The sequence below is a fragment of the Citrus clementina genome, unplaced genomic scaffold (genome assembly GCF_000493195.1).
Source record: "Citrus clementina cultivar Clemenules unplaced genomic scaffold, Citrus_clementina_v1.0 scaffold_9, whole genome shotgun sequence".
In the NCBI taxonomy this organism is placed as follows: Eukaryota; Viridiplantae; Streptophyta; class Magnoliopsida; order Sapindales; family Rutaceae; genus Citrus; species Citrus x clementina.
The window spans coordinates 29,791,694-29,920,768 of record NW_006261964.1 but is presented as its reverse complement, the minus strand read 5'-3'; the positions used below and the strand labels follow the sequence as shown (position 1 = coordinate 29,920,768).

The window sequence follows — 129,075 nt, the reverse complement described above, 5'->3', positions numbered from 1 at the left end:
TTTCATGTTAGCTGTGGTCTGCTTTACCCATCAAATTCTTAATAGTGGTATCAAAGCAACTGGTTGTATTTTTTGGAGTCTGTGGTACTGTTAAGGTAAAAGTACTATTCACGTATACAGTACTGTTCCCGTATACGATTACTGTTCACGTGAAACGGTGGAAGCTGATCCTAGCAAAGTTAATTTGTGGTGAAAAGCGATGGCGGGAAAATACGAAATTGAGAAGTTCAACGGAAATAATTTTTCGTTGTGGAAAATGAAGATAAAAGTTGTATTGAGGAAAAATAATTGCTTGGCAGCAATTGGAGAAAGGCCCATAGAGATAATTGATGACAAATAGAACGAGATAGACGGCAACACCATTTTTTATCTACACTTGGCACTTGCAGATAGAGTATTATCTAATGTGACAGAGAAAAAGATAGCAAAGAAAGTATGGGATACTCTTACAAAATTGTAAGAGGCCAAAACGCTGCACAACAAGATCTTCTTAAAAAGAAAACTCTATACCCTTCGAATGGTGGAATCTATATTAGTAACTAACTTAGGGATGGTAAATTTTTCAGGACCCGGCCCGGACCCGGATAAACCCGGACGATCCGGTCCGGGTTAAACCCACCCCGGGTGCATAAAAATGAGGATCCGGGTAGCATTTTTTCAAACCCAGATACATGCGGGTCCGGTTGCGGGTTTAACCGAACCCGGATTCCGAAAACCCGGACGCGCACTAAAATATTAATAATTAATTAATTAATTAATTTTTATTATTAAATATAAATATAAAAGCCAAAAGTAAAAAAAAAAAAAGGAAAGAAACGAAAAGAAACCCTAAATCCCCACCCCAACCGCCACCTTTATTTTCCTCTTCCTCAACATCAATTCAATTCATCATCATCCACCCATCGTCAATTCATTATCAACAATAATAACAATCAATATCATCCTCAACATCAATTTAAATCATTGTCAATTCATCATCGATCATCATCAAAAGCAACAAACAATCTTTGGCACCATCAAATTCAACCTTATCTCTCATCTCTCATCAAATTCGATCTCATTTCTCTCTTGTTCTTGGATACTGGATCTCAAACCTTGCTCGCTACTCTCATGGCTGCCACCTCCTCGATTCGCTGGTGCCTCAACCGACACCTTAAAGAAACTGCTAATCTACTCTTGTTGGCGCTCGATCTCATCTCTCTCTTGTTCGTGGATGCTGGATCTCAAACCTTGCTCACTGCTTTCATGGCTACTGCCTCTTGGACTCGCCGGTGTCTCAACCAACACCTCAAATAAACCGCTAATCCACTCTTGTACAGAGTCAAAAGGGGCATGCACAAAGGCTTTATTATTCCAGCCTCCAAGTTTCCGGGTTCAAAACCCGCAATCCGGAAACCCGAATTTTTCCGGGTTGAATCCGTACCGGACCCGGAGAAAGAAAATGCGGGTTTATATCCGGATCCGGGAAGGAGAATTGGCATCCGGGTCCGGAACCGGAAAGGCCAGACCCGGACCCGGACCCGGTTTTTGCCATCCTTAAACTGACTACGTCAACACCTTGAAAACTATATTTTCACAACTCACAACGTTGGGTCATAATATAGAGGAAAATGAACATGCGGAACTTCTACTTCAAAGTCTACTAGATTCATATGATTAACTCATCATTAACCTGACGAACAACAATTCAATGAACAGTCTAATTTTCGACGATGTTGCAACCTCCGTATTAAATGAGGAAAGTAGGCGAAAAAACAAGGAAGACATACTGGTAAGTTCGCAGCAGGCAGAAGCGTTATCAGTGACGAGAGGGAGATCAACGGAACGTGGCCCCAATGGGAGTCACAATCATGGTAGATCAAAATCCAAAAGTAAGAAAAATGTTAAATGCTACAACTGTGGCAAAAAAGGGCACGTCAAGAAAGAGTGTTGGAACAGCCAGAAGAGATGAGAGGGCAAAGAACCTGAGTCATCAAATGCTCAGAGGTGTGTAGCAAGTACCTCGGATGATGGCGAAATTATCTACAGCGAGGCAACAACTGGTTTAGAAGGCAGAAAACGGTTATCTGACGTCTGACTTATATACTCAGGAGCCACCTGGCACATGACCTTTCGGAGAGAATGGTTCTACACATTAAATCTATCTCAGGAGGATCTGTATATATGGGTGATGATTATGCCTTAGAGATCGATGGTATTAGTACAACCAATATAAAAATGTTTGATGGTACAATTCGCACAATTGAGGAGGTACGACATGTCAAAGGCTTGAGGAAGAATTTATTGTCTTTAGGACAAATGGATAGTCGTTGGTATAAAACTCATGTAGAAAATGAGATCATGAAGATTGTTAAAGACGCGCTTGTATTAATGAAGGCAGAAAAGATCGGTGCGAAGCTATTCATGCTTAAAGATGAAACACTACAGGAAAACTGATGCGTGTGTCGCATTAAATGGAGAAGAGTCGACGATGATAAGACATCTCAAACTTGGCCACATGTGGAATAAGGTTTGAAAATTCTCTCTGAGCGGAACTTACTTCCGGGACTCAAATCACTAAGTTTACCATTCAGTGAGCATTGTATTACAAGTAAGCAGAATAGATTAAAATTTAGCAGATCTGTTTCCAGAAGTAAATGTATTATAGACTTGGTTCATTCTGATGTTTGAGAATCACCGGATATATCCATGAGAGGAGTAAAGTACTTGGTGACTTTTATTAATGATTATTCTAGGAAACGTTGAGTGTATCCAATCAAGAAAAAGTCAGATGTGTTTCCAGTATTCAAACAATACAAAACGCGGGTAGAACTTGAATCCAGGAAAAGATCAAGTGGTTGAGGACAAATAATGGTGGAGAGTATACAGACGGCGAGTTTCTTGCTTTCTGTAAGCAAGAAAGTATTCAGAGGCAGTTCACGGTGGCATACACTCCCCAACAAAATGGAGTGACAAAGAGGGTGAACAAGACTCTTACAAAAAGGATAATTTTTTCACTATACAGGGAGAATTACAAGTATTTTGAGATAAATTCATCACTACCCAAGACCCAATTTATTACACACACTCTCATATATAAATATTGAAAACAAATTATTATAAAGAGAAACTTATTTTCTCTCTTTTATAAACTCTCGGATGCACTCAAAATGAGATGCAAAACTCATTTGCATGGCTCCCTTTTTATAGCCAATTGTTAGCTAACAAATTCCACAAGTTAGGTTTGGCAGCCACCTAACTCATCCACCTCCATTTCATTTTGTCAATAGTCAGCAATTACCAAATCAAAATGTCAATGACGGCACCAAATTTCTAAAAGTCTTATACTAATTTTCACCAATTTCTAGAAGCCTTGTACAGATTTTCAACAAGTAGATGTGTAGTATCCCTTTAGCATAGCCCGGCTAGAGAGAACAAAAAAAGAAGAGGAATGTTTTTTCCTTCATTAGGTTGAGTTAGCTGAACCTGAGGATCTAACCAGTAGACTATTAAATACATCATGCTAGAGCAATTCTTTACAAATTCAGACATATTATGCACCAATGCTTGTTGCATCAGTCTGAAAATGCCCATGAAGTGTGAGATTGTTAGGTAATTCTCTTGAATGACAGTAAAATTATCCATTAATATTCCTTAACACACTTCCTACAAAACTAACAAAAGCATCTAATTAGTGTTTCCACAGAGCTTGCTTTCCAATCTGGTAAACAACTTGACACCTCCATTGCAAGCATTTTAGCAACAGCAACGAGTACTCACTTGTCTGCCCTACCTTTGGCGCCATATAACTTTATGTCTAAAAATTTTAACAGTTTGATGTAATATTTGTCAACATTAACATATATTAAATGAGTTTGAATGTGATATAAAACTTCTCTTCCCTAAAGAAAAGTTACACCTTTTAACTATATCAAATGAGCATATTTTGCAGCATGGTGCTGTGCTGGTAATCCTTAGGGTTCCCTTTAAAAACTAACTTCTACCTTAACATAATAACCTTAAATTCCCGTAACTATACAACAAATCTTTTATTTATGTTAATGTCCTGTGATTAATCCTGTTCAGCATCTGGAACTCTAAATACTGGACAAATGAACTATAATGAATACAACAATGCCGTTTATGCACCAAAAAAAAAAAAAAACACCTGGACAAAGCCAATCTTGCACATAGGAAAAAAGGAGGCAAGGAATAGAAAGAAAGAAATAGTTTACCAGTTCCCATCCATGCTTTACTGAATTGCATTATGGGAATGTTCAACAGGGATTATATTTTCCTGCATGCTATGATTTCCAGAGTATCATCCACTGATATAGCAGATTTGCCCTAAACATCAATCAACCACTTAATAGTCATATACAATATACACCAAATGACTAGTGAAATTCAAATTTGTGATTAACCGCATTTAGACAGGTAACTTTCTAAACCAAAATCACCCAGACAATAATTTAAAAAGCAAAAAAAAAAAATCACATGACCAGTGATTCTATCCGGCTCTTTAATCAAACGAACTCTGGTCTGAGCATCCTGCCACAATCTATCACCAGCCCAGATAAAAAAAAATCACATTTTTACCAAATTGAACGTTAAAAAATTCATTTTTTTACCAAAAAAAAAAAATCACATAGCAGTGAATCAAACACAATTGTCAATATACAAAATCTAAGAACACTAACCTGCCAGCTACGTAAACATTGAAAGCAATATAGATGATATCCTGGTCCTAGTAATCATACTGGATAGCTTGTTACTCGATCCCCCGCTTTGCATTTTTTTTCCTTTTTATCTCTCTTTAAATCTTGTGCCCTTTTCTTTCTCTTTTCCGTATCGATGGATCAAAAAAGAGTTGATTTTTAACTTTTTTGGGCGATCGTTTTAAGAGGGTTTCTTGTAAAGATTTTGTAAATGAGATCTATTGTTTGATTTGATGGAGGTTTTATGTTGGATTTTGATAACTGATAAAAAGTGAGAGCTTTGTTGTGTTGTGTTCGGAGGAGAGTTAGTTTTTTGTGGTCACTCGGTTCCAGTGCCACTTTCTCAAAATAACGAACATCTATCTAATTTTAACTTTTTTTATTACCAAATAAGAAAAATAAATAATAATATTTTTTATTTTTTATGTTGTAAATAATGTTAAAACATAATTTTTTATTTTCTAGCCGTACACGATATTTTACTAGACTCTACTCGTGCCATTCAGCTGGAGAGATTCGCCTCAGGGCGAGAGATGAGGGTACATAGCTGAGCTGGTATTTTTTATTACTCAACAATAATAACAATCTGTAAGTTGTAACGTTACTAATTTATTTATAAAAAAAAAAGTGAGCTGGATCTTTAGATGGTTTGCCAACAAACCATACCTTGATTGCTCTAATTGAAAATAATAATTACCAATAAAAAACAAATGGGAATAATTAACCTACCATCCAATTCAAAAATGAAAAAAAGTGCAATAAATCAACCCAGATTTTGTTGATATACAAAGCACATTTTCCTGTTTACAAACTGGATCCATTTATTAAGTAACATTGGCGCACAGCAAATGAAATTAAAAAAAATGGGGTAATTGGCTAGCCATAAAAGAGTGGAGCTATTGGCACCCCTACATTATTCTTACAAAACCCCACTTTAAATAAAATTATAATTAAGGATAATTGAAAATTAAACACATATAGATTTTTTTCCAGCAAATTACTTAATTCATAATCAATCCTTTAAAAAAAAATTATATATGCTACTTCATATTTAACTAAAATAAATTATACAAATGTAGAATAATCTATTGTTCTCTTTTGATTTCTTATTGATTAAATATTTTTATACTTAAAATTACTTTGAAATATGTGTTATTTCAACCAATGATGAACACTAAAAAACTAATCACCCATATAACTTTTTAATTTGTGTGTAGATTAATAATAAAATTAAAAATAGCACAATAATACTTTGAGTTTTAATAATAAAATAAATCAAATAAAAATTGAGAACTTAGAAAAATATATCTAAAAAAATGACATTTTCGAAAATAAAATAAATATAACTAAAAATGAGATTTTATGAGGAGATGAGAGGGGGTGCCAATAGTCCAACTCGCCATAAAATGATAAAAAGTACCAGAATATCAGCTTTATGGTTACTATGATCATTATTGGGCTGAATCTAGGCCCAACTAATTTTCGTATGTCTCCCATACTGGGCCATTATGAGCAACCTTTCATACAAATATAGAACCTGTAGAAGCCCATAGAAAAACAAGAAAAGGGTTACAAAGCTCCTTATAACTAATTTTAATTCAGAGAGAATTTGGGATCGTTTATGAATTTGTGCATATAGTTGTGATTCACAATCACAATTTATAAATTTAACAAGTTAGATTAGGTGGATAGAATTAAGAAAATACCACTGTCATGGTTTCCAATTTAATTTCATAGTAAAAGATAAGACATAAATTATAATAGGACACCAATAGTATATTCTATTGCTTTCTGAATGTCTGAATACAAGCATTGAACTTTTGAGACAACCTAGAGTATTTGGGGCAAATATAAGGGACTCTCAATGAGGAATTATGGCTGCAACAACTTGAAGATATCATTTTTCAATTATGTCGAATTTGTTGAAACATTTGCTATCTATGAAAGTTTAAGGATGACCAAATTTTGATGGGGGCTTTATCCCTTAATTATTGAATCGGATTCACAAAATGTGATTAGGCTGATTACAAAATTTGATCTTAAATTATCTAAGGAATGACAGAATAATTAATAATGGTACGATAATTTGCATTATAGTTCAAAATAAATAAAAAATATATTACACTCCCAACAAGTACCATTTTAACTAACACATCCAACAAAATTTATGTTTCAGTGTACAGATTTCTTTCTAGAGTAATATCATAGCGATTTTTTTTTTTAAATTTTTGTAATTCTTGTTACTTTTCACACAATCATGTAAAGTAAGAATAATTGCCTTCGCCGGCTTTTGTGCATCATTGCGTTGGAATGAAGCTAAAAAATATTGACATGAATATGAATAGAATGATAATTACAACTCAAAGCAAATATTAATAATCAGCTTACCACTGTCACTCACCGAACACCTTATCTAGTTCCTGCAACATATATACTTGATTACTTTTCAGAACTATAAAATAAAATTGACAAGAAAGAGAACAAATAAATTAGAGTGTTGGGTGGGTTTAGAATAAATAAATTAATGAATGATTTCTGGGATTGGCTTGCATCACCGACTGCAATCAGTCTTTTATATTTCCACTTCCACCACATAATTTTTTTAAAAAATTTTATTTAATAAGAATTAGATTGTCACCATCTGATGACGTTCACGGGTAGAGAGCATACGGCCAGACAAAAAGATTGTATCTAAAATCTGAAATGTATAGATTGCTTAATATGAATTATTGAATGGCCAGTGCTACGTTACGTTAATCGTAACGTACGCTAGTGTGTGTGGCGTACGTTACGATTAACGTAACGTAGCGGGATTCTTATTGGATTTGATTTCTCTTAATATTTTATATATGTGTAAAGATTATTTTTAGAGCGACAACTGTAAAAGTGTTTATTGGCAAAGATTTGTAAGTGTAATTTCAAAATTAACTCTTTTAATAAGTCATCCCATTTTACTAACCACTATTAATTATGGTGTGGAATTTTGAAAAGCCTTTTGTCATTTTGTTTGTCTTTACACTGATAAGGGGATGTACATTGCATAAGCAGTCTCAATTTTCCTGTTGCTTGTCTTTCTCTTTGCGACGTGCTTTCTAGCCGCTTAAAAGGACCTTAATATATGATTCATGAAACCAACTCTATTTTGAAACACAATAACAACGACACCTTGTGATTTGGTAAATGGTCGCGAAGATTCTCTTATTTTTTTAAATAATCACACATATTCTTTTATAGAACATGTAAACTCTTTTTTAAGTTGATAAATAATTATACAAACCCTTAAGTTTGTAATCATTTATTCCTTCACAATCATATATACCCACCTTTTTTTTTCATAATTAATTTCATACTCTATTTTGTTCCTATTCTCTATCACTAAAAATAAAAAAAAAAATCTAACATATAGGATTCAGACACTGAGTCCCTTCTTAGAGTCCGCTAGAAGAGCCGATGGTGCTAGAATCTGCATTTTTTTGACAAACAATAGAATAAACAAGGGGAAAAGGCAAATAAATATTCTTTTAATGTACAATTTTAATGATTTATACTATAAACTTATTGTCACATTGTTGTATATATATATATATATAAAGAGTTTTGATATTGCATTATTTGAAATATGTGTGTGTGTGGTTTTTGCTCTTTTATATAGACCTACATTCACGTAAATATTCACAATAAATTTATAAATTAATTCCGTCTTAAAAAAAAAAAAAAGAACTCCTGGGTCCGTAACATATTCATAAAATGGAACATGCGTTGATGGTAGAACCTTGTGTTGTTGATGGGTATGCTCGGTCATAATAATTCCATTTCGAAAAACAAGCTTCAGTACTAAGAGATAATAATATATATATATATATATATATATACAGACGACAAAATGTAAACAAGTGGCGATTTTTTTTTTTTTAAAAAACGTGGTTGAAGACTTGAAGTCGTTATCAGCTTGAATTATTATTGTCTTAATTTTGTCTTTTGCATGTTTAATGCATTTGACTAATTTAAAAAAAAAAAGTTTATTAAATTGTTATGATTATTTTAATTTTTTAATTAGAGACTTTGAGTTCGCTTATGGCCTATCCCAGTTAAAAGAAGATTATGCACATAAACTTATATATATATATATATATATATAAGTTTGTGTGAGAGGGCATGACTAATAAATTATTTCTTTTTTTTTTTCTAATTTGTTAAATGATTGCAGATTAAATCCATGCTGCGTTTACTTTTTGGATTTGAGTGAGAATCCTGAGGAGTGGGAATCCTTAGATTAGGAGTGTGGAATGGGAGTGGGAGTGCGAGTAGGGTGTTTACTTAGACTAAATAAAAATATGGATTGTCAATCAGAATCCTAATTATTTGTTTACTTTGTCTTGTATTGGGAGTAAATTGTTTTAAATTATAATTTTATCCTTATGTATAGAATTATAATTTGTAATTAAAAAATTAATAAAAAATATATTTGGAAAATAAATTAAATATTTTATTATATTTATAAATTAATAATAATTACTAATATTCTTAATTATGTAAATCATAATTTTTTGTTAATTTAAATTTAAATTATGTGAATAAAAATTATTAATAATAGCAACACAAATGAAATATTATTATTGATAATATAGTACAAAATTAATATTTTTTTAGAATAAAATATTTATTATTATTAATTAATATTTATTAAAATTAATGTTTAATATTATTAATTTAAATATAATATTTATTTATTTTTATTTTATTAAATTTAATAAAATAAATATGATATAATTATTATTTTTAATAAATATGATATTATTTATTTTATTAAATATGATATTATTTATTTTATTAAATATTATTTATTTATTTTTATAAAGATAAAATGGGAAGAGGGGGGAGTGGATTCTCACTCCCAATCCCCCCTTTTTTAAGGTAAGTAAACACTGGAGTGAGAGGAATCCACACTTCATACTCCCACTTCAGAAAGTAAACACTGCCTTAATCTATTGCCAGTGTAGTAGTGCGTGTAAAATGGAAAATTTATAGCCCATAAAACTATGTGGCTATCTCCTCCGAAAACAAATAAAAATAAATAAATTAAAATACCCGACTGAGATAAAGAGAGTGATGTCTCCAAGACAAGCAACAGAAGAAAGGGAAAATTATCAGCTCTCTAACTTAAAATTACTTTATTTTTAAAAAAATTATAAAAATTTAAATTTGTTCAATTTTTTTTTTATCTTACACTTGCAATTTATATTAATTGTACCAAAAAAATAGAATTATATTTACAAAATAATCAAATAAAAATAAACATAATTACAACATGATTCTTATAATGATAATTATGTCTTTTAAATTTTATAATATTTTTATAAAATAACTTTATTAATAAAATTTTATTAATCGATTCGATATACAGTTTGATTTGATAATTTGTGCGGCTAATACTACTCTCAGATTTAACCAATTCGACATACGGTTCGATTTTTATTAATATGAAATGATTTAAAAGTACTAAAAAAAATAAAAATTGAATCAATTTCTCATCTTATTCGATAAATTTGTGATTTTGATAAAAATGTTCAGTCATAAGCATTTTTTAAAGAAAAAATTATAATTTTCTTGTTTAAAAAATGAGATTAAGCTTAAAATGTACATAATTATGATCAAACAAATGGATCCAAAAAGAATAAAATTATGTTTTGCGACTTCAAATAAAAATTAACAAGAAATCTTTGTCATAAAGTAAAAAATTTCGCCTAATACAACAAATACTATGTCATGTGAAAAAAAAAGAAGATAAAGTTTTATTTTAGAGTATATGCTCGTTTAGTTCTTATAGTTTAATTAATTGTCTATTTAGTTTTTATATTTTAAACAATACTTCAAAATATCATTATCGTTAAATATGTTACATTCTTACTCTTAAATTTTCTTAGCTTTTATCATCATATTCTTGCAACAAATATTCTTGATATTAATCAATTTATTTTTATAAAAGTTAACTTTAGCAAATTAACCAATAATGATATATTGACAAATTAACCAATAATTAGCAATATGGGATAACCAGTATGTTTAAAAAAATAATTAAAAAAATATTTTATAAAAATCAACATGATTTTTAGTCTCAAAATTTTATAATATTTTTAAAATAGAATAATTTTAAGGTGGATGGGCGACAATGCGTGTGGAAAAAGTTTGTAGCTAAGAGCATCTTTAAAATGTTATATTAATTTTACTCTTCAAATATCTATTTATTTACCTATGTGACAAAAAAGAGAGTAAAAAAAAATGTGTTATTCTCCAAAAGTCTCTTTAAATCTAAATAAGTTAATATTATTTTAATCAAATAAATATTTTTTCAAAAGAAAAATAAATAGTAATTAAAGCACTTCTCTCTCGAATAAAAAATAATAAAATATAAATTAAAAAGTGAGAAAACAACTCTATAAAATTTAAGAGAGAGAATAATTTATTATTTGAAAAATCTGAATTTGAGTGTCTTTCTAGAGTATTAAATGATGTTGAATTTGTTGAAGCAGTTGATATTTATGAAAATTTAAAGATGACCAAAATTTTGACGGGGGCTTTATCCTTTAATTATTGAATCAGATTCACAAAATATGATTAGACTGATTATCGGCAAGCTAAAGTGAGATTGGATGGCTAGTGGCAGAGATTTAAGATAAGATATGTTTAAGGGTGTTGCTAATGTTGTCTTTAAACTTGTCCCTAGAATTCATAATATAGTGGCTCACAAGTTGTCTAAATTGACTTTGTAGGAGCCAAATTATTGTCTTTTGGTTGCAAGAAGCTCTTGCCGAGCTTTCAACTTTGTTATCTTCTGATAAACAGTCTTCCAATCTGGTAATTAAAAAATTCAGAACTATTAAATAAAATTGACAAGAAAGAGAAAAAAACAAATTAGAGTGTTGGGTGAGTTTAGAATAAATAAATTAATGAATGATTTTAGGGATTGACTTGCATCACCGACTATAATCTGTCTTTTATATTTCCACTTCCACCACATAATTATTGGATTTGATTTCTCTTGACATTTTATATATGTGTAAGATTATTTTTAGGAGCGACAACCGTAAAAGTGTTTATTGGCAAAGATTTGTAACTGTAATTTCAAAATTAACTCTTTTTAAGTCATCCCATTTTACTAACCACTATTAATTATGTGTGGAATTTTGAAAAGCCTTTTGTCATTTTGTTTGTCTTTACACTGATAAGGGGATGTACATTGCATAAGCAGTCTGAATTTTCCTGTTGCTTGTCTTTCTCTTTGCGACGTGCTTTCTAGCCGCTTAAAAGGACGTTGACGATTCATGAAACCAAGTCTACTTTGAGTCTTGAGAGTCACAAATCACAATCATATATGCCCGCCCCTTTTTCTTTTCATAATTAATTTCATGCTTTATTTCGTTCCTATTCTCTATCACTAAAATTAAAAAAAAAAAAACTTAATAAATATTTTTTTAATGTATAATTTTAATGATTTATACTATAAGCTTATTGTTGCATCAAGGCCGGTTTTAGAGTTTTTGGAGCTTTAGACAAATTATTTTTATGAGACCTCTTTTTATTCTGCAACTTAAATACTTGAAAAAACATAAAATATCTCAAAGTTCGTTCCATATTTAGTTCTTGAATTTTAACAATAATTAAGATCTTAAAAGTTTTTAAAAATAGTACTTAAAAAAATAGTGAAGAAGATATTCTTTTTTACATCCATTAAAACCATTACAAAAATAAATAAAAAATAAATAAGAAAAATACTATTTTAAAATAGAATATCTAGAATTGTATCACATAGAAATATGAGAAGATAAATTGATAATCAGATAATGGAAATAAACTTTATATTTCAAGAAATTAACTTTTTCTTTTTTAAATGAACTAATGAATGTAATAATTTTCTTTGTACATATGACATCAAGTAATTGTTTCATCTATTTATTTTTTAGATTATAAGATTTTTAATAGAAATTAGAAGGAATACTAAAAGTCAAATATTCTAATGTTAAATAATTAAGTTTTCTTAGAAAACTCAAAAGGTTAAGGATTTAATTTTTTTTCTTGGAAAGATTAATAGTGAATGAATTAATGGTTAAATAATATTATTAATTTTATCTCTTTGATACTAAGATTAACAAATATAGATAGGTTTCCTAAAATACGGAATTAAAAAGAAAAAGAAAAAGCACTCGTTAATTAAAAAATTATTAAGGACATACTCAAAAGATGGGGCTTTCAAAAGATATAAGACCTTAGGCGACCGACAGTTCGCCTATACTTAAGACCATCACTGTGACGTATTGTTGTTATTTTTTTAATTAAATATGTTTATATTAAGAGTTTTGATATTATATGTGCGCGAACGCATTGTTTTTAATCTTTTATATAGACCAACACTCACGCAAATATTCACAATAAATTTAAAAATTAATGTGGATTAAAAAAAAAGAAAAATAAAAGAACTCTTGGGTCCGTAACATATTCATAAAATGGAACATGTGTTGGTGGTAGAACCTTACGTGTTATTCATGGATATGCTCGGGCATGATAATTCCATTTGTCAAAACAAGCTTCAGTACTAAAAGATAATATATATAATTATATAAATTGGAAAATTTGGACAGACGACAAAATGTAAACATCTGGCAATTTTGTTGTTTTTTTAAACCTTGGTCGAAGTCGTCTTCAGCTTGAATTATTATTGTCTTGATTTTTTTTCTTTTGCATGTTTAATGAATTTGACTAATTTAATTAAAATTTTTTATTAAATTATTGGGATTATTTTAATCTTTTAATTAGAAGACTTTGAGTTCGTTTATGACCTATCAATCCCAGTTAAAAGAAGATTATTATGCACATAAATAACATGGAAATTTAATTTGTAGCGTTTTGTCGGTTTGTGTGAGAGGGCATGACCGACCAATAAATTATTTATTTATTTATTTATTTTCTAATTTGTTAAATGATTGCAGATAGCTATCTCCTGCGAAAACAAATAAAAAAATTAAAATACCCTAAGCAATAGAAGAAATGAAAAACTATCAGCTCTCTACCTTAAAATTACTTTATTTTTCAAAATATTATAAAAATTTAAATTTGTTTAATTTTTTTACCTCATCTTTGTATTTTGTATTAATCGTGTAAAAAAAAATTTATAGAATTATCCTTATAAAATAATGAAATAAAAATAAACATAATTACAACATGATTTTTATAATGATAATTGTGTCTTTTTGGTAGACTATTGATATGAGTCATAAATTTAGAGTAAAAACTCTAATAAACTTAAAATTTTATAATATTTTTAAAAATAGAATAATTTTAAGGTAAGATGGCTGATAATGTGCGTGAAAAAAGTTTGTAGTTAACAAAAGTAGGATTAAAATTTTTTTATGATCTGATCATGTTCAGAATAAATAATTTAATTACTGATTGGTAGTTAATAAATAAAAAATATTAAAAAAAAATAAATCTTATCATGATTCTCTTTTAATTTGATCATGTTCTTAGTAAATAATTTAATTATTGATTAATAGTTAATAAATAAAAAAATATAAAAAATAAATCTTATCCATATATTATTAGTAAAAGACACGTCATAAATTTTTTTTAAAAACTCAATAAAAATCAGATAAGAAAAGGATGCTAATTTTGTCATGGAGAATTGTGCTGTACAGAGAATGAAGTTGCTCAAGAAGCTACGTACGGAATAATTAACACCATGATCAAGAGAGAATCCTATTCGTCAAAAGTAATTTTGTCATGGAGAATTGTGATGTACAGAGAATGGAGTTGCTCGAGAAGTTACCTTACCGAATAATTAACACTATCAACTTCGATAGGGAAATTTTCAATAATAACCATTAAAATTTTCATTTTTTTCATCTTAACCCCCCAAAAATATTTCTATCAACATTAGCCATTAAACAACTTTTGAGACCAAAACACCCCTCCCTCATCTCTCCCCCAACACTCCCTTTTTCTCATCTCTCCCAAACCGATCCAACTCCCATCATCGGCGGCGACATCAACCCTCGTCGGCGGCGGCTCCATCTCTCACCGGCATCCGATCTACAACCTTCAACAAAACCTAGGTTAGTAATTTTTCTTATTTTCATTAATTTAAAATGAGATTTTAGAATAATAATAGTTATAGCTTGAGAATAATGGTGGTGGTGATAATGGTGGTGGTGTTTGTGGTGGTTGATGGTGTTTGGGAGTATTGTTTTTTGATTTTGATGTGGCTTAATTTTGGGGATGGAGAGGGAGGGGGGTACGGCGCGCGCGCGCGCCCATCGCTGGGCAGCAGCGCGCGCCGATGCGCGGCCCACTGTCGCACCAAATCTGGTGCGAGAGCGCGCGCCCGCGCGCCTGTCGCACCAGATCATGCGCGCCTGTCGCACTTAAAAATTATAGTGTTTATTATAGTGTTTTTTTTTTCGATTATTTTTTTTTTCTGTAAACGTAATGTAATAAATTTATAAATATTACAGATACATGGCAAAATCAGAATCACCGGATATTGATGTAGGCAAGATGTATTTTAGTTATGCCGATCACTTTCCTGGTCGAATTTCGAGCATGTGTAAGTTATCTTCGGTCATAAAAGCCATCGAGGAAAAATTAACAAAGCGGCAGTTGACTATGTTCAAAAAGGATATATTTGGGCATTTCTTGGAGTGTCGAAGTTTTCCATTTAGTGGGGTAATTGTGCACAATCTTTTGCTGAGGCAAGTGGCCCATGAAGAAGATAGCCGTGAGGATCAGTTATGGTTTCAAATTGGTGAGCATTTGATTCGCTTGTCAATTGTCGAATGGTGCTTGGTTACTGGACTTTCATTTGGTGTTGATACCAATCAAAAAAATGATCAAATGGAGCAGAGGCTACGGAGTACGTATTTTGGTGGAGTTCATCGTAAGATTAATGTGAAGGAATTCGATGCAATATTTAATGAGTTGAAATTCGAGGAATTGGACGATATGGACGCATTAAAGATTGCGCTGTTTTATTTTGCGGACCGAGTACTAAATGCAAGAAAAAATCACTGTCAAATCAATTTCGATTGGCTTGACCAAGTTGATGATATACAGTACTTCCGAAAGCGTCCATGGGGTCTGTTGTCGTGGGAAATGATTTACGAGAGTCTTGACAATGCACTGTTCGAGAAAGACCAGAAATTTCAGAAGACTCGGTCGAAAAATCCAGATCATAACATTGAAAAATACAATCTTTATGGCTTTACGTCTGGGGTTCAGGTGCGTATTTGTTTTTGTTTATTAATAAGTTTTATAGTATTAAATATTTGATATGTTGTTTTATTTGATTTTTTAATTTGGTTGTTGTAGGCTTGGATTTACGAAGCAATCGGAGGGTTGCCATCAACATGGGTCGTCAAAACGAAGAATAAGATTCCCCGCATTTTGCAATGGAAGCCCATGGCGTCTTCGAGAATCAATTTTGCCGAGGTTTATTCGTTCTTCAACGACGAATCTCGTCTTGTAAGTAATATGTATTACTTATTTTTTTAACTTTACTAAATTTAAGTTATGTATACTTACTTAAAATTTTCAATTTAATTTATTGCAGGGGGACGTTTTACAAACTCTTGAGCCAAATTCAAAGGAGAGTAGCAGAAATTATTGGGTCTCTGTGAAGGATTACTTGCCAAGCATTCCAGGCTGGGTTCTTAAGGTTGGTATACTCTAAGTACTAAAAATTTTTTAATCGAAATTTTTTACTTTTCATTTAATAATTATAAATGATACTTTATACAGCACCAACACTCAATCAACGCGATGCCGTCGGTTACAAGGCAATCAGACGAGCATGACGATCATGACGACAAACCAAACCCAATACCAGAGCAGCGTCATGACACTTATGAGGATGAGGTGGCTGTTGATGACCACCAGCAGCGTCATGACACTTATGAGGCTGTTGATGACCACCAGCAGCGTCATGACACTTATGAGGCTGATGATGACCACCAGCAGCAAACAGACAACTCTGATGACGCACGGGAATCTGAGGTTATAAATAATATACGATATTGTTTCTCTATAAATTATTTTTTTTTTTGTTATTCTAAAGTTTTCTGTTTTTTCTTTTGTAATAGTCGAGGACAAAGCAGTTTCAAGATTACATACAACGACGGCTGGATAAGATTGATCGTAACGTTTACGAAATAAAGTCAGAATTAAAAGATTTTAAAGAAACCGTTGTTGGCTTCATCGACACATTTTCTAAACGTCCAAATAAGGATTCTCCCACTGCACGCTCGTATGCGGTGAGCAAATTTTTATTTAATAATTATGTGCGTTTAACTTTTAATTTGATAGTTGTTTAATATGTTCTTCTCGGCGAATGGACAGGCCCCGGATGACTATGGAGTGTATACTAACGTGGGCAATGAAAATTTGTCTACGCCCACGTCATTGTATAGTTTCTACGGGGATGTTAGTGGGGAGAGCGTGCAGGTGTTCTCGGATGTGCCTCCCGGCGTTAGTAAGTTCGGCCGCGCGTACATACCGTCGTATGTTTATAACAGTCCTTACATGATTCCTCCAGTCAGGCGAAGACAGAACGTCCGCCCTTTGCCTCGACCCCAAATCTTGGAGCATGCGATTGACATGAGTACGACAGTGGATATAAATCCACTGAGAGGGTTGGAGGACTCTAGTATGTTTGCTGAGTTTGATCGATGGTTCACTGGTGATAGCAGAGTCTGCCGGAGAGTCCAGCACCCGCGGTCATTCTTTCAAATAATCTTGGGGACAGCTTCGATGGGATGGCTAGGCGATGAGGTATTTATATTTTCGTCGTGATGTATACTGTTGTGGATTTGTGTTTAATTTTTTTTTAAATCGTAATATTTCTGTTTCTCTACAGCATATTCACGAGTATCTCCGCTTGATTAGCGAGAAACAACGGCAGTACCCAAATGCCTTACTCCAACGTGTCACACATACTGACACATTTTTTTGGGTAACGTGCATACAAATCGTATAAATACTATTTAATTTTGTTTTTCATTATTGCCTTTAAGTTCTGTTAATGTATGCATTTCTTGGTTATCTATGTACTAGGTGTTCCTGAATCAGTTATGGAACAACGGGGATTGTGCGGTCGATTCATTAGTATTCGACGATCGCGTGAATAGTTATCTTTGTGGGCGACAGCACACAATGTCCAAATCAATGACGGATGTCGATATGGTATGTATTTTGCTGCAATTTATATACAAGTTGTCAATTTTTCTTAGTTGTTTTTCAATTTCATATATAACCAACATGTTTTTTAATTTTTATATACAGTTACTCATCCCTGTTAACTTGGACGGCGAGCATTGGGTACTGGCACGAGTAGACTTTCGGAAAAACAAAGTCTGGATTTATGACTCATTACTCACATGCCGCGACGACAAAAGATATAGGTTGAAATTCAAGCCACTTGAAGTTATCTTCCCTCGATGGTTGGAATATGTTGGGTTCTACAACATCCGACCTGAGTTGCGGAGTGCCGACCCCTGGAAAGTTATCGCAGTTAGGAGCGCGCCACAACAGGAGCCCGGAACTGGCGATTGCGGTGTTTTTGTATTGATGGTTACGATGTATTTAATGTTCGGGCTTGGATTGGAGTTTAACGCTAGTCATGTCGAGTACTTTAGAAAGAAGATTGCGGTTGACATATTTAATGACGATATTGTATTGTAAACCGTTGTAGTAATTTGAATGTTTAAACTTGTTTTTTTTTAAATTTGCGCACTTAAGTTTATATAATTTTAATGCTCACATTTTAATATTTAAAATCAAATAAAGTTTTATGAAATATAAGTGTACAATACACAAAACACAATAACAACTAACTTCGAGTCGACGCTATGGGATTCTTACATCGCTTACGATTATGGCCCAGTTCATGACACCGCCCGCATCTAACAGTCCGCCTGTTAACGTCCTCGCCAGCCGAGGGTATTCTGAGCTCTTTACGACGGCCAGGTGGTGGTGCCTCAACTGGTGGGTATACTTGCATCTCCACCATTTCATCTGGAATTTCCCAATCAGCCACATCACCAACTGGCTCTACTGGTTGTGCATAAGCCAACGCCAACGATTCTGTAGTGTAAAAGTCCGAGCATAGGTTAATAAAATCCACCCGGTGTGTTAGACACGCCGCAATTGCATGAGCACATACAAGCTGGTCAAGCTGAAAGACTCTGCATGTGCAAGTTCTCTTTTGCAAGTCAACCAAACCTTCCTTAAGCCCACCGCCTACCACTTGAAATCGATGCGGAGACACCGGCCGAACTATCATTCTTTCAGCTATAGTTCTCCTCTCAGTGACTATTTCATCCGCCCATGTTGTTAGCCGAGTAGTCATTGATTCAGCCACAATTTTTCTATCATAAAACCATTGCTGCATTGTTTTTCTAAAGTTATCAACAAGATGAGTAACAGGAAATTTTCTAGGTTCCCGCATGAAAGAATTAACACTCTCCGCGATGTTGGTGGTAAGTATGCTGTACCTCCTACCTTCAAATTGAGACCTTGCCCAATTACACGTACCGACATTATTTTCTAGGTAATCAGCCGCACCCGAGTGGATCATCCACAACCCTTCAAGTTGTCTCTTAAATTCCTCGTGGCCATATGCTTTTGCTGCATTAATAAAGGCAGGCTCAAATTGATCCCAAAGAGCTTTGGACATTCTAAACTGAGACTTAATGTTACCTTTGACGTGGTAAAAACAAACGCCATGAGTTGCATTGTGAAATACTTTAAGAACGGCTCTCCTTATGGCAGTGCATCGATCAGAGATAATTACCAACTCAGGTCTATCACCAATCACTCCGTGTAACTTCATCATAAACCATTCCCAAGCATCATTGTTTTCTGAATCCATGATCCCAATGGCTAACGGATACAATTGATTGTTACCATCAAGACATGTTGCCACGAACATGCTTCCACGATATAGTCCCTTCAGATGAGTACCATCTACAGCAATGACAGGCCGAATGTACTGCATAAAACCCTTGATGGAAGATCCGAGTGCTACAAAATAGTACAAGAAATTACCATCTCCATCCTGCTCGAGGTGAGTAACTGTACCCTCATTAGCTGTAGTTAGTACGTGAGAGTATTTAGGGAGCAAGTTGTATGACTCTGCAGGGTTGCCTCGAACTATTTCAAGACCAACTTCTCTCGCCCGATACGCCTGCTGGTATGTTAACTGAACACCGTATTCCTGTTGCATATCTGCTCTTATGTCATTCGGAGTATAAATCCTCTTGTCTTGAATATATTTTTCTGCGATAATATGACCGACAACCCGGCTCCTTACTTGATGACCTCCATCAACCAATACCTCATTATGACAAGTGTGTACATTGTCAATTCTCTTCACCACCCAAGGAACATTTTGCTCGTTCGAACATCTAGTTGCTCGAATACGCCATTTACATGATTCTGAACAACAGTGAGCCTCGAAACGTGTCGTAGTAGACCGTGCAATCTTGAAATCAAACTTATCTCTAAAGGCAACCTTGCGTAGTTGTAATATAAACTCATTCTTCTCAGCAAATAACTTACCCACACTGATATCATCTGAATCACAACTGCTAACAAAGCTTGGAGCAACCATGTTCGAAGGCAAAGTTGGAGCAAGACTTGTAAGGGGGTCAATTCGCCTTCTCGATCGAACCATAGAAGGACTAGGTCTATTGCCTCTGTTATTCACAGGAGTATTGTCTTCACACTCATCGTCGTGCTGAAACGACGGAACATTCGAAGGACCGGCTCCTCCATCATCACCATCATTATTGAAATGAGTGCCCCTCGTATTATTAGAAGGTTCTGCACAAACATTATCCCCCTCTGTCTCATGATGAAAATCATCATTGTCCCGAAAATCATTGTTGTGATACGGAGAATACCGTTGCTCCAACGACGTCGTTAGTGGAAATACCGTTGCTCCAACATCCTCTAACGTAACGCCGTTATCATCAATGTTGTCATAATTATCGTGGATTGGAGAGTAATATTGCTGCAGCGATATTGTCCTTGGCAACACCTCTTCATCATTATCGGGGCCAGACATATTTGCTCTAAACGAAGTTTCTGTATCGACATGTGGCTCAATACCTTCGCTCGGAACTCGAGGTGATGTGGTCACGAATATAGGAATGCATCCAAAATTGGCTACGTCGGATGCCATATGCAACACAACCCTCACCATTTCATCATCAAATATATCCATGGGCAGTGCACATATACGATATAATGTGTTACTAGACCTCAAAGTTGTCTTCATTGTAATACTATATTCATTAGGGTTTATTTGTAACACCTCGTATACTCTTGCCAATAACTGATCAAACAGACAATTTTTTCCAACCAAAAAAGCTCGATTTTTACCATTCACATACTCCATACGGCCATCCTCTAATGTCTCCCACCAACCATCGTAACACAATTCAAGTACAACTGAATCCATTAAGCCTGAAATTATCAAAAAAAAATTAATTAGATCCGGATCAAATTAAGCCTGTCGCTCCTGTAGGCAGAAATTTTTGGTGCGACAGGCAGCCTGTCGTCAGATTCACCCACGACTCAGTTAAGCAAGTTCAGAAAATAACACATACCACTAAGTGATGTCGATTAGTGTTGGATTCGGATAGATTATGATCGGATTTCACCTTTACTGTTGTCTTTTGCCGTCGACGTTGGTTGATGATTAAGCTGCGTTTGGTTTGCCGATATGGGAGAAAGATTGTTGCTTTTGATCTGTAAAGAAGGGTAATTTGGGGAGAAAGGCTTGTGTTTGGCTAATGTTGATAGAAAAAAGTTGAGAAGGTTAGTTGGGAAAATAACAAAATATTTATGGTTATTTTCGTAAATTTCCCACTTCGATATTGGTTACTTTTAACAAGTAAGAATCCGAATTGAAATAAATTATATTAATATTTGATGCGCGTATTTTGTTTTTAGAATTAAAATGAAATGCGTTTGATGCATCAACTCTGAGCACATGAATTTTTCTCTTAAATAGGCTTCACGAGTTAAGAGTACTTTCTGAAACAGAACGAAAAATCCAAAAACGAACACACGTCGACTCAATTACAGACGTGTGCCATGACGACATCAGAAATCAGTTCCATAATCGTTTTGCCTTCCTCTTTCTCTCTCCCCCAACACAATTCCGCATTCACATATTTACGTATAAAGGAATCAGCAAGCCATTGCATTGTGATTAACTCCTCTGTCTCTGCAAACAGAAACAGAGGAACCCTTTTGAGTAGAATTCATCCATTTTCGCAAAAGTTTTATAAAACAAAGATCATTTTCGAGTATCCATTTGAGTTTTGATTCGAGAAATTAACAGAGGGAGAATTTTTTTTTCGAGTTTCATGCGATTTCCGGTGACTGGTTAGTTTTTAAAGTTCGTTGCATAATGAAAAAGACGAAAATGTTATCTTTCACGTGGTGCAGTTGTTTAATTTGTTTCGAATGCTTCCTCTGTTTTGTTTTTTCATTTAAAATCATTTATAAGCGGATGTTGCTAAAAATATTTTGATGTATTATTATCGCATTATTAGTTTCGTCCTGGAATTGATTCATGGAGGCTTTTTTTGGGTTCAATTTGTTTGAAAATTTTACAGGAACATGTTCACGTGAGCTCCCTTCAGAGTTCGCGTAATTACTTGTTCAGAGAAAGGGAAGGGGAAGGGTCTTCGCTTGATCACATTTGAGGTACCATCAACTTTTGATTATCTTTTTGTATATGCAATTACTTCAACTTTGCTTCACTTGCAATATATGCCATTGGTGATGCTATGCTCCACGAAAGTTCTTTTGCATTCCCTTGCTTTGCTTTTGTAATTTCACTTCTCATAATAAGTAAGAAGATTTTGTTCTTTTATCACTCACTTGCATTCATAACTTTGTTTTTTGTGGGGACTTGGACCAACCGGTATCATCCCAGGAGGTTTTACCAGTTGAGCTAACCAGCATCACTTGCTACTTTTTTGGTTCTCTATTTTTGAATTTAATGCTCAAGGAAATTTCATGATAATTTGTTTTAGGTGGATGCTTGGAATTTTAATAAATATATAGTATATTTATGTGGGCTTGTAAATGAGTATGGGTTGCTGTGCAATACAGGGCTCGAAGAGCAAGTGAAAGTGATAAAGCAAGATGGGGGATTTATGGAGAATGTTTTGTGGGGAGTCTGGGTGTTCAGACATTGGTGGAGAGCCATGCGATAATGCTTTTTTGCTCTTGAGTGATCCAAATTCATGCATCAATCATGCGTTGATCATTTGCTTTGACGTTTTGCTTTTAGCCATGCTCTTATTCAATATGATCCAGAAATCATCATCGAAGTCACTTTACATTCCTGTACGTTTTCAACGGTTTACAACGTTGCAGAAAGTGGCTGCAGTTGTTAATAGCTGTCTTGGAATAGCGTATTTGTGCTTGGGCACTTGGATTTTAGAAGAGAAGCTGAGGAAAACTCACACTGCTTTGCCATTGAATTGGTGGTTATTAGTATTGTTTCAAGGTGTCACATGGTTGCTTGTGAGTTTAATCGTAAGCCTTAGGGGAAATCATTTACCAAGAGCACCAATGCGGCTATTGTCTGTTCTTAGCTTCTTATTTGCTGGAACTGTCTGTGTCCTATCCATCTTTGCAGCCATTTTAAGCAAAGATGTAACCATCAAGACAGCCGTGGATGTTCTTTCTTTCCCTGGAGCAATATTGTTGCTTTTATGTGCTTATAAGGTGTTTAAGCATGAAGAAACTGATGTGAAAATTGGTGAAAATGGCCTATATGCCCCTTTGAATGGGGAAGCCAATGGTTTAGGTAAAGATCATTCTGCTGGTCATATTACTGGATTTGCCGCTGCTGGTTTCTTCAGTAGATTGACATTTTGGTGGTTGAATCCATTGATGAAAAGGGGTAGAGAGAAGACTCTAGGGGATGAAGACATTCCGGATTTGCGCAAAGCAGAGCAAGCAGAAAGCTGCTACTTTCAATTCCTGGATCAGTTAAACAAACAAAAACAAGCAGAACCATCATCTCAACCATCAGTATTGAGGACAATAATAATATGCTACTGGAGAGATATTTTCATGTCTGGTTTCTTTGCGTTGCTAAAGGTTCTCACTCTATCTGCTGGCCCTCTGCTCCTTAATGCCTTCATTTTGGTTACTGAGGGTAAAGCAGGCTTCAAGTACGAAGGTTATGTATTGGCCATAACACTTTTCGTTGCAAAGATCCTAGAATCCTTATCGCAAAGGCAGTGGTATTTCCGAAGCAGACTTATTGGACTGAAAGTGAGGTCTTTGCTCACAGCAGCAATTTACAAGAAGCAACTCCGATTGTCCAATGCTGCTAGGTTGATGCACTCAGGGGGTGAGATAATGAATTATGTTACAGTGGATGCTTACAGGATTGGAGAATTCCCTTTCTGGTTCCACCAAATTTGGACAACAAGTGTCCAGCTTTGTATTGCCCTGATAATTTTGTTTCATGCAGTGGGATTGGCAACAATTGCAGCCTTGGTAGTTATAATGATTACTGTTCTATGTAATGCTCCACTTGCGAAATTGCAACATAAGTTTCAAACTAAGCTGATGGTGGCACAAGATGAGAGACTTAAGGCTTGCAGTGAGGCACTTGTGAACATGAAGGTGTTGAAACTATATGCCTGGGAAACTCATTTCAAGAATGCCATTGAAATTTTGAGGAATGTGGAGTATAAATGGTTATCAGCCGTTCAGTTGCGAAAAGCATATAATACCTTTCTCTTCTGGTCTTCACCTGTTTTGGTTTCTACCGCTACTTTTGGGGCATGCTATTTCCTCAACGTTCCTCTATATGCTAGTAATGTTTTTACTTTTGTAGCAACGTTACGTCTAGTTCAGGACCCTATTAGAGTTATCCCTGATGTAATCGGAGTTTTCATTCAAGCAAATGTTGCATTTTCACGTATTGTAAATTTCCTTGAGGCACCAGAGCTGCAAAGTATGAATATCAGGCAAAAGGGGAACATAGAGAATGTGAACCATGTCATTTCCATTAAATCTGCCAGTTTTTCATGGGAAGAGAGCTCTTCAAAGCCCACTATGAGGAATATAAGTTTAGAGGTTAGACCTGGCCAAAAGGTAGCCATATGCGGAGAAGTTGGTTCTGGCAAATCAACCCTTTTAGCTGCAATTCTTGGAGAAGTACCACATACACAGGGAACTGTAAGTTGTTACTGTTTGTTCTCTTTCTTTTTCATATTTGTGAAATGCATGCAAAATATTGTCTCCTTGTATGTTGTTCTGTGGATTCTACGTCTCTCACAAGTCCTGCAATTTATTAACAATTTATACTGATATCAGTTCTGGTCTGTCTCTTCTAATTCATAGATTCAAGTGTATGGGAAGACTGCCTATGTTTCTCAAACAGCATGGATCCAGACTGGAAGCATACGGGAGAATATTTTATTTGGGTCTCCTATGGATAGCCATCAATACCAGGAAACACTTGAGAGGTGTTCGTTGATAAAGGACCTTGAGTTGCTTCCCTACGGTGATAACACCGAAATAGGTGAAAGAGGTGTTAATTTGAGTGGTGGTCAGAAGCAGCGAATTCAACTTGCTCGTGCTCTCTATCAGGATGCTGATATATATCTATTGGATGATCCGTTTAGTGCTGTGGATGCTCATACTGCTTCAAGTTTATTTAATGTAACTACTTATCTTAACACCACATTCTCTCTTGTTAACTAGGTTTTAGTGAAAGCTAACTTAAAACTCTGCAGGATTATGTTATGGAAGCACTGTCAGGGAAGGTGGTCTTACTTGTCACACATCAAGTTGATTTTCTTCCTGCATTTGATTCTGTTTTGGTTAGTCTATTCTCAACCTCCAGCTTTTTCATTATTTTCTAATAATTTATTTGATCCTCTTTATTTGTATTACGTATCTATAATCACTTGAGCTTGGTTTGTCTCTTGGGTTTTCTTTCTTGTTGCCACATCTTTCTGTCTGAAGAACATCCTTTGTTATCGGTTTTGTTCTTCTGTTTTATTGTTTCCATGAGATAGATTATTTTGGCAATGAAACTTGCACCAAGATTATTACATGGCTTTGTTGATGTACTATTATTACAAAGAAGTGATTTCAATCACTGTTTAATACTTATTTCTGTGAATTATAGGCTTTTTCATTTTTTGCATATATTTTAGATTGATCTAAATTTGCCAAACATTTTGTATAATGCTTGTTAATTAGTTTTAAATTCTGAAACTTATCAACACTTATTCTTTGGTTTCAAATCCAAGTAGCCTAAGAAAGAGTATAGTTTTCAAGATTTTGTTTTCTTAATACGCACCTAATTCACACATCAGAATGAACAATCTGGCGAAACCAGCCGTATAAAATTATCCTCATTAGGCTTGCCCTAGTAGACATGCATAATTATTGTTAAAACTGAGAGTTCTGTTCCGTGTTACTTTTTGTTATTTAAACTATGTAATAGTTATTTGCATCTTAATCTTGAATCTTTTGGCAGTTAATGTCAGATGGGGAAATCCTGCGGGCAGCTCCTTATCATCAATTATTGGCCTCAAGCAAAGAATTTCAGGAACTTGTCAACGCGCACAAAGAAACCGCTGGTTCTGAGAGACTTGCTGAGGTCACTCCTTCCCAGAAAAGTGGAATGCCTGCTAAGGAGATCAAGAAGGGTCATGTAGAGAAACAATTTGAAGTATCCAAAGGTGATCAGCTGATTAAACAAGAAGAAAGAGAAACAGGGGACATAGGTTTTAAGCCATACATACAATATCTGAATCAGAACAAGGGCTTTTTGTTCTTCTCCATAGCCAGCCTCTCTCACCTTACATTTGTGATTGGTCAGATATTGCAGAACTCTTGGCTGGCTGCCAATGTAGAAAATCCTAATGTCAGCACATTACGGCTGATAGTGGTTTACTTGTTGATTGGATTTGTCTCAACACTATTCCTGATGTCTAGATCTCTCTCTAGTGTTGTTTTAGGTATTAGATCATCAAAATCTTTGTTCTCACAGCTTTTAAATTCCCTTTTCCGTGCACCTATGTCTTTTTACGACTCCACACCTCTTGGAAGGGTACTTAGTCGGGTATGCATCTTCATCGTAAACTGTTTGTTTCTCTGAAAGGGATTGATAAAACTGATATTTCTGCTTCTTATTATCAAAATTTTGTCCTGATACAGGTTTCTTCTGATCTGAGTATTGTCGACCTAGATGTTCCATTCAGTTTAATCTTTGCTGTCGGGGCTACCACAAATGCTTATAGTAATCTAGGAGTACTTGCTGTTGTCACATGGCAAGTCCTATTCGTTTCCATACCAGTGATTTTCTTGGCAATTCGCTTGCAGGTAATATTATGCAAAGTTTCTGTTTTCATGTGTAAGAGGCAGTTTTCCTATTTTAGCCATGTGATGTGAATATTGTTGCATGAATACATGAATTACCAAAACTACACCTTGTGCATATTTTGGAATTTGAAGCAGGGATGGGAGGGTGTTGAACTAACAAGTAAATTTTATATTTGCTTTTCTTTCTTCGCAGAGATACTATTTTGCTACTGCAAAAGAATTGATGCGGCTTAACGGCACAACCAAGTCCTTGGTAGCAAATCATCTAGCTGAGTCTATAGCAGGAGCCATGACAATTAGGGCTTTTGAGGAGGAAGATCGGTTTTTTGCAAAGAACCTTGACCTCATTGATACCAATGCCAGTCCTTTCTTCCAAACTTTTGCAGCAAATGAGTGGTTGATCCAACGCCTAGAAACACTCAGTGCAACTGTTATATCCTCGGCAGCATTCTGTATGGTTTTGCTTCCTCCTGGAACTTTTACCCCTGGTGAGTAAATTAATTTCATTGGAGTCTCATTGCTACTTCAGGAAATTCTTAGGAATATGCATTAGAACTTCAAATTAATTTTTTAATATACTTAACTCTTCTTATGTAGGATATAGTAATAACAATTACTTGTGTTATTTTCAGGATTTATTGGAATGGCCCTTTCTTATGGTCTTTCGTTAAACAGTTCCCTAGTAATGTCAATCCAAAACCAGTGTACTCTAGCAAATTATATCATTTCTGTAGAAAGACTTAACCAATACATGCATGTACCAAGTGAAGCCCCTGAGGTAGTAGAAGACAACCGCCCCCCACCCAACTGGCCGGTTGTTGGTAAAGTGGATATCTGTGATTTGCAGGTATTTTGTTTATTTTTATTTATTTATTTTACTATTATTCTGATCTACGATGGTTACCATGCTGAGAGCAATGATTTGCAAACAGATCAGGTATAGGCCCGATTCACCACTCGTCCTTAAGGGTATCAGTTGCACATTTGAAGGAGGGCACAAAATTGGTATTGTTGGTCGAACTGGCAGTGGGAAGACTACTCTCATAGGTGCTTTATTTCGTCTAGTCGAGCCAGCCGGTGGGAAAATTTTAGTAGACGGTATTGACATTTCTAAGCTTGGACTTCATGATCTTAGGTCACGTTTTGGAATAATACCTCAGGATCCTACACTTTTCAATGGGACCGTGAGATATAATTTGGATCCCTTGTCGCAACATACAGACCAGGAAATATGGGAGGTAAATTTCAATTGATTTTTTCCATGTGGTTGCTGGCTGGTTGGGAGATTCTTTTATCTGGTAATAGTTTCTCTGTTTGCCATTGCATTTTTATTTTTTGCTCTACAATTGTTTAGGTTCTTGCAAAGTGTCATCTTGGAGAGGCTGTCCGCGAGAAAGAAAATGGCCTAGACTCCTTAGGTGAGTATTCTAACAATATGTAGATTTTGGGAATTTATTTTCCATATTGGTATTAACTGAAGTCCGGTTTTTCCAGTTGTGGAAGACGGATCAAACTGGAGCATGGGGCAAAGGCAACTGTTCTGTTTGGGCCGTGCTCTTTTGAGGAGAAGCCGCATATTGGTGCTTGACGAAGCAACTGCATCAATTGATAATGCAACTGACATGATTCTGCAGAAAACTATTCGTGCAGAATTTGCTGATTGCACTGTTATCACAGTAGCTCACAGGATTCCAACAGTGATGGATTGCACTATGGTACTTGCCATTAGTGATGGTGAGTTTCATTATTTATTAGCTTCATTGAAAATCTCTCTCTCTCTCTCTCTCTCTCTCTCTCTCACACACACACATGCGCGCGCACGCGCGCACGTGTGTGTGTGCGTGTATTAACAATAACTCATTTATGGATTCCTGGGTGCCTCTGCATATTTTTTCATTCTAACGAGTTCATTTCACTAATTCGATTTCTATGTTCTTCAATTAACTAAAAGAAGTGGGTAATCTGCTATGTTCAGGTAAACTAGCGGAGTATGATGAGCCAATGAAGTTAATGAAGAGGGAAGGTTCACTCTTCGGGCAGCTAGTAAGGGAATACTGGTCGCATTTGCACTCTGCAGAATCACATTGAGGCTACCGATTATTTCTTTTGTACTTCTTTAATATCTCTTTGCTGTTAATTTTCTATTGCTTTAACAGCAAAGAGAAATTAAAAGTGTAAGTAGATGTATAGTATCCCTTTAGCATAGCCCGGCTAGTGAGAACAAAAAAGGAAGAGGAATGTTTTTCCCTTCATTAGGTTTAGTTTGCTGAATTGTGTGCACCCAGGCTTCCTTGTTAATTTACAGAAGCCAATGTGTTCTGTAATTGTGCCAATTTTTCATAAAAACAATTTCCACAACTTTTGTCCTCTCATTTATAATGTTAATAGCTTGATGCTTAGAATTTAACGCAATCACTTCCCGCTTACAGAAGGAAGAATCAAGTTATATATATATATATATAAAAGATCAAGTTAAGTAAGTTGGTTTGCCTTTATTTTATGTTGTTAAACGTTACATATAAATCATCACCAAAATCATTGTCTTTATTCAACTTCTCTTTCTCTGCACATGAAGAGACAGAGAGAAAGAGAACTCTCTCTCACACTTAAGAGAGTCAGAGACACATGACAGGCGTTTAGTGGACGAAGATTTTGGGTTTCGTGTGGATCCTGTTTGCTTATTTATTCGTTTCCATTTTTCTGTTCGAAAAAAGAAAATGATTTATATTATGGTGCAGCATCAAACTGTTTAGAATGCTTACTCAGTTTTGTTTCTTTAGAATAATGTATATGAGGATCTTGCAGCAATAACTTAAAGCAGAAGTTTCTTTCTGGGTTTGAAAAAATAAAATAACCCGATGTGTTCCCTCCCACTGCACCTCTCTTTCTGTTCAGAGTTTTGTTAATGGAGGCTGGGTTTTTGGAAAAAATATTCCCCAAACTTCTACAGAAATATTTTCACTCGAAGAGCTAGCTTGAGCAAGGTTCACTGTTTGCTCAGCTAGCGAAGGAATATTGGTCTCATCTGCACCTGCAGAATCACATTGAAGCTGATAAACACTTTCCAAAGAAGATTGAAAAGCGAAAGTATAAGAGCAAGTGACAGAGCAAAAGAATTTAACAAGTTCTTTTGGTTTTTGTCGCCTTGTCTTCGCATTCTCATGACTAGAATCGCATTAAAGCCTTTCCTAGGATAGAGTTTATATATTATACTTGACTAGCATCGGTAAATTTTCAAATAAAATTTCATAAATAACAAAAAAAAAAAAATTAAAAATCCTTTTTATCAGATTTTCTTATTAAACATGGTATTTAAAATGTTTTAACAATAATAAAATCCTATATGAAAAAGAAATTAAAAAACAAATAAAACAACACTACACTGTACACTCCCCCATCAAACTTATAAAACGAGAATGGATAATGCTTACTGAGTCTGAGTTTTAGCTGACTTTATTAGCCAATTCAATTGTAAAATCTCTGGCAAATTCCCATTTCTTCTTCCATGTAACAGAAACAATCAAAAACCCTAAAAGTTGAAAGAATAAAAATGTTAGCAATTTCAGTTTCTAAATTTACAAATCCAGATATTATCTTATCTTCAACACCCGCCAACACGCCAAAGTTCTCTCTTTTTTCCCCTGCATGCCCTCCCATTTTCTCAAAGTTCCCATCTTGTCCTCACCCCATCACTCACTCTCACAAAAAAACCCTAACTTTGGCTTTCTCTCAGTCATTTGAAGCTGAAGAAGAGCTGCCCTCTACTGAAGATGAGTGGCTCGAGAAACTCCCTGAAAAAAACAAGCCTTTGTACTCTCATAGCTTGCCTTGTATTGAGGCTTGGTTGAGGAGTTTAGGGTTTCATCAGAGCAGTGATGACAGAGCTGTTTGGTTAGTTGAAAAACATGATTGGCATGCTCAGCTGTCGCTTGATATGACTGATCTTTATATAAGGTAATTTTTTTTCTGGTTATCTGTTGTGTTTTCGTTTCTGGGATTTTTTTTTTTATTTTGCTGATTGATGTTGAATTATGCATGTGTTTTTATTTCTACTTTGAATAAAGACATTATTTTTCGAGGTTTAGGGAATTGGTTTAGTTTGCTGATTTTGTTGTAGCTGGGTTTTTTGCTCGCGTGTATTGGTGCGATAGTTAAAATCTTACATTTGGAAATTATCATCAAATTGATAAATGATATGTTGAGAACAGCTAAGACAATTATTGAAAGCTTCGAAATCAAAAAGCTGGCAACTAGAATAAATGAAACGGTACCCAGGTAGTGGCTGATTCCGTTGCTTTGAATTGCTAATTGTGTAAAGGGGCCTAATGGAAGTGGATATTGTCTGGAGAATTGATGTTGAATGGGTAAAGTTCATGTGGATGCTCGTTAAGTAGTTGAGAAAATTTTCTGGAGATTCATGATTGGGCCACTGTTCATAAAGGGATCTTAATTTTGATAAGGTTGTTGAAATGAATGAGTTATGACTGAAGGTGGTATTGAATGAGGGCATCAGACAATGAAAGTTTGGTGGTATTCGACAAGTACTATTGGTTTCTCGCTTCCTCGAACTATAGTGCAAAGATACAGCCTACTGCTGATTAACAATTTATCGAACTCTTAGATTTTAGATTGCTTGAAGATAAGAGCATGCAAACTTTCACAAGTTGTGCTCTGTTTCTTAGATAGGTTGATTTCTCAATTCAAAATCTGCCTCAACCCTAATTTCTTATCTTTCTCAGTAGCCTTTTCTCTTTAAGTTTTGCCCCTTTTAAAGGGTCTCTGACTCTCTGTTACCGGTCTGTAGTCTATTGTACTTAAGCTGATCACTGCATATGTTTGACAAAGATGGTATTGGTTAGGCAGTCCATATCACGATTCACCCGTAAACGAAGAAATTCAAACCTGATAGGATCCAGTTAATAGTGTTCAAGCTGGCTAAGAGCTAGAGATATATTTAATCCAGAATGTTAGTTTTTCCACAGCTCGTTTACTACATAGGACAAAGATATTGTACCATTGTTCTTCTTACAATTTCTATTGGCAGTAATGAATGAACGCATTATGCTAAGAATACTGTATCTTGTGATGCAGGTACTTGAAGAATGGACCTGGGAATCTGGAAAAAGATATTGAGAGGAGATTCAGCTATGCATTGAGTAGAGAAGATATTGAAAACGCCATTCTTGGAGGACCATAATTAATAACTCTATGCTTCAGCCTTCTTGTAGTCTATTTAACTACGATTCTGAGTATAACATACTCCTTAGGGCTGCATATGCAATGCATACTGTTTATTCTACATGTTGATTACTTTATCCTCTTCCTGAACCAGAAAGAAATTTGATCAATCATTTGTTGCATAATATCTATTTAAATTATTAATGTTTCCCATGTATCTCTATTCTTTTGCAGTTTATCTTAATTTTATAATTTCAGTGACTAATTAAATTTCTCTACCTCCCCTATCTTACATTATTATAAAAAGTTCATTAGTAAATCTAAGTTCTGCTTAAATACACAATACCCCCACAAGTTAATATTTGGTTTGAGCTCTCTTGAAGCTTTTTAAATTCTTTGTGCCATTTGTTAGTAACTGTATACAGTTGAGATTAATTTTCCTTCATATTGTTTAATAATCACCCAATACCCATCAAAAATTTCAATTTTGCGGAACAAAGACATAAACACGCTGTCGTTTTGAGAAGGTGTGTTGGATTGTAGTCTCCAAAATGTTCAGATTCACGTTATGCCGCCCATTTCCTTTCCCGCCAAAAGGCCGGCGCGCATAGTCTCTCTCTCTCTCTCTCTCTCTCTCCCTCCCCATCAACATCTTAGCTCCAGAACGTCGTCGTTTTTGCATGCAGCGTCTCCACCTCTGCTGGCGGCCAAGTGCAACCACCACGTTTCTTCGTCAAACTCGGATCTAAACAGAAACCCACTTCAAAACTTCTCCCAATGGCGGCGGACTACACCAAAACGCAGCGTATAGTCCTCTTAATCGACTTGAATCCTCTCCTTCATCTCCAAGACCAAGAGCCATACATCATTACTCTTTTAGCCGCAGTGAAAACCCTAATCTCATTCCCGCCTCTCCGTTCCTCTCTTTTCTCTTTCAAACCCTTCTTCTCCTCCCTCTCCCCTCTTCTTTCCTCGTCAAAGCTCTCCTTCCCTTCCCTCTCTCTATCCTTTGACCGTCCCGATTCCACCTTCCAATCTCTCCAATCTCTACTCTTCAACCCAGCTCTAAAACACAATTTTTCCAAAGCGTCGTCGTTTCTGCCGCGGGGGTTAAATGTTGCCGCGTCCATGCGTCAGCTCGTTCACGACTACGCGTGGGACCCCGTGATTTGTTGTGATTCGGTTAATGACGGTAAGATTCTCGATGGGCCTGCTTGTATAAAGTCGAGTTTAGTGGTTTTGTTTTCTCCAATTGTCGAGTCTATAAAGTTTTTGAGTGAATTCTTGGATGTTGATGTGAGTGATGAGTGTTTGACCAATGTGGGATTGTTTAAGAGTAAGTTCAGCGCGTTGTTTGAGAGTGTAAACGATGCGTATTGTAGTAAGGACATTCATTTTAGTTGGGTTAACGTTAAGTGTGATCTAGGATTGGAATTAGAGTCTAGTAGTGATGCTAGTGCCAATGACTTTGGAGAGAAAATTGGGTTTTTTGAGTGTGGGATTAGGGATATGGGTTGGGGGTTTTGCTCTAGTGATTCACTTGTTTTGGGTTCTTCTCTTGTTCATTTTGGGTTGATTTATCCGATAATCGGGGTTTCTTCATGCTTGCTTGATAGTAATAACGATTATTGTGAAGCGACATTGAGTCTTGAGATATTAGATGTTAGTGGGAAGCCTTTAGAATGCAAGTGTTGCGAACTTAAGTTGTTCAATATAGGGAAGAATAGATTTTGGGGACTATTTGGCGATGGAATCATTAAACTTTGTGTTACAGCAGTGTATAGATATGAGGAAGCTGTAAAATTTGAGGGGATGTTAATGGATCCCATTCTTGTTCGCGAGTGTTTGGGAGAGTCTATGAAAGATGAAAAGGAGAATTATAGTGACTTCTTTGTATTTAGAGTTCTTGAGATTCTGGCTGAGGAAATGGGCGAGTCTGTCAGGAGGAGGGGATCACCCATTTGGCAAATTCTGCTGAGTTTTCTTCACAGGAAAGGTTACTGGGCTTTGGTATCTTTCTTAGATAGCAATGGTGATACGCATATGGGAATCCTCTACCCTGTCACAATTTTTTCGGCTTTCTTATCTGTTATAGATGATGAGTCCTATACTTGTAGAAATGAATTTGGTGGAGATAACTTGTCTCCATTTGTGAAGAAAATGGACAGTGACATTTGCAAATCCAATACATCTGCTGCAGTTGGGGAAGTTAAAAGAAAAAAGAATAAAAAGGATATACATTTGTTCCAGGATCTCACATGGAATGATTTCTGTAAGGCAGCTTCTGAAAGCACTGTGATAAAATTAGAAGAAGTCTACTTTGCCAGGGAATGCAATAGCTCAAAGAAGTTGAAATTTGTCAAGTGTTGGATGAAACAGATTGAGAAATCTAGCTGTTGCAGCTTGATGATAGAGGAGAGATCCAAGCGACAGGAGGATATCCCAAGAGAAACAGAAAATAGACTTGCTGAGATGTCTCAAGAAAGTGAACAGCCAATCCTTTCATCTGCTTCAGTGGGAGATGAATCTTGGACTGGTGTGTCTAGAATACAGGATAATGCTGCCCTTGATGCTAGTTCAGAAACTTCTGAAAGTTTCTTCAGCAGTCTTTCCAACAAAATACAACAAGGACTTGAAACTGAAGGAGTGAACTTGGGGACTTTGGCAGAGCGCCTTGTGAATTCATCTGTCTATTGGCTGTATCAAAAGCATAAAACGGAAGGCACTACAGAGAGTCAACCTCCAGGGGTAGAAGCTGATGATGCTTGTGGCGGCATGGTTGCCGTTGAACTAACAAAGCTTTTACTTAGGGAGCCGAAGGACTTGATCGCAGAGCACAAAAACAATAATCCACCCATTGTGAAGTCTAATCCATTGCCTACTGGATTTTCATCAGAAAATATAGTTAAAGAGTATCCTGTTTATAGATATTTGGATATTAATGCGTTGGTTATATTATTTATCTGTATATATGTTACTTTGGTCTTTTATTGTTGTTATAAGGAATAGCAATTTTGGCCGTGTCTTTGGCAACACTTATCCTTAATGGTGACAAGATATGAATTGCAAATTTTGTTTCGCATGGAGATTTTACAGTCAGAGGCTGGAGCAAGTTTTCAGGAGCCTATGAAGCAGAAATTCGTAAAGCAAATTAGCTTGCTTCTAGAGGCCATTCAGTGCCATCTGGAGGGTGGCTTCTTTGGTGATTGGAGCATTGATAATTATGTGCGAAAGATAATAAAAAGCAGGTATGTGAACTTACACGAGATCTAAAAGAATATTTTCTTCTGGAACTATTATGCTTGCACTTTGAAAAAATGGTTTCATAGGTTGCAATCAATAGAACCTGATTCATAACTACTAAGCTATTGGTTTGCACCCTTTAGGTGGGTTGTTTGTGTCTTCAGCTTCTTATATGAACTACATTGACCACTACTTTAATAACCAAAACCATCCTAGAATTGCATGGAGCCTAAACATTGTTCACATTGGATATGAAGTAGAACTACTTTCGAAATGACTATCAGGGAGATTCCTTTTATTTTTTTCATGTTAATATGCAAGTGTCCATTTATTGCCGAGACAAGGAAGACTAAGAAAATACACTAATGTTTGAATGGGCATTATTTCAGGTATAGTGACACTCTTGAAGATGTGGTTCGTAGAATCTATACCAAAATGGACTTGTTACTGTTTGGAGATGAAGATGAAACTTCTAATCACTTATTCAATAGTGAGGATAGTAATCAATCCTGGATAGATAAGAAACAGAGAGACGAGATGGGTGAAAATAGTAGAATAAATGAATCGGTCTCAATAGAAGAAGAGTCGCACTGGCTGCTGGAAAGTGATAAAGAGTGCCCTCAAGGGATTAAAAACGAGGAGCAGGCTCGCAAAGTAATGGAAGCACAGGAGAGGAGAGAAAGGGCTCGAAGATTTGCATCTTTCACAAGTTGGGTGCCAGATTTACAGAGAGTTTGGGCTCCAAAGCAGCCGAAAGCATTCAAACCAATTTCAAATTGGAAGCTGTCTAGAAAGGAGCGTAAGAGGGCAACCTATGACAAAGTATGTGAAACGCCAATGACAGGAAATAAACGCTCTTATAGTACTGATGATGAAACCTTTCAAGACTCTGGGACTCACTTGTCTGGTTCTGTTTCTAAGGCTTTGTTTCAAGATGACCAGTAGTGCAGCTTTGCCCTTATGAGTGGCATTCATGCAGGAAAACCATTCATGAAAAGAATAAAGACTGAATAAGATGAACTAACTGCTGTTCATGCGTAACTGTACATTGCAAGCTCAAGTGAAGTCTTAACCAGATTGGGTTTAACACAAATCATTAGAGTTGACGCTTTTTCCTTTCCGACTCTAGCTTTTCTTTAAATTGTTTGTATAATGGCTTGAACATGAATCCATTGTATCACTGAAGTTTTATCTTCTGTTCAATTCAATTCCATGTGTTTTAGAGTTTTCGTTATAATCATATACGAAGAGAGAATCGTAATATTCGTTACTGCAGTTTTTTTTGTCTTCTAAGTATCTTTTTCATTATTTGACTTTTTAGTCTTCTAAATATCTTTTTCATTATTTGACGTGTCGCTTGGTACAGGCCTCATTCCTCCCAACTCAGCATATCTTTTTCATTAGTGTTGAATTATACTTTTGATTCATGAAAGCCGTTGTTCTTCTTTGCCGCCACTTTTCAACTACCAAACCAGTACAAGCCCTAGTTTTGTCAACCCAATACACACTTCTCTCTGGAGACGCATGTAATGATATATTGGACAAATACCCAGATATCAAAACATTGAAAAAACTGCATGCCCAGATCATTATTAACCAGCATCTGCACTCAAACCCATCAATTGGCCTCAAATTGATGAGAACTTATGGTGCATGTGGACAAATGGTGGACACACGCCACGTGTTCGATGAAATTACCAACAAGAATGTTGTTTTCTTCAATGTCTTGATTAGAAGCTATGTGAACAACTATTTATATTACGACGCCCTCCATGTTTACAAAAATATGTCTGTCCATGGATTTGACCCGGATTGCTATACATACCCTTGTGTCTTAAAAGCATGTTCTGGATCGAATAGTTTGCTGGTTGGTTTGCAAATTCATTGTTCTGTTGTGAAAGTAGGGCTTGACTATAATCTGTTTAATGGAAATGGGTTGGTTGCCATGTATGGAAAATGTGGTTGTTTGAAAGAGGCTCGGCGAGTGCTCAATGACATGCCTAGTAAAGATGTGGTTACTTGGAATTCAATGGTTGCTGGATATGCACAAAATGGGAGGTTTGATGAAGCATTGGATGTTTGCAGAGAAATGGAGTCCTTAAGAATAAAACCTGATGCTGATACTATGGCTAGCCTATTGCCGTCTGTTACTAATACATCTCCTGAAAATGTTTTGTCTGTGAAGGAAATGTTTCTGAAATTGGATAACAAGAATTTGGTTTCTTGGAATGTGATGATTGCGGTGTACGCGAACAACTCAATGCCTGCGGAAGCAGTTGATTTATATTTGCAAATGGAGGTGCATGGTATCGAACCTAATGCAATCTCTGTTGCTAGTGTTCTTCCAGCTTGTGGGGATCTTTCAGCTTTACTGCTAGGAAGGAAGATTCATCGATATGTTGAGAGAAAGAAGCTTCAGCCTAATTTGCGGTTGGAGAATGCATTGGTTGACATGTATGCAAAGTGTGGAAGTTTAACAGAAGCCAGAACGGTGTTTGATCAAATGAGATGCCAGGATGTTGTGTCATGGACTTCCATGATCTCTGCTTATGGAATGAGTGGGCAAGGTTATGATGCTGTTGCCCTTTTTTCAAAAATGCTAATGTCAGGTCTTTGTCCAGATTCCATTGCCTTTGTTTCGGTTCTCTCAGCTTGCAGCCATGCGGGGTTGTTAGAGGAGGGGAGATACTACTTCAAGATAATGACTGAACAGTACAAGTTAGTACCTAGAATAGAACACTTTGCTTGCTTGGTTGATCTCTTGGGACGAGCAGGAAAAGTAGAGGAGGCATATGATTTAATCAAACAGATGCCAATGGAACCGAATGAAAGAATTTGGGGATCCCTGGTGGCTGCTTGTTGTATATACTCTAACATGGACATAGGTATTCTTGCCGCTGATCACATTTTTCATTTAGCTCCTAATCAGTCAGGTTACTATGTCTTGTTATCAAACATCTATGCTAAAGCTGGAAGATGGGGGGATGTAAAAAGAGTGAGAACATTCATGAACAGCAAAGGAATCAAGAAAATGCCCGGCGCTAGTGTTGAGATGAATGATCAAGTGCAGATCATTGCGCTTCCATAGAGGAGTTCCAAATGTTTAACAACTGGCCCGAAGAATGTTCCTCCGATTGTTTAAACTTCTGTGAGGATGAAATGCAAGATCTTTGTTCTGTGTTATGGAAATCTTCTACATCACTATTTGCAAGATAATGTTTTGCGAAAAGGTGTTAATCAAAAGAAATTATCATCTAAGTGCCCAATTTTTCACCAATGTTCAAGTCGGTATATTGAATGAAATGTAAAATGTATAACTAAGGCACTAAAATAAATAGTCAAAATAACAATAGTAATAATCATAATAATAAATAAATAAATAGATAAGGCACTATAATACGTAACATTGTAACAATTCTTCCGTGAACTCTGTTAACATCAATTGTAAAAATTGTGTAACTCGAGTAATTTTAGAAGTGAATTTATATATATCTTGCAAGTAAAAGTAAAACATCCCGCCATCATTTCGGAAGTTAATTTCTTTATATCTTTGAATTAATGAGATCGCAACCAACCCAACAGGCCAACACGTTCTTCCGTCAACGGTTGAATACCCCTTATATCACGCAATCCTGGTCAAAGATGTGTGGGGGGTTTTTTTTTTAAAATAATTTCCCTCAATTAAACTCTATAAAAGAAAGAACCCATGTTTCAAAGATACTTGCATAATTGCAGAAATGGCCAGAAACTCTCCAGCAATAGCAACATTCGTCTCCCTGCTGGTCACTCTGTCATTGATCAAAGCCTCTCAAGGCGCCGGCGGCATCGCAATCTATTGGGGCCAAAACGGCAACGAGGGTACCCTCACTTCAACCTGTGCCACAGGCAAATATGCTTATGTCAACATAGCTTTCCTGAACAAGTTTGGCAACGGCCAGACCCCTGAAATTAACCTTGCCGGCCACTGCAACCCTGCAGCCGGTGGCTGCAGAGTCGTCAGCGACGCAATCAAGAGTTGTCAGAGCCGAGGCATCAAAGTTATGCTTTCCCTCGGAGGTGGGGTTGGTAGCTACTCTTTGGCTTCTGTAGCTGATGCCAAGAATGTAGCTGATTACTTGTGGAACAATTTCTTGGGGGGAACATCAAGTTCAAGGCCATTAGGTGCTGCTGTGTTGGACGGTATTGATTTTGATATTGAGCAAGGCTCAACTTTGCATTGGGATGACCTTGCAAGGTTTCTATCAGCATATAGCAGCCGTGGCAAGAAAGTTTACTTAACAGCAGCTCCCCAGTGCCCATTTCCTGATAGGTTTCTGGGTGCTGCTTTGAACACGGGGCTTTTTGATTATGTATGGGTTCAGTTTTACAACAACCCACCTTGTCAGTATAGTTCAGGAAATACCCAGAATCTTATAAGTTCATTTAACAGATGGGCTTCATCATTGAGAAATGGGAAGTTGTTTTTGGGGCTGCCAGCAGCTCCTGCTGCCGCAGGCAGCGGGTATATTCCACCGAATGTGTTAACTTCTCAGGTACTTCCTCAGATCAAAACGTCGCCCAAGTATGGCGGTGTCATGCTTTGGTCAAAGTTTTTTGATGATCAGAATGGGTACAGTTCCTCCATTCGAGCAAGTGTTTGAAGCAAGTCAAGCAAAACAGCCAGTTAGCTCCAAGGAATGTGCAATAATATTATAAAATGGCATGACATTGCTGTAATTGTCAATCTAGCCAATAAATAAAAATGGGCATTCACATCATTTTGTGACTCTTTCTTCTTGTTTTTTTTTAAAGGACTCTTTCTTCTTGTTGATCTCATCATTTCACGATTTGTTTGCATAGTTGACTTCCAAGTTTTTCTACCCTTACGTGAAAACTGACCGGGAAATCACTGAGTTAATTTTTATATACTTTTACTCGCTTTTGATAATCATCTGTCGTGGAAGCATATCGTCATAAGGAGATAATGAGAAAGTAATAGATAATTTATTTTTAGCTGATCAGTTCAACAGAATTAGAGTATTATTTGACCAGGTTGGAGAATTTGATAAAGAGTAGTTGGTGGATAAAAACTATTGGCAATCGTTGACACAGTATATATATATATATATATATATATATATATATATATATATGTGATAAGAAGTTTTAAGGAGAAAAATAGCTGATGAATTTTAAGAATTCAACAAGCAATTTCCCATGAAAGCCTCTTCCTTCAGGCCAAGGTTCTTAGATTTTTCAAAATAACCCTGATGAATTTTAAGAATTTCAAAACTTTCGTATGCGAAACTTATCGGTTTCGCTTATATTTTTGCCTTACACGACTAGTCATGTACTGAGATTTCTCCTCATTTTACAAACAATACCAACGATGTTAGATTACTCGGAAAATAACATAATTCTTTTATGAAAGTGGGTATTAGTTCCACTATTGAAGCAAGTGTATGAAGCCGCAAATTAGGGTCAAAAGGAAAGCGCATGGAAGCTTCGTCAAGTTCCAAGTGGGATCTAGCAATCTAGCTTTGTCGATGATATTGACTTTTCATGCTTTGGCCCTTTGGTAATTTCAAAAGATAAATGAGGGTTTTTACACTGCAAAGCACCAAAAGTCTGTAATAAAATTGAGCACCAAGAGTCCAAGACTGAATCTCTCTTTGGAGAGAGAGGAAAAAAAAAAGGGAACAAAACAAGGGAAAAAAAAACATTAAACAAAATAGAAACTACTGGCATATCAAAAATATTAAAACCGTAAGTATGTGAAGATAACATAGCACTCTAAAATAACGTCTAAACGATGAGGATGGCCTGTGAGCTTATAAGGTTAGGGGTAGCCGCTCTGTGTCTACACTTTGCGGACCTGAATATTGTGAGTGGATTGGAACCGCCAGATGGGTTGTCTGCCACTCTGAAGAAGTGCTACCTCTTCTCCTTCCTTTACCATTCCTTGTTTCTGCATATGAAGAAGGTATTAGTGACACAAAATATGATTCTAAAGAATATTATTAGTCTAAGACATATTTCATGAAAACCATGTAATCTATTACTTAATAAATGGAGATGATGGCCAAATATGCCTATTTTTTTAGATATGGTAAACTATCATCAGTGTTCCAAACTGCTCCTTGTATAACAGTGGCACTGCTGATAGCAAAAGTAAAGCATATAATCATAGCTTCTATGCACATCCACTACCCCCCAAGGGTTGAAAGTTGATATTACTAGGATTACAAAGTTGAATGCTGTCCGGCAATTGCAAAAAAAAAAATTCCATGATTTGATGTCCGTAGAAAGTGGCTAACTTGGTTCCTCAAAAGAATTACCCAGAGCTTGTTCCAGGTCAAGCTATGAACCAAATTATGGGCAAATAAACGCATCCCAATCACTAGTTTAATGAGATATGAAAACTCACCTGCAATAAACCTAAGGCATTGTCAAAGGTTTCTTCAGCATCGTCTGAGAACTCCATGTAGATGGGGCAAACTCCTTGATACAAAGACAGCCTTTGCTGAATCCTCTTCCTGCATGACCATCAAAGTGATACAATTATAAAGACTTTTCACTTTTTGAACGTAACAGCCAGTTTTTTAAATTAGCAGTTATTTATATATTTAATTTTTTTTTTCCCGAAAAGATTTATATATATAAGGTTACTCAGCTAATCAGTGGTAGTACAGAATAAGAGGGTAGGACATCACTATTTCCAGTACAAATTAAGCAGGAAAATTTATTTAAGCGTGCAGTTTTTGCCTACAGCATGATGAGGTGCACTACTAGGAAAACCATAACCTCAGGCAGGCAAAATAGGCACACAACATCATAACATTATTGGTATCCAGGAACATGTAGAACTTACTCATTTGTGAAGGCAAATATAGTGCCAGAAGGTCGATAATGGCTCAGTAATATAGCCATAAAACCAGTTCTAGTGAAGACAACGATGGAAGTTCCAAGCGTGTTGGACATCATGGTCGCATGGTATGCAAACATCTCGCTCATGTGGTTCTACAGAAAACATGAAGCTTGCAGTAAGTTCATGGTTGACAATCAAAATGAAAGAGGAAAAAAAAAGTGCAAAATGCAAAAGTAAACCCCATGCAGTATAGCAAAACACATGAGGTATCTGCTAGGTAACCTTGAAAGCTTGACCAAGATTTGGTGGCATTGCACCACCTGTTATGGTTGCTTCAGTCCGTAATGAGACAGTGTGCATTACTTTCACGGCTTTCAATGGGAACCTGTACAGGAGCAAAATCAATTTATTAATCCCGTATAAAATGAAAACTGTTTTTAGCTACAACAGCCGCATCATTTCAAGGTCAAAATTTGGCTTTAAGGCTTGGCTAGAGAGATACCACTTTAAACCTGGTAACTAGAGTAAGTTCATCAAACATGCTTTGCTAATGGTGAAGCAAATTTCTGACATGCAAAAATTGCTCTTAAATAGGAAGAGAAGTATGGGTTTTCTATGGTGGGGCACACCTCTAAAAAATGCTTAACATTCTGAACAGCTTTCTACAGTTACTCTAATTTACTGTTCCTTTAGTTGGGAAAGAAAGTAACTCACTTCCCATGAGCAGTTTCTCCAGAAAGCATGACGGCGTCAGCACCCTCTCGGACAGCAATGGCAATGTCTGAGACCTCTGCTCTGGTTGGAGTTGGATGAACAATCATGCTTTCCAACATATTGGTGGCCACAATAACAGCTTTCCCCATGCTACGACAAGTCCTTATTATCTCTTCCTACATTTTCTCAAAGATTTCTATGTCAGCAAATAAAATGCCTTGATAGAGGATGACATTCTAGGCATTGCTCTTATATCAGAGATGAATACTACCTGCAGAAGTGGAACCTCCTCAATAGGAAGTTCTGCACCAAGATCACCTCTTGCAACCATTGCCTAAAATAAGAAAGGCACGTAATTTTCAGCCGTTAGTACAAACCATCATATACTGTTTAAGACGAAGATGAAAGGCAAGGATTCAGGTGATCACCCCATCAGATGCTGTGATAATTGAATGCAAATTGGGTATAGAGTCTGCACTTTCAATCTTTACAATTACATGTATGTCTGCGCCGCAGCCTGCAGTTCAATTTGGCACAAACTCATATATGGTTAATCAAAAACACAGAATAAAGTGAATATTCTTATTTATTTCCTAGATACAAGATTTGAAACTAAGAGTTTACTTTTCAGATAATTCTTCAATTCATGAACTACTTGTGCATCTTTGACAAAGGAAACAGCATAGAAGTCAACTTTGTTGTCCACTCCAAATTTTATATCGTCCCAATCTTTCTCTGCAGAAACCAATGCAAACAATTATGTCCATTTGCAAAATGTAGTACCACTTTACCAATTTAGACAGGAAAGGTGGATTGGGGGTGAGAGACAGCATAATTATCTTCAAATATGAATGACATAAATGATAATTCCAGGTCCAACCAGTTATGGAAGGCAGTGTTGCGCTTTTTCCCCGAACATTCAGATGCCGCCTAGACTTAAGCTCTCCTCCATCCACCACTTCACATTTCACTGAATCTTCTGTCTTTGATTTCACCAACAATGACATCATACCACCTAGAGATCATAAATTAAGGGGTCAGAGGAGCACACAGACCATAGCAAGAACTAGGTTAGTGTCAGGTAAATAATCTGACGAAAGTCCTTGCAGAACACTCTAAATTTTTCTTAATAATATAGAAGAAGAAACAACAGATCACTAAATGTACCATCAACAAGAAGCATGTCACCCACTTCTACATCATTAACAAAGTCATCATAGTTAACACTGACACATTCAGCACTGCCAACTCCTCTCTGTATCGTAAAAGTGAATTCCTGCCCAGATGTTAAAGTGATTGGTTGTGGTAAGTCTCCACTCCTAACCTCCGGTCCCTGATAACAAAGAAAACTATATTTAACAAAAACTCAAATGAAAACTAAAGCATCTTCTTTACAAAACTTGAACAACTGTACTATGACAGACAGACAAAAGTCCACGAAAATCAACTGACTAAGGTAACCCGTTGTAAGAATCATATATAGAAGTAAGAAAAGAAACAAATAAAGGGAAACCTGCCTTGGTATCAAGCATGATTGCAATAACGTTGTCTTTGGATTGTGCATTATATTCTTTAACCAAATCAATAACTTTTTGATGAGAAGCGTGGTCTCCATGAGACATGTTCAAACGAGCAACATTCATTCCAGCCTCGGCCAGCTTCCATATCATTTCCCTTGTGTTAGTTGAAGGACCAATGGTGCACACAATCTTGGTCTTGCGTCTAACAGTTGGCTTGGTCCACATGCTCACTGATGTGTCACCTAATTGCTGAAGTCCCCCAAAATGCTGAAATTCCCCATCTCTCTGTTCATAACCATGTTACAAAGTCTTTAATTAATACTATCAACCATTCAACAAACAAGGGCATAAGCACCAACTCTTAACAGCTTAAAAGATAGTTAAAATTAACAAAATGTTAGACATGTAGAGCAAACCTTCTATTGTTCAAGCTTGTTCAAGTAACTCTATTCATTTTTGCAATGAAAAGTTCAAGATTAATTCTACACCTTTTAACAACCAAGAGAAAATCATCTGTACAAACTGCAGTGACCTGATAATGACTCGAATAGTTAAAAAGCGAAATTCACTTCTCATGCCAAGTCAATTTGAGTGGACAAGTTTGCACATGTAGTATTACTCTTTCATCAAAGATTTTAGTATCAAAATCCACTTCTGTTTGCCCCCACTGTAGCAACTCAACAAACTGAGCAAATTAAACATACAGATCCTTCAAATTTTCTCCTAACATTTTCTAAACTAACAAAATGAGCATAAACTAGACTCTAACTAGTTAAATATAAGCATTTGGCACTCCTCTTTTTTCATCTGTTCATGACAGCCTGTCACTTTATCCATTTTCACATGCATTTTTCTAAAAAAATCGTAATTCAAGAAATTCAGTGTAGACAAACAGCACAAACCTTAGGTACGTCCTCAGGAGACACAGGGACAACCTCAGGTTCGACACGTGTGGCTTTCTGAGCAGAGATTTTAGTGCTTTTGCGAACAAGTGTAACTCTCTTCTTCTCCTCACGTGACAGCACGGTCGAAGCGAAGCTAGAAGGCTTTAGCTTCTCGCTAGCCCGCTCTTGCGCGGATCCCGAGGCAGGACACATAAACGAACTCTGAATCGATCGTGTAGCCACTACCTGAGCCATTGCTAGAGAAGAAAAGCAAAATGAAAAATGAATTGCTGAGAGAGAATGTGAACGGAGAGTTCTGATTTGAGGATTTGAAGTGAGAGAGAGTGTGTAATAGTTTTAATTTTGATTCAGAGTTTGGAGAAATCGCCGCTAAATTTGGCGGACGGGTAGAGGGAGGGACAAGGTAGGCGAGAGAAAGAGAAAGAGGCGCTTAGTTCGTATCGAAGAAATTTTTTTTTTTTTTTAAAATATATTTAAAACGGTTAGACTTTTTGCATTTACTCGTGCAAGGCGGGTGATGTTTACACGACGTCGTTCCTTCCACTTTTTTTTTTTTTGTTTGCATTTTTTCTTTATTATTTATTTCTCTAAAATTAGTAAATTTTCAGAATAGAATGTCGTTGTTAATTAATTAACACGTGTGAAAGGAGGTTTGCCGAAAAAGAGTACGCTGTTTTTTTTAAAGTCAATGCCTGATATTAGGTGAGCCGCTTTGTTAGATGATTTCATTTTTCATCACTGTGATATTTGATAATGATGTATCATAACTTTTATATCATAATTGTTAAAAAATTATAATTATAAAATAAAAATTAATAATATATAATAAATATAATTTTAATAAAAATAATAAAAATTCTATAAATTTTTCACCATAGAGCATAAAAAGTTCAAGTCCGTATATCTTATTTCCACATTTCGGTTCCCAATTCTGAAGCTCTGTGAAAAAAAAAAACGTCTTTGGAGTACTCCACTTTTCACTTGAGCTAGATGTGGAATTTTGATTGTTGCTGGTAAAATCTGCAAGGCTCGATTGTACGTCAAAACGTTTATTAAGGTGTTCAAAATGTGAAAATGAGAAATGACCGTGATGTCCGTTGAGATATGAAGGATTTGTTGATATATTTACGATAAATGAGTTGAGTGACGAGTGTGATGACAAAGGAGATGCAACCAATTATTCGGCACCCTTGGTCCAAAAAGGCTGTAAGTCCCATCTCTCTTCCACTAAGCCCAGTCCATTCTTCACCCTTTCTCTTATAGGAATGCGGTAAAGTTAGATTATGATGAAACTTAAATCTGTCACAACTTGATAACTAATAAATCAAAAATAAAATCAACAAACTATTCTTAAGTTTTTTTAATAACAACTTTAGAATTGGTGTAAGCTGTATGGTAATATAACTTAACAAGGTTCGTTTGATAGATAATGAATTCTAAATGTTTTAGCTCATTTTTCTAGGCCAATGGAAAATGAGCTTAAACGTGAATATACTTTATAAAATAATATGAGTAAATAGTATTATAACTCAAAAATAATTATGATAAATTTTAAAAAAGATAAATTTCTTTGATGTGTGTATTCTATATATACTTATTAGATAAAAAAATTTACTACCAAATAATTTATATTAAATTTTAAACCTAGAAATAAAAATATTAAGTAAGTTTTATCCAGAAATCAATTTATTCCAAATTTTTATTATAATCACAAAGTCTTTAAATGATAGGTCATTTGTTTTTATGTGTTTTTTATTTTTAAGCAATAACTCCTGCACCTGTTGAAGTTATCTCCTTACCACTAAGGGGAGCTGCCCCAAACGCATGCTAAATCTGGAAATAAATAAATTTTCAAATCAGATTCTTCCACGCCAACGGTTGCAATTACTACTCAATACACCCGCATTAGTAGATTCCCCCACCAGGTGGACAATCTTTAGCGCGGGAAAATTCATATCCTCATTCATTTGGCGCCACCAGCCGCCCTAACCCCTTAAATTTATTTTCATTTGTCTAACATCAAATCATCTCTCTCTCTGTGGATCGGTAAACCAACTAGTACACACTTTAAACAGAACTTCGATTCAGATAGAAAACGGCACCGTTCTCTTACAAACAAAGATGGAAACAGAAGGTTTATCGGTGATTTGCGCCGGCCTGGGTATCATCGAAGAGGACGAAAAGGGAAACCGGATTGGCTACTCCAAGGGCGAGCAGTGTTCAGGTAAATTTCGCTAAAACAAAAAATTAAATTAGATGGGTGAAAAATATGATCTAATTTAGTACATGATTTGATTCTTCCCTAATTTTATCGACAGAGAATCTAAAGGATTTGCTGAGATTCTTGAGACGTGATGATCCTCAGAAGCGAGAAGTATTTAAGCAAGTGTGTAAATGGAGCATTGTTTCTAAAGATTTGATACCAATTATTGAACACTGTCAAGATGATCGAAATTTGGTCTTGAATTCCGGTAATTGCTATTTATTTTATATATTTACTCATTTGATTTTTGAGATAAAGGGTTGAGATAATATTATATTTTTAAATTTTCATTTTTGGTCTTTTATTATGCAGTGAAGGTATTGGTGTTTTTAACAATGCCGATTGAGTCTTCATCCAATGATATCCCTCAACAGATTGAGTATCTTTGGGGATTAAAGTCTGCCATTACGTGCAGTGATACAGTTGCGGTGATTGTCTCACTTCTCGAAGGTCCACTAGAGAATTTAGAACGGTAAGGCCAAGGCATAGTTTGTGCTACTTTCATTGATTAGAATGTGAGCATGCTAATTTACAGTAGTGATGTCACAGTAAATGTTAATCCCAGTTAGGAATTTATCTATAGTACTGGCATCATTGCAGGAAGTTCATCATCTGGCAATATTTAACTTTGATTCATATTTTAGAAATTCATAACATGTTAAAATCTATTTGATGGTCTGGAATGCAAAAGTAAGAATTGCTTGCACTTTCTACTTTTTCATGCTATTGGTTTCACATGCTTTACTTTTGAGTTTTGATGTGACATTATTATTATTGCTGTTATTAATGAAGACTGTAATAACATACAGTGAAGCATTCACGGAGGATGACTGGAAGTTGGTCCAGTTAGTTCTGACTTTATTCCGAAACATTCTTGCTGTCCAAGATATTCCGTTGCAGCAGAAGGCTGGGGGTTCTGCCATTCAATATGTATCACTGAGAGATAGATTTCTAGAACTTTTGTTTAATGAGAATGTGATGGACATAATTATTGTCATAACTCAGCATGTTTGTGGTTCTTGTGGTTATTTTCGGCAAGACAACTTGCTTTTATTGGAAATTTTTCACTACATATTTATGGGTCAGGATCCAGAGTTGATTGCCAAAGCTCATCAAAGGGGTTCCAAGGTGGATCCATTCATCTTCTTCTTTATTTTTCCTATCTCTTCTTTAATTTTTCCAGGATTTTTTATTTGAAATGTTCAATCTGGATTGCAAAAGAAAATTAAAAAAATTAATTCTCAGTATGAAAAATATATTATGAGGAAGATTAGGAGCTGATTGTTTCGCAGCCTAGGTTTAATATGCTATTTACAAAACAATAAGCAAATTTTCTTTTTAAATCTCTCATTTTTTTTTAGTATGAAAATTATTTATGGATGTCATTATTAACATAGTCACTTAGTTGATTAGTGATATGAGTCGGTTGGTCTCTTCTAATGACTTTTGATGTGCTAGACGGACGGAGACACCAAAGATCCTCTTGATAGTCTCAAATCCATAATAGTAGAAGAGCAAGAGAAAAGAAGGCTCTCAAGACTACACAATCTGGTTCGACACTCACAGTTTAGTGGAACATTTGCAAGGCTTGCCATTGTACGAAGTTTAACCTATTGCTGGTATTAATACAGGTGCTGTTTAGAAATTTAGTAACTTTAGTATTTTCTTTTGAAAAGGATGGTTCTAAAGCTGTGTTTAAGGGGAACCCTGCTTCTGCTTCTCACAACCCCATCATTAAACCTCACAAAGGCCAAAAGGGTATGAGTAAAAAGATTATGTGGGACCAAGGAAGCTTACCTTCAACAAAGGATAATGTTTTGGAGTTGCTGTATGATTTCCTTAACCAGTTTCTATCAGGAAGTTACAATGGTATATCTTTTGGAAGTCTTTATTTTTATTCTTGCTCCCTCCTTCTCTTCCCCTTTGGTCTTAAAGCTGGTATTTATATGTAAACCAAACTGTGTGTCAGTGCTGATGCAGTCAATTCAGGAGGATATAGAAAAGGAGGCTCCTGCTATTCAGAGCAGCGACATCATTTCATTTTTCCGGGTTGCCCAGTTTTTGGTTTCATTTCAGTATCACAAAATTGCGTTCTCAAAGGTGAGGGCTATGGGTACTGATATGTCAGGCTTTTTAAATTATGTTCAAAGGTGAGGATGACTCACCATAGCTTTGCTAGCTGCTAAGGACTGACATTGTTAAATTTAGATAAAGTGATGTCTGCTTTTTATGGAGGTTAGTAGAAGTTCAAATAATGTGACCATGATCCTAAGATTTCTGCACTCAGTTCCTCTTTTTTGTTTTATTTATTTGTTATAACCTGATATTCTTGCTTCTAAATGTTTACTTGGCTTTATCATTGTAGTTAAACTTCATTTTCTAACTATTGGTGTGAATTTTGTGATTAAACAGCCAGCCCTGGAAAAAGAAGCACTTGAAGCTTCCACTACTGAATTTGCTGATAGCACTTTGTTTAAAGGCAACATATGTGGACCAATCGCATCAACAATGGATGAATCTATGTTTAAGCTTGTCATTTCCAAATGGCAAGATGCTTCTGAGGACTTGAAGAAAACAAATAATTATAAGTTTATGTCAGCAGCAGGTTCTCTTATGAAGAATATGGTGATAAATACTTTCTAATTTTAAGCTTTTAAATACATGCTTTTAATTGTTGATATTTCTTAGCCTCTCATATATGTCTTTACTTCAATGGTCTGGATATGCGTGTAAAAGTATGTAAGCAGTTCTGCATGATTCTGCTGTTCGAGGAATAGACTTGTTTCTAGAATTCAGACTGAGACCTTTGTCTACTTCTTCTAATGTCCTTTGCACTGGCTTTTCATTCCTGCAGATTCGTATGTTAGATTTAGTGCTGAAGTCATTACCAGAAGATTCGAAGGAGTCACAAACAGCACGCATCCTTCTTTACAAGTTATTTTATGATCAGACTGACCAAGGGTTGACTCAGTTTCTCCTGAACCTGATCAAAATGCTTGACACTCATAAACAACCAAAAAGGTTTTCACCTTTAATCTTCATGACTAGAATTTTTCTTTTAATTCTTTTTCATTTTGACATTTTAAGTCTTGTAACATTAATTGATCAGTTAATTCAGGATTCAATTTTGCAGGACTATAATGTCTTAGAGCTTAATACTAGTGTTTAGTGTTTCTCCTACTAGCTTAAGCTTTTAAGGTCGAATACTAACTTAACACGTTATTAGAGCCAATTTTGACCAGTAGGTCATTCGTTTGGATTTTTCCATATATGCTTGAATTTGTATTTGTAGATTCATTTTTCTCTGTGTTCTATCTCTGTTTGGAGAAAATCTTCTTTGCTTATCAGTCTTGCACATGATGGGGCTTGTTAAAGCTTAATAGCGCCCTCACCTACCTGACCAAACATAAGAGATTGGTAATCATGATAGGAAAATGTTCCAGCTGCGTAATATCTCTTAAAAAAGAACTTCTTTTTTAAAATTTATTTGTACATTGGAGCTACATCTTTGTCCTATTATCGTGTCACTTATGTTTAATAATTGTGCATGACTTGGCAAGTATGCTTATCCAAGTACATGTCTTTGCCGTGCGAAAGCATGTATTTAGTGACCTGTTTATAGAAAATATTTGAGTTTTTTACCATATTAAAATGTTTTATGGTTCTATTTTTGCTATTCTTGCCAGCGATCTTGCAGATTTAGTAGAAATGATATATGTGCTCGTAAGGCTCACGGAGAATCTTCAAGCACGTGGTGCATTAAGGGTATGTTTTCTTATTTACAGAGCAGTCTTAGGTTGGAAAACTGTGCTTCAAGTTACTCACTTGTGATTTCCAAAACTCAGGATATCTCAAATTATGAGATTTTAGTAGTTGCTTAAAAGCCGCTTGAAGACTGACTAGAACTACTAAAGTTTTCATGTAATTTTGTTATATAAAAAGTGAGCTTTGACCATATGTTGACTTTATTACTGCCAAAAACCTTCTAGCCAGAGTCCAGTTATTTTAGATACATCTGTTTGCATTCTACAAAGTTAGCTTTCTCTTTATTTTCTTACAGGTAGATTTGATGTTTAACGACTTCCTGTGAATTGCAGTTTAAATTTTTCTTTTTTTTTTAATCATATGAAAATAAGCTAATTTTACAGACTTGAAAAAGCAGTTTTAAACAAAGGCAATTACTGTGTTTCAGTTTTTTCGGTGATCAGTTCTGATAATTTTCATATTTTACTTGGAGTTTTTTACTCTATTTTCTTGATATAAAGTGTCTTCTTCTCCTAAAGGACCTACCCTTTTGTCAGGAAATTTAAGTAAAATATTTCAGAGTTACAGTTGTGACGTTATAATTTAGACTTTGTAAGCTATCAACATTAAGTTTGTGGTTTTGAACATTGAATGTTGGTTTGTAGCAGCATATATCCTATATAATGTACAGCTAAAATAAGCAGGAAGCCATGGTCTTTCATTTTCCTTTGCAATTCTGTTGCTAAGTGAAAGTTCTATATTTGTAGAATTAGGAAACCCTTTTGTGTGCATGCAACTCTCATTATTTCTTCTCTTATTTTGGTTGGAACTGCACCGTGCCTTTGTTCTCTGCTGTGACGTACATGGAAACTTTTTTTTTTTTTTTAACAAATCAGGTTTCCAGAAAATCAAGGAAAGGAAGAAAAAAGGGAACAGTGAAGGGCAATAAGGAAACTGAAAATGAACTGTCTGGCAATCATGCTACCATTCACAATGAGAATTGCATCTCAAATAGTGGAGATTTAGCAAATTCATGCGTACCACAAAAGGAAATTGTAACAGATGCAACTTCTGATGGGAAAGAAGACACGGGCATTCCTTTTAAGGTTGATGATCATGAAATAGCAGTACAAGAGAGGGGGAATCTGGGAGGTAGTCAGTTGCAGATGGATAGCAGAAAGTCTGATCATGCTGAGAATGATCATTATTGCAGCACTGGTGATTCTTCTGGTGATGAGCAGCCTACTGCAACCAATGAAGTTGATTTTAAGGTTTCTACTTTCCTTTCAGCTTTTGCAAATAGCAGCATTATTCAAAAATTGTGCTGGTTGCTGAAGTTTTACAAGAGCAATTCCAACCGCACAAATCACTACATCATTTGCATGTTGCGGCGTATCACTGATGACCTGGAGCTCTCACCGATGCTATATCAGGTTAAAAGTTTTAAAATCCATCTTTACAAATATTGTAAAGTTATGTATGTAATCTCACGTATGTTTTTTGGGACAAAATTTTGCAGCTATCACTCCTCACTGTATTCTATGACATCTTGGCTGAGCAGAAGTCATGCCCAAGCAAAGAGTATGAAAATATTGTTGACTTTCTCACTAGACTGGTCCAAAAAATGCTAAAAAAAATGAAGAATCAGCCCCTTCTTTTTGTGGAAATTCTCTTCTGGAAGAATAGAAGAGAGTGCCATTACATAAATGCTGAATACTTATTGCATGAGCTTGGAAATGCAAAGAAACAAAGTGGAGCTTGGGGAAATGTTTCAGAAATTGGAGACACTGGGTCATTGCAGGCCAAAGGATGGGCTCGCAGAAGCATAGCAGATGCATTGGGTGAGGATGAAGCTGATGTTGTTATTTCTCATGAATTTGGATACCCGAAGTAAGACTATGTTAACGATGTTATTTTTCTGTTTTTCATTGTACTTTACCTTTTTGGCTCAGTAAGGGGTACTTCTCAAATATTAAGGAGATAGGCACTCTGTACAAGATAAACATTATATTCCTGTTGAGTTTGATGTTTTCTTTTCTTGATTGAGTAATTAGAAAGCAGTATCTTAATTAGTCTCAGAACAACATAAAAATACCACTTTTTTTTTTTAGAAGTGGAGGAAATTTCAGTGAAGAACAGGAAGGCATCACATCTGATTCAAACAGTGAGATTGATGGGAAAGAAAATTCTAACCAGTGAAATATTTGGGACAACCCTAATAGTACTATATTTCCTATTTGTCTAATATAATTCAGTTTAGAAACTCATTGATGTATTTGGGTGGTGCAGCAGGATGACTTCCATGAAAGAGGAATCAGAAAAGGTTTCTAAAAGAAAGAGAAGACTTGTTCTCGATGAAGAGTGGGACATGAAAATCAAGGATCTTTATGAGAAGTAAGTTTGGTTTGACACAACTATACCATAACAAGCATTTTTTTCCCCTCAAAAGATCCTTCAAAATATATATTCAATAATATCTCAAGAATACTGGAGTAGATGATTACTGATTATATTTTATTGTAATAAGTTGATTATATAATTGTTTTTTTTTTCTCTCCTAAGGCTAATTTCTGCTTTTATGGTGGCATGCTCTTTCTTTGATATTCATTTCGTAGTGTCTGCACTGCATCTGTATTAATATAAATGGTTGTTTTAGATTCAAAGATGATCGGAATTGTAGCCGTCGTATTGCGGAATCTCTGGATCCTGATGGTAAAGTTTCAGCTGCCCAAGTTTCCAACAAGCTTAAGCAGCTGGGAGTCAAAGTTGCACCAAAGAGAAGGGGGCCCTACTCTGGTGAAACTTCTGCTGCTGGTCCTGATCAACATGAGGAAGATCAATGTGTAATGGAAACAAAAACTTCCCTTCACAACTCAAACAACTTGGACGGAAGTTCCCTGAGGCATCCTCAGTAAGTACTAGCAAATAATTGATTGTTACAGTTACTCTTGGACTGATTTTTCAAGAGGCTGCTCTGTTAGTGCAGGAATGAGACATCAAATTGAAACTTAAGTTATGAACTTGAAGGAACATGTTTAAGAAAGTGAAATCTTAGATAATTGATTTTCTATTCTGCTTCTCAAATAAACAGCTAATGATGTCTTTTTTTAATAGGAACACAAGAAAAAGAGTTCATGCCTTTGACAGTGATCAGGAGGCCATGATAAAATCTCTATTTGAGCAGTGAGTATAAACTATGTTCTATAAGTAAATATTTGTGGTGTGAGTGGAATTATATCTCCAGACCTCTTGTACTACTGAAAGAGAGCTTACCAGCTTAACTAGCTGACACCTATAAAACCTCATTTGTTCATTGGTACATTCTAAGAATTGACGGTGTTAATTCACTTGTTGACACTTACACCAATACCTGCCCTGGATGGCTGCTCTAACCACCTTATTTAAGTTCTAACCCACATCAAAACAACCTCATTTGAGATAATTGGGGTTTGGCTTCTCCATATGTTAAAACAAGCCGTTAACTTACTGTTTTCTCTGTGCAGATTCAAACACCACAAGAGGTGTAGCTACATGATTGCAAATGCACTGGATGCTGGTAACAAATTCACATCTGCGCAAGTTTCCCGTAAACTCAAGCAACTTGATCTACGTGCTGGTCCATTGAAGAAGTCTAAAACCGACATGCACTTAAGAGATGAAGAGCCTAATGATTCTGCAATAGACAAGCTACATGATTCTGATCAAGAAACGTTATTGTCATTCAGGAAAAGGTAGTTATTCAAATTGTGATAAATTGTGATAATCCAATAATAGTAAATATACGTGCATATTTTAATTGTCAAGATGTTTAGGTATCAGCTTTCGTTTTATGTTAAACATGTAGCATCTTTGCATCAGATCTCAATGATCATAGCATCCAAGCATTCCTTTTTTTGCTTTTCAATAATTGAGAAGATGCCAATATATGGGTGTGAAATTTAGTGAAATGACGGACTTCCAAGATCAGTACGGCCACTTTGATGTGTTCTTAACTTAGCTTGTGCCGGCCTCATCAGACATCCATAGCTTGGCCAAGCTTTGTCCTGTTCCACTATTTGGGATCAATTCTTTTGTTGCATGAAAGCTCTCTAGTTTCTTTAAACAAGATGACAAATGTTTTTACCTTCCTGATGTTCACTAATGCTATCATTTGAAAGTTATTTTTTGTGCCTTATTTTTCTTTCATCTGAACATGTTTTCATACAGTACAGTGGGGTATGGATAACAGCACAACCACCTTATAGATTTTTTTTGTTAATGGTCTAGCATCCATTTTTCTCAATTTTCTTGTCTCATAACCATATTTCAATAATCAAAACTACCTCTTTCCTCATGCTGAGGTTCTTGTTTATTATCTTTCCCAATGCGAGTATGTTTCCTAAAGTTATTTGAGATTAATTGTATGCAACTTGTAAAAGATTTGTAGATCTTCTCCTGTCCAGGACAGTTAAAGTTTATTTATCTAATTAATATTTGAATCTAGGAACAAACATAGTGGTAGATTGTTTCACGAGGAATCACAAGTAAAGAATTTGAAACGGAGGCTGTCTGATGGTTCTGATGATGAAACCTTGAGCTCTGTTCTCAAGTGAGTCTCTCTCTCTCTTTTCTCTAGTTCATAATAGTGGAGCTTCACAATATAACTGTAAATATTTTTATCTTACTTTATGTATTCTTTTGCACAATGTAGGTGCATTAACCATCATAATACTCCTTTTTGGTTAGGAAGAAGTTTTATTTCCATTTTTTATGATAATGAAAACATGGGTACTTAAATTCTATGCTGACTTCCGCAGCTAAGAAACATTATACATCGATGTATTTTTTATTTTATTTTGTAAATTCACTTGTATTGATTCCTCATTTTAATTGTCAATATCTAAAGAAAAGTTCTGTGTAATGTCACTGTTAGATAAGACTCTGTATATTTAAACTTCGTAAATCCTTTTTTCAGAAAAAATATGTCTTGTCCATATTTTTGGGATGTGATTATGTATTAATTGTTATCTTATGATTTTTTTGACATCAATTTGCTGCTTTTTTAAGTTACTTGATTTATCATGTCAACATAGGAAGTCCAGAAAGCACCTCGCAGAGGCAGAGGATGACAGGCTCCAAACTGAAACAGTATGGAATGAGGAGTCAAATGACGACACAGCAGTTTTCATTACTAAGCATACCATGGAAAGGTAAATAATCTATCTTGATCTCTTTCTTATCACAATTATATTCTTTCAACAATCTGCACAACTTTGGAACCATCATTAATAGGAGGTTAATCTGGCCTTAATTTTCGTTAGGGATGGTTGCGACCGGTCCAGTGTTATAGATGTTGCAAGAACTGGTGAGGTTATTTCTGCTAGCCATATCAGCCTAGAAGGCACCTCAGAAGCTGAACTGATTGACAGTAAAACGTTAGGTGTTTCACATGTCAACAATGAGGATGATATGGAGCATCAGCTCATGGATGATGATTTTGCAGATTCAGGGGGTGATGCAACTGCTGGTGGATTAATGAGAAGTTCTGTAAGTCGAAGGAAGCTGAGGATGGTAATTGATCCTGAAGATGATGATTAAGATGGAAAACTTAATTTTGGAATATGCCATAATGCTCATGTCTTTCATGGCTGATGCTGCACAGAAGCCATGATGATCACGTTTTCCGCTGGTTATGAGCACAGTAGAAAGCTTAATTTTGCGTATCATATTGAAGAGATCAAAAGGATGATGTGTACTCAGCAGGAAAGGATATATATTTTAGACAAACACAGTTTCAAGCTCTAGCTTGCTTGAACAGAAACCTATGATTGTGTAATCTAAGTGTTGACAGATGTACTTTTATTTTGCATATAGAAAGAATTTCTATAATGTTTCAATGACAGATAGTAGTCTGGTTATTCTGCAATCCGAGCTTCTACTCATGATAAAAATGACTAAGTATTGATTTGAGTGCTTCGAGGCCTTTTCCTTCAATACTATGACCCCCATTATCCTCGCCGTTTCAATATTATGGTTGATTCAAATGCACGAAAATCTTTGTTTACGTTATTTTTTTGTACTCGAATTATTAATGGACTTCTACTTGAAAAAAAAAAAAGTAAAATCTGAAAAATTAGAGTAAAATTAGAAATGACATAAAGTAAAACTACCGGCCTGTATGAGATTAATTTTTAAAAATTTAAAATTAATTTTGAAAAATTAAAAGTTAATTTTGATGTTTAATAAATTTTTTTTAAAATATTTTTGTTAAAATTATCTTATTTTATAGTAGATTTTAAAAAATAAAGAAAGAGTAATTTTTAAAATCTGTTGTATTTTTAATACAATTTCACATATATCATCACTTATATTATAAAAATCTAAAATTATTTTTATTCGATTAGGAAATAAAATTATTAAATTTAAAGAGATTATTATTATTATTATTATCAATTATATAGAGATAACAAAATAAAAAATAAAACTAATAAAATAAAATACTTATTTTAGTTAATCAATTATTATTTGTACACAGCAAATATAATACACACACATGCATACACGTTTGTAATTGTATAAATAAAATTTATTCAACCTTATGTCTATTGTAATCATTTACATTTTTACAATAATTTAATAGTACAATTTACTAAATATATAAGATTGCTTTTAAAACTTATAGTACTTTTAAAAATAAATTTTTTTTATTAAACATGTAATTAATTATTTTTACAGTACTGCTAATAACAATTATTTTAGAAACACCTACATTACCAAATTTAATTGCCCCTAAAATATTCTTTTTAAAGAAGACATTATTGTTGGAAAAGGCATCTAAACTTATTGCAATGCAGATTATATTAGTAATTACCTGGGCTCTGGCAGTTTGTAGTTACGTAATAGAATAATACTAAATGATACGCACATTTCTGAGGTAGGTGAGTGGGAACAGGGTGACGAGAAAAGAGAAAGAGGACCGGAAGAGGGTAGTATTGCTATTGAGCTAAATGGACGGTAATATTAATTAGTATTTAAACTAGAATAATCTTATTTAAGTAAGTGGTAGGTTCCTGTAAGCAAGATCATTGGCATTGAGATGTGAAAGGAGAGGTTCAAACTTCAAACAAATTAAGAATAAAAGTAAAGCTGAAGGGATTAGATGACATATAATAATAATGAAAGGGAAAATAACAATTCATTTCCGAGAAGACTTAGACATGAATGAAGACTCTGTTGTTGTAGAAGATAAATTTAGCTTCTTCGTTTCGAAGCAGCTTATATTAGGATCACAAATAATAGTCAACACACCATCTGTCATTGCTAATTAATCAGTGTTTCCACTCTTTCTGATAATCACAATGACAGTTGGAATAAAATTTCTTCAACATCTATTTCTGCTTCTGATTTTGTTTCAACTGGAGCCCAGAGTTGCTGATTCTAACAACATCATAAGGTGCATTGATGAAGAGAGGGAAGCGCTACTCACTTTCAAAGAAAGCCTGGTGGACGAATCTGGTGTTTTGTCTTCCTGGGGACCAGAAGATGAGAAAAGAGACTGCTGTAAATGGACAGGAGTTGGCTGTAGCAACAGAACCGGCCATGTAATCAAGCTTGAAATTCAACCCATCGATTTTGACTCATTTCCATTGAGAGGTACAATTAGTCCTGCTTTGCTTCAATTGCATCGTTTAACATATTTGGACCTCAGTTTAAACAATTTCAGTGGAAGTCCAATTCCTGAGTTCATTGGTTCCCTCACCAAATTGAGTTACCTTGATCTCTCTTTTGCTGAGTTTGAAGGACCAATCCCTTCTCACCTTGGAAACCTTTCAGCTCTGCAACATCTAGACCTCAGCCTCAATCATTTATTTAGTGCTGGAAACCTTGACTGGCTTTCTCACCTTTCTGTTGAAAAGTCATGCACGTGACATTGAAATTCAAAAATGAATGCAAAATTTCAAATGGCTACCAAACATTTGAAGAAAAAAATGGAAAGTTGGCAAATTTGTCAAATTTGCCAAATGGACACCATTGACTATTGGCTTAGGTTAGGTGGAATAGTAAAGGGGTTGGTGCAATAGTGCCATTATTTTCCCTATAAATAGATGGCACTTCTTCCATTCAAAATCATCCCAAAATTGTTAAGCTTATAAGTTTCTAAGCTTTTGAGAGAAGTGAGAGAAGTGTGTCTGGGGAATTTATCTTTCCTGCAGAGTGTGAGAGTACTGGGTATATTTGGGTTTCTGGGAAGTGAGATTCGTTACTCAAATATTGTATTCTATTCATTGTTTAATAAACAATTATTCTTTCTTGCCTCCGTGGATGTAGGTTTAATTACCGAACCACGTAAATTCTTGTGTCCTTTATTTTTTCAGTAATTATTTGGTGCGCTTGATTCCGCATTCCGCGCGCACATCAAGTGGTATCAGAGCCGACGGTTCGTACTTGGGGGGATACGGTACTGTTCACGTATACGGTACTATTCCCGTATACGGTACTGTTCACATACGGTACTGTTCACGAATACGGTGGAGACGGCCATTTGTACTTGGGAGACAGTCTATTGTAAGTAGTGTGTATTTTTGCATGTCTAGGAAAGTTCTGTCAACAAAGGCGATAAGAGTCTAAGGATTCTGGTTTTTAATTGGGACCGAGTTCCCGTCCAGTTTCCTGGGAACTTTCCTGGTGCATTTATTCACGCGAAATTAACATCATAGAGGCTGTTTTTCAAGTGGAAATAGTTCGTTGAAAAAATGGTAGAAGGTGAAACTTCCAGAATTGGGGAGAGATCTACCGAGACTATTTCAGGAGACACTTCAGGTGGGAGGCGAGATTTGTCAAATCGCTATTCAGCACCTGTTATAGGAGGCCAGAAGATCGATGTTGAAAAGTTTGATGGGAAAATCAACTTCGGCATGTGGAGGCGCGAAGTTATGGATGCCCTTATTCAAATCGATCTCGATGTTGTCCTAAAAAATAAAAGACACTTGTATGATGAAGAAATTTGGGATCGTATGAACGAGAAAGCCTGTGGTCAGATCAGATCTTGTTTGACCAAGGAGGTGAAATACTTGGTGAAAGATGAGGAGTGTGCAGTGACTTTGTGGCGTACATTGGAAGAGAAGTACCTGGTGAAAAGTCCTGAAAATCGTCTTCATGCAATGAGCCAAGTATATGGCTTTCGAATGAAGTCTGGGGTGTCAATGCACGATCATGTTTCAAGATTTGAAAAGTTACTTGCTGATTTGAAGAATCTTGATGAAGATATTAAAGATGAAGTCAAGGCTATGATTCTGTTACACTCACTACCAGAGGAATATAGCCATTTTGTGACTACTTTGATATATGGGAAGAGTGTGATCGTCTTTAAAGATGTTTGCACAGCATTAACTAGTTTGGAGATTCGGAATAATGATAAAAATTCTGAACGAGCATCGTCTGAAGCTTTGGTGAGCAGAGATTGGGCGATGGAGAAACAGAAGAAGCGTGGTGGAAAGAATTCTCGATCCAAATCGAGAAGCAGAAATATAGCTCGAGATGAGTGTGCCTTTTGTCATGAAAAGGGCCATTGGAGAAAAGATTGTCCAAAGGCTCAAAAGAGAGATGGGAAGAAACCAGCAGCAGCAAACATGGCACGGAAAGATGAGAACTCTGATTATTCACTAAGTATTACTCCTGCAGCATATGTGGCTAGTTCGAGTGAGTGGATACTTGATACAGGAGCAACCTATCATTTGTGTCCTATTAAAGAATGGTTTACGGATTTTCGTAATCTGGAATCCGGTGCAGTTATGATGGGGAATAATCAACCTTGTCGCACAATGGGGATATGAACAATTCGGCTCAAAATGTTTGATGGAATGGTCAGAGAACTCAAAGAGGTTAGATTTGTTCCAGAGATAAAGAAAAATCTAATTTCTGTGGGTGCTTTGGAAGCTAAAGGTTACAAAGTTACCATTGAAGATGGCACAATGAAGTTTACACATGGGGCTATGGTGATTCTGCAAGGGGTTCGGCGTCACAATCTGTACTATTTGAAGGGAGGTACAACTGATGAAGCAAATGTTGTTGAGGCGCACAGTGACACCACCAAGCTATGGCATGTACGACTGGGACATGCAGGAGAGAAGTCTTTGCAAACTCTGATGAGGCATGGACTCTTAAAAGGTACCAAAACCTGTAAATTAAATTTCTGTGAGCATTGTGTAGTAGGCAAGAAAACAAGGGTCAAGTTTGGTACAGCTAATCACGATACTCGTGAGATCCTTGAATATGTTCATAGTGATGTATGGGGACCAACCAAGACTGCATCAATTGGTGGAAGCCATTATTTTGTTATATTTGTTGATGATTTCTCTAGACGTGTATGGGTGTACACCATGCGAGCAAAGGATGAGGTTCTAGAGATTTTCGTGAAGTGGAAGAAATTGGTGGAGACTCAAACTGGCAGAAAGATCAAAGTATTACGATCTGATAATGGGGGTGAATATACTTCTGATCCATTCTTGCAAGTATGCCAGAACGAGGGTATTAAAAGACATTTCACGGTGAGACATACTCCGCAACAGAACGGTGTGGCTGAGCGTATGAATCGTACTTTACTGGAGAAGGTACGATGTATGTTATCTAATGCTGGTTTAGATAAAAAGTTTTGGACTGAAACTGTGAGCTACGCAAGTCACTTGGTAAATCGGTTGCCTTCTGCTGCAATTGGAGGTAAAACTCCTATGGAAATGTGGTCTGGAAAGCATGCACAAGACTATGATTCCCTTCGTGTATTCGGGTGTCCAGCTTATTATCATGTCAAAGATGGTAAACTGGATCCTCGTGCTAGAAAATCTATCTTTGTGGGATTCAAAGGTGGAGTAAAGGGCTTCAAGCTTTGGGATCTCGAAGACAAAAAGTTTGTGTGTAGCAGAGATGTCACATTTGATGAAGCTTCAATGATAAAAGCTTCAAGTTCTCAGCAGGTGGAGAACAAGACCACAGAGGTATTGCAGCGGGTGGAGTTTGATGCAACTCCATATGTACCAGTTAGTTCTACATCAAAGAATGGTTCAACTATGGAGGTGACACCTAAAGTTGAAGAAGAAATTGTTTCTTCTGATGTCCCACAAAATGAAGAAACAATTGATGATGTAGATGATGATGATTTTATAGCAACAAGGAGGCCAAGAAGAGAGATAAAGAAACCCGGATGGCTTACTAAAGATATGGTGGTAGCCTATGCACTTCCAGTTATTGATGATGACATCCCCAATACTTTCGGTGAAGCATTACGCAACAATGAAAGTGATCAGTGGAAGCTAGCCATGGAGGAAGAGATGAAATCTCTCAATCAAAACCAGACTTGGGAACTTGTAAAGTTACCAAAGGGGAAAAGGGCTATTGGCAATAAATGGGTCTACACCAAAAAGCAAGGATCTCCGAATCAAACAACTCCTCGATACAAGGCAAGGCTCGTGGCAAAAGGTTTTGCTCAAAAGGAAGGTATTGACTACAATGAAGTTTTCTCTCCAGTTGTAAACATACTTCCATTCGTATCCTACTTGCCTTAGTTGCAGAATATGAGTTAGAGTTGGCTCAGTTGGATGTTAAGACGGCGTTCTTACATGGAGATTTGGAGGAGGAAATCTATATGATTCAGCCTTGTGGTTTCAAAGTTGCTGGAAATGAGAATCATGTATGTAGGTTGATTAAATCTTTGTACGGACTGAAGCAATCGCCAAGGCAGTGGTACAAAAGATTTGATCAATTTATACAAGGGCAGAAATTCACCAGAAGTGAACACGATCATTGTGTTTACTTTAGAAGACTATCAGATGGAGCTTTCATCTATTTGTTACTCTATGTCGACGATATGCTTATAGCTTCGAAGAATAGAGATGAGATCGAAAGATTAAAGAAGCAGCTGGCTTCTGAGTTCGAGATGAAAGACTTGGGTGATGCACAGAGAATACTTGGGATGGAGATTCGTAGAGACAAGAAGAATGGAAGCGTATGGTTGACTCAAAAGTCTTATTTGAAGAAAGTGCTAGAAAGATTCGGTATGGATGACAAAACAAAACCGGTATGTACACCTCTAGCTCCTCATTTCAAATTAAGCTCTTCTTCATGTCCTAGATCTCAAGAGGAGCGCGATTACATGGCTCGTGTTCCATATGCTAGTGCTGTGGGTAGTCTTATGTATGCTATGGTATGCACAAGGCCCGATATATCTCAAGCAGTGAGCATGGTTAGTAGATACATGCACAATCCGGGTAAAAATCAATGGCTTGCGGTAAAGTGGATTCTCCAATATCTGTATGGGACAGTTGATGTTGGGTTATTGTTCAAGAAGGATTGTGGTCAACAATGTGTTGGGTATTGTGATTCTGATTTCGCTGGAGACCTTGACAAGCGAAGATCAACAACGGGCTACGTATTCACATTGGGTGGAGGTCCGATTAGCTGGAGGTCGATTCTACAATCGACAATTGCTTTGTCCACTACGGAAGCAGAGTATATGGCAGCAACTGAAGCTGTAAAAGAAGCTATCTGGTTGAAAGGCTTGTTAGGTGATTTGGGAGTAATCCAGGAGAACATTGCGGTCTTTTGTGATAATCAAAGTGCGATATTCCTTGCGAAGAATCAAACATATCACGCTCGGACGAAGCACATAGATGTGAAATATCATTATGTGAGGGAGATTATCGAGAGCGGTGTTGTGTTGTTGAGAAAGATCGATACTAAAGATAATCCATCAGATATGTTGACGAAAGTAGTTTCTGGAGTTAAGTTTCAACATTGCTTGAAATTAATTCAAATCCTTCGATTGTGTTAAAGATATGTCCTTCGGGAATTTTGAACTACGGTTGGCTTGATCCCAAATTTTGGGTACGTAGGCAGTCGAAACGACACAGCCATTCTGGATCCTTATTGAAGAATCACTTTGGGGATGAGGGTTCGTTGGTAGTCGGCTCAGATTTGGACAAATTTTCGCCGAGGTGGAGAATTGTTGAAAAGTCATGCACGTGACATTGAAATTCAAAAATGAATGCAAAATTTCAAATGGCTACCAAACATTTGAAGAAAAAAATGGAAAGTTGGCAAATTTGTCAAATTTGCCAAATGGACACCATTGACTATTGGCTTAGGTTAGGTGGAATAGTAAAGGGGTTGGTGCAATAGTGCCATTATTTTCCCTATAAATAGATGGCACTTCTTCCATTCAAAATCATCCCAAAATTGTTAAGCTTATAAGTTTCTAAGCTTTTGAGAGAAGTGAGAGAAGTGTGTCTGGGGAATTTATCTTTCCTGCAGAGTGTGAGAGTACTGGGTATATTTGGGTTTCTGGGAAGTGAGATTCGTTACTCAAATATTGTATTCTATTCATTGTTTAATAAACAATTATTCTTTCTTGCCTCCGTGGATGTAGGTTTAATTACCGAACCACGTAAATTCTTGTGTCCTTTATTTTTTCAGTAATTATTTGGTGCGCTTGATTCCGCATTCCGCGCGCACATCACTTTCCTCTTTAACATATCTGGACTTAGGTTCCAACAATCTCAGTAGGTCAACAGACTGGCTTCAAGTAGTAGGCAATCTTCCTTTGTTAACAACCTTGTATCTATATAGATGTCATCTTCCACCTATTGTTCCTCTCTCTCTATCGAACCTAAATTACAGTACATCTCTTCAGTTTCTTGAACTCTCCGAAAACAATCTCACTAATTCAATATACCCTTGGTTGTTCAATGCTAGTAGCAATCTTGTTCTGCTTGGCCTTGATTCTAACCTTTTACGGGGTTCCATTCCAGTTGCTTTTAAACACATGGTTTCTCTTAGCTTTCTTGGTCTCGCTTCTAATGAATTCGAAGGTGGGGTTCCAGATTTTTTTGGGAACATGTGCAGCCTAACAATGTTAAACATTTCTGACAATAAACTCAGAGGACACTTCCCTGAGCTCATTCAAAATCTGTCCAGTGGCTGCACGAAGAACTCGCTGGAGATACTGTATTTATCTTCCAATGAAATCACAGGGTCAGTTCCAGATCTTGGAGGATTTTCATCTTTGAAAGAGTTGTATCTTGAAAACAACCGCTTAAACGGGTTCACAAACAACAGCATTGGCCAGATGTCCAAACTTAGAACTTTGTCGCTTAATGGGAACTCACTTATAGGTGTCATCTCTGAAGCTTTCTTTTCAAATCTTTCCAGCTTAACGACTCTGAACTTAGCTGATAACAATCTGTCATTGGAATTTAGCAATGATTGGATTCCTCCTTTTCAGTTGAATTTTATACATCTTCGCTCTTGTAAGATGGGGCCTCATTTTCCAAAATGGCTTCAGACTCAAAATCAGGTCAAAGAACTTGATATTTCTGATGCTGGAATCTCAGATACTATCCCTGACTGGTTCTGGAATCAAACCAATGAACCATTTGTTTTGAATATCTCCAACAACCAGATCCAGGGTAAACTTCCAGATTTGTCAATGAGATTTGACACTTCTGGTTCTGGAATAGATATCAGCTCCAATCACTTTGAGGGTCCAATTCCGGCCCTTCCTACGACTGCAACCTTCCTCAATCTCTCAAAAAATAAGTTTTCAGGGACCATGTCCATCATCTGTTCTATGGACGGCAACAATTTGTTGTATCTGGATCTCTCAAGTAACTTCCTATCTGGAAGGCTTCCAGGTTGCTGGATGCAATTTGATGGGCTTGGCATTCTGAATTTGGCAAACAACAATTTCTCTGGAAACATTCCAGACTCCATAGGCTTCCTACGAAATATCCTAACATTGAGTTTATACAACAATAGCTTAACTGGGGAATTGCCGTCATCTTTGAAGAACTGCTCACAACTGAGAGTTATGGATCTCGGGAACAATGAATTATCTGGAGAGATACCGCCATGGATAGGGGAGGGCCTTTCGAAATTGGTTGTTCTCAGTATGACATCTAACAAATTCCATGGAAATATGCCTTTTCAGCTCTGTCGTCTCGCGTACATCCAAGTCTTGGATCTGTCTTTAAACCACATGTCGGGAATCATACCCAAGTGTTTCAATAATTTAACAGCAATGACCCAAGAAACAAGTTCCAATCCGACCATTTCTATAGACTATTACTTCATTGTTGGTGGTGGAACGGCAACTGCGTTAGGTAGGTATTCCAGCAGCTACTTTGACAATGTGCTGCTGACATGGAAAGGCAATAAATACCGGTACAAAAATACTTTGGGACTGGTAAAGATCCTTGACCTTTCAAATAACAAATTGGGTGGATCTTTTCCTGAGGAGATTATGGATCTGGTGGGATTAGTTGCCTTAAACCTTTCAAGAAACCATTTAACTGGACAAATCAGGCCGAAAATTGGTCAATTAAAATCATTGGATTTTTTGGATTTGTCTAAAAATCTGTTTTTTGGTGGCATTCCTGCCAGCCTTTCGCAGTTAAGTGGTCTTAGTGTCATGGACTTGTCATACAACAACTTGTCGGGCAAAATTCCATTGGGAACTCAACTCCAGAGTTTCAATGCCTCGGTGTATGCTGGAAATCCTGAACTTTGCGGCCTCCCTCTTCCAAATAAGTGTCCGAATGAGGACTCAGCTTCAGGTCAAGGCAGAGATGATGCAAACACTGCAGAAGATGAAGATGAGGATGAGTCTATAACTCTTGGGTTTTACATAAGTTTGATTCTGGGTTTCTTTACTGGATTCTGGGGATTCTGCAGCGCTATACTGGTGAATAGTTCATGGAGACGTAGTTATTTCAACTTCTTGACCGGTGTAAAAAATTGGGTCTACGTGACAGTGGCTGTGAAGATTGATAAATTGAAAAGACGTTTCAGGAACTAAACGGTAATTCTTTTTCACATGTCTATGCAGGTTTTACTCTGTCCTCTTGAATGTTTTTCTTTCTCAAACTAATACTTCATTTTGTTTTCCCGTTTACCGTTTCTTGCAGTAGCAATTAGGTTTCTCTTGGATGGCATTCTCTCCTTATTGAACAGAGTTGTCGTTATAGGGTCCGAAGATATCTAAATAATATTGTATTTTCATATGGTACTTGATATTAAGTGTAAGCTTACAAGGAACTTTGTTTAGGGTTCTGTGTAGCACATCCTCTATATACGAGACATTTCTGTTATTGTTTCTGTAATTGATCGGAATCTAGTTATTCTGCAACCATAGCTTGTAACTTCATTAATTAGAAATTGGTATTGACTTGGGTGCCATTTTTCTTCAATTCTATGTTTGATATTACTGATTGTGAGGAGGCTTGGGCCAACGTACTTAGTAATTCATGGAGACAGGTGTACCTTTTAATTTCTTAACTAGTAAAAAAGATTGGCTCTATGCAATAGCAGCTGAGAATAAATTCAAATTGCAAACAAGACTTGGGTAGGTTGCTAATTAAGTGGTAGAAATATGTCTTCATGTTGGATTAAGATCCTCTCAATCTCATCTGCTTATGAGCAAAATTCACTCAAGTTAAAAACGCTATTTCTAGTTTAAATATTATGAAACCCTTTAAATTTATTATTATTAGGTTATCGCCTCCTTATATTTGTTGTTTATACATTATAACTCCTGTCAATTGTCAAACCAAAATCAAAATAGACACAGTTTTTCTACAAAAAAAAGTCCATTTCAAGCTACTATTCTTTCATTACAAATTACTCAGAATTGATTTAGATGCTTCAAGGCTTTTTCCTTCGATCTGATCTTAATATTACTGATTTCCAGCCCATTATCCTCGTTTTTTCAATACTAATGTTCACATTTTTAATTTCCTGGAGGTGGATAAAACTTTTGATTTTGCAAATAAAAATCATCATCTGTCATGCCTTGTCCTGGTAAAAAGAAGCATATCAAAGAGCTTACTTTTTCATGAGATAGGAATCCGATTAATTAACAAAAAATAAGTTGTAACTTCCATTAGTTAGAAATTACAAACACATTGATTTGGGTGGCTCAAGGCACTTGTTTCAACCTCTTAAAAATGTTAATAAATCCTGGCCATTTCTAATCAATTCTTTTATCTACGCTTAATATAAGCTCGTAAATCCTGTGGATGTCCCACCTCTTCAAATCAAATGCCAATATTAGTCCTTCTTTTCAGCATACACCTACGATTCAATAAAGTAGCCTAAAGCTGAATAGGTCATAGTGATGTTAATTAATATATAAACTAGAAATGATGTTGTTATGTGGGTGGCAGCTTCGTAGGATTCAAGATCAAAACAAAAGAAAAGTGTGAACGGAGAGATCACTGTGCCAACATAACCAGCACCTACGAATTTAAGAAATTTGCAAAGGCCTACGAATTAAAGAGGGTGGTAAGTTGGTAGGATTCAAGGTCTTTGATACAGAAAAGCGAAGGTAGTGCTTGTGCTTTATTCTGGGCCGGGTCGCTATACTTCGAAGATGGAACTGCTCTGGTTACTTTATTTATCTATTTTATCGTAGGAAAGCAAGTGATAAAAGCTAATTGATTAGACGATTTATTTTTTTTAGTCTTTAAATATTGTAATTAAAGAATATTGATTAGATGACTTTTTTATTTAAGTCTTTTAATATATATTATAATTATCATCTAATCAATTAGCTTCAATTACTCGTTTTTCTATGATAAAATAGATAAATAAAATAATGAAAGAACTTCCAACTTCAAAGACTACTGGTACGTGTTATTGACGGTATGCTTAGAAGAACTTAGGCGTGGTTCTATTCAGACCATCATCTATGCGTATGTATATTATATGCCTGGTTTGTTGGAGAATATTTTGGGGAAATATAACCATAACGAAGTGGAAGAAATTAGTGATAGAATCTTCGTTAAATTAAATGATGTAACGTACATAAAATTTCGTAGATACAAAGAAAAAAATATATTAGTAAAATATTCTGCAATCCGAGCTTCTATTCATGATAAAAATAACCAAGGACATTGATTTGAGTGCTTCGAGGCTTTTTCCTTCAATATTTTCACTCCCATTAATCATTATCCTTGCTCTTTCAATATTATGATTTATTCAAATGCATGTAAAGTAAATGCTTTTTTTGAGATATTTTATTTGTATTCTAATAGACTTCTACTTAGAAAAAGAAGAAGTAAAAGCTGAAGGATTAGACGAGTAGAAATGACATAAAATAAGACTGAAATATTCTTTTTTAAAGAAGACTAATTGACCTGAACGAATACTTGTTGAAAAAGACATATAAACTTCTTCAATGTAGATTATAATAGTAATGACCTGGGCCCTGACATATTGTAATTATGTATCAGAATAATATTAATTGATACATATGTTTCTGAGGTAGGTTAGTGGGAACAGGAAAACGAGAAGAGAGTATAGTCTATAGGTATATGGATGGTGATATTGATTAATATTTAAACTAGAATAATCTTGTTAAAGTAGGTGGCAGGTTCGTGTGATTCAGGATAATTGGCATTGAAATGTGAAAGAAGAGGGTCAAATTAAGAATAGAAGTAAAGGTGAAGGGATGATAAAATAAGTAAATCACGTTATTCAAAGTATTGATAAAGTAGAGAACGACTTATACACGTTTTTGTTTATTCTACGAAACAGTCCCTAGAACAAACTTCATGACATAAAAAATAAAATATAAAATATATATATATAAATTTCTTTCTTTTATGCTGCATCTTCTTCGTCCTTTCTTCTTTTCATCATCATCATCCGCCATTTCTTCTTCCTCTTCTTCCCTTCTTCTTCCATTAACTCCTTTTTTTTCCCCCTTCATCTTCTTAAATCACCTTACATTTGATTAGTTCAGATCAATATAGTTAAATACATATGAAATTACTTTTAAAAAAAAGAAATTAATACAAAATTTGGTTCCATTGCTACATGAAAATACTGCAAACTCAAGGGGTGTTTAGGGACCTAGCTGGTTTCATTTGTTCAAATTAAAGTGATTATTAAACAGATGTTTGGGGCATTTATACATAGTGAAAGCAACAAAATGTATCCAAGTTAGATCATGTGATTTTTCAAGAAGCGAAAGAATGGATGTCTACTCATGAAAGATTAATTTGAACATTTATACAGCGTGAGCAATGGATTTTCTTTTGGCTACTCTCAATTTTTGCTAGAGCCGGTGACTTGGTGATAACTAACAATGCTCTTCTTTAACTTTGTTTTGCTCTTGCTTGTTAATAAATCTATACTAAATCTTATAAGCTAACTTTATCCTGTATAAAATTCTTTTTATGTTCGTTATGATTCATCGTTTTACTAGTTAAAAAGAATTATGAATAATTTTATAATTTTTTATCATATTGTATGGAAAAATAAATGAATTTTATTTAAAAATGTTGAGATAATATATTTACTAAAACTTTGTTTTTATAAAATTGATCTATCAAACACAAACTCATTGTTTTAATCATTTTCAATCATGTCTATTGAACGCATATTACTTTTTTCAGTTTTAAAAAAAATGATACATAAAATAATACCATTGCAAGCATAAATTTAAAATACAGCGATCACAAAACATCATTTTCATTCACATTTTTTTTTATAGAAAATATCAATTCAAAAACAATACTGAATAGGCCCTTACTTTAATAAGGTAATAGGTGCCATATTTCAAAGGCACCACATTATGCCACTTGTCCACTCATCTACATAAAAGAATCATTCCGGGGAAAAATAACACCCACCTCTTCACTCCTTAAGATAATCCGGGGGAGATAACATATAAGATAGAATTCCCGAGGAACTTATGAAAATGGCAAAGTGGGGAAAAACTCGTTCTGATTCCAATTTTCATAGTCTAAGAAAACTACGCCCAAAATCATAAGAGGAGGAAAATACGTAGGTACGGAATAAATATGTTTATTTCCTTACAATCAAATTTACATTCATGTGCACAATAATGATAGGTGACATGTGTCATTAGGAAGAAAACTCAAGGCAAAACCCTAAATCCATGTCACCCATCATATATAAATAGGGACCTCCTATATGAGAAAGGGGTTTTGGCCTCCAAAAGTACTGTTCATACTTAGAGAAAAAAAAAAAAAAAACTCATTTTCTCCGTCTTTCTTCTTTTTTTACTTTTAATCAAACACTAACTTAGACATTAGAGTACTTTTTTCAGGTACTCACCTCGTCGGATTCGAGGTCAATGATCGTTATAAGTTTTCCTACAAATACATGTGAAGGTAAAAATCCAACCCCTTAATTAAGAGATAAGTTAAAAGACAAAATATATATATATATATTTCAATATGATCTATTTTGTCGTGTAGTGTATATTGAATTTTTTTTTCCTTTTGTCAGATTACTATCATTTTACAACCTAATATTTCTAACATAACAGTTCACTATCAAATTTTTCTGACAATTCTTTTTTCTTCAGTTAATGTTTTAGTTTTTATCATTTTACCATCAACCATTAAAGTTAACAAAATTTTTAACATAAATGACAATAAACGTCTACTCTACCTCTAAATTGTGTAAGTGTAATTTAACACTCTAAATTTAAAAAATAAAAAATTAATTATATACAAAGAAATAATGCTTTTATCAATTGATTGTTTTATATATCTAAAATAATTAATTGATAAAATTATAAATATTATATATTATGAAATTTCTAAAATACTGAATATATTGAAATTCTTAAATTACTCTTGTGACATCAACAATTTATTATTGGAGTTAATGGTTTGGTGGTAAAATGATAAAAAATAAAAAAAGAATTGGTGGTAGATAAAAAATAAAACAATAAGTGGGGTAAAGGGATATGTCAAAAATTATTAGGTGGTAAAATGACAATGTTTTTTTTGTTTGTTTTTTAGTTTGTCCCTTATTATATCCAGCCCCTTATTATATGAGTCAGCTTCTGATATGGGAAGCTCATGTTTTATTAAAATGCGGGATCAGTTTATAATGTTGTATACTGTTTTTTTCAGCATTCTATAATGTCGCAAACTAGTTCACAACATTGTAAAAGTCCATTTATGATACGCTCTGTAATGAAGAATTTTAGTGTAAAATTACTATATACATAGGAGTGCTTATTAGATTCAAACTTAAAATCCGAGATTAAAATTTAGGACAGATTTACGGTACCTACCATAAATAAGTTTACAACATTGTAAATATCAATTTACAACATCATAAATATGTCCCAAATTTAATCTCAGATTCTAATTCCGGATTAGAAAATTTTCCATATATATATAGAGAGTCATTACTATGTTCGAAATTAAAATTTGGGATTAAAATCCGGGATGAATTTACAGTATCATAAATCAGATTAGAACGTCATAAATCTATCCCGGACTTTAATCTCGGGCTTCAATTATGGATTAGAAAAACATTCCTATTAATTACATATAAATGGCTAAATTCTTCTACTTTGTAAACTCTATGTAGCTCCATGGGCGGGGTAAGGCCTGGACTCCAGCTAGATCGAAGAAAGTTAATGCTAGGGTCTTAATCGAGATTTAGCTTACTTTATTTGAAGGTTACAATCATTTGGTTTCGGCCATCCTAATCCTAAGTATGCCTTTTCGCCATTATTAACCCTGTCGAATGTGAAACCAAAATCAAATAAACGCCGTTTTCACAGGAATGAAAGTATAAATTTTGGGTGCTTCGAGACTTTTTCCTTCAATCGTGTGCATGGTACGTATTACTGACTTCTACTGATTCCTTCGGATTTGAAGCACGATCATTAGATTATTTGTTTGCTTTATTATTATTTATTACTTTTGAAACTGCATTTTTCTTTTCAGTAATTGCTGTACTTCTTCAGTGCTGTCGCACTAGAAATGAATAAATTGGATATTACTTGCTAAATTAATTTAAGGGAAAAGGCCACTCACATCCCCAAGGTTTGCTTAAATGGTCACTCACACCCCCTTAGTTTTATAAATGGTCACACAAACCTCCTTAATTTCATAAATGACTATTATACCCTTTGATTATAACAATCCAAATAAAAATAAGTATAGTAATAAGATAAAAATAATAAATAAATATCATATGATACAAATAAAATATTACAATAAGTATAATTAATAAAATAACATGTATACTGAAAATTATTTTTAATATTAAGTTATTATTAGTCTATCGTGATGGATTTCATTAATACTAAAATCTATTAATCCAAAAATTGACGTTAAGATTTATACAAATATAGACATAATTAAAAAAGATATTGTAAATAAAATAATATAAATACTATAAATTATTGTGAATATTAGGTATAATTGCTTTAATTTTATTAATATGTCAAGTAGATTTTATTATTATTGAAAGAATATGACATATTAATAATGTTAAAATAGTTTTCTAATATTTAAAATAATTTATAAATTTTATCTTATTTTATACATTATATTATTTTTATTTTAATTTTAAAACTTTATTTAAAGTCAATTATTGGATTATTGTAATCAAATGTATATAGTCATTTACGAAATTAAGGGAGTCTGTATAACCATTTATGAAACTAAGTGAGTATGAGTGACCATTTAAAAACCTCGGGGGTGTGAGTGATATTTTTCCCTAATTTGATGCATGACAGGATTTCAGTAGAGTTCAAAATTATTCATATACAAAATGACTTTCTAATATATATAATTATTTTTCCTCTTTATTTTCTTCAGTTGAATTTCATCTGCACCATTGCCTGTTTCAGGTCATTGAACAACTTGAAGAATTGGATAACTATGACAGGATCTAAGATTTTCGGGAAATTGCAAAGGACTACCAACTGAGTGTTAAAGCTACTTTCTCAACTATGCACATACCTATGAATCAACATGGATGTTTAGCATCTGTTTTAAAGATGAGCTTTCATTATTTGCTGAAACATATTGAATAAGTCTTTCCATACATTAGGTGTTGGCATCATTAAGAATAAAAAAGCAGGGTTGTTTGAAGCTAAATTGATGGTGATGTTAATTTATTTTTAATCTAGAAATGATGTTGTTTATTAAATTGGGTTGTAGCTTCATATGATTCAAAATCAATGCTAAAAAATTGTGAACGAAGAGAGGTAGAGTAATGACCTGGGCTCTGATTTTTTATAATTATGTATGTAACGTCATTTCTAATCGATTATTTGATACGTATATTTCTGAGGTAGGTTAGTGGGAACAGGAAAGTTTCAAGTAAGAGTCATTTGGAGCTAAATCGATGGGGATATTAGATAATATTTAAAGTTGAATAATATTGTTATAATGGGTGGTAGGTTCGTATGATTCAAGATCATTGGTACTGAAATGTGAATGAAGAGAACTTTACAAGAATTTGCTCTTACTGCATTCGATCTGGTTATTGATTAAATATCTATATGGATGACACATGATGATGTTGATCAAAGACTAAAATATTATTTTCATAGAAGACTACTGATATCAATGAAGACCACTCTGTTGTTGACTTAAGGTTTGTTAAGAACAGATTATACAGGTATAAATGGATATGGATTCCTGGCCCTGGTTTCTAGATATAATACACATACATCTTCAAAGTTGATGATACATAGTTTACAATGTCATCCAAATGGTTCCTTGTACTTCAGTATCTAGCTTTGTTTTCTGTGATTCTATTTGATCAACTGGAGCCCAGAGCTGCTGACTCTAGCAACATAATAAGGTGCATTGATGAGGAGAGAGAAGCTCTGCTCGCTTTTAAACAAGGCCTGGTGGATGAATCAGGCATTTTGTCTTCCTGGGGAAGAGAAGATGAGAAAAGAGATTGCTGTGGATGGAGAGGGGTCAACTGTAGCAACAGAACGGGCCATGTATATAAGCTTGATCTTCATATACTGCAAGTATTTCCAAGCCCGTGTTTGAAAGGTACAATAAGCTCTTCTTTGCTTATACTGCAACATTTAACTTATCTGGACCTTAGTGGCAATAATTTCAGTGGAAGTTCAATTCCTGAGTTCATTGGTTCCCTCAGCAAATTGAGCTACCTCGGTCTCTCTAATACTGAGTTTGCTGGACCAATTCCTCTTCAGCTTGGAAACCTTTCAAGGTTGCAAGTTCTTGACATCGGCTTCAATAGTTTGATTAGTGGTGAAAACCTTGAGTGGCTTTCTCATCTCTCTTCTTTAATATATCTTGATTTGAGTTTTAGCAATCTCAGTAAATTTAGTAACTGGATGCAAGTACTTAGCAAGCTCGATTCCCTGAAAGCACTGTACCTAATTTCTTGCGATCTTCCACCTACCATTCCTTCATCTGATTTGTACCTCAATTCTAGTACATCTCTTGAGGTTATTGTTATCTTAGGTAACAATCTCACTGATTCAATTTACCCGTGGTTGTTCAATGTTAGTAGCAATCTTGTGGAACTTATAAACCTTGGTTCTAACCAACTACAAGGTTCAATTCCAGAAGCTTTTGGACACATGCCTTCTCTCAATACTCTCTTTCTCGCATCCAATCAATTTAGAGAAATTCCAAAATCTCTTGGGAACATGTGCAACTTAAAATCATTAACCTTGTCATACAACACGCTCAGAGGAGACCTCTCTGAGATCATTCAAAATTTGTCTGATGGCTGCACAAAGACCTCGCTGGCGTGGTTGTTTTTAGATTCCAATGAAATCACAGGTTCATTGCCTAATTTTGGAGGGTTTTCATCTTTGAAACGATTGAGTATTGCGAATAATCGTTTAAATGGGACTATAAATAAAAGCGTTGGCCAATTGGTCAAGCTTGAGAGTTTGTTTCTTCATAATAATTCACTTAGAGGTGTCATCTCTGAAGCTTTTCTCTCAAATCTTTCCAACTTAACGATATTGTACTTAGCAGATAACTCACTCACGTTGGAATTTAGCCATGACTGGATTCCACCTTTTCAACTGAGTCAAGTAAATCTTGGCTCTTGCAAGATAGGGCCTCGTTTTCCAAAATGGCTTCGAAATCAGAATCAGATTTTATCACTTGACATCTCTAATTCCGGAATCTCAGATACTGTCCCTAATTGGTTTTGGAATCAAACTTATAACCTGTCGTTTTTTAATCTCTCTAACAACCAAATCAAGGGTAAACTTCCAAATCTGTCATCTAGATTTCACCCTTATCGTCCAGGAATAGATATCAGTTCAAATCAGTTTGAGGGTCCTATTCCGCAGCTGCCTTTGAATGCGTCATTCCTAAATCTCTCTAAAAATAAGTTTTCAGGGTCCATTTCCTTCTTATGTTCTATCACTGGCCACAAATTGGATTATATTGATCTCTCAAATAACTTACTATCAGGAAGACTTCCAGATTGTTGGTCTCAATTTGATAGCCTTGCCATTCTTAATTTGGCCAACAATAGCTTCTTTGGTAAAATACCAGACTCAATCGGCTTCCTAAAAAATCTCCAGTCGTTGAGTTTGTACAACAATAGGTTAACTGGGGAATTGCCTTCGTTTTTCACGAACGGCTCACAGCTGACGCTAATGGACCTTGGGAAGAATGGATTATCGGGAGAGATACCAACATGGATAGGGGAAGGCCTTGTGAACTTGGTGGTTCTTAGCTTGAAATCTAACAAATTCAATGGAAGTATACCTCTTCAGTTATGCCATCTTGCGAACGTTCAGATCTTGGATCTTTCTTCAAATAATATATCCGGAATCATACCAAAGTGTTTCAATAATTTTACTGCCATGACCCATGAAAAAGGTTCCAATCTCACGCTTATCTCCAACTATTACACCAGTCTTGCATATGATAGCTTAAAAACTACGAAAAGCTATTTTGACAAAGCGGTGTTGACATGGAAAGGAAGTCAATACGAGTACCAAAGTACTCTGGGACTTGTAAAGATCCTTGACCTTTCAAGTAATAAGTTGGGTGGAGAGGTTCCAGAAGAGATTATGGATCTTGCGGGATTGATTGCCTTGAATCTTTCAAGAAACACTTTAACTGGACAAATTACTCCAAAGATTGGTCAGTTAAAATCTTTGGATTTCCTCGATTTGTCTAGAAATCAGTTTTTCGGAAGCATTCCTTCAAGCCTTTCTCAGTTGAGTCGTCTTAGTGTCATGGACTTGTCATACAACAACTTGTCCGGCAAAATTCCGTCGGGCACTCAACTTCAGAGCTTCAGCACTTCAATGTATGCTGGAAATGAACTTTGCGGCCTCCCACTTCCAAATAAGTGTCCAGATGAAGACTCAGCTCCAGGTCCAGGCAAAGATGATGCAAAGACTTCAGAAGATGAGGATCAATTTATAACTCTCGGATTTTACGTGAGTTTGATTCTTGGTTTCGTTGTTGGATTTTGGGGATTCTGCGGCACTTTATTAGTGAAAAGTTCTTGGAGACATCGATACTACAACTTCTTGACTGGTGTCAAAAATTGGTTTTACGTGACAGCGGTGGTGAATATTGCCAAATTGCAAAGAAGGTTCAGGAACTAATTGGTAATACTTCCTCACCTGTTAAGACTTGAGAGAGTGAAAATAATTGTAATGCTCATTTAGTATGCTAATTTTCCTTAAATATTCTTAAAGTTTTACTCTTTCCAGTTCCATGATTTACTTTCTCAAAAAACTAATGCTTTTTCATTTTTTTTCTTTTTTCTTTCACTATTTTCGACTGCAGGCAGCTATGCATTCCGTCTCTCACGGATGGCACTCTGTTCCTTACTGTACAAGTTGCTCAATTGATAATGGTCTGAAGTTTTCTACACAATAGAATAATGCAGTCTTTTCATATGGTATTTGTTATTGAGTGTATGCTTAAAGGATCTTGTGTACGGCTCCTCCGTTTAGCCCATCTTCTATGCTTTATATATTTGTGCTTGGTTTCAGCTGATGCATCAATGTTTGCAATTTTTTTTTTTTTAAGATATAACCCTCAACTTTTACTGGACAGTCAGTAGATTTTTTCTTTCTTTTTTCTTCAATCAATATGTACCAATCCTTTTCTAGTTTTAGTTTTTTTTTTTTATGGACTCTCAAGTAATTTTTTAGTTGATGTACTTCTTCATTGCGTCACACAGAAAAAATTAAAGTGGATATTATTACTTTGCTAAATTAATTAAATGAAAATTTCAGTAAAATTCAAAGTTCAGACAACATCACCAAAAGACTCTTCTAATTCCACTGTTCAAATTCTTATTTGCTTATTTATGTGGCAAATATAAGAGTAAAAAACTAATTTTCTCCCATAATACTTTTCAAATAAAACTAAGTTCATATTATTTTAATTAATATTCTTTCTCCACCCAAGTAATAGCAATTATAGCACTTCTCTCTCTTCAACAATAATGATATAAAAATAATATAACGCTAAATTAAAGACTCACAAAGACTCTTCAAATGAGATAGCGCTTCTCACACTTTAAAGAATCTCATTAAAAGAATTTTTTAAAACCTGTATTGTTGATATAACTTTTCAGATAAGTAGTAAAATTTCATTTAAAATTATTTTTCTCGCTATTCATTTTCTTTAATTCCTCTGTTCTTCAATTGAGTTTCATCGGCCACACTGCCTAATTGAGGTTGCCGAACAACATAAAGAATTGGATTACTATGCATGATCAGATCAAAGAATTTCAAGAAATTAATTATAAAGGCCAGCTAATTAAATGCTAACATCTTGAATGAGTTTTTCACGCATTAGGTGCATAGAATCATTTACGATGAAAAAGAAAACAGAATGTTTTGAAGCCAAATTGATAGCGATGTTAAGTAATAACAGATCTTAAAATTGTACTTCTATTGTATTACTGGAGTTCCCTTTTTTTTTGTTTAAATTATTTTCTGATTTAATGAGAATTATTCATTTAAAAAATAAATAGTTAATAATAGGCAGGAGAGGATTCAAGATTTTGTTTCAACAAAAGCCACATAATAAGGAATTAATGAATTTGAAGAGACCATAATATACAAATTATATACTTTTGAGGGGGCCAAAAAATTAAAGAAAGTGGATACTTAGAGAAGCTTTGTCGCTTACCATAATTATTATTAAGGAAAAGGACACCTACACTATTAAGGTTTGAGGAAATTGTCATATATACCCTTACATTTTCAATAAGAGACACCAAAATATCATTTTAACTATAACACCCTTTATAAATAGGGACTAAAAATTTTGACTTTTAAAATTTTTTAATAAATAAAATTTAATTTAAATTGTTTAATTGTCTAGTAGACTAATAATATTGGAATAATTTTTAATATATAAGATAATTTTTAAAATGTAAATTATTATATTTATTTTAATAATATTTTTCTATTTATTATAAAAATTTTAAATAAATCTTTGGGTTAAATAGATTTTACAATTAATAAAATATATCACACATATTAATAACATTAAAATTATATTTACATAACATTGAAAATAATTTAAATTTTTATATATTTCTTATTATATTATTTTTCTATTTACTATAAACTTTAGTTTAATATAATATAAGATTTTAAAGTATTAAAATATCTTTTAAATATTAAAATTATTTTAAAATGTATATATTATTACATTTATTTTAATATTATATTTATATTTATGATAAAACATTGGAGCCAATTTTTTTAGTTAATAGAGTTAAAGGATATTATAGTAAAAAAAAAATGATCTTGATTTCCTTTATTAAAAACTTGAGGGTCTACCTAACCGTTTCCCTAAATCTTGGGGTGTATGTATCATTTTTTCTTATTATTATTTATGAAAGAATAAACTTAATTGGACGTTACAAGGTGGTAATAATAAATCAATATATGTTTTTCTTGCATGTTTTTATTTCGCAAACTAATACTTCATTTTGTTCTCCTGTGTTTACCGTTTCTTACAGTAGCAATTAGGTTTCTCTCGGATGGCATTTTGTCCTTATTGAACCGCTTGCATGCTCTTCTTTTCTAAACTAATACTACATTTTGTTTTTCGGTTCACCTTTTCTTGCAGGAGCAATTAGGTGTCTCTCAGATGACATTCTCTCTTTATTGAATAGAGTTGTCGTTATAGGGTCCGAAGATATCTAAATAATATTGTGTTTTCATATGATACTTGATATTAAGTGTAAGCTTACAAGGAACTTTGTTTAGGGTTCTATGTAGCACATCCTCTATATACGAGACACTTATGTTATTGTTTCAGTAATTGATCGGAATCTAGTTATTATGCAACGATAGCTTGTAACTTCATTAATTAGGAATTGGTATTGACTTGGGTGCCATTTTTCTTCAATTTTATGTTTGACATTACTGCTTGTGAGGAGGCTTGGGCAGCGTACTTACTAATTCATGGAGACAGGTCTACCTTTTAATTTCTTAACTAGTAAAAAAGATTGGCTCTATGCTATAGCAGCTGAGAATAAATTCAAATTGCAGACAAGACTTGGGTAGGTTGCTAATTCAGTGGTAGAAATATGTCTTCATGTCGGATTAAGATCCTCTCAATCTCATCTGTTTATGAGCAAAATTCACTCAAGTTAACAACACTATTTATAGTTTAAATATTATGAACTTGGCCCTTTAAATTTACTATTATTAGGTTATCGCCTCCTTATATTTGTTGTTTATACATTATAACTCCTGTCAATTGTCGAACCAAGATCAAAGTAGACACAATATTCATAGGATAGAAAGTCCATTTCGAGCTACTATTCTTTCATTACAAATTACTTAAAGCTGATTTAGGTGCTTCAAGGTTTTTTCCTTCGATCGTATCTTGATATTACTGATTTCTAGCTCATTATCCTTGTATTTTCAATACTGATGTTCACATTTTTTATTTCCTGAAGGTGGATAAAACTTTTTATTTTGCAAGTAAAAATCATCATCTTTCATGCCTTGTGCTGGTAAAAAGAAGCATATCAGAGAGCTTACTTTTTCATGTGATAGGAATCCAATTAATCTGCAATGTAAGTATGTAACTTCCATTAGTTAGAAATTACAAACACATTGATTTGGGTGGCTCAAGGCATTTGTTTCAACCTCTTAAAAAAGTTAATCAATTCTTTTATCTACGCCTAATATATAAGCTCGTAAATCCTGAGGATGTCCCAACCTCTTCAAATCAAATGCCAATATTAGTCCTTTTTTTCAGCATACACCTACGATTCAATAAAGTAGCCTAAAGCTAAATAGATTATAGTGATGTTAATTAATGTTTAAACTAGAAATGATGTTGATATGTGGGTGGCAGCTTCGTAGGATTCAAGATCAAAACAAAGAAAAAGTATGAACGAAGAGATCACTGTGCCAGCATAACTAGCACCTGCGAATTTAAGAAATTTGCAAAGGCCTACGAATTAAAGAGGGTGGTAAGTTGGTAGGATTCAAGGTCTTTGATACAGAAAAGCGAAGGCAGTGCTTGTGCTTTATTCTGGACCGGGTCGCTATACTTTGAAGTTGGAAGAGGGGCGGAACAAGTCAATCTTGGTTGAAGGGGCTAAAGAATTTTTTCAAACCTATAAAATAGGTATTTTATTAATAAATATTTATTTTAATATAAAATATTAAGTATTAAATTATTATTATTATTATTTTACAAGAGCCATGGCCATGCCTATCCTTTAATAGATCCGCCCATGGTTGGAAGTAGGGATGGAAATGGGCACCGCCCGCAGCGGGTTTGCCATTACCAAACCCAAACCCGCACAAAATTTAAATTACCAAACCCACCCGCAACCCGCAGCGGGTTTTAATTTTTTTACAAAAACCCACCCGCAGCGGGTTTTAACAATTACCAAACCCGCAATGGTATCCGGCAGATTTTTTGCGGGTTTCCGTATTTAAAATCACAAATGTTTAATATATAAATTTATAATAATAACCTCAAATTCCATATAACATACTCAATTTTATATTTAAATAATGTAAATGAAAAATTAAAATTTCCACATCAATTCAACACAAATTCTTAAATTTAAGTATAAATTACACAAATCCATTTAAAAAACACAAACTAGTATCTAAAAATAATAATTACATTTCATATTATCATTTAAAACAAGCTCCAAGAGAAGATATTCATTTCATTCACCACCATAAACACCCATCCAACACAATGCCTATAATAATAATAATTAAGATTAATATTTTCAAATATTAATTCGAAGGGAAATGCCTTTAGTTTTCTTTAGATTATGACTTTAGAATAGGATATAGGCCACATACACACATACACAACTTTGAGCCTTTGGCTATTTGGTAATTTAATTAATGACATTATTTTCTTTATACATTTTTAGATTAAAATTAAATTAAAAATATTTGAAAAAAATATTGCGGGTTTGGTGGATATCCATGCGGGTATCCACCGGATATAAGGTTAATACCAAACCCACCCGCATCCATGTGCGGGTTTTAATTTATAATACTAAACCCGCCCGCAACAGGTAAAATTACCCGCAACGGGCGGGTTTTGGCGGGTGGGTTTGGACGGGTTTGTAGGTTTGCGGGTACAATTGCCATTCCTAGTTGGAAGTGCTCTAATTACTTTATTAATCTATTTTATCTTAGGAAAACAAGTGATTAAAGCTAATTGATTAGACGATTTCTTTTTTTAGTCTTTTAATATTGTAACTAAAGAATATTGATTAGATAATTTTTTTCTTAAGTCTTTTAATATATATTATAATTATCATCTAATCAATTAGCTTCAATTACTCGTTTTTCCATAATAAAATAGATTAATAAAATAATGTTGGGAAATGGACTACTACAAGTAGCTGCAAATTAAGCGGAAATAAAACTATTTTTCTTTTTATGTGATTAAAATAGGATGTGTACTACAAATAAATAGACAAAAAAATAAACTAACAAAATCCAAAGCGAAAACCAATCACAAGATACACATATTTTATGTGGAAAACCCAAAGTGGAAAAAAACTACGGGACCATAGTCTGATATAATATTCTACTATATTAATGAGATTACAGTACAAATTCTTTTTTAGATAATACTAGAGGCTATCAATATCAAGAATCTCAATATTCTTAACTTACAGTAACAACTTAATAATTGTCTCTCTAACAAGTGAATATCTCAAATAATAGCCAAAGAGATGATAAAATAAATATCAAGACTAATAAATTATTGAGGACGATGCTAGAAACTTACCCTCAAAATTATAAAAAAAAAAGTTAATTTCACATTCCGATGCCCAATTAAATATTAAAAATCCTGCCTCCAAATTAAAAACCTCCACTGACCTCTCTCTCTCTCTCTCTCTCTCTCTCTCTCTCTCTCTCTCTCTCTCCCTCTCTCTCTCTCTCTCTCTCTCGCGCGCGCACACACTATTAGGCAGCGGCTTTCATTTGCTTTTATAAGTCAAATTTCATGATAAATTTTATTTGTCCCCTTCAAGTTTTTTTAATTACTTAATTGCCCAAACTTGTTAAACTTTAGGTTTTTAGGTCCCAAATAAGATGGACCCGACAAATCTCTCTCCAGATCATGTGAGGGGTTGAGCGAGAACAAAGGTCTTGCACTGCTAGAGCCCTTGCCCCTAGAGGACTATAGAGTGCCACCAAGCCCGCTTTTTACATACAGCTTTTCAATTTCTCCTTGGGCAATTACTTTGTTATCATATCTGACTCATTCTCTGTTGTGTGTATCTTCTCAACCTGTAATTGTTTCTTATCAAGTACATCTCGTATCCAATGATACATTACATCAATATGTTTGGATTTTGAATGGTATGTCAAATTCTTTGTCAAGTGAATGGCACTCTGACTGTCCAGTATATAATAAAGTTGTCTTACTTCACACCCAATTTTTGTAGGAAATTTTTCATCCACAAGGTTTCTTTGCAACCTTCAGTGATTCCAATATACTCTGCTTCAGTGGTAGATAAGACAACACATTACTGAAGTCTGGACTGCCATGAGACTGCTCCCCCTGCAAAGGTGAACAAATATCTTGATATGAATTTTTTGGAATTAACATCTCTCGCCATATCTGCATCAGTGTACACTTGTAACACATGTTTGTCACTACCAAAATATAAACATGTCTTGGAAGTGCCTCTGAGATATCTGAGAATCCACTTTATTATTGTCCAGTGTTCTTTACCCGGACTGGAGAGAAATCGACTGACTACACCAACTGGATGAGTAATATTTGGTTTGTACAAACCATGACGTATATCAAACTACCAATTGCTGAAGCATAAGGAACTCCTTTCATCTTTTTTTTTTTCTCTTTCTCACTTGTAAGAGAATGCTCAGAAGTAAGCTTGAAATGGCCTGCAAGTGGAGAACAAACTGGTTTTTCCTTACTCATGTTAAATCTTTCAAAAACCTTTTCAACATATGCTTTTTAAAATAACTATAACTTCCCAGATTTTCTATCGCGGGAAATCTTCATGCCAAGAATCTGTTTCGTCGGTCTCAAGTTCTTCACTGCAAAAGACTTGCTAAGCTCTCTCTTTAGATTGTCAATCTTACTAGCATCATGACCAACAATCAACATGTCATTCACATAAAGCAAAAGAATGATGAAATCATTATCACCAAATTTATTCATAAAAACACAATAGTCGCATATAATCTTGTTAAAACCATGATTCTCCATGAAAGAATCAAACTTCTTGTACCCTTGTCTTGGTGCCTGTTTCGGCCCATACAAATTTTTCTTCAACTTGCACACAAGTTCTTCTTTACCTTTGGCACTGAACCCTTCAAGTTGCTCCATGTATATTTCCTCCTCTAAGTTACCGTGCAAGAAAGTTGTCTTTACATCAAACTGTTCAATCTCCCAATTCAAACTAGTTGCTAATTCTAGAACAACTCAGATAAAAGACATGTTCACCACAGGAGAAAATATTTCTTCAAAATCAACACATTTCTTCTGATTAAAATCATTCACAACCAATCTAGCCTTGTATTGTTGTTGTAAATTATTTTTAGTCTTCAACCTGTAAATACATTTGTTCTTCAGTGCCCTATTTCCTTTAGGAATCTTTAATAAGCCATAAGTATGGTTCTTATTTAAGGATTTCATCTCCTTTTGTGTGGTTTTAACCAACTCACTTTTATATTGGTGAGACATGGCTTCTTCAAAACATTCTAGCTCACCTCCATCTGTAAGCATAACATACTCATGTGGAGGATATCTAGTAGAAGGTCGTTGTTCTCTAGTAGATCTTCTTAATTCTGGCTCAACTGGTGGTGCAGGTGGTTCTAGAGGTGCCTGATCAACTGGTTCTACTGGTCCATCATTATTATCCTTTCCAGCTCCCCCATGATCATTATAAACTACAGGTGGAAAAACTATCTGATCTTCGAAGAACACGACATCTCGACTTCTGATCAATTTTCTTGCCACTGGATCCCATAATTTGTACCCAAATTCTTCATGTCCATAGCGTAAGAAAATGCATTCCTTGGTTTTATTATCAAGCTCGATCTCTTATCCTTATGAATGTGAACATATGCTCTGCAATCAATCACTCTCAAATATTTATAAAAAAATATTTTTCCCAATTCAAACTCTCTCAGGTACATCGCCATTTAATGGAGCTAAAAGAGAAAAGTTAATCGAGTCAAGTGCAGTACACATAGCCTCTACCTATAAAGGTTTAAGAAGCTTGGCATCGAAAAACATACACATAACCCTTTCTTCAATTGTTCTGTTAATCCTTTCTGTAACATCATTCTGTTGAAGGGTTTTTAGTACAATATTCTCAAGTCTTATTCCATGGGATTTAAAATACTACTCAAATGGTCCTCTGTACTCACCACCATTATCTACCCTGACGCATTTTAATTTTTTTCATGTCCCTCTCTCAACATAAGTATAGAAGAACTTAAATATATCAAGCACTTGATCTTTTAGATTTTAAAGCAAAAGCCCACACTTTTCTAAAACAGTCATCAATAAAAGTCACAAAATAAAGTGCACTTCCTATTAATCTACTTTGTATAATGCAAATATTAGTGTAAATCAAATCAAGTATTTGTGATTTTCTAGATGGAGAAAAGCTTTTAAAAACTATTATGTGTGTCTTTCCAGTTAAGCAATGAATACAAGTCTTGAGGGACATACCTGCGAAGCTGGGTAGAAATTCTTTTCTGGCAAGGGTTTCTAATCTTTTCTCACTAATGTGACCAAACCTTTTATGTCATGTCTCAATGTCAGAATCTTTTACAACTACATTCACATCTTTTTTCTTGATCTTGGCTTCTTACACATAGAGGATGTTTACTTTCCTCCATTTATCTAACAGTAAGGAGCCTTTGGTGAGCTTCCATTTTCCTTCACTAAATTAGTTGGTATAACCATCATCATCAAGCTTGTCTGTAAAGATCAAATTAAAGCGAATATTTGTTACATGTCTGACATCTTTAAACAACAACTTACAGTTAATGCTGGTTTTCAAGCAAATATCTTCTATGCCCACAATCTTGGATGCCCCATCATTTTCCATCCAAATATGGCCATAATCACGATTAACATAAGATGTGAAGTAACATGAAACGAAGCATCCGAATCAATCACCCAATCACTGATATGACAGGTGATATTTACTGAGCTCTCATCATAAACAATATCCAAATCACTATCAACTATGACTACAATGTTCTCTTTGTCATTTTTCTGAGCATCACCCTTTTTCTTTCGCCTGATCTCTTTTCCACAATCTACACTCCCTTTTAACGTGACTCATTTTCTGACAATGAAAGCACTTCATATTTCTCCTATAGGACTTAGATCTTCTTTTAGGTTATCATTGTTTTGCTAGTGGGAATTTCTGCTTTGGCTTCTCCCCCGCCTTTCATGTTTTTTTTTTAAACAAGTGCATCTAACTCAAAGGGAACTGCTTTAAAACTCTTTCTTCTAGATTCTTCATTCTGCAGCCTATCTGTAACCATATCTAAGGTTAATTTCTTGTTCAGCGCTGAATTATTCACTAACACTACCAATGTCTCTCAACTGTCAGGTAAAGAACTAAGCAACAATAATACTTATAACCTATCATCTAAAATAATTTTTATAGTAGTCAACTGATCAACCAAGCCTTGAAACTCACTAGTGTGTTCAGTTATACTGCACCTCTCCTTGTATTTCAAGTTAACTAGCCTTTTCATTAGATTGGCTTTATTGTGTGTTGTTGGCTGCTTATAAATCGTTTTTAATTTCCTCCAAAGAACATCAGCCTTGGATTCCTTCGCGACATGGTGGTATACACTCTGATCAATTCATGATCTAATAGTACCCACGACCGTCTGGTTTAATTAAGCCCATTTTTTATCATCTAAATTGGCGGGTCTAACTTCTTCAACTTCAATTGGTTCATGTAAGTCTTTCATATACGACAAATATTCCATACTAGACTTCCAAATACCATAATTCCATTATTTTAATTTAATCATGCATACCAAGAATTCCTCCATCTCAACCACACAAGTAATAAAAAACAAAGCCTGAAACTTTGAAACCACTCTGTTGGGAAAATGACTACTACAAGCAGCTGCAAATTAAGCAGAAACAAAACTATTTCCCTCTTTGCGTGATTAAAATAGAATGTGTATCACAAATAAATAGACAGAAAAATAAACCAACAAAATTCAAAGCAAAAACCAACTGTAAGAGACACATATTTTTATGTGGAAAACCCAAAGTGGGAAAAAACCATGGATCGTAGTTTGATATAATCTTTCACTATATTAATGGGACTACAACACAAATTATTCTCTAAATAATACCAAAGGCTACCAACATCAAGAATCTCAATATTCTTGGCTTACAATAATAGCCTAATAAGGCTCATTCATGATCATTTTCATTTTATTTTATATATTTTTAGGTTAATATAATTAAATTAAGTTTGAAAATTAAAAAAATATTAGTTATTTGGGGATCGGGGACCCTCAGGGATCCCTTATTACTATTCAGGAAGGGGACATGGATCCCCTCAAGTAATTCTAATGGAGACAGGAAGGGGATGGGGACAAATATAGAACATTGGAGATGGATACGGGAATATTGGTCCCCTCCCCTTCTCTCCCCATTGCCATCCCTAAAATAAATGAATAATACAACAAAACAAAAGTCATGCCACGTGAGTAGCAAAAAGCAAAATTAAGTCACAAACTTTTATCTTATAACCAATAATAAGGTAATCTCAACCATACGTTGCCTAAGGGCTTAGGTAATACAATTTATTATTGGCAATCCCTAAGTTATGTTCAACGTAACATACAATCTAGAAAATCTTATCCGCTTAAAGTATTAAAGTCTAACCCAACAACTAATGTTTAATTTGCCCAAAAGTTGTAACGGATAGGAAACTAGCTGAATAGATTTGCCCATTTGACAATCTTCTCTACCTCTCAACTAACATTTTCTTGCTTCTTCATTGCCTTCTGCAGTATCTTTTCTTGCTCTTTAGTAAAAAAAAAAAGTACTCAAATCCAACAAGAACTCATCTTTCTTTATACCCTAATCAAGATCATCGCTAAGAAATGGACTTTTCCTACTATTTTTCTTTGAAGCACTTTTGGGAGAACACCAAAAACAACTTTTTCTCTGCGGTGGAGACAGCAAAGAAGAAGGTGAATCCATCCATGAACTTGGAGAACTGAACGGCGAAGAAAATGTCTTGGATTTCGACTTCAATTTTGATTTCGAGGAAACAGTGACGACAGGAACAGAAGCAAAAGCAGACCTTATGGAATTTTCTTTAGAATCAATTTTTCGATCTGGGTTCTATTTGGACTCCAAGAAAATGGCCAAGGGAGGAGAAGAATCACAACTAGAAACTGATTTTGCAGTCTCCAAGCCGGGTTTCCCATCTGGGTTTTGTTTGGAATCGAATAAAATCTCTATCTTTGAAGTTGGATTTGAATGATGATGATGATGTGATTAGATGTGTCTGTTTTTCAATGTGATGATGATGATTATCATTGATGTGGGTTTTGGGTTTAGTAGGAAGGACTAAGTCGTCAATGAAACCAGAACAATTGATAACAGAGACAACCAGCTGAAGAAAGTGTCCATGCATCGACTTTTTTTAGTGATCGATCTCCAAGCGCTTAAATTAGCTCCATTTTATTTTTGTTATGTTTACCTAGCATATACTTATTGGCCAACTCGTTATATCACTAACAATATCTTATGTTAAACGTAATTTAGATAGATCCTTTATTATAATTCTTTTTGTTATAAGGTAATCTCGGCCATACGTTGCCTAAGGGTTTAGATAATGCAATTTATTATAATTCTTTTTGTTCGATTGCACACCTTTTCCTTTTGCTCCATTCATCAATGGGAACAGGTGCTAGCTTGAATAATTTTACTCGAATAATTTTATACATATACGTTTACTCGAAAAGTTAGCAAAAGCAAGAAAAAAATGCACGAAATTATTAAAACGAAAAATATTGAATTACAAAACAGAAATTTTATGCAACTTTTGTGCAAATTTCATTATTGTTTTGACTATCCCAACGGAGCCATGCATCCTCTTTTAAATGACTCAACCAAATTGTCCAATGCAACACGAGATGACCCACCATCCCTCATCGCTGCTGCAGCTGCTTCTTTCATTTCAACCACACGTTCCTTAACAGCTCTGCCTTTCTCCGAGTCCATCAACTCACTAACTCGCTGCTCCAACTCGGCTGCACTCACCAACCTTTCTTCTTCTTCTGACCGAGTCACCGCCAAACCCACCTTCATTTCCTCCACCACGACCGCTTTAATCATCTTTTGCTCCGCATACAGAGGCCAAGCCAACATTGGCACCCCGGCACAAACACCTTCAAGCACCGAGTTCCACCCGCAGTGAGTCACAAACCCGCCAACTGACTCATGATTCAGTACCTCCACTTGCGGCGCCCACGATTCAACCACGAGCCCCCTATCTTTTGTTCTATCCAAGAACCCTTCAGGTAAAAGAGACTCCAATGAGCTTCGGTTCTCGACGCTGTCGGGAGCTGGAGCTCTCACGACCCAAAGAAACTTAACACCACTTCTCTCCAACCCAATGGCCATTTCTTTTAACTGCTTACAAGAGACCGATCCCAAGCTTCCGAAACAAAGAAGCAGGACGCTTCGACTCGGTTTCGAATCAAGCCAACTCAATGATTCATGTCGATCACGTCCTCGATTCTCTCCATTTCCTCCACCAACCACAGGCCCTATGCAATAGAAAGGCGGCAACGTCTCCCCTGGAGTGCATTGTCCTTCTAGCATTGCTTTGATAGCTCTCTCTTCGAGCAATTCAAATGTGTTTACAATAATCCCCGCAGATTTTGCCATCTGGATGCCGGTGTCGACAAAGCCCTTGTATGCTTTACCCTCACGATCATGCATGGGTTCCGCCATGTCTCTTGCTGGAAAAGGCGGTAATCCGGGGTAATTTAAAAGCGTGCTGCCGAGTTCTCTGAAGCTCTTTGTGGTGTTTTTATGAAGAGTTGGTAAGTAGAGGAGAGCAGCGAGTCCGCTCCCTCCGGAGGTGAAGTAATAGTAAGTAGGGATACTGAGAGTACTTGAGGAAACTTGAAACGCGGGGCTGCAAAAGAAATCGATAACAAAGGCTTTGAGGTTTGAGCGTTTGGAAATTGTTATTAGGGTTTCGTGGAGTTTAGGGTTGTTGAGCTCGCCAAGCTCGTACGCTAAGGCTGGGAGGTCAACTGGTGAACGTAAAGTGTCGAGTAGGCCGGAAACCGGAGGAGGGAGCTGGTGGAAGGTAACGGAGGGAACTGTGGCGGAGACGGAGGCGATGTAATCATCGGTACCGGCGCTTGTTACGAACGGGGCGGTGGGGATTATGATGTCGATGGAGAAGCAAGGGTGATGCGTGAGTATCAATTTTCCTAATTCAACCATGGAGTTTAAGTGACCTCTTCCTGGAGAAGTATAAAGGACGATCGTATCTTTCATTGTTTTAATCTTTCATTTTACAAGTTAAAAAAAACAGGAGAAATGGTGAGAAATTATAGTGAGAGAGAATGAGAGTGATAAAGGGCTCCTTTGTGTTTGCTAATCGCAATGCAATTATGCATCCACACCCACGAGAATGAGAGTGTATCCACACCCACGACGAAACACCGGAAGCCTGTTGGTGACAGGGTTAAGAGGGCAGAATTGTTGGTTGAAGTAAAGAGGAGGATTTTGGGGAAACTAAACTCGGCTTCAATCCCTTGTCTAACTTGTGGACTGAATTATTTATAAAAAGGAGAAGGAATTGCTTGTTGAGGATCTGCTATCACTTGTTTGACAGGTTATGGGCCCATCAGACAATCACACTATCACAGTATGCTGACATAATTGACCTGACATATATTTTAGCCCACACAGTATAACTTAACATTTATTTTTGCTGATCCCCCTAAGTAAGCTACAGCTGGCTTGTCTTTTCATTTCTGACCTGTTTGCTACAAAATACCGTTTAGCCCCTTGAACTCTATATTATTTATAATTTATTCATAAGTATATGAAACTTTCTCTATTATAAAATTTTGTTGAGACCCTTACACTCTATTTTATTTTATTGAAACCCTTAGATTAGAGTATCAAATTAGCCATTTATAATTTTTAAATTTCCAAAATACCCTTCATTTAATTAAAAAATATAATAATTATTAAATGAATTATAATTATAATAAAATAATTATTATAATTATAATTTTTAAATTGATAATAATTATTATTAATAACAAGAATAAAAAGTACTATAATTAATTAATCTATTAACAAAAATTAATAATATTTTTTTAGTTAAATTGTTAATAATAATTATTAACAATCATTATTATTATTATTAATTTTTGAATAATAATAATAATCACAATAATTAAAATATAAAATAATAATTATGATAAAATTAATTAAGGATTTTATAATAATTTGTTACAATTTAACTCATTTCGATTTTGATTCTACGACAAAGTAAACACATAAATGGTAATACAACTCATTCTAATTACAATTCTTACAGTTCAAGTAAATAAATTATTCTTATTCTGATTCTAATTCGTCATTTCAATTTTATCTATTGAGTTTCTAACTCATTATGTTTCTAGATAATTTTTATTCTTATTTAGTGAACGCACTATAAAATTTTAAATATTTCATATTAATTCCTATTTACTAAATAGGAATCGAAATTAGAGTGGTTTGGACCTCACAAGTCACACCACCCACCTTTTAAAGCCGAGAAAATCTTTAGTTTGTGTAATTAGAGAAGGAAACGAATTATTGAATAATCTTTGAATTTCAAGAAATTGCAAATGTGTAAATTACAAAACTCCTTTAGATGGATGTTGTAACATCTTCATGGAATATTCCTGCGTATAATAAGTAGATCATTTTTGTGAAACGACAGTGCCAAAATCAAGATCAAAATATCATTAATTTGAGGGGGCCAAAATTAAACTTTATAAACGAATGGGTAAAATTTCAGTTAAATATATTAAGTATCTTATCATTAAAGAAATTCTAGACATCAACATAGTTATGCACCACATAATACATCATTGAATATATATACACAAAATTTTCAATATAAAATTTTAAAATACGAGAATATCTTGAAAAATTTTAAAACTGCAGCTCTCTCTCTCTCTTTACATATACATACATTCATACATATGTATACACACACATATATCATAGACTCATACTATATCACATTTAAGTTGTCTCTAGCTAATGTGCTACAAACACACATATTTTCATAGCCACGGCCCAATTTCAGCTTTTAATTTCAACACTTTTTTCAATACTTAAATTACAAACGCACATATTGCATTGCACATTCATAGTCATGACCCAATTGCAGCTTTCTCAATACTTCAATTAGTGTGGAAAGTTGGGCAGGAATCGTTGTTTAATACAATGTAGAAGAAAAGGTTCAGGAAAGTAAAAAAAAAAAAACAAGAACAAATGTAGAAAATATACAATGGATAATGATGGTGTGCTAAGAAGAAAAAATGTGTATAAAAAATTATGCAGTCCACACATTATTGATGACTTTTTGACTTTTCTCTTGTCCTATCATTTCATACTGCCACGTACATACGCATATAATAATTGGCCCTCTTATTCATAGAAGATTAATTAGTTGCCAAACATCTGTTAAAATAGTGTCGGAACGCATCTGCCATTACGCATATGAAAAATGTATCATTTTCATTGTCCTGGACCAAATTCTGCATTTTGGACACCAGTGCCGATATTCTTATACCACTTTATACAAAACGGTGTGTTTTGTACAAAGTATAAAAGCCACTTTTTGCTGCAAAGTTTTAACACCAAACACACATGTGAGGGGAGCAACAAAACTCAGTGTCTCTCTCTCCTATCTCCTTTCTCCCTCACAAAACCTCACCAAACAGCTCAAATCTTTCTGTCTCATCCCCACGCCAGTAACAGTCTCAGCTTCGTTCTCCTTGTCGCATAAATGATGAAAAAAAGTGCTATAAATGAGGGAGACACAAAAATTATAACATAAGCTCAATGTTTAGAGACTGTAATTTTTTTAAAATTCTTTTCAAATAATGGCAAATATAATTTATTCAACAGAGTGAAATAATTTGAGGGAGCAAACTACATTTTCCAGGTGCTTCATCAAACAATCAAATCTCAACATGAAAGCTTGAAATAAACATGATTCCCAAAGGCATCAGGTTTTGCATAATTTGATTCCAATTTACAACACTCAAGCACAATTTGATTCTAATTTACAACACTCAAGCAGAAGACCACCACCATCCATAGGTAATTCAGCACAATGTCCTAAACGAGTTAAAGATTTCAATTAGAGCAATAAATTAAAACGGGTGAGAGAGAGATCTTCTGGTTGCTGCGCGGCGAACGAGGATGGAACTGAGACTATTAGCGGCGTGGAGACGGGAGAGAGAGACCCGAGCTCTCTCGTAAGGAAGAAAGGAGAACAGAGAGAGAGAGATCGAAGCTTTGCAGCATAGGAAAAAATGGAGGAAGAAAGGAGACTTCTGCACGTGAGTTTTGTTGCTCCCCTCTCACGTGTGTGTGGGTGGTAAACTTTGCAGCAAAAAGTGGCTTTTATAGTTTGCACAAAAATGAACCGTTTTGTGTAAAGTGTTATGACAACATCATTTTCCTTTGGACACTCATTTATTTTTCGGAAAATGATGTTCTCACAAAGTTAAGTTGTGCACAAAGCTTTGCACAAAACCGTGAGTTTTGTGCAAAATATGAAATGTCTCTTCTAAGGTGTGGGACACCTCACACACGCAATAAACGCACCCAACAGTCACCTTCACGCGTTTGGCTCAACTCTTTCTCTCATCACAACTCTTTCTCTCTCATCTCCAACCTGCCAGCTGCTGCAACAAGCTCCACTGCAGCAGTCCCTTTCCTCACAACATAATCGCAGTAGTGTTTCGAAGTGATTTGACGACTCTTTCTCTCACATTGTGATTCAACTCTTTAGAAGTGATTTCACAAAATAACTTTGTATTTGCTTTTTTCTACAAGAATGAAAAATGCGGTAGTGCCTTTTTTCCTTTTTTTGGATTGTATTACTTGGTGCTGTGAACGAAATTAATTTGTTTACTAAGTCGTGTGCTTTCGCTTAATATTTTCTGCCCACTTAGATTTAACTTTGCTGAATTTGTAATTAACCTTAAAAGTATCATGCTGAGGATTGCAACACTGTTGAGTTGTGTCCCACATTAGCTAGTAAATGGGAAATACTTGGGTTTATAAGGAGGTAGGTCACTCCACCTACAATGCTAGTCTTTTGGCTTGGATACCTAGAAATATTATGCTAAGTCCCCCCAACAAGTGGTATCAGAGCTAGACCCTATTAACCGAAATGTGGTGATAGAACAACTCAGGTGTGTCAAACGAAAGGACCGGAGTCCGACGGTGGTTTCGTCCGAATGGGGATTGTTGAGTTGTGTCCCACATTGGTTAGTAAATGGGAGATATTTGGGTTTATAAGGAGGTAGGTCACTCCACCTACAAGGCTAGTCTTTTGGGTTGGATACCTAGAAATCTTATGCTAAGTCCCCCAACAAACACAAAGAAACAAATTAAAACAAAACACATGAAGAGGAAGAAAAATAATTAATTAAACAACATAGTCGCTTTGAACACTACAAAAATTCCAAAAAAAATGCTTACTTTAACTGACTAGCATGGGAATTTTTAATCAAAGTTACAAACTCTAAATTTTTTTTATGGCAATAGTGGGCAATAAATTTGATAAACAAATTAGGACAATTTGACCAATATAGATAAAGATCTAAGCTCAAGAGGCTGCAAAGTTAATGGAAGATGTTGATGCGAGATTCCAGTTCTCCTCGTTATACGACCAGGATCTCTGCTCGATCAACTTCCCCACGACCAGGAGGTCTCCTAGTAATGCTTCTTCTCCAGATATCCCTGCACACACAGACAAGTCAGAGTACGCCGGTTGTTCTCCCGGCGCAAACCCTCCGACGATCAAGTCAGATATCAAGGTTCGGGGAACGCTTGCCACGGGTCTTGTGGCTTTTTTCGTGGTTTTTTTCTTTTATCTCAAAAATGCCAACCCTTTTACCTTCGTTGGCTACCTTTTTATAGGCTTCCTCTGAATCCCCGTTTTTTGCTTTTCTCGAGACGGTCTGGGGCTCTGACTGCAGCGTTATGGGCAAACGTGGGATCTTGCGTGTTACGCCATGGTTCAGGGGAAAGCGTGGATGTCGGGGTTCTGTGAGATCTTGCGTGTTACGCCACAGTTCAGGGGAAAGCGCGGCTGTCGTGGTTCTGTGGGATCTTGCGTGTTACGCCACGGTTCAGGGGAAAGCGTGGCTGTCGTGGTTCTGTGAGATCTTGCGTGTTACGCTACGGTTCAGGGGAAAGCGTGGCTGTCGTGCCTAGATTCTCGGGCTGGAGAGCATGTCTTGCCAACTGCTGTCGACCGGGTCTCCTCGCCTATCGACCTCTAGCCGGAATGGCCGTATGCCTCTTATAGGAAATTGGCCTCGCGGATGACAACATCGTGGACGAACAGGATATTTCTGCTCCTGTTCTTCCGCGCACCAGGCTTTCACGGAACACACCGGTTCGCAGAACTCTGCCATCCGATATCTGCTCGTCATTCCTGGTCTCGTCGACATATTTATCCCAAACAGTATCTCTCCCAAACACCGGTCCCCCAGTTTCTGGTGTTGGGTAATGTAGTGGACCAGCAGTGGAAACTCGACAGTACTCGCTCGCGTGGGATTAGAAAAGGCTGCCAAGAGTCATGTCGCATTTAATTGCGGACGAGGTGACGTGGCAGAAATCCCCCCCTCCATGTGAATTTCAAACCGACGGTTATGAGGCCCTTGGGATTCGGCGCAGTTATATGCTGGCAGCCCAAAAGTCCGTCCTCATTTAGAAAGCCAAATCCTCTCGAACGGCATATTCACCATTCACTCCGTCTCCGTCTCCATCTCTGTTTCTCCGGCAAAGAAGTTCCGGCACGAAGTCCCCATCCTTGCCTTTCTCCGATTGAAGCAGTACTTCAGGTATTACTTCTCTCTCCTCGGTCTCGGATAGTTTGTAGGTAACTTCTTTTTTCTTTCGTTTGGGTAGTAGTTGGTGGTGTTGTGGTTAGAGTTTAGGGAATGTCGAAAGGTAAAGGGAAGGTCATTGAGGTTGATGACGACGAGTTGGACTTCCTGCCTAGTCTGCTCACCGATCCCGCCTTTGACCCCGAGATCCCCTTAGAGCCCATTAGGTCTAGTGTCAGGACTAGTGCTAGGAGCACGTCTCCCCAAACGACCTCTACGAGCGGGAGTAATGGTGAGGGTGGATCTTCTGGCTCCGAGGATACTTTGAGTGAGGGTCGAGGAGATGATTCTGGTGAGGCGTCCCCATCAGGGGCGCCGCGACCCGAGGGGAGGAGTACTATAGGAGGTAGAGTCCTATCGCGGGATTACGCTATTGATTACATGACGTGCACGACCACGTTTGATGAGCTCGAGGACCTCCGGCTGAGGTATAGCATTCCTGGCGAGATACCTCTCAAGGTCCCGGGAAAGAAGGATGCTCCCAGCCGGCCTCCTAGGGGGTATGTTACCCTGTATCTGGACAGCTTTAAGTACGGGCTGAGGTGTCCCTTGCAACCTTACTTTGCCCGGATACTTAACGGGCTAAATCTAGCTCCTGGTCAGCTGAATCCCAATGGGTGGAGAGTGCTCTCTGGTCTGTTCATATTGTGGGACAGATGTTGCCAAAGCGAGCCCACGGTTGATGAGGTGAAGCACCTGTACCAGCTAAAGAGCAGCCCCAAAGATGCCGGCTGGTACTACTTCCAATCTAGCGCCAAGACAAGGAAACCTATAACCGACCTCCCTACTGGTGGTGGTGGGAATTGGAAGAGAAAGTTCTTTTTTGCTGGGGGTCCTTGGGGTCAGGTCGCACAAATGGACGGGAAGGATTATCGGGTCCCACCCCGTTTCACGGTCCCAAGTTGCCTGCTCGCTCCAGATGCCTTGTATCCATAGTTGTTCTTGTTTTATTGGCTTGTTTCTAACCAAGTGTCTGTTTGTGTTGTAGTTTCTTGGGGCGTTCATTTCCCACTCCGACCTGGCCAGCTCAAACGGGTTGAGGCTGTGCTAGTCAATTTCTGCTCGAGCCGGGAACTGTTAACCACATACAACTTGCTCGAGTCTCGCTTGATACTTCCTGGCCATAGGATGGAGGACGCTGTGATTGGGGCTCTGACCCGAAAACGTTCTCGACCTCTGTTGAGTATTAGAAAATGCATATTTATAAAGGAGAAAACCGTCTTTTTACATTTTAAGTCTTACTAACAACCCTTACTTTTATATATTTAACCTTCTTGTGATTTAATTACATGTGTTTTATTTTAATTAAGTATTTTATGTATTTTAGGGGCATTATAGTCATTTCACAATAAAGGAGAGATCAGACGGCAAAACGGACATCACTTTTGAACTCAGGACGATCGAAAACCTTAGGAGGAGCATAAAAGGAAAAATAGCACTATTCACATGTACGGTACTATTCATGTGTACGGTACTGTATACGTTACTGTTCACGACACTGTTCACATAGACGGATGATGACGTGGCATTGACCGATGATGTGGCATTGACTGATGAGGTGTCACGATCCTGTTGGACTAAAATTCTTATGTACTGTTGATGGTGACGTGGCAGCATATCAGTGGACGAAAAATCTCGCGTACGGTGCATGCATCACACAGGATTATTTTCAACCAAACCGCGTTACTGTTCATCCGGGTCAAACCGCGTTACTGTTCAAAGTCGGGTCAAACCGTGTTACTGTTCATCCGCGTGGTCAAACGTGGACTGTTGACTGATGACGTGGCGCAATCCTGAGCGTCCAAACTGTTTTTAATCCGATGGCCATGATTTACTCCATGTATCTATAAAAAGGGGGCCTCCCCCCCCTAATTTGATATCTCTGAATCCATTTTTGGGATCCATTTTCTGTAATTCTCTCTCCATCTTGTATTTTCTATGTATTTTAATAAATTCCCATTTTGCCCCTAGTTCAATTATGAGTGGCTAATTTTCTTTCAAGCTTGGGTTGAAGGTGAAGTCTCAATATGTGTCATGGGCTTAATTTGGTAAATTTATTTTCTCTTCCCCTCTAATTTTTGTGGATGTTTTGACTTCTCGTCGACAAATAATAATAGTCTTGTCTAGATACCGCCTTGGTTACACCGGCTCTCTAGTATAAGGTTATTATTATTTGGCACGATAAGCCCTTAGCACCATATTGATTAGAGCGTGGTTCATGAGGTGTGGATTCCCCCCTCATGATTTAATTGGCATTAATACAGATTATTTAGCCCATAATGCATGTTGATACGGATCCAGATACCCAAGTACGTCATTTCAATAGAATTATCTTCAATTTATTCTCGCCATTGCAATTCCAATTTTAGAATTTATTCTCGCCATTTTAATTTAAGTTTTAGCATATACCAAATCATTTCCACCACAAATCCAACAACCCATTTACAAAATTAATTCTACACAATTAAAATCCACCTCCTCGTGGGATCGACACTCGTCACCATAGATCTATACTACAATAGATTCGTGCGCTTGCGAGTACATTAAAATTTGCACAACAAGTTTTTGGCGCCGTTGCCGGGGAGGTAAGTAATTTTAATTCATAGAATTAATTTTTGTGAATAATTTCTTTTATTTGTTTTCTTGTATTTTTTTTTATTATTAAAAAAAAAAAAAAAAGTGAATCTACATTTAAAGGTTAGTATTTCTTTTCTTTTTCTCTTCTTTAAAATTTTGTAATTTAATTTTCCATTTATTTTTCTTTGTAATTTTTTTTGTTTATCTTATTAATTTAATTTTTAGTTAATTTCTTTCACGTATTTATTTTTGTGTATTTTTATAGAAAGGTTGTAATAGCGCAATAAGGTTAGTATCGTAATTTCTCCCTCTTCTTTATTTTTATTTGTTTTGTTCCCATCTTTATTTTTTGTTTTGTTTGCATCTTTATTTTTATTTTATTTATTTTGCATGCATGGTCGTAGGTCATTATTACCTAATCTTGAACCTATAGACCTTGAATTAGAAAAAACACTTCGCACACAAAAGCACATTAAAAATAAATTTGAAATGGATTTGCAACCACAAGAGAGGCCATTTAAGGACTACTTCAGTCCCTTAGCTAATTTGAGCACATCATGCATAAGATACCCAAATGTAGCTGCTAGGAGCTTTGAACTAAAACCTAGTGTGCTAAATTGTCTCCCCACATTCTATGGCTTAGAAAATGAGGACCCATATAATCATCTGAATGATTTTCATGCCATTTGTCAAACATTCAAATATGAGAATTTTTCAGATGATGATGTTAAACTTAGACTATTCCCATTTTCTTTAAAGGATAGAGCTCGTTCATGGTTAAATACGTTGCCTGCTAATAGCATTACATCATGGGAACAAATGGTTACAAAATTTTTAAATAAATATTTTCCAGTGCATAAAACCAATGCTATTCGCAGGGAAATCTCGGAGTTTACCCAGAGAGAGGACGAGCAATTTTTTGAAACATGGGAGCGATTCAATGGGCTACTCTTGAAGTGTCCACATCATGGGTATGAGAAATGGCACCAATGCCAATACTTTTTGGAGGGATTACTACCAAATGTGCAAGAATGGCTAATGGCAACAAGTGGAGGAGAGCTAATGTCAAAAAGTGCGTCAGAAATTTGGGAGTTTTTCCAGCGACAAGCGGACAATTCCCAACAACGGAGTCGATCACTCAGGAATACTAGAAGGATTAAAGGAGTGAATGAGGTTCAAATTGGCGAGTCAACTTCGGGAATCAAAGAAGTTAAGGAGATGGTTGAAGGTCTTGCTCGACAAATAGCATCGTTATCGACTGCTAAATCAACAGAACCACATGACCAGGACTCATACTCAGATCAAGCCAATGCCATAGGTGTAATGAGAAAGCCATCAAATTACAACCCATACTCCAACACATATAACCCTGGATGGAGAGATCACCCCAATTTTTCATGGTCTCAAGGATTCCAACAGAATGGACCAGCAGCTCCAGCTCCACCAATGCAACAAATTTCTCAAACTCCTCAAGCCTCTCAGCCACCATTTAGACCATACAATCAGAACCAGAATTACTCTCAGCCCAGACCATGGGAGGATTCATTCCAGAATCTTAAGAATCTTACTCACTCCACGATTGAGCAACAGAATCGCACCATTGATGGACTACGAAATGAGTTAAGAGCAGGCTTCAATTCACAAGCCCAATCAGTTTCAAGCCTCGAGAAGATGGTGGGACAACTTGCTTCTTCAGTTCAGACCTTGGCAATGACCGTTGAGAAAGGTAAGTTTCCAAGTCAACCAGTGCCTAACCCTAAAGGAGTACATGAAGCAAGTACCAGTTCACCACAGCAGCATGGAGAGGTCAAAGCAGTAATGACCTTGCGAAAAGGAAAGGAAGTCGACAACAAAGTGGAGATGCCGGTGACAAAAGAAAATCAAATTGTACCTGTGAATGTTGATGACTCATCACCGGAGGAGAAAGAAGAAACCAACCCACAAGAATATGTTCCCAAAGCTCCATTTCCTCAGAGGTTAGCGAAAGGAAAAAAGGGAAAATCCACAGGTGAGATTCTTGAAATCTTCAAACAGGTAAGTGTTAACATCCCTTTGCTTGATGCTATTAAGCAAGTTCCATCTTATGCCAAGTTTCTTAAAGATTTGTGTACTAAAAAGAGAAACATGCATGTTCAAAAGAAGGCATTTTTAACAGAAAACGTTAGTTCTATACTCCAACATAAAATTCCTTTAAAATGCAAAGACCCAGGCTCCCCCACTATCTCATGTAGTATAGGGAACCACACAATTGAGAATGCTTTGTTGGATTTAGGAGCTAGTGTAAATTTATTGCCTTACTCTGTGTTTGTGAAACTTGGACTGGGAGAATTACACCCAACTCCAGTGGTGTTACAACTTGCAGATCGGTCCACGAAAATACCTCGTGGTATTGTGGAGGACGTGCTTATCCAGGTAGACAAATTTTATTTTCCTGTTGACTTCATTGTAATTGACACTCAACCAATACAGGATTCAAGGAAGCACATCCCCATTATTCTAGGCCGACCTTTCTTGGCAACTGCGGATGCTCACATTCAATGTAGGACCGGAAATATGCAATTGTCCTTCGGCAACATGACTATGGAGTTGAACATCTTCAACATTGCCAAACAACCTCACAATGCAGATGATGGAATTGTTGATGTGGATTTAATAGAAGCATTAGTTGATGACACTTTTGTTTCAAACCTTAGTGATGATCCTTTACAGACATGCTTAACTCACTTTGGTTTGAATTTTGATATTGACAGATCGGTCGATGAGGTCAACGCCCTGCTTGACTCCGCACCATCCTTGGACACTAATAAATGGAAATCAAGAGTTGAACAACTAGCACCATCAGAGAAGAAACTCATCCCATCATCAGAATCACCACCGAAACTCGAGCTCAAACCATTACCCAACACTCTGGAATATGCATTTTTGGGAGAAGAAAGCACTCTGCCGGTAATCATCTCATCATCCCTAAATGACGAACAAAAAGGTAAGTTGTTGGATGTTTTAAAAGATCACAAAGGAGCATTAGGATGGACCATAGCAGACATTAAAGGTATAAATCCAGTAGACTGCATGCATTACATTCACCTCGATGAAAATGCTAAATCTACTAGGGAAATGCAACGTCGGTTAAATCCTAATATGAAAGAAGTTGTTAGAATTGAAGTCCTTAAGCTATTAGATGCAGGTATCATTTACCCAATTTCTGATAGTTCATGGGTCAGTCCTGTACAAGTTGTCCCCAAAAAGTCAGGAATCACAGTAGTTACGAATGCTGATAATGAATTGATACCCACTAGAGTAACTACAGGATGGCGTGTTTGCATTGATTATAGAAAGTTGAATTCTGTCACACGTAAAGACCATTTTCCTTTACCATTTATTGATCAAATGCTTGATAGATTAGCAGGCCATGAATTTTATTGCTTTCTAGATGGCTACTCAGGATACAATCAGATTCCCATAGCACCAAAAGATCAAGAGAAAACTACTTTCACTTGCCCTTTTGGCACATTTGCATATAGAAGAATGCCATTTGGATTATGTAATGCATCTGCTACATTTCAACGATGCATGCTAAGCATTTTTTCTGATATGGTTGAACGATTTCTTGAAGTCTTTATGGATGATTTTTCTGTCTTTGGTGACTCATTTGATCAATGTTTACATCATCTAACACTAGTTCTACAGAGATGTATCGAGAAGAACTTGATCTTAAATTGGGAGAAATGCCATTTTATGGTAAAACAAGGTATTGTTCTCGGTCACATCATTTCGAGCAAAGGTATTGAGGTTGACAAAGCCAAGGTGGATCTTATTTCTAATCTTCCTCCACCTAAAACAATCAGAGAAGTAAGATCTTTCCTTGGGCATGCTGGTTTTTATAGACGTTTCATTAAAGATTTTAGCAAAGTTTCTAGACCCTTATGCAATTTACTTGCTAAGGATGCACCTTTTGTCTTTAATGATTCATGTCTTGTGGCATTTGAAAAATTAAAGCATTTGTTGACATCATCACCCATCATTCAGGCCCCAAACTGGAACTTACCATTTGAGCTAATGTGCGATGCATCTGATTATGCAGTAGGAGCAGTATTAGGACAAAGAGTTGATCGAATTCCCCATGTTATTTACTATGCTAGTATGACATTGAATGATGCACAGTTGAACTATTCAACTACTGAAAAAGAAATGCTAGCAGTAGTGTTTGCATTGGAAAAATTTCGATCATATCTCATTGGTTGTAAAATAATTATATTCACAGATCATGCTGCTCTTAAATATCTTCTCACAAAGAAAGATGCAAAAGCCAGACTAATTCGTTGGGTGTTACTTTTGCAGGAATTTGACTTGGAATTCAAAGATAAAAAAGGGACAGAAAATGTTGTGGCGGACCACCTCTCTCGTCTCCATTTTGACACAATTATAGAACAATTACCATTAAATGAGTCATTTCCAGATGAACAATTAATGAGTGTGGAAGTATTACCTTGGTATGCTGATATAGTTAATTATCTTGTTACAGGTAAACTTCCAGAGCATTGGACCAAGCAAGACAAGGCTAAATTCTTTGCAGAGATAAAGAATTTCTTTTGGGATGACCCGTATTTGTTCAAGTATTGTGCGGATCAAATTGTTAGACGATGTGTCCCAGAAAGTGAAATTCAGAATATCCTTTCATTCTGCCATGAACAAGCTTGTGGAGGCCATTTCAGTGCTAAGAAGACAGCGACTAAAGTTTTACAATGTGGTTTCTATTGGCCATCTATATTTCGAGACGCTTACACTTTCTGTTCTTCATGTGATAGGTGTCAACGAATGGGAAGCATTACACGAAGGAACTTGATGCCACTAAATCCAATTTTAGTGGTTGAGATTTTTGACGTATGGGGTATCGACTTCATGGGACCCTTTCCCCCGTCTTTTGGTCATCAATACATATTGGTTGCTGTTGACTATGTATCAAAATGGGTAGAAGCAATTCCATGTAGGACCAATGATCACAAGGTGGTGATAGCATTTTTGAAAAGCAATATTGTTTCACGCTTTGGATTCCCTCGAGCGATAATCAGTGATGGTGGTGCCCACTTTTGTAACAAAGCATTCAAAGCTCTTTTGACAAAGTATTCAATCACACACAAAGTGGCAACTCCGTATCATCCGCAAACCAGTGGCCAAGTTGAGATATCCAATCGAGAAATAAAGCACATATTAGAAAAAACGGTGAGGCCAGACAGGAAAGATTGGTCATTAAGACTAGATGATGCATTATGGGCATATAGAACGGCTTTCAAGACCCCGATTGGGATGTCACCCTACAGGCTAGTGTATGGAAAAGCTTGCCACCTACCTGTGGAGCTCGAGCATCGTGCATATTGGGCCATCAAGAAATTCAATTTTGACATGCAGCAAGCCAGCTCAGAAAGAAGATTACAGCTGGCAGAACTTGAAGAAATTCGCAATGACGCGTACGAAAATGCCAAGATTTACAAGCAACGAATGAAAGTCTTCCATGATAAGCAAATTATGAGAAAATCGTTCACTCCAGGTCAGAAAGTGCTTTTGTTCAATTCTCGCTTGCACCTATTCCCAGGTAAGTTACGCTCTCGTTGGTCTGGTCCCTTTATTGTTCATACTGTTTTTCCACATGGGGCAATTGAAATTAAAGACCCAAAGAACGGTGTCACGTTTAAAGTCAATGGTCAAAGATTAAAGCCATATTTAGAGTACCAAGCACATGGAGAAGACACCGAAATAAATTTAAGTGACCCACCAGATTTGAATTGATTTTTTTTTCTTTTCGTTGATTCGATTTTTCTTTCTTTCTTTTTATTTGTTAATTGAAATTATTTTTGCATAAGTGTGTTTGTTTTTCCATTAAGTTTTTTTTATCATTGTTAATCATGAGTACCATACTTAGACCGTTCCTCCTGAGCATTCTTAAACCACTTCAACGTGTCAAAACTCATCTCAAAAGGCAGATTCAATTTTGTAAAACACATCGCATTTGGGCTCTACAACCACCAGAGTTAGTAGCCTATGTTGAGGGTTTAGAAAGCCAACTCAGAGATATTGAGAGAAGTGTTTACGACATCCAGTTGGAGCTTGAGGTAAATTCAATACGAGGACGATTTTGATTTTCTTTGTGTGTTTTAATTTGTTTTTCTGTTTGTGTGCTTTAGTTTATTACCCCGGTGAAGTGGCGGATAACGGTACTCCGTGACAATCAAGTCGGTTACTTCAGTTTCCCATAATAACTGATATTCTGAGGCGAAGGTATGGACAGAAACGAGATTCTAGCGAAGCTTCACAAGCGATTCCCTTCACTCCCTCAGAATGCCCTCCTTACGATCTATAAAGCCCGATCTGAACGCATGCGATTGCTCATGAGGAATAACATACCTGCAGACATCCGTTGGTTAATCGAGGCTAAAGTACGATTAGCAGGTGAGTTACCTCCTAAATTTATTGCATACATGCCTGGTTGTGGTAAAGGAAATTATGCAAGAAAACGACGAGCTCGAAGAATTTCTGTTGCTTGTCATAAGTGTGCCAGAATGAGTTGCAATAAAAACCCATGTTCTTTAGGAATGATGTCTGATAACAGGGAAGATAAGATTCAATTCATTAGGGATGGCTTGAATAAGGAGTCATTGGATGATATCCTTTTGTCTCTTGAAACGCATCCCAGTGGATATGTGCAAGGAGCGATTCTCCAGTTATGGCCATTATTCCAGAAAGAGCATGCACGATATAGTCTCGGGAATCTGACTATAAACGACCCTGTTTGCCTGTTTATAAGAAAACTGGATGGGAAGCCTATCCTCGACCCATAGAGGGCGTTCAAGCCGTTTCTGGACGTAAAACCAGAGGAAGATGTGAGCCACAGTCGCAACTACGTGTAAATATCCTTTTACTTTACTGTTATTTTATTTCATTTTACTGTTGTTTTATTGTTTGCATTATTGTCTTTAATAATTTTATTACTGTTTGCTTTTTCCTTTTTACTGTTTTCTTTTTGACTCGCGAGCCATGTGCTTCATGCGTTATTTGACACTAACATGTTACCTCATTCACAGCTGTGACCCACTATCACCAAGACTCTTAAATGTGATTTCTTTTGTCAAACACTCACAAATTGTTTTTGAGAAATATTCCAATGGCAGCTACTCCCAATAGACAATTCAAGAACATTTGTGTGCTTTCTGGATTTACCTATGGCAAACATAAAGAGTTCGTTGAGGCAGCCATAGATCTTGGTCGAAGCATAGCAGCGAGAAATTTACACTTGGTGTATGGAGGAGGTAATCGAGGGTTATCAAAAATGGTCTCAGAAGCAGCTTTTATCAGAGGAAGTCAAGTGTTAGGCATCATCCCAAGAGTCCTAAAACCATTGGGCAGTTCGTCTGATTCATCAACTGGAGAAGAGTTAGTCGTCTCAGGTATGCAAGAAAGAATAACTGAAATGCTTAATTATGCTGATGCTTTTGTTTTCCTTCCAGGAGATCTTGCAACACTAGAGGCACTTATGACACTAGCATCTTGGGCCCATCTGCACATCCACCAGAAACCCATCGGTTTGTTAAATGTCAATAACTTTTATGATGGCTTTATCGCATTTCTTAACCATGCAATAAAAAACTACTTCATTCCTTCTAATGTGAAAAAACTTTTTATTTGTGCTCACACTGCTAATGAGCTACTTGATATGTTACAAGCTTATAAACCGGAGCCAGACCCCTGGACCTTTGTGTTGGAGCGACCAAATAATGATGGTAATAGTAGCCGCAGTAAGAAGTACAAATTAGATTTAACTCTCCGCCTGTAAATATTTTCTTCTGTGTTGCACCACCCAGGTGATGTCTTCTAAACTCTACTTCTTTCCTTTAAAACATTGAGGACAATGTTTCGTTCTGGTTGGGGGGAGGGAATAGTCGACAATTGTGGAATCTTGGTTAAGTTTTTACTATTTTTTTTTGTTGTAGAAACTAACTGTTGCTAACGTTTTGTGTTGAAGATGGCTGAATATGGAGTGTAGTTACTCTAGAAACGCATCTTCATCGTTTTAAAAAAAAAAAAAATTGTTTTCTTCCTCTTTCTCCTTTATAAATATATATTTTCCAATTTTTGAGTCGAAGATGGCTGAATATGGAGTGTCGTGCCTCTAGAAACGCATCTTCTTAGTTAAAAAAAAAAAAATTTCTTTTTCTAATAAATTTTTCTACATCATTTTCACATTTCTGCATGCATATTTTTCTTTCATGTTTAGAATAGGTTGGGGGGTAGAATGTTGTTAAAAAAAAATTTGTGTTATTTGTTTTAACATTGGATGACATGATTAATTTCAAATTTTATTATTTGTATTATCTTTGGTCTTAAGTGATGTTACGCTATGTTTGCTACTTTACATGTTGATGTCGGAGACAAATATGAGTTGCTTGAAGGAATGAACATGTCATAAATAAGTGCCAAGTGAGTTGTTGAGCCTATCATTTTCTTGGAGAGTAACCCTTTTGCCCATTCTCTATACAGCTTAGCAGTTTATTATTTTATACACGATCTCTACATTTCTTTTGAGTTAACCCTTTAAAAAAAATGGTAAAAAAAAAAAGAAAAAAAAGAAAAAAAATGTGTGTTGCTACATTTGGAGGCCCATCTAACTAGTAGATATGGAAGGTTATTCAGAGCCCTAAAAGACGATGGAAAGGCCATCTTTGATCCGTTTGAGCCTTTCTAGCCATCCCTTTTATTAAATATCCATAGTTAACCCTTTTGAGCCTTTAAAAAAAAAAAAACATTTTCTTTGTCAACTTATCATCTTGACCCACTCCGATTTGGAGTATTACCCGATGTCTTATAAGTTCCATCACCTATTTATGTTTGAGAAAATGTAAATAATTATGTTGTTCAGTGAAGTTATGCCAAAAAAAAAAACAAAAAAAAAACAAAAACAAAAACAAAAACAAAAGTTGTTGTTTCAAAAGAATAAAAATAGGTGAAATCCACCTTGTAACTTCCAAAAAAAAAAAAAAAAAATTTCTCTGCATTTTTTCTCAAACATACACTTTATTTTCCTTATTTTCCTTCTTTGTTAGCCATGTCCCTAGCCTACGTTTCATCCTAATAAAAGTCCTTCTTGATTTTAGGGAACTATAGTTTGAAGTAGAAGCTAGTTATATGGGCTAAAAAGATGTAGTGATGCATAATTAAAAAAAAAAAAAAAGATAAATAAAGTGGGTTGACTAACATTTTATTTGACTTGAGATCGTATTATTTCTAAGCTGAGGGCATATTTATTTCATCTTGGTGAGAGCATGTGATATCACTTCTTTATTATTTTCTCTCTCAATTATCATTCATTGGAGTGACTATTTTTATTGGGATTAATTTATTTGTGAGAGTGTCACTACTTCCAGTGAGATTTTGGGGTTTGACATGTCATTCTTGAGAGTAGCTAAAACAAAGTCTACTGGGCTAATTCATGTGGATGGTTGATGTGGGTGTGATGTTGCTTTAGACTGGAGACAATGCTTATACTTTTATTTGAGTGTTATCATTAATCTGATGGAATAAATACGAGTGTTTCTATTAAAACAAAAAAAAATTATTTTGAATTTGAATTTTGTTTTCGCTTTATTTGCTAGGGACTAGCAATAAGCTGGTTGGGGGGTGTGTTGAGTATTAGAAAATGCATATTTATAAAGGAGAAAACCGTCTTTTTACATTTTAAGTCTTACTAACAACCCTTACTTTTATATATTTAACCTTCTTGTGATTTAATTACATGTGTTTTATTTTAATTAAGTATTTTATGTATTTTAGGGGCATTATAGTCATTTCACAATAAAGGAGAGATCAGACGGCAAAACGGACATCACTTTTGAACTCAGGACGGTCGAAAACCTTAGGAGGAGCATAAAAGGAAAAATAGCACTATTCACATGTACGGTACTATTCATGTGTACGGTACTGTATACGTTACTGTTCACGACACTGTTCACATAGACGGATGATGACGTGGCATTGACCGATGATGTGGCATTGACTGATGAGGTGTCACGATCCTGTTGGACTAAAATTCTTATGTACTGTTGATGGTGACGTGGCAGCATATCAGTGGACGAAAAATCTCGCGTACGGTGCATGCATCACACAGGATTATTTTCAACCAAACCGCGTTACTGTTCATCCGGGTCAAACCGCGTTACTGTTCAAAGTCGGGTCAAACCGTGTTACTGTTCATCCGCGTGGTCAAACGTGGACTGTTGACTGATGACGTGGCGCAATCCTGAGCGTCCAAACTGTTTTTAATCCGATGGCCATGATTTACTCCATGTATCTATAAAAAGGGGGCCTCCCCCCCCTAATTTGATATCTCTGAATCCATTTTTGGGATCCATTTTCTGTAATTCTCTCTCCATCTTGTATTTTCTATGTATTTTAATAAATTCCCATTTTGCCCCTAGTTCAATTATGAGTGGCTAATTTTCTTTCAAGCTTGGGTTGAAGGTGAAGTCTCAATATGTGTCATGGGCTTAATTTGGTAAATTTATTTTCTCTTCCCCTCTAATTTTTGTGGATGTTTTGACTTCTCGTCGACAAATAATAATAGTCTTGTCTAGATACCGCCTTGGTTACACCGGCTCTCTAGTATAAGGTTATTATTATTTGGCACGATAAGCCCTTAGCACCATATTGATTAGAGCGTGGTTCATGAGGTGTGGATTCCCCCCTCATGATTTAATTGGCATTAATACGGATTATTTAGCCCATAATGCATGTTGATACGGATCCAGATACCCAAGTACGTCATTTCAATAGAATTATCTTCAATTTATTCTCGCCATTGCAATTCCAATTTTAGAATTTATTCTCGCCATTTTAATTTAAGTTTTAGCATATACCAAATCATTTCCACCACAAATCCAACAACCCATTTACAAAATTAATTCTACACAATTAAAATCCACCTCCTCGTGGGATCGACACTCGTCACCATAGATCTATACTACAATAGATTCGTGCGCTTGCGAGTACATTAAAATTTGCACAACAACCTCCAACCACGAAGAGGGACGAGAGTAAGGATGCCCCTACCGCAAAGCGGGCCAACATCGTGCAGCAGGCCCCACCCTTGAAGATTTTACCTCCGGCTCCTGTAAAAGTCGGGGAAGCTAGTGGAGTAGCCACAGATCCTGCTACCTCTTCTCCTCCTGTCGGGCCTCGATCTCGCTTACCTGACAGCCGAGCAGAACAACTGGTCCCTTACCTCAATGAGTTTACTAAATCCGTGAGCAATAAGGACCTGGAGGACTTTGACGGCCGCACCTTGGGTGAGCTGGTGGGGGCCATGCAGCATAGCGCTTTCCACCTCAGCTGCATGACCACCTATTACAAGGCTAAGGTTGGCCGCTACGACCGGAAGATGAAGGAGGATATTCAATCGGCGACGAGCAGAGCTGACGTTGCCGAGAAGAAAGCAGCGGAGCTGAATCTCGAGAATCTGAAGCTGATAGAGCAAGAATCACTTGCTCAAGCAAAAGCCATTACCCTCGAGGAGGAGCTTACCAAGGTCAAGGAGGATCTGCAAAGGCAGAAGGCTATGTATGAGGCTCAGCTCGAATCTCTCCGTGACTCCCACCGGGCTCAGGTCGAGAACTTGGAGAGGGAGGCCGACAACCAGTACGACCAGGGACTTCGGCATTCCTATCGTTGCATCATGGCCGTCCTCGGGAAGCAACACCCTGACCTGAAGGTGGATGACCTTGCAGCTGGTGTCGCTCGGCATATGGATGAGGAGGCGGCCAAGGAAGATGCCGAGGGGGTAGAGCCGATCGTGATTGAGGAGGAAAACTCACCTCTTCGTGCAGTCCCTGCTGAAGTTGGCGAGGCGAGCACCCCCCCGGACGCAACTGGCGATACCCCCCCCGCACCTGAGGAGGTTCAGCCAACCGATGCTGCTCGGCTTACTGATCTGCCGTCTTTTTGATATATTTCTTTTATTGTAGTGGACAATGTTTATGAAGATTATCCCCTCTGTTAATTATTAACAAATTAATAAAAATATTTTTTGATTACTTTCTTGTGTTGTAATTACGAATTAATTTTCGCTTGAGAATCTGCTTGTCTTCGTCTAGACGAGCAAGTTCCGGCTTGGCTCAGGGTTTGGCCGCATGCCTTTGAAGATTTTCCAATGCCTGGGATTCGGTTTGCCTTCGCGTGGTCGAGCAGATCCTGGCACGCTTGGCTTCGGTCTCGCCATAAGACAGGCTTTGAGACTTGGCGAGCCTTTGCATGCCTTGGGAATTTCTTCGAATGTTTTGGGAGTCTGCTCGCCTTCTCGTGGTCGAGCAGATCCTGGCACGCTTGGCTTCTGTCTCGCCATAAGGTAGGCTTTGAGACTTGGCGAGCCTTTGCATGCCTTGGGAATTTCTTCGAATGTTTTGGGAGTCTGCTCGCCTTCTCGTGGTCGAGCAGATCCTGGCATGCTTGGCTTCTGTCTCGCCATAAGATAGGCTTTGAGACTTGGCGAGCCTTTGCATGCCTTGGGAATTTCTTCGAATGTTTTGGGAGTCTACTCGCCTTCTCGTGGTCGAGCAGATCCTGGCATGCTTGGCTTCTGTCTCGCCATAAGATAGGCTTTGAGACTTGGCGAGCCTTTGCATGCCTTGGGAATTTCTTCGAATGTTTTGGGAGTCTGCTCGCCTTCTCGTGGTCGAGCAGATCCTGGCATGCTTGGCTTCTGTCTCGCCATAAGATAGGCTTTGAGACTTGGCGAGCCTTTGCATGCCTTGGGAATTTCTTCGAATGTTTTGGGAGTCTGCTCGCCTTCTCGTGGTTGAGCAGATCCTGGCATGCTTGGCTTCTGTCTCGCCATAAGATAGGCTTTGAGACTTGGCGAGCCTTTGCATGCCTTGGGAATTTCTTCGAATGTTTTGGGAGTCTGCTCGCCTTCTCGTGGTCGAGCAGATCCTGGCACGCTTGGCTTCTGTCTCGCCATAAGATAGGCTTTGAAACTTGGCGAGCCTTTGCATGCCTTGGGAATTTCTTCGAATGTTTTGGGAGTCTGCTCGCCTTCTCGTGGTCGAGCAGATCCTGGCATGCTTGGCTTCTGTCTCGCCATAAGATAGGCTTTGAGACTTGGCGAGCCTTTGCATGCCTTGGGAATTTCTTCGAATGTTTTGGGAGTCTGCTCGTCTTCTCGTGGTCGAGCAGATCCTGGCATGCTTGGCTTCTGTCTCGCCATAAGATAGGCTTTGAGACTTGGCGAGCCTTTGCATGCCTTGGGTTTTTCTCGGTTTCGAGCGAATGAAATTCCGCGACGTTCCATTAATGGCAGGATTTGACTTACATGAAATTGTTCGGACATAAAGCGTGAAAGATAAACGATAATGAACATGAGCGAAAATAGCTTTCAAACGTGAGCAAGTCTTACTGGAAGTATTTCCGGAGGTGTGCTGCGTTCCATGGGCGTTTCACCTCGTGGCCGTCCGCGCGGACCAGCTTGTAAGCTCCGGGTCCCGCTATCTACTTGACTCTATATGGCCCTTCCCAATTCGGTCCCAGCACTCCTTGAGTCGAATCTTTGGTGCTCTGATTCACTCTTCTCAGTACCCAGTCTCCGACCCTGAATTGCCGTATGTTCACCTTCTGGTTATAATACCGAGCAGCCCTTTGTTGGTAAGTGACTGATCGCTCGGCTGCTTGCCCCCTCCTTTCCGTTAGCAGATCAAGATTCAAACATATCTGCTCGTCGTTCTCCTGCTCATTGAAATGACCTGTCCGGTGTGTGGTCGTTCCTATCTCAGCCGGCACGACCGCTTCATGTCCGAAAGCCAAAGCGAACGGTGTCTCCCCAGTTGCGGTTTTGTGGGTTGTTCTGTATGCCCATAGCACACCTGACAGCTCGTCAACCCAAGCACCCTTTTTTGCTCCGAGCCTGGTTTTCAGAAGCCTCTTGATGGTCTTGTTGGCTGCTTCTACTTGTCCGTTCGATTGAGGGTGAGCAGGCGAGCAATACTTCAGCTCTATCCCGAGGTTCTGGCAGAAATCCCTGAAGCTGTGATTATCGAACTGCCTGCCATTATCCGTTACCAAGGCATAAGGGATCCCGTATCGACAGACCAGGTTTCTCCACACGAAGTCTGTTGTTTTCTTCTCTGTGATCTTGCTAAGGGCTTCCACCTCTATCCACTTCGTGAAGTAATCTATAGCAACTATTGCATGCGTTGCTGCTCCTCGTCCTTTTGGCAGTGGGCCGATCAGATCAATTCCCCATTGAGCAAATGGCCAAGGGGAGGCCATGGAGGTGAGCTTCTCTGGTGGTTGGTTGGAGAAATTTGCAAAACTCTGGCAGCTTGCACAACTCCTGGTCTTCTTTTGCGCATCCTGGTGCATTGTCGGCCAGAAATATCCCTGCCTTAGAACCTTGTGGGCCAGGGACCTCCCGCCAGAATGATTTCCGCAAATTCCTTCATGTACTTCTCTCAGCACGTAATCCGCGTCGTCCTCATCCAAACACCGAAGGAACGGTAGTGTATATCCTCGCCGATACAGTACCCCATCGATCATCGTGTATCTCGAGGCTTGGGCTCTAATCTTCCGAGCTCGCAGCTTATCTGGTGGTAATACCCCGTCCCTAAGGTATGAAACTATCGGGTCCCTCCACGAGCATTTTTGTTCTATCCGTAACACCCCCAAATTCTGCTCGATACTTGGGCTGGACTTCACCTCCAGAGGGACCGACTTTGGCATTTTTGGGTCGGCTACTGCTGCCATCCTCGCCAAAATGTCTGCTCGACTATTCTGCTCCCTGGGGATTTGTATCACCTCCACTGCCTCGAACTTCCCCATCATCTGTCTGACTATCTTCAGGTACTGTTCCATCTTCTCCTCTCTTGGTTGGAATCTTTCACTGACATGATTCGCAACCAGCTGGGAATCGGTTCTGATCTTAACTCTGTCTGCTTTCACAGCCTTAGCCAATTCCAGACCTGCTATCAAGGCTTCATACTCTGCCTGGTTATTTGTGGCTGCAAATTCCAACTTTACAGCATAAGAGATCTCCTCCCCCTCTGGGCCTTCTAGGACAATCCCTGCTCCTGAACCCCGCTCCCCTGATGACCCATCCACAGATATCTGCCATACTTGAGTTTCGTCATCGCCTATAGCTGCATCTTGTTGATCTAAGCATACTTCGGGCTCTGTGAATTCAGCTACGAAATCGGCCATTGCCTGGGCCTTTATCGCTGCGCGGGGTTTATAGTCTATGTCGAACTCGCTCAGCTCCACAGCCCACTTGACGAGCCGACCAGAAGCATCTGGCTTGTGCAGAGTTTGACGCAATGGCTGGTTTGTTATTACTGAGACCGGGAAGGCTTGAAAATATGGCCTCAACTTCCGAGCAGCAACCACAAGGGCAAGCGCCCATTTCTCCAACGGTGGGTATCTGGTCTCAGCGTCGAGCAGGGCCTTGCTGGTGTAGTATATCGGATACTGAACTCCTTATTCCTCTCTCACCAGAACAGAACTGGCGGCCCGATCCGATACCGCCAAATACAGATACAACTTGTCCCCATCCCTCGGTGTGGACAGCAGCGGAGCTTGCTGTAAGTATTGCTTCAAGTTTCGGAAGGCTTCCTCGCATTCTGGGGTCCATTCTGTTTTCTTTCCCCTTCTTATCACTTGAAAGAATGGCTGACACTTATCTGTAGCCTTGGATATGAATCTGCTCAACGCCGCCAACCTCCCCGTGAGGCTCTGCATCTCCTTCAGGTTACGAGGAGACGTCATTTGCACAATCGCCTGGATTTTCTCGGGATTTGCTTCAATCCCCCTATGGCTCACCATGAATCCCAGGAATTTCCCTGACTCGACCCCAAAAGCACACTTCTCCGGGTTGAGCTTCATCTTATACTTCCTCAGAAGCTCGAATGTCTCCTCGAGGTGTCTGACGTGTTCCTTCGGGATTTTGGACTTGGTAATCATGTCATCCACGTACACCTCCATGGTTTTCCCGATCAACGGCTTAAAGACTTTGTTCACCAGCCTTTGATAGGTGGCCCCAGCATTCTTGAGACCGAATGGCATCACCCTGTAACAGAACAAACCTTGGTTAGTGATGAAAGCCGTGCTCTCCTCATCCTGCTCGTACATGGGGATCTGGTTGTATCCCGAGAATGCGTCCATGAAGCTAAGCAGACCATGTCCAGCCGTTGAATCTACTAGCTGGTCGATCCTTGGTAAAGGGAAGCTGTCTTTTGGGCACGCCTTGTTGAGGTCTGTGAAATCCACACACATCCTCCACTTGCCGTTTGCCTTCTTTACCAGCACCACGTTTGATATCCATTCTGGGTAACTGACTTCCCGAATGAACCCTGCTCTCAAGAGCTTCTCCACCTCGTCATTTACAGCCTCATACCTCTCCTGGTTGAAGCACCTCCTCTTCTGCCTTACTGCCCGAGCACCTTTCTTTATTGCCAGCTTATGACACGCTACCTCAGGGTCAATCCCCGGCATGTCTTCATGTGTCCAGGCAAACACATCAGCATGAGCCTGTAAGCATTTCACCAACTCCTGCTTTTGCTCTCTCTTAAGTCTCGACCCGATTCTGATCGTCTTTCCCGGGTTCTCTGGTTCCATGCTCACTGTTTCCAGATCCTCTACAGGTTCTTGTCTGCCAGTCTTGTTTTCCACTCGGGTATCGAGGGATGTTATCTGCATTGCCTCCCTTGCTGCCGAGGAGTAGCAGCTTCTTGCGATCCTCTGGTCTCCTCGTACCACTCCTACTACCCCATTCACCCGGTACTTCAGAGCCAGATAATGGTTGGACAACACCGCTTTACTTATCCTTAAAAATGGCCGACCTAGGATCATCTGGTAAGGACCTTCCTCATCCACTACGACAAAGTCCAGTATCACTGTTCTTTCTGTCGGGGGGCTCCCAATTGTGATGGGCAGTTCGACCACGCCCAGAGGAACCAGCTTCCCTCCTCCGAACCCCTTCAAGGAGGTGTTGGTGTATTCCAACTTTCAGTCGGCTATTCCCATCTCTTCCAGGGTTGACTTAAATAACACATCAACTGAGCTCCCTGTATAAACCAGTATCCGGTCAAACTTCTTGCTAGCGACCGTAGCCCTGATGACTAAGGCATCCTCGTGGGGGTATAGAATCCCTTCCTCATCCTCATCCGTCCACATGATTGGCACTTGCCTGACCCTTGCTCGTTTGGCTGCTGGGGTGTTGAGGAGTACCTCTTTACTGGTCATGACGTACCTAGCATAATTTTTTCTCGATCTGTTTGAATCTCCGGCCAACGTTGGGCCCCCGGCTATCACTCTTACTGCGGGCTGCTCGCGCCTCAAGATTCTATCGCTCTGCTCCCCTTCATCTGTCGTGGCCACCATCGGAAAAGTCCCATCCATAATGTTGGGTAGCTTTGTTATTGGTGTGGTATGGCCATGGGTCTTGAGATCTCTACACTCTGTTGTGGTATGGCCATGGGTGCCATGGAACTTACAATAACGTCCTCTATCCCTCCTGTTGGGTAGCTTTGTTATTGGTGTAGGGGGGTGCAGCAGCCCTCGATCCTTTATGGCCTCGTATACCTCATCCAGGGACATCTTCAAGGGAGTGTACCGCCCATAGTCCTGGTTCTGGTCGATCAGATGCACTGCTCTTTCTCTGTTTGCCCCGCTCTGAGTTGGGGGCGGTGGAAGTACTTCTGGTCTGCTCGTCCTGCCACCGTGGGAATGTTGATGAAGACCACCAGATGCCGGATCATTTCTTGTGCAAGGTTCCCTAGCTGGGGGACGAGGAGGTTGCGCCCTGCTGTGCTGATACTGTGGTGGCCTCTGATGAGGCTGGTAAGCGGTGACCCTACCTCCTGCTCCACTACCGGAGGCCTGGTGGTCCCTTCTCCTGATCGGCCCATTCCCTGGTAATGCTTTCTTCTCTTTCCTCCCCAACCCTTCTAACTGGTCTGTCTTGATCCGTGCAGCCTTCTCCTCTTCAATCTCGATGTCTCTTTTAGCCTGCTCGTATGCGGCCGCATACGTTTGAATAGCTGGGCTTCTCAAATTGTACCACAGCCTTCCTATCTTCACCCCTTCTTTCAATCCCCTTAACGCCTGAGGGTGGTTGAAGGCTCCCAAGTCGAGGACAGCCCGATGAAACCTCTTGATGAATTCCCGAAGGGTTTCTTGCTCCCCCTGTTTCATGCTTTTCAGCTCCATCATGTCATCTTCCGGTGACATCGCCCCACTGAACTGCTCTGCGAATTCCTGGCACATCTGCTCGAAGGTTTTAATGCTGCCCCGAAGAAGTTTCCTGTACCATTCTCGTGCACGTCCCTCGAGGGATAGTGGGAACACCCTGCACCTTTGGGGTTGAGATAGTCCTTGTACCCCAGTTATGTCGTTGAAGCGCTCTATGTGCATCAGCGGATCAGTTCTTCCCGAGTATCTGAGGTCGGGGAGGCGGAAATCTCTCGGAATAACTGCCCTCATGATCTCCGCTGCGAGCGGCGATTCTCCGTCCAGCATTATCCTCCAACCAGGGGCTCTGTTCCTCCCTTGCATGTCGTCAATTATCTGCGCTAGTCTGCGCACTTCCTCCTCCAGCTGCCCTGCACGACCAGGGTCACGTGCTGCAACTTGATCCCGCTCTTGCTCTACATCTTGCAAGTGTTGCATCAACTCTGTTTCCTCTGCATTCACCACCCCGTCGTCCGGTTCACAAGTCTGTCTTGCCGGGGACCGCTCTCTTTCTCTATGAAATTCTCCCCGTAGAGGTACGTTACCCCTCTCACCACCGTGTCTCCCTGTGGTTTGACTTCTCCCCGCACTATCGGGACCTGGTGCCACTCCACCACCTCTCACCCTTCCCTCTTGGGTTACCCTTCGCTCGCTCCGCAGCTCATGCAGGATGGTTGTCAAGGTCTCCATCTGCTTTTCCATCCGTTCCATCCGGTCGAACATGACTTTTTCCCGTGCTTCGCTGACTATCTCCCTCAGCGTCATGGAATCGTTAAGCCTCATATCACCCCCTTATGCACTACTTCCTCCTGTCTCCATTGCTTTTCGCTTACTTCACCCCTCTTCTTGCTATCAACAGAAGCTTTTTGCTCTGGATCCCCACAGACGGCGCCAAAATGTTGATGCGAGATTCCAGTTCTCCTCGTTATACGACCAGGATCTCTGCTCGATCAACTTCCCCACGACCAGGAGGTCTCCTAGTAATGCTTCTTCTCCAGATATCCCTGCACACACAGACAAGTCAGAGTACGCCGGTTGTTCTCCCGGCGCAAACCCTCCGACGATCAAGTCAGATATCAAGGTTCGGGGAACGCTTGCCACTGGTCTTGTGGCTTTTTTCGTGGTTTTTTTCTTTTATCTCAAAAATGCCAACCCTTTTACCTTCGTTGGCTACCTTTTTATAGGCTTCCTCTGAATCCCCGTTTTTCGCTTTTCTCGAGACGGTCTGGGGCTCTGACTGCAGCGTTATGGGCAAACGTGGGATCTTGCGTGTTACGCCATGGTTCAGGGGAAAGCGTGGCTGTCGGGGTTCTGTGTGATCTTGCGTGTTACGCCACGGTTCAGGGGAAAGCGCGGCTGTCGTGGTTCTGTGGGATCTTGCGTGTTACGCCACGGTTCAGGGGAAAGCGTGGCTGTCGTGGTTCTGTGAGATCTTGCGTGTTACGCCACGGTTCAGGGGAAAGCGTGGCTGTCGTGCCTAGATTCTCGGGCTGGAGAGCATGTCTTGCCAACTGCTGTCGACCGGGTCTCCTCGCCTATCGACCTCTAGCCGGAATGGCCGTATGCCTCTTATAGGAAATTGGCCTCGCGGATGACAACATCGTGGACGAACAGGATATTTCTGCTCCTGTTCTTCCGCGCACCAGGCTTTCACGAAACACACCGGTTCGCAGAACTCTGCCATCCGATATCTGCTCGTCATTCCTGGTCTCGTCGACATATTTATCCCAAACAGTATCTCTCCCAAACAGAAGAGATAGATGGCAAAGTTAAGAACAAAAGCCGAGAACAACAACAACAAAGGCTCAGTGATGACATTATTGCTAGATTCAAGCTTTTGGAAGTTGGAGTGAAGTTTGATCGCCTTGAATCACTTCTTCATAACCCACCTTCAAAACCCAACTGATGTTAACAGATCGATTCATTAGATGAGCCAGTTGTGTATGTGAGGGTATGAGAGCAAAGAGACTTGTTGTTGTACTGTTGGGAATAAGGCAACTGCGTGGAGACGGGAGAAAACGGCTGCTGCGGTGGAGCTTATGGCAGCAGCTTGCAGCTTGGAGACAAGAGAGAAAGAGTTACGATGAAGGAGAAAAGAAAAGCAGTGTAATGAGGGAAAAAGAAAAGAGTCAGACGCGTAAACTTTGGGCGCGTTTGTTGTGTATGTGAGGTGCTCATTGCACCAGTAGAGACATTTTATACTTTGCACAAAACGCACCATTTTGTGCAAAGTTTTGTGCTCCCCTTTGTGTGAATACCGGCGTTGTTATTTTTCACGAATGTCGAAGAGTCAAAAAGAGGGAACGGGAGAGGGAAAAAATGCACGTAGTTTGATTATTATATCGTGAAGACTACACAAAGCAATTGGTGTTGGCAAAGCCCATATTAATTTTTAGTTGCTATCTTCTCCAATAATTTAAACTCGTATGGTTAAATAAATGAGCAGTTACTTATTATAAAAGTCACAAGATAATTCTCAAGAATTTTGATGATTATGTAGAAGATTTTCTCAATTAAGACAATGGAACCACTATGAGCTAAAATCAATATGTCATTATGACCATTCATATACGGCAAGTACATGTTATTGCCATTATAAATTGTACATAAGGAAAACATCGCGACCGTCATGAAATGCTATGTCATCCGATTGAAAATTTCTAAAATGCTGTGATGAACATAAATTTTATAAATTATATATAAAACTAGTAAATAAAATGTGAAAACAAGTAAATTAATAAAAAAAACTACCTGGTTCTACAAAATTTTAATAAAAAATAATTTATTCATTTGTTTTAGTTAAACAAAGAAAAATCGCTCATCAATTGGAAACAAGAATTTGTACTAAAAACAAGTGAAATAAGTTCAATTGAATTGTTTTAACTATAAATTTTATATTCATTATATGACATTTATAAACTTTTTTATTTAATTTTCTATAACAGTAGTGGTTTACTACACAAATTAATTAAGCAAAATTATTTAGCTTGATGTAGATTAAGTCAAAAAAGTTTTTTTAATTGACAACTAAATACTCAACAACTTTTTATCAAAAGTTCTACTCGTAAAAACTTTACTTGTAAAAGCTTTGAAATGCAAGTTATGCAACTCAAGAGGGGGGGTGAATTGAGATTTTAAATTTTATGCCAAACAATTCGCACAACAATTTAATCTATTGTCTTAATCAAATGCAAAAATAATAAATTCAATATAGCACAATAATAAAAGAGTAAGGGAAGAGAAAACAAACACAAGGATTTTTACGTGGTTCAGCAATCCCCGCCTACGTCCACGCCTCCAAACCAACCAAACTTGAGGATTTCAGTATTCAAGCCTCCCAAGACTTCAAGTTCTTACAATTGACTTTTAAGGTGTCAATGAACCTTTACAATCAAGAGATCATCTCCTCAATCTCTTCACTCCAAGTGTTTCTCACATTTGTACACTCACAATTTGATAATAAATGAAAATTACAACAAAAACTCTCTTTAAGAGTGGATATGCAAATAATAGCACAATAATGATTCAATAAATGATGATTTGCGAAATCGAAGCTCAATATGTGTTATATGATCTTGTTTATGGTTGTATTAGTCCTTAAAATAAAGTTGAAGTTGAGTTTTTATAGTTAAGGCTCAAAAATTAGCCGTTATAGGCAAATTCCCGCAATCAAGCGGTTAGCCGCTTGATTTATTCGGCTAGCCACTCATAACAGTGATATTATTGTTAAATTTGAATTTTACTACAGTAACAATGTTAATCAAAATTATATTTTGGCCTAAAACTTTCTATAATTATACTATAGCTCAAAACGTTATAAAACTTTACAAATAGGTCCAATTTCAGAATTTCTAAATAATGCTTGTCATTCCTAAGACTTTTTAAAATTATGATATAGCCACAAATATAATAGTATTTTTTAAAGAAGTCCTTTTCAAAATTTAACATAATACTCATATTTTTTAAAGTTTTCAAAATCTTTCACTTTAGTCCAAAATTTGAAAATATGAGATTTTCCTCGGGCGGCAAGCCCCTAGCCTCAGGCAGTTAGCCGCTCACTCTCTGTCCAATTTTAGATTTCAAATGTTTGGATTATATTTGACTCCTCAAACTTTCATAAATTATAGTATGGCTTAAAATATTTCAAATGTTTGTAAAAAAGTCCAACTCCGAAATTCAAAATAATACTTTTTAAATTCAAAGATTACAAAACTTTTCATTTAAGTCCAAATTACTCAAATCCACAAAATACTCTACCTTATAAAAATAAAATATTTTAGTTTATAAAAAGTAATTATTTAAATGAATCTCTTGAGCTTCTCAAATGTTAAATCATGCATCAATTAAATCATATCGGTTTTACAAGAATTTATCGCAATAATTTATCCGTTGAGCTCTAAACTTTATTCTTGATTTCGCCGGTATCCGTTGAGTGTCTTCAACTTAATTTCACTTAATTCATTTGCATAAATATTATCCTTAAAAAACTAGTGAAAATGTGAAATACAATATTTATTAAATCACTTAAAACACATGTTTGTTATCATCAAAATTACATTATGTGTAGCCCTTTAGGCGAACAAGCTCTACTGAAAAAATTGTACCAGACCGTCATTCTCCCAATTAAATGTACGTAGATGCTTGATGTATACAGGCGACATTTTATTTATGTTCCGTTGATAAGGATCCAGTTATCTGGATCAGCAATCTGAGTTTGTAACTCCATGCATCATTAACTAGAAATTACCAACATAATAATGGGTGTCTCAAGGCTTTTGTTTCATTCTTTTCAAATTTCTGCTTCAAATATCGGTAGTACTTATTTTGACGTGTAAGCGTTAATACTTTGTTTAAGTAAGTCACATTTATTTGTACAATACCACTGACATAATTATTTGGATTACTTTCTTGTGTTATATGCTATTTGTTCCGATTATGCTATTGTTTGTTTCTGATTATTTTAATCGAGTGAAACAATAATATTTTTTATTCACACAAAGGACAAAAAGAGAACATATATATATATATCACAATTAGAATTGTACTGATATTTAAAATAAAAAATCTATCCAGATTATTAATTTTTATATCTATTCTTCCACGAATGGTTAGGACTTGAACCCATGCACTAAAGGTTTAAGTGCTGAGGAGCTAACAGGTCATTCTCTACTAATAATTTGGTGGAATATTGGTGGAAGTGATTTCAAAATATTTAATGCAACGAATACGAGAAGATAAAGAGTTTTTTTTCTTTTTCTTTTTGTGATATTAAAAATAAACTATAAAAAAATGACTCATAATAACCCTTGTTTAAATTGAATTAAATCGGATTTGTTGAGTTGAATTGAGTTTGTCTATCTCTACTCATTAGTACATTAAACTTAGACGACGGAGAGTATGCTAAGAAAAATTAATTAATTTTACATTTTAATTACATGACAATCACATGCTATTTATCGTTACCTTATATTTGCATGACTACGAAAAAAATAGTTGACAGAAAATTCACGTACTTTTTTACAACTTAGATTAAATTTTTTTGTAGTTACGTGACCTCCTCGGGCATGAAGAGTAACTTTCATCCTCTTTATTTGATTAGTTCTAGTTCAACTTATAGAGATAGAGAGTTAAAAATTATAATTAAGCTCTACACCCAACCCTAGCTCAAAAGCATATAAAAAGAAAAAAAAAATCCTTTGGCAATTAGCCTTTGAGCCTATTAAGAATAGTAAAGGAAAGCCATTGATTGACAAACAATTGTTAATATTCCAAATTAAAGAAAAAAGATCAACATATATTTTCAAAAGAACAAAAAAGAATCACATAGGTTATTTTTTACTCGAATAGTTTATACATACTCAAAAGTTAAGAAAGGAAAAAAATGCACGAGACGAAAAATATTGAATTACAAAACAAAAATTATATGGAACTTTTGTGCATACTTCATTATTTCTATGACTATCCCAACGGAGTCACACATCCTCTTTTAAATGACTCAACCAATTTGTCCAATGTGTTGCCTAATATTATAGCGACTGCAACTTTTAGAAAAATATAAATATAACAAATTAATGCAAAGAAAATATGACACAATAATTTATGTGATTAAGCATAAAGCCTACGTCCACGGACAAAGACTGAAAAATAATTTTACCAACAAATGAGAATTTACAAAATTAGAAAAAACTCTCAACACCCAAAACCCTCACTAGAACACTCAAGTAAAAGCTCTCTCAAATCTCTCAAATAGCTTCACTTGCATTTGCTATTTTTGACTATGGTGCCTGGATAAACTTAAGTAAAGTAGAATCAAGGTAAATAGTCATTTACTCAATCTAAAATTCTTAACTCAGACTGTATCAATCTCAAATCTCAAGTCAAAATTTTGAAAGAATCGATATAAGTGCGCAAAATATTTAAAGAATCATAATCAAGACGAAAACTAACACAAGAATCAAGTATAAACTAAGACAATATTCATCTCTTTCTAAGAACCATATTTCATTTTCAATCATAAACTCATCATAGGCATTAATTTTTTTATTTTTTTAAAAAAAAATTAAAAGCAAAGCAAATATTCCCACCCCCAAACTTAAAATACACATTGTCCTCAATGTAAAGAAAAAGAAAAGAAAAAGAGAAACTCCCCCGGTTTTGCACTTGAAAATGTAAAGTTGTAGCTGAGTTGTTGAAAGGTATGTGAAAAGTTGATGTTCATCGACCCCCAAACTTGTACAAAATCCTTAAACAAAATAAAATAAGTAAAAGCAAAGACAAAAGAAATAAGGAAAGATAAAAAAAAAAGACAATAATAAAGTTTAGAAAGCTTGGGTTACCTCCTAAGAAGCGCTTAATTTATAGCCATTAGCTTGACTGTCTCTGGTCATCGTTCAGGACAAGACAGCTCAATAGCTATCTTGTGCTTATCAAATGCATAATCCAGATAGGGCTTCAATCGATGACTGTTAACTTTGAATGTGCCCTTTGTATCATGAGAAACTTCAACCACACCAGATGGAAAGACTTGTGTTATTGTAAAAAGACCAGACCAACGGGATTGCAACTTGCCTGTGAAGAGTCGAAGTCGAGAATTATACAGCAAAACTTTTGGCCAACCTGAAATTCATGTCCGAGTATATATTTGTCATGCCAATGTTTAGTGCGGGCTTTATAGATTCGAGCATTCTCATAAGCTGCATTGCAAAATTCATCCATTTCATTAAGGTGCAACAATCTCTTTTCTCATGCTGCTTGCATGTCAAAGTTCAAAATCTTCATAGCCCAATATGCCCTATGCTCAAGTTCAACAGGTAGATGACATGCCTTTCCAAATACTAGACGATAAGGAGACATACTAACATGTGTTTTGAAAGTTGTTTGATACGCCTAGAGTGCATCATCTAGTTTTTTTTTATCAATTTTTCCGTGATGCATTTACTGTTTTCTCTAAAATTCTTTTTAATTCCCAATTATAAACTTCAACTTGGCCACTAGTTTGTGGTTGGTAAGGGGTGGCAATTCTATGTGTGACTCCGTATTTGCTCAAGAAGGCTTCAAATTGCTGATTGTAAAAATGTTTCCCATTATCATTTATAATTGCTTTTGGAGTGCCAAACCGTGTGAAAATAGTTTTCTTCATAAAATTCACAACAACCCGAGCATCATTAGAAGGCAAAGTAACAGTTTCAACCCATTTAGAAACATAATCAACAACTACTAGATTATATTTATTCTTGAAGGAAGATGGAAACAGACCGATGAAATCAATTTCTCAGACATCAAACAATTCTACTTTAAGAATATTAGTTAGTGGCATTTCGTTCTTCCTTGAAATGTTACCAGTTCTTTGACATCGGTCACAAGCAGCAACAAAAGTATAAGCATATTTAAATAAGGTGGGCCAATAAAAACCTGATTCAAGCACTTTTGCCACAGTTTTGGTTGCGTCAAAATGTCCACCAACTTCATGAGAATGACAATACTGTAGAATATTTCTTATCTCTTCTTCTAGGACACATCGTCGAATGATTTGGTCTGAACAATACTTATACAAGAATGGATCTTCCCAAAAATAATATTTTACATCTGAGAGGAATTTCTTCTTATGTTGATATGATAAATCAGACGGAACAATGATGCTCACCAAATAGTTCACAAAATCTGCATACCATGGTGCGTCACAAGTTTGAAGAGCCAACAGCTTTTTATCAAGAAATTCTTTAGTGATTGAAACCATTACATTATCCCCTCACTCTTCATACTCTAACCAAGATAAGTGATCTGCCACCAGATTTTCAAATCCTTTCCTATCCCGAATCTCTAAATCAAATTCTTGTATTAAGAGCACCCAACGGATCAGTCTTGGTTTTGCATATGTTTTTGTGAATAGATACTTGAGAGCTAAATGATCAGTGTAAACTATCATCTTAGAGCAAATCAAATATGAGCAGAATTTTTCAAGTGCAAATACAACGGCCAAAAACTCTTTCTCAGTAGTAGTATAATTCAATTGCGCGTCTCCCAAAGTTTAACTTGCATAGTAAATAACATGCAACATGTTTTTATGTCGTTGTCCCAAAACTACTCCAATAGTATAATCACTTACATCACACATAACCTCGAAAGGTAGATCCCAATATGGAGTCATAATAACTGGAGCTGAAATCAGTTTCTCTTTTAAAGTGTTAAAAGCTTGCAAACACTCATCGGTAAAACTGAAAGGCACATCATTGAGTAAAAGGTTGCATAAGGGTTTTGTTATCTTTGAAAAATTTTTAATAAAACGTCGATAAAACCTAACATGCCCAAGAAAACTTCTTACAACTTTCACATAAGTCAGTGGTGGCAACTTTTCAATGACTTCGATCTTCGCTCTATCAACTTCAATTCCTTTAGCTGAAATACGATGACTCAGTACAATGCTCACTTGCACCATAAAGTGACATTTTTCCCAATTCAGAACTAAGTTGGTCTCCTCGCATCACTGCAAAACTAGAACTAAATAATTCAAACAATGATCAAATGAAGATCCAAAAACTGAGAAATCATTCATAAACACCTCAATAAATATCTCCACCATATCAGAAAATATAGCCATCATGCAAAGCTGAAAGGTGGTTAGTGCATTGCATAAGCCGAATGACATTCTTCTATAAGCAAATGTTCTATAAGGACATGTGAATGTAGTTCTCTTGATCTTCTGGTGCTATAGGGATTTGATTATAGTCTGAATATCCATCTAAAAAGCAATAGTAGGCATGGCCAGTAAGTCTCTCAAACATCTGATCAATAAAAGGCAGTGGAAAGTGGTTTTTTCTAGTAGCAGCATTAAGTTTTTGTAATCCATTCATACCCGTCAACCTGTGACTGTTCTTGTCAGAACAAGTTCATTATTATCATTCTTTACAACCGTCATTCCTCCCTTCTTTGGTACCACTTGCATTGGACTGACCCATGAACTATCAAAGGTTGGATAAATTATCCCAACATCCAATAATTTAAGCACATCTGCCCTAACCACTTCTTGCATGTTCAGATTTAGGCGCCTTTATGGCTATACCGTCAGCTTATAACTCTCCTCCACTAGAATTTTGTGCATGCAAATTGAGGGGCTTATTCCTTTTATGTCGGAAATAGTCCATCCTAGAATAGTTTTGTGGTCCCTTAAAACTCAAAGTAGTTTTTCCTCTTTAAGATCTGTCATGCCAGAAAAAATAATAACTAGTAGCTTAAAGTTATCATCAATAAAAGCATACCTTAAATGAGAGGGCAAAGGCTTAAGCCCATGTTTTAGAGGTTCTTCTATTGAAGGTTTTGGTCAAAAAGGACTTCTACCAAGCTCCTCTAATTCTGGCTTTTTTTAAAGTAAGTAAAATGGTGAGGCTTCCAAATAACATGCATACTTCTGAATGCTTATATTCGTAGATTGAGTAGTCCCAAAGTGAACAATACATCCTTCTAATGAGTCATTCAGCATTGTATTGCGAACGCTCTCAATTATCTTTTTATCAATGGTGTCTATTTGAAAGCATGTGTCAATCTCGGATGGATATTTCATTGATTCGAACACATTGAAAGTGGCTTGTTCATCTTGCACCCTAAAAATTAGTTTTTCTTCTTGGACATCAATAAGAGTTCTTCCCGTGGCCAGGAATAGTCGACCTAAAATAATTGGTATCTCCCAATCTTCATTCATATCCAAAACAATAAAATATGTAGGAAATATAAACTTGTTGACCTTAACAAGTACGTCCTCAATCATGCCTCTGGGATACTTTATAGACATGTCTGCCAATTAAAGAGAAACAGTTGTTACCTTTGGTTCACCGAGTCCTAATTTCCAGAAAACTGATAGAGGCATCAAATGCATCAAATTAATACTTGCACCTAAATCACACAAAGCTTTATCAAAATAAGTATTTCCAATAGTGCATGGGATAGAAAAACTTCCTGGATCTTTCAACTTCGGTGGCAATTTATTTTGTAAAATTATAGTGGACTCTTTAGTTAACAACATTGTTTCATGCTCTTTTAATTTCCTCTTGTTGGATAAAATTTCTTTCATGAATTTAGTATAGCTCGGCATTTGTTCTAATGCATCTGCAAAAGGGATGTTACTATGCAACTTTTTAAAAAAAATTAAGAAATTGAGAAAACTACTTATCTAATTTGTTTTTCTAAAGGCATTGAGGAAACGGGATCGGAGGAACATAGGCTTTGACTAGAGCTGATTTTTGTGATTGTGGAATTTCTGCACTTGTTGTCTCGAATGTTCTAGTAATGTCCTTAATTTGCTCCATGTTATCTTCTTCAACTTCCTTTACTTCCTTTGACTGATCTTCAAGTTGTCTATCGTTCCGAAGCATAATTGCATTCATTTGTTCCTTTTGATTTGTCTCTGTATTGCTCGGCAGAGAGTCTTGTGGTTTGCTGGATAACAAGTTTGCAATCTGACCCATTTGCACCTCGAGGTTTCGGATTGATGCAGCTTGATTTTAAAATGTATTTGTTGTAAGATGGGTAAGGTCATCTTCTAAATTTGACTTCTTTTCTTGTGATTGGAACCCTGGAGATGGCTTTAATGTATTTTGAGTGTTGTTCCATGATAAATTCGGGTGGTTTATCCAGCTAGGATTGTAGGTATTATAATATGGGTTATTTTGTTGCCTTTGGAAGTTCGACACATAATGAGCTTGTTCAGCAGATGATGATGTAAAAGGACTTATAACTTGGCAGTTGACACTGGTATGATTC

At 36.7% G+C, this 129,075-nt stretch overlaps 14 protein-coding genes and 1 non-coding gene across 17 annotated transcripts; 11 read left to right on the top strand and 4 right to left on the bottom strand.

Annotated features, from left to right (window-relative positions):
- The first annotated feature begins 15,206 nt into the window (after positions 1 to 15,206).
- LOC112100196 lies at positions 15,207 to 16,117 on the top strand. Its single transcript, XM_024188847.1, has 2 exons — positions 15,207 to 15,969; positions 16,056 to 16,117. The coding sequence occupies exons 1-2, from the start codon at positions 15,207 to 15,209 to the stop codon at positions 16,115 to 16,117; spliced, it is 825 nt and encodes a 274-aa protein (XP_024044615.1).
- Positions 16,118 to 18,570: 2,453 nt separating this feature from the next.
- On the bottom strand, positions 18,571 to 20,946 carry LOC112100195. The gene has a single exon (XM_024188843.1). It carries the CDS (start codon positions 20,944 to 20,946, stop codon positions 18,571 to 18,573), a length of 2,376 nt encoding a protein of 791 aa, XP_024044611.1.
- A 964-nt stretch (positions 20,947 to 21,910) lies between these two features.
- LOC18033021 (ABC transporter C family member 10) lies at positions 21,911 to 29,494 on the top strand. Of its 2 annotated transcripts, none has more exons than XM_006422032.2 (13): positions 21,911 to 22,136; positions 22,370 to 22,460; positions 22,872 to 24,962; positions 25,128 to 25,448; positions 25,523 to 25,609; positions 26,275 to 26,862; positions 26,958 to 27,122; positions 27,316 to 27,610; positions 27,755 to 27,969; positions 28,055 to 28,360; positions 28,477 to 28,540; positions 28,617 to 28,856; positions 29,098 to 29,494. In XM_006422032.2, the coding sequence occupies exons 3-13, from the start codon at positions 22,905 to 22,907 to the stop codon at positions 29,208 to 29,210; spliced, it is 4,452 nt and encodes a 1,483-aa protein (XP_006422095.1). In that variant the 5' UTR covers positions 21,911 to 22,136; positions 22,370 to 22,460; positions 22,872 to 22,904; the 3' UTR covers positions 29,211 to 29,494. The 2 variants fall into 2 exon arrangements, with proteins under 2 accessions (XP_006422095.1, XP_024035114.1); XM_024179346.1 differs by having other exon boundaries at positions 22,793 to 24,962.
- A 982-nt stretch (positions 29,495 to 30,476) lies between these two features.
- Positions 30,477 to 32,470, top strand: LOC18033073. Its single transcript, XM_006422031.2, has 2 exons — positions 30,477 to 31,076; positions 32,214 to 32,470. Exons 1-2 carry the CDS (start codon positions 30,673 to 30,675, stop codon positions 32,317 to 32,319), a joined length of 510 nt encoding a protein of 169 aa, XP_006422094.1. The 5' UTR covers positions 30,477 to 30,672; the 3' UTR covers positions 32,320 to 32,470.
- Positions 32,471 to 32,752: 282 nt separating this feature from the next.
- Positions 32,753 to 36,806, top strand: LOC112096203. The gene is made up of 3 exons (XM_024179362.1): positions 32,753 to 35,212; positions 35,357 to 35,548; positions 35,933 to 36,806. The coding sequence occupies exons 1-3, from the start codon at positions 33,078 to 33,080 to the stop codon at positions 36,486 to 36,488; spliced, it is 2,883 nt and encodes a 960-aa protein (XP_024035130.1). The 5' UTR covers positions 32,753 to 33,077; the 3' UTR covers positions 36,489 to 36,806.
- Positions 36,807 to 36,879: 73 nt separating this feature from the next.
- LOC18033352 (putative pentatricopeptide repeat-containing protein At3g49142) lies at positions 36,880 to 38,670 on the top strand. Its single transcript, XM_006422030.2, has one exon. It carries the CDS (start codon positions 36,970 to 36,972, stop codon positions 38,629 to 38,631), a length of 1,662 nt encoding a protein of 553 aa, XP_006422093.1. The 5' UTR covers positions 36,880 to 36,969; the 3' UTR covers positions 38,632 to 38,670.
- A 544-nt stretch (positions 38,671 to 39,214) lies between these two features.
- LOC18032558 (hevamine-A) lies at positions 39,215 to 40,311 on the top strand. The gene has a single exon (XM_006422029.2). It carries the CDS (start codon positions 39,281 to 39,283, stop codon positions 40,181 to 40,183), a length of 903 nt encoding a protein of 300 aa, XP_006422092.1. The 5' UTR covers positions 39,215 to 39,280; the 3' UTR covers positions 40,184 to 40,311.
- Positions 40,312 to 41,124: 813 nt separating this feature from the next.
- LOC18032073 (plastidial pyruvate kinase 2) lies at positions 41,125 to 45,971 on the bottom strand. Its single transcript, XM_006422028.2, has 12 exons — positions 45,527 to 45,971; positions 44,622 to 44,909; positions 44,272 to 44,437; positions 43,985 to 44,119; positions 43,729 to 43,839; positions 43,533 to 43,621; positions 43,376 to 43,438; positions 43,105 to 43,280; positions 42,673 to 42,775; positions 42,394 to 42,542; positions 41,950 to 42,058; positions 41,125 to 41,490 (listed from the first exon to the last, which is right to left on the bottom strand). Exons 1-12 carry the CDS (start codon positions 45,761 to 45,763, stop codon positions 41,383 to 41,385), a joined length of 1,734 nt encoding a protein of 577 aa, XP_006422091.1. The 5' UTR covers positions 45,764 to 45,971; the 3' UTR covers positions 41,125 to 41,382.
- Positions 45,972 to 47,563: 1,592 nt separating this feature from the next.
- On the top strand, positions 47,564 to 57,526 carry LOC18033185 (protein timeless homolog). 2 transcript variants are annotated; one of them, XM_024179357.1, is made up of 19 exons: positions 47,564 to 47,753; positions 47,848 to 48,000; positions 48,105 to 48,264; positions 48,602 to 48,920; positions 49,251 to 49,388; positions 49,469 to 49,661; positions 49,762 to 49,892; positions 50,205 to 50,417; positions 50,647 to 50,813; positions 51,479 to 51,557; positions 52,433 to 52,969; positions 53,056 to 53,426; positions 53,829 to 53,930; positions 54,193 to 54,447; positions 54,651 to 54,719; positions 55,040 to 55,267; positions 56,020 to 56,124; positions 56,609 to 56,725; positions 56,837 to 57,526. In XM_024179357.1, the coding sequence occupies exons 1-19, from the start codon at positions 47,651 to 47,653 to the stop codon at positions 57,111 to 57,113; spliced, it is 3,717 nt and encodes a 1,238-aa protein (XP_024035125.1). In that variant the 5' UTR covers positions 47,564 to 47,650; the 3' UTR covers positions 57,114 to 57,526. The 2 variants fall into 2 exon arrangements, with proteins under 2 accessions (XP_024035125.1, XP_024035123.1); XM_024179355.1 differs by having other exon boundaries at positions 53,826 to 53,930.
- Positions 57,527 to 65,328: 7,802 nt separating this feature from the next.
- LOC18033195 (receptor-like protein EIX2) lies at positions 65,329 to 67,359 on the top strand. Its single transcript, XM_006422025.2, has one exon. The coding sequence runs from the start codon at positions 65,329 to 65,331 to the stop codon at positions 67,357 to 67,359; it is 2,031 nt and encodes a 676-aa protein (XP_006422088.2).
- Positions 67,360 to 75,051: 7,692 nt separating this feature from the next.
- Positions 75,052 to 76,799, top strand: LOC18032901 (receptor-like protein EIX2). Its single transcript, XM_024188829.1, has 2 exons — positions 75,052 to 76,658; positions 76,769 to 76,799. Exons 1-2 carry the CDS (start codon positions 75,052 to 75,054, stop codon positions 76,797 to 76,799), a joined length of 1,638 nt encoding a protein of 545 aa, XP_024044597.1.
- A 157-nt stretch (positions 76,800 to 76,956) lies between these two features.
- On the top strand, positions 76,957 to 77,922 carry LOC112100189 (receptor-like protein EIX2). The gene has a single exon (XM_024188823.1). The coding sequence runs from the start codon at positions 76,957 to 76,959 to the stop codon at positions 77,920 to 77,922; it is 966 nt and encodes a 321-aa protein (XP_024044591.1).
- An 11,905-nt stretch (positions 77,923 to 89,827) lies between these two features.
- LOC18033042 (anthocyanidin 5,3-O-glucosyltransferase) lies at positions 89,828 to 91,593 on the bottom strand. The gene has a single exon (XM_006422023.2). The coding sequence runs from the start codon at positions 91,346 to 91,348 to the stop codon at positions 89,903 to 89,905; it is 1,446 nt and encodes a 481-aa protein (XP_006422086.1). The 5' UTR covers positions 91,349 to 91,593; the 3' UTR covers positions 89,828 to 89,902.
- A 5,454-nt stretch (positions 91,594 to 97,047) lies between these two features.
- On the top strand, positions 97,048 to 97,929 carry LOC112100187. Its single transcript, XM_024188819.1, has 2 exons — positions 97,048 to 97,493; positions 97,662 to 97,929. Exons 1-2 carry the CDS (start codon positions 97,048 to 97,050, stop codon positions 97,927 to 97,929), a joined length of 714 nt encoding a protein of 237 aa, XP_024044587.1.
- Positions 97,930 to 100,440: 2,511 nt separating this feature from the next.
- Positions 100,441 to 100,544, bottom strand: LOC112101659. The gene has a single exon (XR_002907672.1). It is a non-coding gene; the product is annotated as a small nucleolar RNA R71 (small nucleolar RNA).
- Between the last annotated feature and the right edge of the window lie 28,531 nt (positions 100,545 to 129,075).

Excerpts from the sequence above, each read along its gene's own strand:
- LOC18032558 (XM_006422029.2), top strand. The coding sequence starts at position 39,281 with ATGGCCAGAAACTCTCCAGCAATAGCAACATTCGTCTCCCTGCTGGTC.
- LOC18033021 (XM_006422032.2), top strand. The coding sequence starts at position 22,905 with ATGGGGGATTTATGGAGAATGTTTTGTGGGGAGTCTGGGTGTTCAGAC. Across the intron at positions 25,610-26,274 it reads CTGCATTTGATTCTGTTTTG|TTAATGTCAGATGGGGAAAT; the intron begins GTTAGTCTATTC and ends ATCTTTTGGCAG. Across the intron at positions 27,123-27,315 it reads TCTTGGCAATTCGCTTGCAG|AGATACTATTTTGCTACTGC; the intron begins GTAATATTATGC and ends CTTTCTTCGCAG.
- LOC112100189 (XM_024188823.1), top strand. The coding sequence starts at position 76,957 with ATGGACCTTGGGAAGAATGGATTATCGGGAGAGATACCAACATGGATA.
- LOC112096203 (XM_024179362.1), top strand. The coding sequence starts at position 33,078 with ATGGCGGCGGACTACACCAAAACGCAGCGTATAGTCCTCTTAATCGAC. Across the intron at positions 35,213-35,356 it reads TCAGAAAATATAGTTAAAGA|ATATGAATTGCAAATTTTGT; the intron begins GTATCCTGTTTA and ends AATGGTGACAAG. Across the intron at positions 35,549-35,932 it reads CGAAAGATAATAAAAAGCAG|GTATAGTGACACTCTTGAAG; the intron begins GTATGTGAACTT and ends GCATTATTTCAG.
- LOC112100195 (XM_024188843.1), bottom strand. The coding sequence starts at position 20,946 with ATGGTGAGGGTTGTGTTGCATATGGCATCCGACGTAGCCAATTTTGGA.
- LOC18033073 (XM_006422031.2), top strand. The coding sequence starts at position 30,673 with ATGTTAGCAATTTCAGTTTCTAAATTTACAAATCCAGATATTATCTTA. Across the intron at positions 31,077-32,213 it reads ATGACTGATCTTTATATAAG|GTACTTGAAGAATGGACCTG; the intron begins GTAATTTTTTTT and ends CTTGTGATGCAG.
- LOC112100187 (XM_024188819.1), top strand. The coding sequence starts at position 97,048 with ATGTCGAAAGGTAAAGGGAAGGTCATTGAGGTTGATGACGACGAGTTG. Across the intron at positions 97,494-97,661 it reads CCCAGCCGGCCTCCTAGGGG|CGAGCCCACGGTTGATGAGG; the intron begins GTATGTTACCCT and ends ATGTTGCCAAAG.
- LOC18032073 (XM_006422028.2), bottom strand. The coding sequence starts at position 45,763 with ATGGCTCAGGTAGTGGCTACACGATCGATTCAGAGTTCGTTTATGTGT. Across the intron at positions 42,776-43,104 it reads GGAGAAACTGCTCATGGGAA|GTTCCCATTGAAAGCCGTGA; the intron begins GTGAGTTACTTT and ends GCTCCTGTACAG. Across the intron at positions 42,059-42,393 it reads ATATTTGCCTTCACAAATGA|GAAGAGGATTCAGCAAAGGC; the intron begins GTAAGTTCTACA and ends ATGGTCATGCAG.
- LOC18033185 (XM_024179355.1), top strand. The coding sequence starts at position 47,651 with ATGGAAACAGAAGGTTTATCGGTGATTTGCGCCGGCCTGGGTATCATC. Across the intron at positions 48,001-48,104 it reads AAATTTGGTCTTGAATTCCG|TGAAGGTATTGGTGTTTTTA; the intron begins GTAATTGCTATT and ends TTTATTATGCAG. Across the intron at positions 48,265-48,601 it reads CCACTAGAGAATTTAGAACG|TGAAGCATTCACGGAGGATG; the intron begins GTAAGGCCAAGG and ends AATAACATACAG.
- LOC18033352 (XM_006422030.2), top strand. The coding sequence starts at position 36,970 with ATGAAAGCCGTTGTTCTTCTTTGCCGCCACTTTTCAACTACCAAACCA.
- LOC18033042 (XM_006422023.2), bottom strand. The coding sequence starts at position 91,348 with ATGAAAGATACGATCGTCCTTTATACTTCTCCAGGAAGAGGTCACTTA.
- LOC18032901 (XM_024188829.1), top strand. The coding sequence starts at position 75,052 with ATGTCATCCAAATGGTTCCTTGTACTTCAGTATCTAGCTTTGTTTTCT. Across the intron at positions 76,659-76,768 it reads CCGCAGCTGCCTTTGAATGC|GAAGACTTCCAGATTGTTGG; the intron begins GTCATTCCTAAA and ends ACTTACTATCAG.
- LOC112100196 (XM_024188847.1), top strand. The coding sequence starts at position 15,207 with ATGGCAAAATCAGAATCACCGGATATTGATGTAGGCAAGATGTATTTT. Across the intron at positions 15,970-16,055 it reads TACGTCTGGGGTTCAGGTGC|GCTTGGATTTACGAAGCAAT; the intron begins GTATTTGTTTTT and ends TGGTTGTTGTAG.
- LOC18033195 (XM_006422025.2), top strand. The coding sequence starts at position 65,329 with ATGGTTTCTCTTAGCTTTCTTGGTCTCGCTTCTAATGAATTCGAAGGT.